This window comes from Mustela erminea, chromosome 11, assembly GCF_009829155.1.
Source record: "Mustela erminea isolate mMusErm1 chromosome 11, mMusErm1.Pri, whole genome shotgun sequence".
Lineage (NCBI taxonomy): Eukaryota > Metazoa > Chordata > Mammalia > Carnivora > Mustelidae > Mustela > Mustela erminea.
In genome coordinates this window covers 35,965,461-36,109,639 of record NC_045624.1, presented here as the reverse complement: position 1 = coordinate 36,109,639, position 144,179 = coordinate 35,965,461, and the positions used below count along the sequence as shown (strand labels likewise).

The following is a 144,179-nucleotide window of genomic DNA, read 5'->3' as shown; positions in this document are numbered from 1 at the left end:
TGGGGCTTGCGTGGGTGCACAAGCTAGTGGTTTACTTGGACCTCTGCCTCAGCTTTCTTTTGCACTTCGACTGGCCTATTTTCTTCTTCCTCTGTTTGACTCTCCTGGCATAGAGGTTTCTAAGAAGATAGAGCTAAGTTTGAGAGCCACAGAAGATATTTAGTTTGCAGTTTCTACTTCTGCTTTCATTGCTTATGCTTTTGGTATCCTATCCAAAAAATCATTGCCTTGACTATGTCAAGAAAGCTTTCTGCCTATGTTTACTTCTAGCAGATTTACAGATTTAGGTTTTATTTTAGTTAAGTTTTGCAATAATTTTTGGATATGGTGTGAGATAGGGTTCAATTTTACTCTTCTGTATGTGGCTAACCAGTTTTTCCAGCACCTTTTATTAAAGGGACTATCCTTTCCCCATTTTCTGTTCTTAGCATCCTTGTTGAACATTAGTTGACTGTAGATGTATGGATTTATACCTGGGCTCTCTATGAATCCATTTTGATTTTGCAGAACTATTTCAGAGCAAATTTTTGCTTATGGGAGAGTTTTTCTTAAAATAGATTAATTCTGGGCACCTGGGTGGCTCAGTGGGTTAAAGCCTCTGCCTTCAGCTCAGGTCATGATCCCAGGATCTTGGGATCAAGCCCCACGTTGGCTCTCTGCTCAGTGGGGAGCCTGCTTCCCCTCTTTCTCTCTGCCTGCCTCTCTGCCTACTTGTGATCTCTGACTGTCTAGTAAATGAATAAAATCTTTAAAAAAAATAGATTAATTCTGTTCCTACTAATACAAGTAACAGTTTGTGTCAATAAATTTCAACACCCAGATTTATAGCCACTTTTTTTCTAGTCACAGATAAGTTCTTACTTGAGTTGAGTTCATCGGCTCGAAGGAGAGATACTCTCCTGTAACATTTTTACCTCATCAGCAGCTGGCAAATGGTGAGGCTCAAAGAAACCTGCAAATGACAAAGGATGTCCTGAAGCAGATTTTTTTGGGGGAAACTGAGCTCTCAAACTTCTCATATTTCTCATTACTAAGAGTGCTCTGTAGAGTTGTTTCATTCACTGAGAACAAACACGTGTTTATGAATGAATGCACTAATTTTTCTCTTACTGATAAACCTACCCAAGGAATATCTTTTGACCCTTGTACTCACTATGAGGAAGAATATTATGTATGCTGGGCACTTTTTGTAACTTTTAAAGTCACTATAGTAACATCAGGCAGCAACTGGGGCTAGAGCTGGCTCATAACAGATACTTGTTTGTTTGCTTTTTTTTTTTTTTTTTGCCTAAACCTATCTGCAGTTTCACACAAAGCAAATATGTATGGAACACTTAGTATGTACCGAGCATGGTGCTAGAAACCGGTAACACAAAGATAAGTAAGACATGATCTTTTTCTCCAAAGAAGAAATCGTCTAGTGAATAAGACAGACTTTACCAGGGAAGTTACAATACAATGTAGTAAAGGCTGTGATAGATATAGAAATAAATAGCTAGCTGTGTGTTCTCAGTGGAGGGCACCCCATAGGAATCTGACAACAGAAAAGAGGAATAAGGACACTGGAGGTAGAGGAACAGGATGTGCAGACATATAGAGCTTTTCAGGATATTGTCTATTGGGATGTAGAGGGTAGCTGGAAATAGGATAACAGTAGTTCAATGAACCAAATTATTTGGATCTTTATCTAAAGATGTCCAAATCAGTCATTGAGCAAGTGGAGAAGCAAAAGCTTTTAACCAGAGACATGGCATGATCAGTTTTCCTTAAAAAAAAAAAAAAAAAAAGATTTTATTTATTTATTTGAGACACAGAGAGAGAGAAGGAGAGAGAGAGAGTATGCGCAGGTGCAGGAGAGCCGGGGTAGGGGGAGAGGGAGAGGGAGAAGCAGACTCCTGGCAGGGCTCCAGCAGGGCTGGATCCCAGGATTCTGGGATCACGACCCGAGCTGAAGGCAGAAGCTTAACCAACTGAGCCACTCAGGTGCCCCTGCATGAACAGATTTTAAGAAAAATTTGGCAGAAGTTCTGGAAGCAGGGACTTTGCAACAGAATCTAAAATTCTCTTCTGTCGTTTTAGAAAAATGTGATCTCTGCCTTCATTGTTGAAAAAACAAACTCTCTTTCCCTGACTCTTTTATAGATATTTACTGTAAGGGGGAAAACATACCAACTTAAAGATGGAAGAGACCCTAGAAGATGTCTGGCTTGCTTGCTCTGGGGTGCATGCAGGGAAACAGATTTAAGCAAGAGTTGGCCCAAGGGCCTGCGTTGTAACTCCAGCTGCAGTGCTCTCTGCCCCTACCAGTCTAGTTTCTTCTGGTTTGTGAGTGAGGATCAAATTGGGAATGCGGCTCCATTCACCTGCATTATGTGTACAACTGAAGATTTCATTAGGACAAATGGATAGTTAAATGAATTCTGATATTCCTGGAGGGAAAGAATGGAATAAAGTTTTATTTGATTTAGACTTGATTTATTTTCTCTACACCATCTCCAGCATGAAAGTGATTTGTCTGACAATGGATTCACATTGTAAAATACAACTTTATACACAGCCATAGCACTCAGAAACATATTGTATATATTAACATACATAGAGTTGCAACTATTAGTCATCCGCTCTGTTTTACATGAATATGAGAATCATTTTTCTTTCCTATATTCTCTTTACAGACTAAGCCTATTGTAAAACTGCCAATCCCCAAGCTACTCATTCAGAATCTTGCAATATATTATAAACATTTTGAATAGTTACATTGAGTAGAAAATATAATGTGGCAAAAATTTAATGTGCATTAGTTAACAAATGTGGCTAATCTCCAAGGTGTCTGTTCTCAATATTAAAGAATTTTTAACATTTCCCCCAGAAAATCTATTTTTGAAGTTATCTATTTTAACAATCTAATAAAGTTGGCCCTTTTTACACTATTTAATTTGAGCTTTATAGATTTGCTGCTAGAGAAAGCAGCTGGGAAATTCATATTGCTTTAGCCAAGAAAATGCTCTCCAGAGGAAAAGTTTTATCTTCTAATTCAAAGAAGGATATATTTCTAATAAAAAAATTTATCCCCAATATATCCCCATCTCAAAACTTTGCAAATAATATTGGAGATGATTAAATTTCATTTGGCTCTTTGTTGCAAACATGTGTGGTAGGGCCATTTTAAATATGGAAAAGAGTTCATTAAAATCAGTCTCTTACTTAAAGATACGTGACCTCTAAGGGCTTCCTCATGGAAAACAATGAGTTGACTTGCTGACAAGAAATCTAACTGGTCTTAGCATGGGAACTATAATCATTTCAGTCCTTGAGCCAATAAATGCAGATTCTGCACACTTGCCTGGCTTTTATAATCAGATCAGATATCCTTCAGTTTGGATTTAACGCTTTGAACTGTTCACACACAGAGATGGAATAGAGGTTTCAGAAGGTTGTTAGATAATTTCCTTACTGTAGATGATTAAAATGTATATTTCTGAACCACTCTGTAATTTCTCTGAGGGCCAGAATTATCTAGATTGGTGTTTATTTTGCTACATCCCCAGTTCGTCTTGTGAGCATACATAGTGTGAATCACGCTGAAGTAAAGGCTACTATTCTCCAGACATACATTGTGTCATACAGGCAAAACTGGGGTCAGATTGAAATCTATGTAATATTCCATAAATAATCTCTCTGATTAATTTTCAGAATGGATTCACCAGAAGTGAAATGCACGTTCATTCATTCCTTAATTTATTCAGCCAGTCTGTATTTGCTAAGCTCTGAGTATTTGCCTGGCAGAATTCTAGATGCTGGGGTACAGGGAAGAACAAAACAGATGAAACTCCTTATCAAAAAGAAACTTTTTCCGGCGGGGGGGAAGTAAGGAGAGAATGGTGGGGTTATGGACATTGGGGAAGGTATGTGCTATGAAGTGTGTAAACCTGGCGATTCACAGACCTGTACCTCTGGGGTTAATAATATATTGTATGTTAATAAAAAAAAAACCTAAAAATTAAAAAAAAGAAACTTTATGTTTTAGTGAGGGAAAATGGACCATAAGCAAATGAATATATAAATATATAGTATGGTGGAGCTGTGAAAAGGGCTCTGAAGAAAAATAGAGCCAGGCGAAGGACATGGTGGCTGGGGAGTGGTGTGTGGGCGGTGGGCTATTTTATTAGGGATGCTCAGAGAAGATTTCTGATAAGGTAACAATATAAGCAGAGGCCTGAAGGAAATGAAAAAGATCCAAGCAGAAATTTGAGCATAGTGATTATTGGGTGAAAAGAACTGCAAGATCAATGGCGGGCCTGACTATGTAGTATTTTTTCGGCTCTTACAGAAAGGAGACTGGGATGGAAGAAAGCACGGTCAGCACGGCAGAGTCACCGAACTGGTGGTGGGTTGTGATGGGACTTGAACCTTGGTCTGCAGAAAGATGTAGAATCTGTAGAGATTTAGCTATGTCTGCGGAAGGAACATTCTAGGTACAGCCAAGGCCCCTAGGAGAGCATATCTGCCCTATGTTGCAGGAACAGCAAAGAAGTCAACGAGGCAGGAACCATGGTGTAATCTAGGGAAGGAGTGGTGGGGTGAGGCCCTGGAGGTGCAAGGGCTGGGGTATGAGGAGAACAGACTGTGTACAACCTTACAGTCTGTTTTATAAAGTCTTTGGACTTTATTCTAAGTGAGGATTCAAGAATATGATTTTATTTACATTTTCTGAAGATAGTCTCTAAATAGCAGCTAGAGTATCTCTAGCTAAGAATTTTCTGGTAGTCTCTACCTGAGAATATCTTGAAAGGGTGGCAAGGGTGCCAATAGGGAAATAAGTTATTGCAACAGTCTAGATCAGAGGAAGATTCCTGTGACTTGTTCTAAGGTAGTAGTGGAAGAGGGATGAGGAGTAGCTATACTCTGTATATATTTTGGAGGCAGAGCCATCAAAATTTGCTGGCATATGACAGCAGATAGTATAGTGAGGTTCCAGTAGAAAAATCATAATAATTATATAGTCAAAGCAAGCCTGTTTTGAATGGATTCACTGAGAATAAAGCCCACATTCAAAATCTGCATTTAGCTTGAATGCTTCCAGCAGCTTCCTGCTAGTACCATTTTCTGTTTGACCTAAATATTGCTGCCTAGAAATTACTCACAGAGCCTTCATTTATACCAAAAAGGCATGATCAACATCTTAGACTCCAGTATGATATATTTATGGAATATTGTATATCAATTTTTGTTGCAACAAAGTCTACTGTGTTTTGTTATTTTTAGATAATGAAGTCATCTCAAGCCCTATTATCCACAAGACAGAATCTGATCTTTTGTTGACATTTACCTAATTCAAGCATTTATACTCACATTAAAAACATAGAGTGTTATTATTAAGGATAGGGTAAGTGACCCTACCAATTTAAGAAAGAAAAATAGCAATTGGAAAAATACACAAATGAGAGTCTACCTCATGTATCTGAAAGAAAATTGTTTTGAATTATTAAATTTTATGTATTATTTCACTTGACAATTTATTTCTTATGTTCTATTTCCCTTAAGTCAAAGTAATTGCATCATATTGGGCAGAGTAAAAAAAAAATATCTTCTTCAGCATTTTTTGCATTTATAGTAATATATGCATTAGCTTGTGAATTAAATGACATGAATTATATGCATATATTTCAAATCATGTACCTCACAAAGTTAATACTGCAAAGTTTTCTATATTTCATGTAACCTCAAATGGGCAGGTAATCTCTTCTCTTGTGGTTATGTTTGGAAATAATGAGACATTTGGTGGAGCTAAGACTTAGGAATAGATAGATTTGGATTGACTATTAAGATTTGTGATCTTTAAGTGCATAGCTGCTTGAAATCATGGGATAGATGGGACCTCCTGGGAATGTGTGTAGCACAAAGTAGTGCCTGGTACAAAACCTCAGTAATATTACTGTATAATGGGCGGGTGCAAGTAAAGGGGCCATCCGAATCAGCTGAGTAGTGACTGAGGCCAAAGAATCAGGGATGAGCCGCATGGGCATGTTGGAGAAAATGTTAGGAAGCATGGAGTTATCCATGTTAAATATTACAAGGGAATGGAAAAGATTAAAAAGGGCTGCAAATAATATACTGGATTTAGTAATTAGATGTTTATTAAGAACAGTTTCAATAGTGTGCTAAAGACAGAAGATTTTAATGAATTGAAGAAAAACTCGGTGAGAAAATAAAATCAGGCTATAGACAATTTTGTCTAGAAGCTTGAAGGACAGAAATAATATGTGATAAACTGGAAGAAGGGAGGGCGTGAGTGTTATTGGCTAAAAACGAGGATCTCATGGAGATGGAAGCAGGGGAAGAGGAGAAATGAATTGTTGGAGCAAGGTCCCATGGAAAGACCTCATGGAGAGCATAGGGAAGAGTAAGTTTTTGTAGGAGAAGCTGTATTCCTGTCGATACAAAGAGAGAAATAGGATGTGTGTGGTGGAGGTAGATTTTCAGGAAGTTTGGAGGGTGGAGAAGGGGGAGACAAGAAGCCTTGACTCAGAGCTGATAATGTGACCTTGTAACTTTGCCAGCACTACCCTTGTATCTACAATGCAAATAAAGACATTTCTGTCTATTTGAAGCTAACTGATCAAGTTTTCTTTTCTTCATCCCCAGCCCCAAACTGTATAACTACAGTATATTTTGTGGAGATTTTGCCATATGTTTTTAACTATATGCTTTTGGCATGTTGATAATGTAGTCAGGAAATTGATGTGATACACATGGAAATATGGACCTGATTATCCTGCACATTTTCACAAAAGGTAAGGTAGTAAGCAAGCATATTGGAAACAACTTTTAAAATTTAATTTTGAAAAAATTTTCATAGTGAGAATTAAGTGTGTTTGGGGAAAGAGCACTATATTGAACCAACCACAGAGTGTATTTTTTGGCGGAGTGGGTCGGAATCATTTCTTGTTTCACTGAGGAACCATGAATCATTTGAGAGATAGGGCACACATCTCAGACTTTTCCAGACAACCCAAGGCCTGAAGTCAAACCAGACTCTTTTGCTTCCTGCCAACCAAAGTATTCCCATGTATAAGAAGACAGAGCATTATTATTTAGGTAAAAGAGAGTGAGGCTCTTCACAGGATAAGAGTTCAGTAGGTAAATTGTTGTATTAAATGACGTCTAGCTTCTATTTTAGTATCAGTTTATTGTGTAGAGATGAGCTGCGATGGGAACCATGCTTCTGAATGCTTGGATGTAAAGTCAGAAAGAGCAATAGAGACTGCTTTCTAGATTAGCCCTTTATCTTTCCGTTTTTTCTCTTTTAATGAAAAGAAACACCTAGCTAAGTTGTACTGTTCAGAAAGGAAGAAAGAAGAAACAAAGAGACAAAGAAAGAAACTGTATGTAGGCCAAATCGGATTATCTTCTTAATGATGCTAATTCGAATTACTTTTAATAGGATTTAATCTCATGGGGTTAGAGTAATAGAGAAAGAACCATCTCAGCTATTTAAACAAAATGTGCCTAAGCGATATATAAGCAGTATATAAGGATTCCAAACAATATTAACATTCTACAGGTAAAGCATTTATTGGGTATGATTAAAAATCATCATTCAAAATTGGAAATTATACTCCTATTAACATTTAATTTAATTCCTTTATATCAAATTATTCTCTCTTTAGAAAGGGTAGGAAGCTTTGACTAAGATGTTTATACAGACACTATTCTATGCAGCATAACACATTGGAGAACACTTTTATAGATCATTTTCCAATGAGGGCCCTGGGAATGGATTAAAGATTCATTGCATATTAGTATGACAAGAATTTAGAACATGATGTAGATGGCATTTCAAAACATCAAAAAAGATAATTTACAAAATGATGTTGCAACAGTTGACTATTTGGGAAAAATAATATCAAGAATTTACAGATAAATTAAACATTATATATTTAGACACACATATATAAATATATATATGTACATACATAATTACTAACAAATATACAGAGCAATACTTACATAATCTTGGGGTGGAGAAGACTTTTTTGTTGTTGTTGTTAACATACAATATATTATTTGCTTCAGGAGTACAGGTCTGTGATTCATCAGTCATACACAATTTAGAGCACTCCCCATAGCACATACCCTCCCCAATGTCCATCATCCAGCCACCCTACCCCTCCACTCCCACGCCCTCAGCAACCCTCAGTTTGTTTCCTGAGATTAAGAGTCTTTTATGGTTTGTCTCAGAAGACCTTTCTAAGCATGATTACCACATGGGAAATCATAAAGAGAAAGATTTAAATATTTGACCTCATAAACTAAAAGCTTCTGCTACCAAAATATTACACTATGAGAGAATAGTTGCTATATTTATGGGAGATTTAGTATTGGTAATATATAAAGGACTTTAAAAACAACAACAACAACAAATCAAGCTTCCCCTTAGAAAACAACCCTCATGGTGTACCTGGGTGGCTCAGTCCATTAAGCTTCTTCCTTAGGTTCAGATTCTGATCCCAGGGCCCTGGGACTGAGGCTCTTATCAGGCTCTCTGCTCAGCAGGGAGTCTGTTTCTCCCTTTCCCTCTGCCACTCCCCCTGCTTGTGATCTCTCACTCTCAAATAAATAAATAAATAAATAAATAAATAAATAAATAAAATCTTGGAAAGGAAAGGAAAGGAAAGAAGAGAAAATAAAAGAAAACAACCCTCATGAAATTGGTCAGGGCAGCTGGGTGGCTCAGCTGGTTGAGCACCTGCCTTCAGCTCCGGTCATGATTCTGGAGTTCCAGGATGGAGTCCCAAGTCAGTCTCCCTGCTCAGCAGGGGATCTGCTTCTCCTCCCTCTGACCTTCCCCCTCTAAAATTAAAAAAAATAAAAAAGAAATTGGGCAAATATCATGAAAAGGCAACTTATGAAAAAAGAAATACAAATTGTCAAGAAACAAGTCACCGTTATTCACCCTTCAAGCCACAAATATGAAATAACTAATGGTAGCAAATGCCATTAAAGTGAGGGGAACCGGACACCTTTGTGCAGTGCTGGTAGTATTAGTATGGTAGACGCAATGCCAGGTTCAGGTTCTCCTTCAATGAAGCAATTATTGATCCAGCTGCTGAGGCCATCTTACCTACAGGGATCCAGGAAGAAAGACACATCCTTTCCTTGGGTGGCCCCCATCCAGTGATAGATCAGGGTGGAGGTATAAATCCCTAGTCATCTCAGCCTAACTCAGGATAAGTCTGAAGAGCCATTCTAGCTTCAGTGGGCAACTCTTTTGTTTTTGTTTTGTTCTGAGGGCAAACTAATTATGGGTTAAAAAAAAAAAAAAGACTTAAATGTGGCTTGTCTTTTGATTCAAAAATTGCATTTCTAAAAAAATAGTCATGTATGTAAGAAAAGATGTATTTATAAGAATTGCATTGCAGTGCAATTGATAATACTGGCAACATTGTTTTGCCCGCACAGTTATCATGAGACTATGAAAAATTACACTGTGGGAAAATACTGGTGATACATTATGTAAAAATAACAAGATGTGTAAGATGTATATTTAAGATATATATTCAGTATCATCTCTTTTTCTCCCCCAAATTATTTATCGACATGTACAAAAAAGATAAAAAGGAATTATAATGAAATGTTATTGTTTTTCTCTAAGAAATAAGATTACATAGCATTTTAATTTTTTCTTTGTGTTCTCTTAGTTTTCTAAATTTTCAGCAATAATTAGAAGATTCTTACAAAATTTAGAGAAAAATTGCATACTTCTTTTTTAAAGATATTTATTTATTTATTTATTTATTTGACAGACAGAGATCACAAGTAGGCAGAGAGGCTGGCAGGGGCTGGGGGGAAACAGGCTCCCTGCTAAGCAGAGAGCCTGATATGGGGCTCGATCCCAGAACCCTGAGATCATGACCTGAGCCAAAGGCAGGGGTTTTAACCCACTGAGCCACCCAGGCACCCCTGCATACTGTTTTAAGTGCATTTTTTTTTAACCCTTTCACAAATTCTTGAGACCAGTCACAGAAACTCTGATTTTGCTTTATTTTGTTCTGGTATTGCAGGAGTCTATAGGAACACACTTCTGTTTGGCAGACAGTTTATAACTATTTCCAATGGGACACCCTGCTCCCCATTCTGTGTATCTTGCATGGTTGTCTTTTGCAATAACACAGTGCATCCACACTCTGGAATCTTGCTACAGAGTTTAAGCTTAAACTGACTGCTATTTAGAACATGTCAAAGGCTAGCTGGTATGAGCTTTATTTGAGAGGTAGTCAAAAGATCAGTTAACTAAACATTTCTTCTAGAGCAATGGTTTTTGAAAAGTGCTCTGGGGAGGTTTACCCAATCCTTGTAGCCAGCCAGACAGGGTAGTGGAGTAAAGTACAAGGGGTAACTTAAAGGAAAGGTCCAAGGTCTCCCCTATTCAGCTAAACTTTGATCTGGGTTCCGTGTCTGGTTTCTGAGTTAGGTATAGTTGGAACAGAGTTTTCATTGGTCTGAAATAGTTTGAATGACAGTTTTCTATGGTTTTTCAGTTCTATCCCTTAGATCACTCAAAAGTATTTGGATTGCATTAGCTTAGCTACCCTTAGAAATGTGTTCAGTGAATTATGGTCTAATATCCAGTTTATAAAAGGGGCAAAATAAAAAAATAGTCAATGAAAAACTTTTTTACATTTTTCAAAAGCACTTTGGAAGAGTCCATTATGTTATTATTCAATATCCTTTTTATATAAGAAGGCACATAGAAAATTTCTCCTAGAACTTAAGATAGAAAAGTCTTCTCCTCTAGTGCAACTGACATGAAATTTTTAATCAAGGAGAGCTAGACAACAAATGGAGTTTCCATTTTTGCATTGCCATAGGGATGCTCAGAGTCAAATTCAGTGCTCAGTATTTAATGGTAATTATCTTATTTTTCAACTACCGTTCTGCAAATATCTTTCTTTTCCATGATGCAGTCTCTCTTATTTCCATATTTAAAGACCTAGAGACCTATGGTCTACTTCTATTATAATTTATCCTAAAGTTTTAGACAACTAAATGATGTATATGTTATAAATGATATTTTAAAATGTCAGAGACTCTTGCAAGCACTTTACCAAATATGACTCATTTATAATTATAACTAACTTGTTCATTATTTGAGTGAAAATATTGCTAACGGCCTTGGGTTAATGCTGTTCTATTTTACATATGAGATCTGTACTCCTGCTCCCTCTCCACCCTGCTATCACCACAGATTAGTGTACTTGTGTTACAAAGGTCCTATATGCCTCCAGAGCACATAGATTGCTCACTCTAGACTAGATATTTCCCTTAAACACTTGCTTTTCTCCTCACGGCTGGGAAAATGGTTCCTGGTATGTAGAGTGAAATTATAACAGAACCCTGATATGTAAAAATGTTTTCCTAAGTTTCAAAATTGCATTGCACACACGCAAAAGAGCACTTGTGTGTCTGTGTGTGTGCATAAATATTAAATCTCTCTCTTTAGGGGAAATTAATTTTTGAAATTCACTGTGTGTCCAATTTGAAGTGTGGGATGTTTCCATAGGAAATACATGATTCATTTCAATTACAGAGGAAGACATTTTATTAGTCAAAAATCTATCCAGACAAGAATTACATGAATCTCTTAAGAGATTATTTTTCTAGTTTATATTCCTAAGCAGTGGATCAAAGTCTTATTTTCTCTTCTTTTAGATGTTGGTGAACATCATCTCTGTGTGTTTTTTTTCAGACTTAGTGGGCAGCCTATCTGTCTTTAAACACTTAACTAATAAGATTTGGTAAAAGAGATTTACTCTCCTGTTTTGGTTTTCTAATGAGGATTTGCAATATTTTGAGGTTGTGTGAAAATCTACAATTGGCTGTTTAAGTGCGATCCTTGGTTCCTAGTGAGGGAGTGGTGATTGTGTCAGAAAGTCTTTCTCCCTTGTAGCCCTAGCATGGACTCCTTCACTCCCTGTGGGAACAGAGGGCCTGGAAATGATGAGAAATGTAGGAAAAATAGATTTATAAAGAATATTATAAAACAGATATGCTATTATTTTCTATAAAATAAGTATGCTATTATTTGTTACCAGAACTAACAATTCTGGTAACCTTTGTTACTAGAACTAGTTAATCAGCTTGGAGTAAATATTGTTTACTGTTTGGTTCTTCTACCTTAAAGTCTTTATTTATTCATTTATTCAACAAATATTTGTGGAATATCTATTTGGACTGGGGGCACAGGGGTGAGCAAGATATCATCCTTGCTCTGGTGAAGTTTATAATTTAGCGTGAAGAGGCAGGAATTAAACAATTTTAATAAATACACATGTATGTTGGAACTCCATTATTTTGAAGAAAAATTCAAGAAATCTTTCTTAAATTGAGGGCCAGGCTTGTGGTGGGGAGGAATCAGCTCAGTCCTAAAGATGAATAGGTGTCAGCCAGGTGAGAAGTGAGAGTAGAATATTTTGAGTTCATTTTACTTTGACTTAATCTCTTTCTCTGAACACTTAATTACAAATGGGGTTAATGGGCACATTTCTAATTATCACACAGATCACAGAATGAGGAATTATTATAAAATGAAAATAAAAAAACAAAGTATAATCTTTCATGTCATTCTCCATGTGTACTTTCAAGTTTCATATATCATGAAATTTTATATAAAATTTTCACTTTAGTCTTTTTATTATTATTATTTGGAACACCACAGGGCAAGCTTTCTTATCATTAAATTCTTATATTCTTTTGAGGTATTCCTTGGAAAACCAAAGGCATAAAATGTAAGTATTCTTCTGAATTGCTAAAAACCTTGGCATTTTGAATGTTGTCAGCTTTTCCAAAAGGATTTTTAGGCTACGACCTTTCTAGAACTGATTTCTGGTCTCCCAGGACAATCATTTATTCTATTTCTGAGAAACATCTTCAATGAAGGACCATTTGTCTTCAATAACTTTTAGATCCTGACATGTTTTAATTGTGGTTCATCAACCCTGTATTGATTGTCTTCTGGCCTGAGGCTGAACTCCTTCCAGCTTTGCAGAGAGAACATGATGGGAATTCAGGATAGAATGGTAATCCTTATCTTGTGGATTATTATATCTCAAATTTGCCGTCCTTTGCATTATTCCCACTTCTATACTTGTACTTGAATTACTTGTATACCATCATTTCAGCAGACAGTTATATGCACACAGGTTGTGTTCATGAATATATGAATGTCTAAGCATCCAGACAAAAAGCAGATGCTGTAGTCAGTTATCCAAAGGCTTTGTCAGCATGAGGCCAAACATGCAGAGGCCTGCCTTTCTCCCACGGTTTGACACAGAGAGAAGACATCAATCCAAGCTTAGCCCCTAGGGAGACTGGATTTCACAGCTCTGTTTCCACCAACATTTTGCTAAGTCCACTGTTATGGATTGAACTATATTCCTTCAAAATTCATATGTTGAACTCCTTAACACCCAGTATCTCAGAATATGAACTTATTTGGAAGTAGTCATTATATACGTAACCAGTAAGGACAACGTCAAGTTGGAGTAGTAGAATAAGCCCTTAATTCAATAAGATGCTGTCTTTATAAAAGGAGAAAACTTGGACACACACACACGCACACAAGCATACGCACACACACACACACACACACATAGAACACCAATATTAAGATGAAAGCAGAGATGAAGGTGACATTTCAGGCCAAGGTATGTTGAAGATTGCTAGCAAACTACCAGAAGCTAGGTGAGAAGCATGGAACGGATTCCCCCTCACAGGGGGAGGGACCTTAGAAGGGGCCAGCTCTGCATGAACCTTGATTTCAACCTTCTGGATTCCAAAATGATGAGGCAATAAATTTCTGTCGGTTAATCTACCCAGTGTGTGGTACTTTGTTACATCAGCCACAGTAAACTAATACACTCACATTTTGGTTGGTCCACTCGGACTGGTTGAGTCTCCTAACACATTAATTAAGAAAATTTTACCTATATTGCAGCTCTCTGCTTGGGTCTTCTGGCTCCCTTCATCTCTGTGACACTCAGTGCCTCCTTCCCACCCTGCCTCTTTTGAAACATATACTTATTCCAGTTCAGTTCTTCCATGCCCTTCTACTCTATCAACTCTTCTCCTCATCCTCTACTAGTTTTTTTCACTATGCTTGAAAAAAAATTCCCTCCATCTTCTTTGGTTATTTCTTCTGCTTTTCAAACCTTTAAGTTAAAAAATGGCATTTTATCCTAACTATTGGCGTAAACATACTTTGATATCTATCACCATGAAATAATGTTCTATGACCAATATCTTGTCTCTGATTCTTCCTCTGACTGTCAACAACCATTTTTTTTCTCTTCCCTCATGTCTTGGGGATCACTTTTGTGATCCCCAAGTCCTGGACTTCTCACACTTCTGCCAGGCCACTGAGCCTGTGTATTCACTTGCCTTCTTAACCAGGCTGCACCTTTTGGTGTGCATCTTCAGTATTTCCTATGGCATCTTACATCTTAAGATTCTTTGCAGTCTTAACTTTCTGACAGATTCATTATTGACCATACGTTACTCAAATTGCCCATTTCTTTGTTCCAGTTTTTTTGGATAAAGTGACAAAATCATGCTGTTGGGTCCAACATCTTACTATCTAATTTCAGCTGGACCCTCACTATTGCATAACCTTAGGGCATTTTCATAGAAATTCTTCTGTTCTCCTCTGTAATCAAATTCACCTCAAGTAAATCATCTTGCTTTCCATTTCTTTTTGGGTTCAGCCTATATGATTTAGTGCCCCAGTATCTAAAAATGAAACTCATTAAAAAAATAAATAAAAATGGAACTCATTACATTCCTTTTACAAATAATTTCCCTCTTTGTATCCCCACAGTTGTCTATGCAGTCAGTCAATGCAAGTCTCCAAATGTCAACTCAGATTTACTTTCCTGGGAATATTTTCTGCTTATATATTGGGTTATAGTTCAAGTAGAATATATGGCATTTCCTAAGTAGGCTTTAAAATATCCCATCTTCACGCCTCTGCTAATATTTCATGCTTCTGAGTGCTGCTGTTTCATCCTCCATCTTGTCTCTGCCAAATAAATTTCACCTTTCAAGACCCAACTGAAAGGCTGCCTCTCCATCAAGCCATTCCTTATCACCTAGCTGGTAGTGATCTTTCCCCCTCTTATGACATTCCACAAGTATTATGGTAACTACTTCATTATTATAATGTATGTATGCACCCTTCCTATATGAATAGGTTCTAAGCTTCTTTAGGGCAGGTATGTAATCTTAATCTTTCAATCTCCCATGTTGCCTGCATTTAATAGATATAAAATAAATAGTGTCGAGTAACTAAATAATTTTTTAAGTGACTGTTGAATAATTATAACCAGATAAGTAGCTGTGTGTTTAATTATATACCCAAATATCTGGAGATATTTAAACATAGAAATGTCAGTATAGAAACCTCATCTTTTTGAGATGATAAAATAATTTTCCAAACCAAAAGGGAAACAAAAGGAAAACAGAAACACTAGGGAATCTAATACATGAAGTTAAATTTTTTTTTTTTCCATAAGCAGTGTGCTTTAGTCTTTCCTACTGTGAGGTATTTCCTAATTCAAAGGAACATTGTGAAGGTAAATGAGAAAACAGGTCTGTTTTTTTGTTTGTATGTAGGTGAATAAAGGTGTGCAAAGCCTCCAAAAAATCCTTTTAAGCATGTGTGTGTGAGATAAACTTTGTAGATTTACTCTGAATACTATTTATTGTTTCCCAGAGGATTTTCAGTGTAGGCATTTTTTTTGCCTTTATCCTGTGTACAGCAAGCCACACTAACATAATTCTGAGAAATGTAAATATAAAACCAGGAGGTTAAATCCTGGATTTCTCTGTTCTGTAACCTCAAAAAGGCAGCAATGCATAAAATGTTGTCATTCGAGAACACAAAAAGAGATTCATGCCAAACATTCTGTTCTACCTTTTTTTTTTAATATAGCAATAGTCACTGTATCTAGTGCTTTAGTGCATTAATTAGACACACTTTTTTCCCCGAGGTTATACCTAGGAATTGCTAGTGTAAGTTTTTCCCCATTTAATCTTAGTTCCCCTCCTGTCTTCTAATCCTTCTGTTTATAACTTCTCTCCTCTTCTTGCTGTCTAGTTGAGTTGACAGATGGAACTAGAGGACCTGTGACTGAGTTTGTTTGGATTGTAACACTTAGCATTTAATTTTTTTTTTTATAATCTTGAGCCATACATTGTGGACTTGATAACACATTTTATTATTGGTGAATAAAGCATGTGGTTTTGAATCGGAAAAACCTAAATTTGAATTCTAGTTCTACCATTTATTCCCGGTGACCTTGAGCAAATTGCCTAATCTCTGTCAGCTTCAATTTCCTTATCTTTAAAAAAGAGATCATGCCATTTACTTTGAAAGTGGTTGGGGGGCGCCTGGGTGGCTCAGTGGGGTAAAGCCTCTGCCTTCAGCTCGGGTCATGATCCCAGGGTCCTGGGATCGAGCCCCGCGTCGGGCTTTCTGCTCGGCAGGGAGCTTGCTTTTGCCTCTCTCTCTCTGCTGGCCTCTCTGCCTACTTGTGATTTCTGTCAAATAAATAAATAAAATCTTAAGAAAGAAAGAAAGAAAGAAAGAAAGAAAGAAAGAAAGAAAGAAAGTAAGTAAGTGGTTGGGAGTTTTAAGTGAAATAGTATATATAATGTACATAGCACAGTGCCTGGTACATAGTGCATAATAAATGGTAGGTATTATTCTCTTTCTATTTCAGGAGACATGTGATAATGTTCAATTAAACAAATTTCATTGGCTCTAGGTTCTCTTTTTGTAATGCTAACTATTCATAAATCAAGTTTACCCCATGACTCCTCCACCGCTTTGCTCTCCAGCTTACTTTTGGAAGGTAGTTGCCCTGAGAAGATGAAGTTGAACTCTAGAGTTTGATAAACTAGTGTGTGTAGAGTGGGGAGGGGACTAAAGGCTGTCTCTTCCACGTCATTCCTATGTAATTTGCCCATATTTCACTATCTTTTCTGTCTTCTATCTCCCCAAGGTATTGCTTCTGGGGAAAAAAAAATTTTTTTTTTTTAAGTGCCAACCAAGGAACAAAGTCTGCTATGAAGCTCTGAGCAAAAGATACCATACCTCCTTTCACACCAAAGTCTTGATTCTACTCAAAACTAGACATCACCATGGACTTACCTTCTTGGAAAAAGAGTTACTTGCGATTCTCTTGAGAAAAACATTCTTAGGTATCCTAACCTATCTTTCCAGATCATTATGACATTTTCAAGAAGAGATGACGTTTTTCCATTTTATGGAAATAAAGTTTATACAGGTCATCTCAATTTCAACTTACATAAGAGACACTACAGAATTTTGCACAAATTAAAAGCATCAAAAACTTTAGTGTTTTTAAAAAATTTTTACTTTTCAGAAAAAATATTATAAAAAAAGTCCAATGAATATTTGACAATGTTTTAAAAATGAACAGGAAATTTTAATTTTCATGGGGTAATAGTTACAGAAACATTTCACGAGCTCATTAGGTTGGTTTATATACACTCAAGGTACAGTTTTTTTTGGAATGAAAATGCAGAGTTCTCCTTTTTCTTTATTGCCTTTATAATTATGAAGTTTCCTGAGATTGTGTATATAGCCACGGTCACTTTTTATTTTAAAAAGTTAATTGGCTATTATTTTATAGTTTCAGTAGTTTATAATGTGCATTTATATGCATCTATTTGAATAAAAATTTCCAGTTTTGTTTTTGAAAATTTATTTATCTTATTTTCTAATAGAGTCATCTATTATGACATTAGATCTCAAATTACTACTCATTAAAAAAAAAAACCTCTAAACACTGATAAGATTTTCCTCCGAAATTAAATTGCAATTTCTGTAATTTCTTTTGAAGAGCATGGGGCAAAATTGGTTGTATGGAATTTGTGGTTTGCTTATTGGAATTAAACAAGTTACAGCAAAATCTGCTGATTCCATTCATGCTGAGCTTATGAACAAAAAGTATAAAATTTGTTTTAGATAAGAGTCAGTGAATTTAGTCCCCATGAATGATGCCAGGTTGGCAACCTTTGAATGGTGCCAGATGGACATGAGAGATTTTATTTTTTTTATTTTAATGAACAGAATAGAGAAGCAGGTGCTCCAGAACTACTCTCAGGGTGCCGTGGGGAATTTGGCTTCTATTTCCATTCTAGCATTATTTCTTGTTTTGAAACAGCTAAAAACTAGGGATCAAAGGAGGGGGGTGAATGGTCACCAGTTGGGAATTCCTGTGATATGAATTAGGACCGTAACTACTACTGTGGTGTAGCTAGACTTGCAATTAGGATTTCAGTACTCCAACATTTAACGTATTAGAGCTGTTAGACTCATTAACTTAGCATCACTGCATCTCAGAACTGAAAGGGGTCTTCGCAATGCCCTATCCCCAAACTGTATTTTTACAGATGAGGTTTAAAAAAAAAAAAAAAGGCCTACAGAAGGGAGAAGATTTGCTCAAAGTTACATGGCTAATTTAACAGTATATCCACACCCCAGCTCCAGACTCCTGACTCTGAATCTATCACTCTTGCCATCATGCTTATTGCCAAACTCTTCACGAACATCATCTGCTGACTTTTTCCCTCTAGAGTGAATTTGTGAACCAGACAAACTAACGAACAAGGGAAATAGCTGTCTGTTTGCAACAAGATACCTCTTCCATATTTGGCAGATTCTCCCCATGAGTTTTCACATAGACTCTTCTTTGGCAATTAGCATATTAGAAAGGAAAAATATTTGCTGCCTAATTTAAATCTTCTAATTAACAGTCATTATTATTTTTAATATAATCCGATTGCACTACAAACATTAGAGCAAACAATTAAGGCAAGCTCAGGGAGAAAGAAAACCTATCACAACCACCACATTGCTGATCTCTTGTAAATCATTGTGGATATTTTCTTGGGGTGAAAAAAAAAAGAGCTTTCCCCAGTCTCTTTATCTGGATTGTTTGGTATATGACTGTGTCTACATAACCTAAAGGAAATGCTCTATATTAAATGATTATAGTGGCAAAAATTCTGTTTTATCACAACATTGCAGAAAGATGAGTGAAGTTACAGGACATAAAGTTTACAGAAAGAGAAACATATATTAATGTTTACCAAGAGCTTTGGGTAAAGCTCTTGGGTCTTTGGGTCTTACCCAAGCCAGAACTTTGGGTAATCAAACTTTAGCTAGTTAAGACGATTTTTTTTTTTTTTTTTTTAAGATTCCGTTCATTTATTTGACAGACAGAGATCACAAGCAGGCAGAGAAGCTGGCAGAGAGAGAGAGGGAAGCAGGCTCCCCGCGGAGCAGAGAGCCTGATACGGGGCTTGATTCCAGGACCCTGGGATCATGACCGGAGCCGAAGGCAGAGGCTTTAACCCACTGAGCCACCCAGGCACCCCAGTTAAGATGATTTTATATGGCTTTCTTTTCCCTTTATTATTTCTATTAGCAGCCACTCAACCTTGGCTTGATATCTAACCATCAGCTCTGCAGTCCTGGAGCCATTTGATTATCTGGGAAGGCTCTGTTCAGCCTGGCATTCCCCTTCCCTTCAGAGACATTGCCCCCAGTCCATCTACCCCTCAACCCAACTTGACTGGCTCCTACTAGTATTGGTTATGTCCAGGGCTGCAGGAAGGATTCAAGTCTCTTTCCTCTAGCTCAGAACTGAGAAACTCTATTTCAATTCACCCTTGTTAATCATGCAGCCCTAACCCAGGACCTCTCTGCTGGTAAAGATTAATTTTTTGGAGGAGGAGAGCATAAGCATTTGAGCTTTGGAAACAAGACTTAGATTTAAAATCCGGCTCCAATTCTTATTACCTACTTAACATTAAGCAAGTACTTTTCTATATTTCGACTTTAACCTGTTAGAGCTATAGGGAGGTCTACATGAGATAATTAATGCAATTAACATGGTAGAGACTAAGCACCAATGTACAGTGTTTATTCTGATGCAAGGCAAGAGAGCTGGAGAGTAAGAGTTTGAGCTTTGAATCCTAAAAAACTGCCCATCAGTAGTAGTAAGCTATTTTCTTCTCAAAGTCTCACTTACCTGCAAAAAGGAATGAATAATAGTGCCTACTCCATGGAAGTTTTAGTGAGATAATAGCTCTAAATCATTTGATAGTATATGTTATATCTGGAGAGAAGATGCAAGAAAGCAAGTTCACACTGTACTCTATTACTTCCCATGACTTTTTTACTATCCAGTCAGCTTTTCCGTCAGAAGATTGTGTTACTGTCTTGTGGGCCTCCCAGAAGGTGAGTGCATTACCCAGAGCGCTGGAGGAAATCTGCACTCATTCATCCATCCACTTATTTATTCTTCAACAATTATCTATTATTAACTATTGCTGTCCTTTCTTTTACCTCTGCGTTAGACTTCCTCCCAGAACTGACAACCCCAAAGTCTCCCATTTCTTACTGGTCAGGCTTAATTTGAAATCACCAACAACTTCCAGTCTGTACTGTCCTGTTACGATTCCTGGAGTCCTATCCCATGGCTACTGGTACCCGCTTAGCTTGTCCTCTCTGCTTGTGCCTGATTGATACGACCTTTAATCCAGAACTTTCTGCTTTTAAACAAATGTTCAACCTTTTCCTCCTCCTGAAACTTATTTCTGCCTTATTTCCTCCTTTTAGGTCCAAATTCTTATGCAATCCAACAGGACAATGAATTAATTTGATAACTATTCTGAACTGATGGGGAGAAGTAATTTATCCAACCAATATTCTGAGGATCTACCATGTGCCAGGTGCCATAGAAGCTTCTGTGGAAGTCAGTGGTGAATTAGATGCACGCAATAGCTGTCTCCATAGATCTTACAGTCAAGCGGAGAAGATGGGCAAATACATAGACAATTAAAATACTGTGTGCTAAAGATTTCTGTAGCCAAGGAAGCACATAGAATGCATACTTAATCCAGACTTGAGGATTCAGGGATGGCTTCTTGGAAGAAGAAATGTCCTAACCAAGAGAAAGGGGTGGTTGGAAGTCTGTGTTCTGGGCCAAAGACATTAGTAAAGAGAAGGCATGACTTGCTCGTGGTAGTAGGAAACATTTGGCATGGCTGGAGAATGAAGTGTAAATAGGGCTTGAAAGTAGATTAGGTGAAAGAAGTATGCAGCACCCAGTTGAAAGTAGCTTTATAAACTTTATCAAGGAATTTAGGCTTTATCCGAAGCATTAGGGGGCCACTTAAGGGTTTTAAATAGGGCAGACACACCATCAAGTTTGATTTTAGAAAGCTCATTTGGCTGGTTCGGAAAACCATCTGGAAGGAGGGCAATTCTAGAAAGGGTCTAGCCAATTAGAAAGTTTCTGCTGTGATTCACGTGAGCAATGAGGTTGTTTGAGCCAGAGAGGTGGAGGAAATAGGCAGGCATTCATGTGTCCATTTATTTATTAATTCAACAAATATATATTGACCATGTGCCAGGCACTATGCTGGGTTTGGGGCGCTAAATGGTGAATGGAAGAGATTAGAGGGCTCTGGGCTCTTGTCAGGGATTCTGACTGGTTATAATAGGAGCTAGAGCTGAGCACTGAGGCAGCACAAGAAACATATCTGGCTGAGACCTGGAGAAGTCATCTGAAAGGCAAGTAAAATAAGCAAAAGGCGAACTCGGATCTGCATCCAGTTATTCCAAAAATATTTATTAAATATTTTATTGTGTGCTAAAAACTTTTCTTGGCATGGAGGATATAGCCATAAAGAAGACAAATTCTCTAGGTCACTGGGCTTACATTTTAGTCTGAAGCTTCCTTTCTAGTCTTCTGATTCATGAGTACCAGTTGGAAGCTAGAACAGGGGATGGAGATAGAGAAATTTTATGAGATAGATTGATAATCAAAGGTGAAAAAGATAAAACAAGATGATTGTCTAGAAAATTCAGGAGAAAGAACAGGTCTGGGTAAGAAATGAGAAGCTTTGTACATGAAGAGTTTTGTACATGAAGAGTCTAAGGTATGAAAGAGATGTCAAATAAGAATTTGTCACGTAAAAAAAAGAATTCCTTAGTAAATAGTATTGTAAGATGGTTATACATTTGGGCTCTGTAGGCAGATTGCCTGGGTTCAAATATTGACTCCACTACTTTCAGGCTCCATTATTACTTTAGACAAATTACTCAACCTTCTTGTACCTCAGTTTTCTCATCTGCACAATGGGGAGAACAATAGTCCCAATCTCATATAATTTTCAAGAGGATTAAATGAGCTACTATATGTTAAATGTATAGAACAGTACATTTCTCACAGTAATTCCTAAATAAGTGTTAGCTATTGTTATGTCTGAAGCTAGAGTTGCATATACAGGAATCATACCCATATATTTGTATGAGTTGTGCATGACACAAAGGTGCCACATCCAAGTTGACACCATTAGTATCATAGGTGCTGTAGATTTGTATATATGTTATAACAGCTTTCTGCAGAGGTAAGCATGCAAGTATATTTTTCTAGTCTGTACAAGGGTGCTGAAATAGTTAACTATGCCCTTTACACAGTTGATCATCAGCAGTATTTATGTTATGAGATTGCCAAAGGAGAGAGTGTCCAGAGACAGGCAGGCATGAATGGTCTAGGATAGCACCTTAAGGCTAAATAACAATGTTTAAGCAAGAAGTGGAGCCAACAAAGGAGACCGAAAGAGTCCAGCCAGAGAAGAAGGAGGAACACAAGTTGCTCATGTTATTGTGAAAGAAAGAGAATGTAACATGAAGGACAGAGAGGCAAACTGTGCCAATGGTGCTGAGAAATAAGGGAACCTAAGGATCAAGAAGTGCCACTGGATTAGCAGTCAAGATATTACTGGTGGTGAGTAATACCCTCCTCAAATCTCTAATGGTCCTCATGTACGCCTTAAGAGTGTCCTTCTGGAGGCTACTCCTCTTGTAAGGACAAGTAAGTGAAAATATTATTTTGAGGGAAAGAATCTTGTGGCCCCTCAAATTATACACTGTAGATGGTCATCTACCTTGTGTAAGGTTAGTCGTACTCAGCAGCTGTCCAGATTATAAGCTGACCCCTTGCCTGTAATAAATAGTTCTGCTCTCTGTGGTTGGATGAGTAACATGACTTTTTTTTTTCTTTTTGCTACAGATGATTGATTTTAAGCTTCAAGTCCCATTTAAACCTGAAATTGTTTAAGAATTAAGGTACCTAAATTCTCCCATGCCTTCATTGTACAGTTTCTGCCACTTTTTGGTTACTCTAACCACAAATAAGATAATAACTGGCTTCCACCACCCAAGTCACCATGGGATCTGAATCTGGATGTGTCACTTGTCCCATCCATCTGATATTTTCTTTTGTCTATCCTTAAAAATGTCAAAGTGACATGATTCACTATCTGCTTCCTAATATAAAGAATATTTCCTCTTCAGTCATTTTATAACTTGAATAACTTCCAGAATATATGTATATAAAATTGTTTTAAGTTCTTTTCTAGGGGCCCTTGGGCAGCTTAGTTGGTTAAGCATCCGACTCTCAATTTCAGCTCAGGTCATGATCTCAGCATGGTGAGATAGAGCCCTGGGTCAGGCTCTGCCCTGGTGGTGGAGCAGGGATTCTCTCTCTCCCTCTTCTTTTGTCCCTCCCCACCACTCATGCATGTGCTCGCTCTCTCTCTCTCAAAGAATAAAATAAAAATAAAAAAAAAATAAATTTCTTTTCTTTTCCATACATGGAAGGCTTTATATGTGTAATGTGCATCCTTTATCACATTTAGAATCCCCATAATTTCTTTTAGACCATTCAGATACTAGTTATGGAAATAGGGTTCATTTTTATTATATGGTTCCATTTTTTTCTTTAATCTAGTTGAAGGAAATAATGCAGTGTATGTGAATTAAATTTCATCATGACAGTCTTAGTAAAATAAAAAAGCATAGTTGAAACCGTGACAGAAACTGGTTAAGTGTCACACCAGAAAGAGTTTGTCTCAGAGGCTATTTTAAGAATGATAAAACAGAACTCCAGTTTCAATAGGTTAGTGGCAGCATCTGAATTAGAATTCATGTCTTTTGACTTACAGAACTGTATTTTTTATTATATTATATTTTGAAACCCCTATTCTGATTATTTCTAAAATATGCCTGTATAGCCAATTTAAAAGTAAAAAATATAAATAATAAACATACGTTTCTGACCACATAGTTAACATAGGTTAACTAACATTTTTTTCCCCGTAGAAATTTTTTGTTCTGTGTTAACACACAAACCAGTGACTTACTGTCCTTTGGTACCATACAGACACTAGATGACATAAATACTTTCAGGGAAGGCTTCTGGGATGACCAGCAAAACACTTCCTGCTCCCCTGAAATGTCACTCTATCCAAATGCCTTTGTAATTCATTTTATTTCACTGAAACAATGTGATGTGCTATAATAAGAATTCAATCTGTTGTGGTATTCTTGCCTGGGAATATTCATCAGATTCATAAGCTTAGAACGATTAGGTCTGTCTTCAGAGCCTTTCAGACTCCCTTTTCCTATTAACTTATCTCTGATGTGGTATTTACTCTTTAGAAATGTCATTTTATTTCATAGACTTAAAATAGCTATTTGTATTATTCATCCCACGGTGCCATTTATTTCATCAGCAGGAATCACGACCTTTGTTTTGTATTTTTTCTTCTATTATTTTGGTGGGTGCATGAGACTGAGTCTTTGGGCTTTTGAGGGCACTGTGGGGTGAGCAGCCTTGGTTTTTTGGTCTCTGATTTGCCCTTCTATGGGCATCCAGTCACGAATGGATTTATTCAAATTCCTTATACCACAATAACCTGGAAAATCTCAATTTTATGGCATATCCCTTATAGAGAAGATGCATGTAACAATTCCAAATCTGTACAGTGACGATGAGGAAACAGAAATAGAAAATTGTACTTTCATTTGTCTTCTTTTAAAGTGAATGCAGCATAGTTGTATCAGAATTTCTCAAAAATAATGCTCATTAGTAGTTTATTCAAATAATAAAGAAATTTAAAGTGAAAGCAATACAAATTTAGATGCATGCAATTTTTAAAAAGCAAAATCAATAGAGAAATATCTATATTGGTCATGGCATTCAAAACATTCATTTGAATCTCTTGACCCAAAAAACATTGCCTATCATTGCTGACGTGTTTGGCATTGACCTGATGGAGTCACGTTAGTATCAGCCTTTAGCCCTTTTATGAAAGGATGGCAGGTGAATTGTAGAATGAAGAGGTAGAGCTAGCCCTAGAGAAATAACAGGTGTTTATAAATTTATTCTGCTTTCCAAAGAGGCTACTTTCTCCCTCATCTTATTGCCATTTCAGTGTTTCAAAAATGAAAGCTCACCTATCAAGGAGGATAGAAGCCACCAGTGGGTCATTCTCAGTCTCCCTGACCCATTGTACCATAATACCATTCTCAGTGAATTCTTACCACCCATAGGTCTGTTCCTCTCCGATGCTTGTCCAGCAGTGCTTATAATTACGGAAAATGTGGCTTTTGGGGTAAATATTTCTAAACCAAAAAAAAAAAAAAAGAAAAGAAAAGAAAGAAACCCATGCAGTCCTTTTTGGCAGCTGTCCTTGCAATTTAAAAACTAATACTAATCAAATCAATAATAATTCTTTTCTCTCCTACTAAGTATAGAATATACCAAATCACACAACCCTGACTGATGAATACTCTTGCTATTTTGCTGAAATTTACCAGGAAGTCTGGGGAGCTGGTCAGCAAAATGACTTCACTGAATCACTGCACAGAAATCATATTCCCACCTGTTGGGAACCACTCTAAGCTTAGAAGCTAATGGTCTCTTCCCCCCAGCAGTGCCTGTTATCTGTGAAATGCAGTTTTATGATAGGACTGATCTTTTGCTAAAGTTAAGATACACAGAATTCAATGCTTTCTGGTAGGATGGGTCATTTGATTTCTTGATTTGGGAAATAAGCTACTTAAGGTATAAATCTGTGGGGTGATTTTGTTTTCTTTAATTATTAACATTTTAAAGTGAGGGTGAGGGTTGCTTGTGTGGCTCAGTTGGTTAAGTGTTTGCCTTCAGCTGGGGTCATGATCTTGGGGTCTTGGGATCAAGCCCAGCATCAGGTTCCCTGCTCACCAGGAAGTCTGCTTTCCCTCTCCCTCTGCCGCTCCCCCGCTTCTGCTCTCTCTCTCTCAAATAAATAAATAAAATCTTTTTTAAAAGTGAGGGTGAAAACATTAGTCATGACAATAATTTTTAAGTTGTAAAATTATTTTTTGAGTTGAGATAATCAATTTTTCAGATTAGAAAAACATGTACAAAAACTACTATGTATTTGTAAAAAGTGTTCTGTATGAAACATACTGCATTTGGGTTTTATTCATTATTATGTCATTGCACTGAACATGTAGAATGGAACATAGTGGTGCATAAGTACTTGTTGAATGAATGAATCAATGAATGAATCCTCTTGAAAATGGAATGACAATAATTAAAACATTCTTTTTTATGATCTCTCTTTAAGAAGTAAACCACAAGTCAAGTTCGGTTAGCTGAAAAGAGAAAGACATTAACTTTTGGTTATTCCAGGTTAATAAAGTCAAGGGTTGTAATTATTTGTCTCTGACTCTTAGAATTATTTAACTCTCAAAAGAACCTTTAAACTAAAGGTTTTAGGTTTTTTGTTTGTTTGTTTTTAGTATGAGCTGTAGAAATGAGCTTCTGTAGACATATGCTCATTTTTTCCTTTTTCTTAAATAACTGTAAATCGAGAAATATAGTCATTCAGTTTCATTTATCTTCTCTGAGAAACTAATGAGATTTAAAGGCTCTCTTACTCCTATGCCCAAATGCCTCATTTATTTTGATTTAAAACTATTCAAACTATTTGATTTAAAACTATTCAAACTATTCAAAACTGTTATTTTGACTTAAAACTATTAAAACAACTATGATCATGATAACAATAATTTGACAAACTGGGTGCCCTCCCATACCAAATTCAACAACATTTATGCTATTGTTAACAGCCTATTATACATTTGAAATGAAACAAAATTATTCTAAAGTATATTTGAATATACATTAAAAATTCAGTTGTTATTAGAAGGTTAATATTCTTAGCACATAAAAAATAGAAATAAAATTATAGGGTTATATTTTTAATGGTATTTCAGAAAGATTTATAATCACTGCATTTGAATCATCTGATAAAAAATAGGTTATTCTAGAATACATTTTACAAATTTATTTTAATTATTGGGGAAGTATACCAATGTTAAAACAATATTTATTTGCACTTGATAAGCCTAACTCTTGTTCCTGATCTTGTTCATAGTAATGTAAAATGCATTAGATTAGTGTTCAAAAATAAATTTCATTACACTTTAAGTAATTTCAAAATGATGATGTTTTTAAAGTTGTGATGAGTTATCTGATTCTAATTTGAATCCTTATTGAAGCATAGATTAAGAGATATCATTGATTAATACAATATATTCAGCTGTGAATATTGTCCAATGTGAAGAATATTTCAAAATAAAAACATCTTTAAAAATTTGCAGATATAGGGATGCCTGGGTGGCTCAGTTGACTAAGCATTTGCGTTTGGCTTTTGGAATCTGATCCCAGGGTCCAGGAATGGAACCCCCACATTCCCATATCAGGCCCCCTGCTCAACAGGAGTCTGCTTCTCCATCTTCCTCTCCCTCTGTACCTTCCCCTAACTCGTGTGTACACACGCACATGCTCTCTCTCTCTCAAATAAATGAAGAAAATCTTTTTAAAATTTTGCAGATAGGGACACCTGTGTGGCTCAGTTGGTTAAGTGACTGCCTTCAGCTCAGGTCTTGATCCTGGAGTCCCGGAATCAAGTCCAGCATTGGCATTGGGCTTCCTGCTCAGTGGGGTGTCTGCTACTCCTTCAGATCCTCCCCCTTCTCCTGCTGTCTCTCTCTTTCAAATAAATAAATAAAATCCTAAAAAAAAAAAAAAGAAACCTGTACAGATACAGGTTCAATATTGTTTAGCATGTTTATCTTAAAATTGTAGAGCCATTGTATTAGCTCTACAATTTTAAGATATGTAGAGTTTATATTAAAATTGTAGAGCTATATAAATAAAACATCACCTAGCCTTTCCGATTAAATGGGCCATTTGTGTGAAACTTATCACAAGGAAGACAAGTGAGAAAGTGTGAATGGTTCAAAATTCATCACCACTAAAGAAAACTTTAAAGTTCATTGGCTTTTAGAAGATTAGTAGTATATTCAAGTGCAAAGGAAAGGACAAGATTATCTAGATTTGATTATAGATTCTTTCTCTCCCTCTTCCTGTTTTGGAAATTACATTTGAATTTACATCTCAACTTGGACAAGGACAGAGAGATTTCTAACAAAAAAATTCTAAAATTAATATTTTTGTTATTTTATGTAAATAATATTTCTACTTTTTAAGCATTTTATTTACTGCCTAGTAGTAAGATAGAGTTCTTTGTGGGGATATAAATTAGATAGATGAAAAAGCCCAGGAGATTCCAATCTTACTAGAAAAATCTGAAACAGTCAGAAAACACCATTAGATCAAGTAAAACCACACAGAGATTAAATATAATTGAGGCATGCAGAGGATTGAGGAATTAATGTGGGTCAAAGTGATCAAAGGTGAAGTTTGAGTGGATCTATGGATTGAGTTGGATAGCCTGTGGTGGAAGTATATGCCTATATATTGGGAGAGGTGTCTGTATTTATGTGGCATTTATAAGGAATGGAAAATGGAAAAGAATGAGAGTAGAATGTATGAGAACACTGCTGTATCATAAAATGTCTTAATAAATAGTTTTCAATTCGATCTTATGCACACAATAGAGAGATGTTGCAAGTTCTTAAACAGTGGGGTCAATTTCTAAACCACATAAAATATTAGCCCCATTCTTTCTTCCTATTACTTTCAAACTTTCCTATTAATGAAATCTTTTTTTCTGGTGTCACTTATTCCCAGCACTGGAACACCTTACCATTTCCTCTCAATTCCTTATGTGGCTTCCCTTTGGTCATTACATACATGTGTCCTGTTGTATCTTGGTTTCTGCTACTAATGAAGAAATGATGTAACTGTCTTCTGCCATATAGAAACATCTAAGGAGGAACTTCAGTCTGTAATTTCCTTCATATTTCCCCTCTGTACAGTATAATGAATACTCATTAATATCAATATAAGTATAGTTTTAGCTGGTTGAAAACAGAATAGTTCTTAGTTGAATATTTATGAGGATGTTTTATCCTGTACATTTGATTTAAGTTTGTCTTAAAATTACAACAGAGCAAATATTCTCCAGCAAAACTCAATACACTAGAAAACATCTTTCTCTTTCGTTTTTTTTTTTTCTTCTTGAAAATGACATTTTCTCATGCCTATAATGGAAATACAAAGCATTAGAGCTCTGACACTGCAGAAAATGCTCAAGACCTTCCAGGCATAACAAATAATAGCACCACTGAGAAGAACACAGGTTCTTTCTGCATCAGGGAACAGAGTGGCATCATATCTAAAAGCACTGATGCAATAATTGTCCAGAATTCCCAGTGCACTGTGGGTAAATGAAGGCCACGTAAACATGGGAACATTTGTTTCCTTGAATTATGTATTCTAGAATGCATGAGTATTTCCCCACATTATCTACGAAATTCTTTATTAGTAGCTAAAAAGTTACTACCATGATAAAAAAATATTATCTTTTCTAGTTCATGCTTTTAAAAGTCAACAAGCCACCAGATTCAAAATATATTTTAAAAGGGTGTTTTATGGTAACTAAATATTTTTGTTGCTGCAAATCAGAAATTGTAAATAAAAAATGCACCATTAATTATAGCCATTTAAGTCTAAGCATAGGGTGTGATTAAAAATAATAGGAAACACTTTTGTACTGGGTGGAATTTTAAAAACCAATGTCTTCACTCATGTGAAGCGTAACAAAAACAACTGCAGAAAGAAAACCAGATTTGTGTTCATTTTACAAGTCTTTAAGACTAAAACCTCAGCCAAACCAGCTTTAATAAGATTTATTAAGCACCCAGTACAACTCCTTGCACACAGTAGGTGTTTCTTAAATATCTATTCAAAGATGGATCATTCTATAATTACAACTGTGTGGTAATAAAATATCTTCCTAAATTTTATCTCTCATGTATTTGCTACAGGAACTTGAAATACATTTGGTGCCCTCTAAAAGAAATCCATGAATTATTTATAATTAAGACTAGAACATAAAAAGGAATAACAGGGCACAAATATCTATAATTTGATCATTTGAAATGGAAGCAGAGCATCAAGTCTGTCTGATTAAAATTAAAAGTGCTATTACGAACTTAGCACATGAATAAAGCAAGAGCCCTGTGAAAGAGTCCTTTGATATGCTACAGATATTCTCTCCTGCAGATGTCAACAAGCTCAGTTCAGGTTGAGTCTACAACTGCTTAGGTAAGATCTTAGCTCATTGAAATATTGTATATAGGAAGTGAATCTCTGTGGGCCACAGTCATCCATGGGTCACGGTCATCTGTGGAGAAGCTGTGTTTGTTAGAAATAACCATGTCAAAAAAAAAAAAAAAGAAAGAAAGAAAGAAGGAAAGAAAGAAATAACCATGTCATTAATGTCCTTAGGGCATCAGTGACCCAGATGGACAAACCATAGATTTTTCCAAGCTGGAGGAATTTTAGAGATCAACCCCTTCATTATACAGTTGAGGGAACTAAGAGGTCAAGTGCATTGACAGCAGCCTGTAGCTGGTCAGCAGCTTAGCTCCCGACACTCAGGCTGGCACCCTTTTTCATGCTACACAAGATAATTAAATAAAAACTGTATTTACTGAGATCACAAACAGCACCAAACTGCAGTTTGGGGGATGACAGCAGCTGTCACTTTAGTAGATGAAATCACTTTGGTACAATTACTGGTAAAGTAAGAGGTCAAATAAAAAGAGTGAAGCTCAGTGGGGACGAACATCGCAGGGGTTCAAGGGGCCAAGCAACAGCTAAAAAAAAAAAAAAGAAGCAACAGTGAAGGATGGCCAGATGTGTAGACAACTGACACTGAGTCAATAGTTAGAGAAGTGTGAGGACCACAGGTATGCCTGAATACCTCAGGATTTATGAGGTAGTCCTGCCATTGTAGAGTTATGAATACAGAGGCTACGGAAGCCGCCAGAGGGATTTCCAGAGTAGGGAAGAAAATGTCGGTAGTGGGAAAATGGCTGGGAACGGCAATCCTGAAAGGTGGATCTTTAAAGGGAGACTTGACCACTGGGCACACCAAGGGAGATTCCAGGAAAGGCTTTTACCCAGCCTCCGGTAACCATCCACTTAAAATCTCCACGTAATGTAGACTGGGACAAAACCAATTTAGGACTGAAGAATATGAGCCAGATCTAGGAGAAATTCTCCACTCAGCATGAGTTGTGTCACCCACTTTGAAAATGTGATGTAATTTGAGCCGAGTCCTTCTAAAAAGTCATTTGAAAGATGAGATGGGTTCTCCTATTTCCGCAGTAACATGATCCTCTGTGAAAGCAATCAGCTATTGTTCTTTGCTTCCTTTTGATTCTCCGTGGGAAAGTGGGGGGAAGAGGAAGGTGAACCTATGGGCTGAAGCTGCAGCTGTTTCTGCTGTCCCTTCGGCTCTTATTAGTCAGTGTGTCTAACCTTCCCAGTGATTGTGTGAGAATCAACAGTAGCAGCAGCAGCAGCAATAGCCAACATTAATTGAACGCTCGCTCGGGCCTGGGTACTATGCTGATGCTTTACATCACCCATGTTTGCTTATTACTAACCTGTGTCAGTTACTTAACTTCTCTGGGCTTCAGTTTCTTCTTTTGTAAAGTATAAATTATAATGGCATCGACTCACTGTGATAACCAAATGAATTAATATATGAAAAGTGTTTAGAACAACCTTTGGCCCATAATAAGCACTTAATAACACCATTATTTAATCTATTTTTAAAAAGATTTTATCTTTAAATAATCTCTTTACCCAACCTGGGGTTTGAACTCACAATCCCGAGATCAAGAGTTGCTTGCTCCATCGACTGAGCCAGCCAGGCACCCCTACCCTATTTTACCTATTTTTATTATATTATCTCATTTAATCTTCAAGCAACTCTTTAGAAGTAATGATTGCCACTACTTACCACCCCCACCCCTGCCATGACAAATAAGCAAATTGAGACTCAAAGAGTTTACTTAACTTGTTCAAAAGCATAAAGCTAGTAAAAGACAGAAGAAAGACTTAAATTTTCAAGTCTTGCGCTTTTTAACCTCTCTACCACATGGGCCCTCCCCATACAGGAATAAAAGCTCCAGCCACACAACATTAAACTTCTCTGATTGTGAATTCCTAGGTTGAACACATCATGAGCTTTAGAATCTCTTTGTCTTTTGCTCGTTTTACTATTTCATCTGTCTGAAATGGCTTTGCCAACTTTGTCAGGCAGAGGAAATTAAAATGGTCCTTCAAGACTGAATTTAGTTGCCACCTTTTCTGTCTCACCTTCCTTCTGCCATCTTCACAGAGTTAATTGCATTTCTGCGCTTTTTTAATGCTAATCTCTCACAGCACTTATCACATTGTCTCATAATTTGTTTGTATCTCTGCTGCTAGATGGTGAACTATGAGAGAGCCAGTAAAATGTAAAATTTATGTAAGATGCCAGACTCTATCCTAAGGCCTTCACAAGGACACTTCGCTGAATCCTCTCAATAAACCCAGGATGTTTGTGCCGTCATCTCCTTTTTTTGGTGAAGCATAGAAAAGTTAAGTAACTTGCCCAAGATCATACATGCAGTAAGCACACAATAAGCGACTGCTGAATTGCATTATGTCTAAAGAAAATGATTACGAAAAATGACCCAAATTCCTTTTTTTCCCTGGAGAAAATGAATTGTTTCAATTCAACATCCCCCCGCCCCCAATGGAGGAGAAACAAACACTTCCTTCATCTACTCAGATTTTTGCTTTCTTAAAGCTTTGAAAAGAAACAGCTGATTAACTTTAAACTCGTTGAAGCTTGACTGTTAATTCAGCTTTAAAGTTTTTTTTACTATTATAATAACTTTTTCCAAGTATTATAGTAATTTTCTTCCTCATCCCATGATCTTGAATACCCACGTTAAACATTATTTTAAAACCAAATAAACCAAGATGTATATTACAATATCAATTTTAATATTTGTGTCAAGAATCTATTATTTTTCTAAACACACAGAGGGAGGAAAAAAAAAAAAAGAACTGCTTTCTGCCTCCAAGCCAAGCTTGAAAACCTGTCTCTGAGGATGATGTTGCCCAGTGGCACCAAAAGGAACTAGGGGCTGGTTGTGAATGTCAAGTGTGAGTAATTCTGAGCCCCGCACCACGTGTGGCTTTTTTGAGAACTTTTTCTACAATCACTCAGAGATAAACACATTCTCTTTGCTCTCTTCCGGAGCTTTTATAGGATTCCAGCCCTTGTATTAACAGCCTGATCTGGTGGGAGGAAAACTGGCTTTAAAAAGCCTTTTAATCCAAAGGGTTTGAGCAACTAATGGACATCATCCCTTTGGCAAAAGGAGATGATATAAAAGCTCCTTTTCCATTTTAAAAACCAGGTTTTATTTATATAATCCTTTTATAAAGTTAAAGGCTCTTGGTCTTAATATATTTTTTGGGACCTGTTACATTGCAGTATAAGGCAGTTAGCCAAAAAAAAAAAAAAAAAAAAGAAATCGTCCCTCTGTTGCTTGAGTTCTCTATAACTTTAACTTATTTGACTAATGGCCAAAAGGAAAAAAAAAAAAAAAAAAAAAGAAAATCCAGTCATCTACAAATGATACCTTCATTTTCACTACTATTCAGACTAATTATCAGCTTGTGCCTCAAAAATGAAACAATTCTATCATTTTAATATGGTGTAAAAAAGAGTTTCCAAGGGAATTGGGGAAATCACAGAACACTAGCATGCCCAGATTTGAGAACAACAGTAAAAAAAAAAGTCAACAATAAACAATTATCCTAGTAGACCCTGCAATTTCCTTTCAAAACATTTAGAAGAGAATATTCACAAACATGAAAATGATGTGTTTTTTACATTGAAGAACAAACTGACAAGGTTTTGGAATTGTAAAGAACCCATAATTCTGGCAACCATCTACCTCAATTAATGGGTTTGACCAGTATTTGAAACATTAATATTTATTGTCTTATTTTCTTTCTTTCCTTTTAAATATGGAATCAGTATAAACTGGTTTTTGTTGTTTAGATAACAATGTGGAGTAAAATAAAGAATGGAACAAAATAAACTTATCTAATGGTGAATACAGAGAAGTGAAGTTTGGGTTATGTTTACAAACTGTCCTATAGGAATCCCCATTGCAACACAACTCACTATTACATGGAGGATCTTTAACTGTATTTGCAATATAAATAAATTTTGGAGGCCAAACAAACTTTTCAGATTATGGGCTTACGGAGTTTTATGGTGTCTACCACAAGGTAGATAGGAACACTGTTTCACAGGTTATTCCCATCTTTGCTTGAGCACCATGGGAAGACCCCAGGAGTTGGCTTCTCAGTTCCTTCTTTGATGACACTTTACCCATTCTCCTGCTACCTTGCAGAAACGTATGAGTGTGTAAGAAAAGACATCTCCAAGTTTCTTGAAGGAACTGAAATACTGCTCACATGGAAGTAGAAAATCGAGACATGGAGGGGATAACTTTAACAGTCAGATTTTGCTGTTATTTTTTTGTATAGCATTAACAACATGGGAACTTCTGTTCCCAAATGTAATGTGGTGATTCATCTAAATGAAGTGTGAGCAGAATGGGAGGCTCCCTCTGAATTGAGGCAGTATGACATATAAAAGATCCCGAGGAGTACTTGGGAAAGATATAAGGTAAGGCACTGAAAGAAAAATGGAAAACAGTCCATTTATGGCAATTAATACCAAGTCCATCTTAGAAATGTTTACTGTCATAACATTTGTAACTTGTTACTACGTATTTAATTGATTGAATTGTCATTCCCACTAGACTAAAAAACCTTCATGAGAGAATGTTCTGTCTTGTTTTTCACTGTGTTCTCAGCACCAGGCCCAGGACCCAATACATATTTTTTGAATGGATAAATAAATTAATAAGCAATTCAGGTAGCAGTCACCGAGGTAGAAGTAAATGAAACATATCCACCTGTTAGCAATGACAAGTCAGCTAACCTCTGAAAAATCCTGGTATATATATATTTTTTAATGTTGCTATTGAAATCCAACCAGCTAACACTTGAAGAAGGTGATTCAGTCAATAGGCTGTCCTACAAATAATCTTTTTCTAATGACTATGGTTAATTTTGTTATTTAAAGGGGGCCTCTGTGGGAAACTAGGCAAATTACTCACCGTCTTTTACCTCAGTTATTATCTGCATAGGATTCCACAGTCACAGACTGAATGCCTAGCTCCAGCCAGACATCTCATAAATAAATCCACTCTGCACCAAAGGAACCAGATGAGGCAGGATAGACACATCCATGCGAACATATCATCATTATTAAGGGAAACAATTTAAGGACTGCTCAGCTCAGATGTAATTAGTCCAGGAGGGACACATTATTACTGATAATGGATCTTTCTCACTGGGAAGTTGGACTCGCCAGTGGGAATATTTTCAGGGGTTGAAAATTAATAACATTTTCAAGTTGAATTAGTTACCAACTGTTTTTAAATATTGAATATTGGAATGGGTGCCAAAATAGATAATGCCATTTGGTCATTAAGACACGGAAGCAGACTTTTACATGACTGCTACAATTACTCATTGATTTATAAATGATATCGATTAACTAGGGATGTATCTCACCCAGTGCTTGCCCCTTGACCTGAAATGCCAAGTTAGTCAAAAGTAAGATTCAACAAAATTTACAACAGTTCTGCCTTATTCACTGGTCACTTACCAAGCTGTTGGAATCTGTTATTCCAAATAGCTAGGGAGAGTCAGGCAATTCATTTTGTTCTTGCTGTTGACTCCTTATTCCCCTACCTTTAATCTATGCCTCTGTTTTCTTGTCTGTGCTATGGAGACTAGTGTTGATAATAGCTGATCTGGCAGCAAGACAATTGCTGAATGTTCCACTGATTGCTGGTGATATCTGAAGCTCTAAGCCAAGTTCTCTGTAATCATTGTAATTATGCCTCTACTATAACTTTTTTTTGAGTTGGAAACCATGTTATCAGAATAGCTTTTGATAACATTTTTTATTGCATTTTTGAGAATGATTTTAGTACCAACAAGGGGCCTTTATTGCTAGATTCAACTCCTATTGTACATTAAACTTTGTCTCAGATCCAGTCAACTTTGGTATAAAGTAAAATGAGGTTAAACACAGTGCTCACTAAATCATGGCTTGAGCTGTCCTTATATGAGCAAAACTGAATAGTTGCATATATCATTGAGACATTCCAGTGATTTATTTTTCCTTATTTATATTTATATTGATAGTCTCTTTATAGAAGTACTGTAGCAATAAAGAATTCTGTTCCATTAGATTCCTAATCTTATTTTTCAAGTACCAAACAAAACAAAACAAAACAAACAAACAAAAAACAAATGAAAACAATAGAAAACAAAAACAATAACTTTTCTGGTTTTGTCATAATGTTATTTGTAAACCATTCTTCCTAGATGTTATATATTTAGAATCCAAAATTTCTTCAGTGCTCCAAATTAAAATGTGATATTTATATTAAAATTCTGAACCAATTAACTAAGCAGGTATGTATCTCTAAACATTACTGGTTTGTAAAAATAAATAGAGGGATAACTATGATAAGCTACCAAATAATGCTTTTGTAGATAATATTATTTGTCAGTTTATCATCTTTAAGTTCCCTATCATTTGTGCATTTCCAGTATCAAAATACAGTAGCTACAAAAAAGTCAAAAAGCAAAACCATAATAAAGCTAGACTTCCTAGTTTGTGCTTGCCTCCCAGGTCAAAAGAAATTGTTAATTGCCAAAAAAGTAAAATTTATTCCAAGAAAAGTAACAGGCTACACGGGTAAATTTTGGCAAATGCAACTTTATATTGAAATTCACACATCTGTATCTTAAAGAATGAGACTCACAGACTCTAATGTATTTCTAAAATACCAGAAATCATATGATAAGCTTTCACAAGGTAAAACTGAAATAATTTAAACGACCAATACACTGAATGTGCAGAAAGTATAAACAAGACTGTGCCGTCGGTAGAATAAATGCTTCTCAAATTGTGCAGGATGTCTTACTAAGGCTGTGGTCTCCCCTTGACAGCTGATTTAAAATATAAACATACATCAACTGCCTGCTTCTTAGAACACACTAGAATGGGTAGCACACCTCAGAAGAAAATCTCATTATCCCAGTGATGTGCACCTTAAATTTCAAACCATGTGAGGAAAAAGGAAAAAGAGTATTAAATGATCGTCCATGCACTTCCAGATGCATGACCATGACCAGTTACTGATTCGATTTCCCTTGACTATTTGCTCCAATGCTAAATAAGATGAAAGATACTAGATAACCCTTTAAGGCAACATGTGTTTATTCTGCATTATTAGAACTGTTCAGTTGTGACCATTTGGTACCATTAATGTTGCCTCCTAGACCAATATCTAGCATTTGTAAAATATAAATGAATTGGAAAAACTTTATACCAAATCAACAAAAACCACATAATACACTTCAATGCTAGCAATTTCACTAGTAGGTAAGGAAAGTGGTATTTAGAAATAGTAACGTATTAATACAAAAAAAAAAAGAAAAGAGTAAACTCTAATTGAAACCAATATACTGCTTTGGAATGCTCCCCCAAACTTACAAGGCGAATTTTTAAGTGTGATAATCCAATAATTCATGGCACGTCTTTAGTGGCTTACAGTACTTTAAGTCCCCAAATATTTTAGTTTTTGCAAAACAATAATAGTATGAAATGTTTTAAAGTCTTCAAACTTCTAAAATTAGTTTTTATCAACACATTTACCTCATGTCAACTTAATTTATTAAGATGTCCAATGCTAATTGTTTTTTTGATGTTTTTTCTTTTTTCATAAGTAGTGATATACACAGCATTTAGCACTGATACTTAGCACCTGCTACTTTCATTATCTAGTTTTCAACCACAGAAAGAAACTTAGGGCAGTGGTTCAGTCCTTTCTTAATTACAAACCTTCGCCGGCAGTCAGCAGGATCACTCTGAGATTTAAAATAGGATTATAGGTGAACTATTGCAAATACTGCAGAATGTTGCCCAAATCCTTATAACCGCTGATCCCATTCTTGATTTTCTTCTCAAGATATGGCTACAAGCCACGATTGCTTAGCAGAGAAGGTTAGTGTTTCACAAGGCTAAAGATTTCCAGATGCTCCTTCATATAACACAGTAAGGTTCCCTTGGTAACCTGGATTTTCTGCAGTAAAGGAGGGTTGTGCTGAAACAGCGCCTCAGCTCCCTGTTGGAGAAAATGCAGACAAAAGGATTGATTCCTGCTTGGGCAAAACTCATCCAGACAGCGGCTGTTAGAAATCCCCCTGGTACTACAGGCCCTCTTGCAAAAACTCTCCAATAACAGGCCACCAGGTATGGGCCCCACAAGGTTAGGAAGAGAAAAGTCATTATATAGAACATTCTGCTGATTCTTTTCTCCATTTTGAACTCATCTAGGACCAAGAGCCTTCTTCTGCCCGTGGTGTTTGCATTTTGCCGGATGCCCAGCAAGGTGGGTGGTGTGGGACCCCTTCCAAATCCTGCTAGCCAATTGGCGGCTGCCTGGCCACTGGCTCCAGGGCCATGAAAAGTCCAGTTCTGGCTTACTGCTGCTACAAACTGGACTGGCTTCATTTTCCTTCGGTCGTGGACAAAAAATATCAGCTTGAGGTAGACAAGCTGTGTGGCTAGGAGGATGAGAGCAAGGAGCAGCATAAATCCTAAGGAATCATTAGCCCTGAAGGAGCGGTGTTGGAAGGTACATTGATCTTCCTCCCTAATGAATGAGTAAGTACCCACATCTAAAACTGGGGGGAATGCCATGGCCACAGACAGAGTCCACACCATGCAGATCACAGCCAGACACGTCCAAAAGGTCAGCCTCTTTGTATAGAAGCGGTGATGGGCGATAGCTAAGTATCTGGTGACGCTGATGCAGAAGAGCATGAAAGCAGTGTGGAAACAGGACAAAACCCCCAGAAAGGCAATCACTTTGCAAGTCAGAGTCCCATAAGTCCAGGTAGAGCCATTTTTGACCGAGTTGAATACGAATGGGAAACAAATTGCAGATCTGAGGATATCTGAACAGCAAAGATCCAACAGGAAGTAGTAAGGTGCTCTATGCAAGGTCTTATCTTTCACTAGCAAAATGGAGATCAGAAGGTTGCCCACCACGCTGACTCCTATTATGAAACCCAAGGAAGTCAGTTTCAGAAAGGCTGTTAGAGGAGAGAGATTTTGCAAAATGTTGTCAGCTGCATGGCTATAGTTCGCCATAGATGGATGGAGGATAAAGATACAGCCTCAGTCAAGTCTCATGATCTAGATATAAGAACAAGGATAAGATAGATCCATACATTTTACTGAAAATGTAATCCACAAAGAGAACTGATGTGATCTGCAGTCATGCTTCCTCTTTTCTTCCATTTGATTTGCCATCAGAATATCTGGAAAAAAAATGAGCTATCAGTTCTTAAGTTAACAAGTAATGATGTCAGGCAGTGCTAACATAAAGCTGTTCATTTACGGGGAAGCAAATAAAGTTTTAATTTTGAATAATAATATTTGCTTTAGTAAGTATTTTTGTTTGAGGTTTCAGAAAATTGGCTTGTTTAGTTTTCTGAACTAGATGAATTGTAAAATGCCCTTATATTGGGGTTCGTAAATTTGAATGGGTACTTTTAGGACAGAAGGAATAAAATGTTCCACAGTCATAAAATATGCCAGTCCAGGAATTAATCACTAATGTTACAATGGAATCCACAAGATTGCTGGTAGGTGACAGAGATGAGATTGCCTACATTATCTGAGTTCTGTTAGTATCTGTCAGTGTTTTACAGGCAGCTTTCCTGCTGATATGGATTCAAAGAGCCCTTGCAAAATATGTCTTTTAACTTAAGTGGCACTATTCATGCTGCATATTGCAAGAAGAGTATTTGTTGATTCATCTTAAAGCACAATTTCAACATTAGACTCCGAAATTAATACGAAGTTATCCCATATTTGATGTGATTTAATCTTTTGTCTTTCCCTCCCCACCCCACCCCCCATTTTTGGTAAATCTTTTCTCTTTTAAACCCACATGATTATTAAAAACGGTTAATGTAAATATTGGGCAGCGAAACACACCCAGAGGAATAATGCACTTCCATTTGTAGACCTTGGCTGCCTGGATTCAAATGAATTTAACATGAACCTGTATTTCTCCGGCAATTAAGCCTTTCCTATTTACACTGATAATCTTTGTTGCAAATCGCCAGTGGCTTCATTTTAAAACAAAATGCACACTGTCTCCTGGGTGCCTGAGAGCCACACCAGGAAAATCGGCTTCCTCTGTTATTCCCACGAAGCATGTTTCCTTTGCCACTTCTCACTAGCCCGGAATATACTGATGGAAGCCCAGGCAAAACTGCGTTCGACGATTTTAATTTCCCCACCAGTACATCCCCGGGTAAATACCGATCACATCATGCAACATTACGAAACCTGAAATCCGCCACCCCTGGATTTATAATGTGGGGTGGAGGAGGGGGAGGGGAGAGAGAGACATGCATTACATACGCGAAGATGGGGAGAGAGATTGCTTCTGTGCTGCAAGGGAACTGTTCCCGGTGATTCGCAGTCTGATATTCCTCAGTCTTGCAACGCTTTCCAGAAATGGAGCTCTCAATAAGCCCTACTGAAGATGCATTGTCTGAATGTACTTCCATTATGCAGTTTATTGTCAAAAAAACAAAAAACAAAAAACCTCAGGGAGGGCTCGGTGCCGGTGAACCTGCAGTTTCATCAACACTGTGCGCCCCCCTCCCCCCAAACTTAACCGAGAGTATATCCTCCTACCTGTTGGTGTTGGATATCCCGACAGACTATAGCTTCTTCTTTCTATAAATTGCTGATTTTTTTTTGCCTTAGTGCCTTGACTGAGCATCCAGGCAAGGCTCGGCGGCGCCTGCGCGCTGGAGCCTCCTTGAGCTCCAGCCGCGTCCTCCCCTGTCGCAGCGGCACCGTCTCCCCCAGTAACGCAGGGGCCGCGGCGGCGGCGGCGGCGGCGGCGGCGGCAGCGGCGGCGGCGGCGGCGGCAGCGGCGGCGGCGGCGGCGGCAGCGACGAGGGCGGCGGCGAGGGCTGCTTCAGCCTCTGTGGAGCCAACAGGAGCCTCGACCCGTTTCCAGAGCTGGCAGGGTTTATTGACTCTGCTGTCCTGTTGAACTGGCAAAATTAGGCTTTTGTCCCCTTCTGGCTGCCACTGAACTTTTCCCTCCCCACAACTGAAGTGGGGGCTTGGAAAGGCTTTTTCAGGACCTCAGGCCCACCCTCTTCCCTTAGGGCAACGCCAGGAGAAGCCGCCGTGTTGGGGGCGCTCGCCCCCTCTTCAGCTTCCCGGAACCCTAGTCTTCCCCGAACATTTCCTTCCTTTCTCTTTTGGGTGGTCCAATGCATTGGAAGCTTCTTTTAGATTTCCTTTTTAATGATTTTCCCAGCTGACCTTTGCATTTGCAGGTTAGCCTGGGCGTGGGGGAAGGGGGAGGAAAAAGAAAGAAAGAAAAAGAAATTAAATAAAATATATATATAAAAGTGCCGTCAAGAAAACCTTGTCAATGGGGAAAAAGGGAAAGCAGGTTAGGGCAGCCCTGTCTTTGTTAGTCATCTTCTATTCTCAAATGCACGCAAATATATGTTAACTAGGGGGAAGCTAAGTTCGGAGGACAACTGCAAAATGATTTACATCCATTTTGCCTTAACGACTATGACTATAGAATCCTCAGGCTTAGAAAAATTTTAAATGACTATTCCTCGCATTCCACCCCACCGAGCAACAGCCTTTCTCTTTCCTTCTTGCAAGTACAGCTGACCCGATACATTGGTAATGTCAAAGCGGTTGTGTGTGTGAGTTTCCTTTCCCTCCCCCTCTGTTTTCACGGAAGAAAAATACTAGGAATATAACGAATTCATAAAACTTACACCCATCCAAAAGGTCCGATGATATCACAAGACACCACATAGCCTGACAACTGGGTGCTTAGGGATGCCTCTGGAATCATGCATTTCCTTATTTTACCATTTCCGAAGAGTTTTGTTTATGGGGGTGGTATAAGATTTTAAACAACTCCCCATCTCCAAAAAACAAGCAGACATGCTTTCATTAACTCCCAATGTAAAACGTCTGCTTCTCCTCCTGCATGCTTATTGCTTTATAATAATCTGTTAATGAAACAGAAAAAATAAAGATCTTCTCTACAGTAATAATTTGATCTCCAGACAGCAGTAAAATACCTCATTGCTGGGTGGTGAGATTGTGACATTCGGGCGAACTCAAGCCAATCAGCATACAGATAATATGGGTTAATTTACATATTGTATTTCTATTGGACACACTGAGGTAAAGCTTTGTCTGTTTAAAGCTTAAAAATGAATACTTCACTGTCATGGTGTCACAGTCATTACACAAAGCCCTATGTTGGTAATAGTGAAATGATGTTCCGTATTCCTGATTTGTTTTGGGATATCCTAAACCCATGTAAAAGATAGATAATTATTTGTTTAAAAAAACAGAAACAAAAATGAAAATACAGACAAAGCACCTAACTTTTGCATTCCCTTAACCTAGAAAAATCAATCCTCCAGCAATTCTGGAAGTAACTTGAGGGCATTTCCATTCAAGTGAGACATTCCACTTTTTTGCAAAACTAATTCAGAAGATCTCAAAACTGTATGATGTTTCGCAAATTCCAAGTTCATTTTTGTGAAACTACAAATCAATTCAATTTGTTCTGTTTTACTTCCCAATTAGGGTCTCAATGTACTTTGCAAAGTTATTATTTCCTGAAATTTTACAGTTTAAAAATCTACAGAATAACTGATTTAAATAAGTTTGCTTAGGACTCATGATTAGCCAGAGCTTAGGTTGTATGGATTAGGGAAAAACTACTTAAAAGTAAATTAAAAGGGTGACTGCACTGCCAGGCTGTGAGGCAATAATTTACTCTGCCAAAAGGTATAGGGCCAAGATCCAAGGGTTTAACTCTCCTCATACTTTAAGATGCAGGTATTGATTCCTTAAAAAATAAGAGGGGAATGTGTGTTTCTGCAATATTATTTCATATCTACTTCCTTGGGTATTAGAGTATTATTTTCCTTTGCAATCGAGTGCAGTTATATTCACTAGTTCTTCAGTTTTCCAGCTGTTAGATGAGAATGTCATTTTCTTGCCTCACAAGGGGGCTCAAGAAATTAACGAGATATTTTCCCTTCAGTTCATTAACTCTTCTGGAGAAAACATTGAAGTCTGTAACTTAAATGAACAGGAATTTTTAAAAAAATATATTTAATAGCTGACAAAAATTTCATACCATCCTTAAGTTAATGTAAAGGTATTGCTTCACGTGGGTCAGATTATAACCTTATTTGATCTTAACTAATTTCTTTTTGATTCCTTATATCACCAAACCTAGCAAAACTGATTGTAGGGTTAGGACTAAAGGGACAAAGCAAACAACAGCAAAATACTGGACATCCTGGGTTTGAAGGGGTCTAAAGTTTTTCAAGTTTTTTGCATATTACATTAAATTTATTGATCAGTAGATTAGGAAGACCAGTGTAATTTGCTTAATATGGTTCTTATAATAAATAAATACAACTTTATTTAAAGCAGCAATTATCTTCTTTTCAAAATTAATCAGACAGACACATCAGATTTTTGCCAAGTGATGCACAGCTCATGATAGGTAAATCCAGTATTTTCGTTCTATGCATTGTTTATGTAAAAATATGTGTCAGGAAATAAATAATCCTTGGCAAATGCAGAGAAAGATAGGCTAGGCCGAAAATGTTCTAAGAAAAGATCTTTTAGTCATTCATTTAAAGTGCTGTCTCTTCTGCTTTAAGCTTTTCTCTAAAACTTTAAAAACACATTATCTTTGATATTCTCAATTCTTAACAAAATCTAAAACTATATGAAAAAGAGACTTTTTTTAAAAAAAGATTTTTATTTATTTATTTGACAGACAGAAATCACAAGTAGGCAGAGAGGCAGGCAGAGAGAGAGAGGAGAAAGCAGGCTCCCTCCTGAGCAGAGAGCCCGATGCGGGGCTCAGGACCCTGGGATCATGACCTGAGCCGAAGGCAGAGGCTTTAACCCACTGAGCCACCTAGGCGCCCCGAAAAAGAGACTTTTTATAAATGTTCTGGAAGTTATTTTGATGAGAAAGCTCTCATCAGGGACTAACATGGAAACATTTTCCAAGAACTTATTTAAAAAATTCTTTAACCTGGAACAAGTGGCCAACAAAAAGGGAGATTTTGCATTTATTTTTATTTTTTTAAAGGATTTTATTTATTTGAGAGAAAGAGTGTGCCTGTACAGAGGGGTGGTGTTGGGTGGGCAGGGAAGGACAGAAGGAGTGGGAGAAGCAGCAGACTCTCTGCTGAGCAGGGAGCCCGATCCCAGGACCCTGAAATCATGGCCTGAGCCCAAGGCAGACGCTTAACTGACTGAGTCACCTAAGCTCCCCAATGCATTTATTTTTGATAATGGTTTTCACTCCTTAGTCTGTTGCAAAAAGTAACGTTTTTCACTGTGACATCTAAGTAACTGTGAGTTTCTAGGGCTCTACCTGCTTGAGGAACAACAAAGTGAAAGAATGCTCTAGACCCCAAAATCTGCCACTGGGTTTAAAAAATTGTGCCTTAGGAGCCAGGAATCACCATAATTGTGAACACCTCAAACAGTGAGAGTTCTTCAGAATTTTAATGAGTTCTAAAAAGATAAAGAATCTGGCATGTTCCTTTCCAAAATGCAAAAAGATTGATTTGTTAGATTTTTCTCTCTACTCTGTCACAAAGCCGGTTTCAAAGCGTTGATATAATTCATTTTTTAATTTTAAGGCTAGCATCTCTAAGAACTTCTCTCTCAATTTAAGATCCAGGCTTTTAAAAATATAGTTATTTACCATCTCTAACCTTTATGTTGACAATTTCCTTCTCTCTGAAAACTTGTTCCTTTATTGAATTCATTTAACAAATATGTGTTGAGGTTCTCCTCCGAAGGAGTCATTGAGCTAGATCTCGCGAGAAATGAAAAATGAAGAGAAAGGACCCGTGTGCTGGCAGCGACAGCAATGTAGGGAGAGCGTAATTGGATAGAAACGGAGGGGCTGGGATGACAAGAAACAAAGGGATGGATTTGATTGTTAAGAGGAAGTAGAAGCCACATTTTTTCTTTTTTAAATCAAGTGATTAAATAAGGGAAGCAAGGGAGATGGAAGAGTAAGAGTTGACTCTAAGGTTTGGAGCTTGAGTAACTGGGAGGTAGGAGACATCATTAACTGAGGCAGCAAAAGTAAAAAAAAAGAGAGGGTTGGTTCAGTAAACAAGATTCCGAGTTAATTTTAGACATATTGAATGTAAAATGCTGGTGGAACATTCCAGTATTGATGTATATGCTGTTGGAAGTAAAGAGCCCAAATTCAGGAAGTACCCATGGATGACAGTAGACCTACGATAAGGGTTGGATGACACTGCCAAGGGAGAGATTGTTGAGGGAAGCGGAGGCTGAGGTTAAAAACAAAACCAAAACCAAAAACCTGTTCCGCTCCCTCTGGGCAAACTGAAAAATGAAAGGAATGCCTCCATTTAAGAAATAGGAAGGAAAATGGAAGAACCAGAAATAGAACAAACTGAAATGAAGGAAGACAACCAGAGTCACAGACTCTGAGGAAGGAGAGAATTTCAAGGAGGCGGTGGTCATCAAGTGTAAGTTGTATCTAGGAAGTTTAAAAGGAAGAGGGATGAGAATATATCATTGGATTTGGTGAAATTAGCAACTTTTGAGAGAACAGTTTCAGAAGAGCGAGTCAGACAGGGATTAATAAGTGAGGGGCACAGGTGTAAAGTTTTATAAAGTCAGGCTAAGGAACAATTTTGCTATTAATGACAGCACTGTCTTGATGATAAAGGTTTTAATGGATTCCCTTGATGTTCTAAGAACAAAGTGGTAGTTATTTAAGTCAGTATAGCATGCCTTCTTCTTCTAGAAGTCTTTACACCTCTTCTTCTTTTACATATTGTTTAAATGTGATCCTGTGAATGAAGACAGCAAATACAAGTTTCCCTATTAATGTCTGGCAAAATTTTAGAGTTCTTATCAAAAGTCTTGGTCTATTAAAATGTTTGAAATTATTTCATTCCCCTTTACTTTTTTTTTTTTTAAATAGAGTCAATCTTAGCCATGAAAAAAAAGCATGAAAAAAAGCATGCATGTGTGTGTGTGTGGGTGGTGTGTGTGTGATTGTGTGTGTGTGTGTATGCATTGAGAAGAGGTTGGAAGGCAAAGTAACTGTTGGTAAAATAATTAAGGAATGGGAAGTTTAATTTAATATTCAGGTTAATGGAGAGTCATATATATTACGTGGATTGTAAATTTTCACAGAATAAAAATACAGTATGATTTTTAAAACTCAGGACATAGAAGTCATTTTTTTCTTTGATTATTCAGAGGTTGCCTCAATCTGTAAGTGCATTAAGGCCATTATTATAAACACCAGGTCTGTGATAATATGAGCAGATTATGGTTATTTAAGCTTGTGTAGTGTTTAGCTTTTTGACAAATGGGCATAATTAAAATATGGCCGAAAGTAAAGAATGTTAACCTAGACTCTAATTTAAGAGCTTCCCCTATTAACTGTCTAGTCCTGCATTCTGATTTTCTTGTTAGCCCATCTACTTTCATTTCTCTTAATTTTTTTAAACTTTGTAGTTTTCTCTTCCCATATCTCGTACATGTGCTTACTACTTTAACTTGGTTGACACTTGTCAAAAATAAACTTGTGATGTTTTCTGCCCGATTTTACATTAAAAAGGATTTAAGAGTTAGTCCAGGGGCAACATTATTTCATTCGTTCAGCAAACTCTAGTCTTAACTGGAATATGAACCTTATGGGAATACAAATGTTGTCTTATTTTGCCCTGTTCTTCTCTGGTGTCCAGACAGAACCTGGCACATAGAGGACAATATACCCATTTTTGTTGAATGTGAGCTTATGAACCTACTACATGAAGAGTGCTATGCTGGGCACTGTGAGAAGAATATATACAAGGAAATATATAGATAGATATAGATATAGATATAGATATAGATATAAACAGATATACAAGGAAGGATATACACCAGGAAAAGAAGTAAAAAACAATGGCACAGGCTCCAAATGTACTCTGTTTTTCTTAATCTAATAAGGTTGGTATAATTATTTGTATTATAGGCAGAAAGTTTTCTTGGCCAAGGAATTACTCTGGATTTGGGGGAATTTTGTTTTCTTCTAAGGTTTATTACATTAACATTTACATGATTCCTTATTTGCCTTACTATTCAGTAATTTCAAACCATTTTCTAGTAACATAATGTCTCTCATGCAGGTTGTAAGCCAAGAGAAGATATATTATCCTTTGAGCCCCTAACCTGGTGTTCAAATATATGACAGGAGAGGGGTTGAAAAAGAAACTGGCCATTTATCTGGAAAAAGACTTCACAAGGATGATACTACTGTTAGGCAAAAATCAGGAGTATCTTTCTTGCTTTTTCTTTGTTTTCTTTTTAGAAAATACTTCTTTCCCTGTGTTACCAGGCTTAAGTAAGAGCCAAATATAAAAGGTTCTTATATAAAATAGTGCTGATTCATCTTACTAATTGAATATAATTAAAAAGACACGAGCCAAATCACTCTTTAAGTCCTCTTAGCTTGAACAAAGGCCAAAACTTCTGATAGAGTTTGTAATCTCTGGAACAAGGGGGACATAGAACAATGCTTCCAACAACTTGAGACAGGGTGGTAGTTCATTTTCAGAAGGCAGCAATGACTAGGGTTGGGTGTGTACACTTTCACTGCATAGAAGAACTTGGTCAGGACTGCCTTTCTCTTTTATCAGATGCAGAATTATGATGTTCTGTATTGGCCGTTGGTATGTGATTGATAGTGGTTGTTTTCTGACACGGCTATTGTTAAGGGATCATTAATCTTTCCCATGGGGCATAAGGTGTGCTGTTGTATGCATGCATTATGACAAATGTGAGTCTTATTTATAAAGATTCAAATACAGAATATCTTACATCTACAAACTCGATAATCTATACTTCTTGCTGTTACCCATCATCTCTTGGAATGTCACTGTGCTGCATGGAGATGGGCAGGTGAACAGGCTTAAGAGGTAGATGTGGAAGTGGCCCAATGCCAAGAGTTCCAGTATTTGAAATATTTTCTGGCTATGGGTTTCATATCACTTAATCCCAATTAAAATTGTAGAATAGAGGTATGCTTCTAACATTTTCCGAACTAGTTGCTAGTTGTTTGGGCAAGAGGTTGTCTGGGTAAGATGGAGGGATAAATACCAGCGATAAGCCTCCAGGTAAATAATTTGTCTTCCTGTGATAATACTTAATGCAGACATTTTTGGCAATATTACATATTAGTTTAGTGTTTCCTCTAGTCATTATGGGATTGTTGTGTGCAGGTCTAGGACTGCTGTCATTTTGTCCTGCTTTTATTAAATCCCTTGACAACCACAGCTCTTTAAGCTCCAGGTTTTTTACTAGCAGGTTTCTTCTGAGGGGACCATGGGTTTCTTCCATTTCTTTCCTAGTAAATCTGATTGGTTGATTAAAAACAATAACTCTATCATATAAAATTTAAAATTCTCTATCAGTTAGGTATTTACTCATTCCAATGTGTCTTGTATGCAGGTCCAGGAGTATTGACTGCTTAGCACTCTATAAAAAAACTTTCACATACATTGGTCCTTCTTCACTGAGAAAGTTTTAAGATCTTGACCTAGAGACTAAACCCCAATTGGTCTGTGGACTCCTAGCTCAGGGAGTGGTTCCACTGCACCATGCAGCCTTTCCAAAATTCAGCTTCTGTTAAGCCAAGTCAGCACATGCTTAATCTGCTCCCCACTTAGAACCTCAACAGTTCTGAAATTTAACTTTAAAAGCTCTTTTAAAAAATGCATGCAAAATTTGACCTTTTACCTTGAAGGGATGTCTTCAAGATTTTTACTTTTCAGTTAAGGATATATATATTTTTTCATTCATGCCCTGTTAATTCGCCTAAATTCTAATGAGAATTAAGCACATAAACCCTTGGCACTTGGTTGAAAGATTAGGAATCATGTGGAGACAGCACTTTTGTATACAGCCTACTTGTAATCCACTCTATAAATGGTTTGTTTTTGTGCCATCTGGCATTGAATAGGTGAGATTCTTGCTGGGGTTTTGTAATGAGTCTTTACTACAGAAGATCATACATACACTGACATTTAGTAAAGAGATGGACTGAATTTTTGGTCCTACTCACAGACTAAGTTCAAAATGGTGTTTTAGTAAAAAGTAAAAAATACTCTGGATTGATGCCTACCAACATAACCATCTAACTTGGGTATATACACATATGTTCGATATTTAACTTGCTCTCTTAAGAATTTTGATACAGTACAGCCTCATGAAGGCAAGATTTCTGTCTATGTTGATTATCTTTATTTCCCTGGTACCTAGAATAGTGTCTGGCAGGTAGTAGCCATTTGGTGCTATTAGTGAAATAAATGAATAACAGTTTTTATTAAAAAAATTATCCGAAGAATTACTTTTTCTTTTACATCTGTTATTCTAATAAATCTCCAAGTATGCATGAAAAGAAATTAAAGAACAATCTCTTTTTTTACTCTCAGGAGTTGTACCATATACGTGGCTGCAATCTTTTCTTATAATATGTTCAGATACTTCTAATGTATAATATGTTCTGGAAAGCCCCAAGTCAACTTAAAAACTATGCAGTATCAAAATTATTGAGAGAACAAGTTAAATGCTCCAGTATATGTGTATAAACATGACTTTGAGAATAAGGTTGGCATCAATTCTATGTCCTTCTGATGTTTAACTAAAAAGTCATTCTCAGCATAGTCTGTAATAGGATACAAAAATCTGCACAGTAGACCAAGCTACTGAAACTTTAGGATGAAGGAGTATGAATGCTAAATTCATATTTAACCTGGAGTACTGAAGCTTTGTAATGACCATCAGGGTTGCATAGATTCAATGACTTTTAGAACTGAACAGTTACAAACATTTATCTAGTTTTTATGATTTATAAATTAATTTTAAATACATTATTAGAGTGCATTCTAACTTCATCCTATGAGGTATCTATCATTCTTCTCTTAGTGTAATAAAAAACCAAGTTGAGAGATATAAATAATTAATAGTTATTTGGTGCTTATAATGTGACAGATGTTGTTCTTTGCATTTATTAACTTATTTGATTTCCTCAAAACCTTATAAGGTAGGTTGCATGATTCATTTTATGGATGAAAAAACTTGGGGGCACAGAGAGATCTAATTAACTTGCCCAAGGTCAATGGAAAAGCTGGGATTTATGCTTAAGTGACTTACCTCAAGAAGCAGTAAAATCAGAAACTTGATTTAGATTTTTTTGGCCACTTGGTCTTATCCACTCTCAGTATATCACAGTGCCTTTCAAGTCTAATCCAGTCCTTCCATAGATAGTTAATGTGAGCTATGCATGTAGTTTAAAATTTTCCAGTAGCCAAAATATGAAAGTAGAAAGAAACAAGTAAAACTAATTTTAATAGTATATTTTATTTAAACCAATATATCCAAAAAATATCCAAAATGTAAGTCAACATACAATCAATTCAATAGTATTTTTTTCAATACAATACAATAGTATTAAGAAAACATTTTATATATTTTTTTCTCAGTGGGTCTTCAAAATCCAGTGTATATTTTATAATACTTACAGTCATCTCTATTTAGACTAGCCACACATTCATGCTTAAACCAGATCCGAGCCATTAAGCCTAAAGGCTTCAGTGGAGATAAGAATAATAAGTCTAGGGAGGTGAATTCTCATACTCAGAATTAATCAGGTACACAATGTCAAGTTCGTGAGCAGACTTGAAGAGAAAAACCAGCTGTCAAAAGTTGAAGCCTGGATGAAGTCTCCACTATCTTGTGTGTGAAGCATGGCTCTGTGGCAGGCCACCCCGACCCCCCACCCCAGCACGGTTTGCTCAGTAGCTGCTTTCTAGACCTCAGACACAGAACCCACTTAGTGCATTTCACCTCCTGCACCTTGACGGCCAAACCAGCCTGTTTCACGTTTCAGGGCAGTACTTGTTAAATACTATTTGTTTATTTATTTACTGTTGCAAAAAGGCTGGAAACAAAAAGATAAAGCCAAAAAGGTCAAATCTCCATGGACCGGGAGCCTGGAAACTCCCTTTTTTCGTGTGCAGATGAAATACAGGGTGCGCTGGAAAAGCATATCATCATGAGGTGCTTCAGTTTGGGAAGAAGTCTGGGATCCTAAGGACGTGTGGTCTTGGGGATAATACCCCTACTTTATCACAGATGCTGTGGACTCTCAGAGGCTTACCATGTTATCCTGCGGACTGTTGGGAAACTGTATTTTTACCCTCAATTCGTTCAAATTCTCCAGGTTGCCAGAGCCAGAAATTGTCTAAAGGTGCATAGAAGTAGAAACCCAAACGAGGAATTTCTTTCATTCCTAATTCCTAAATGAGGAATTTCTTTCATACTATCTTAATAATTACATTACCAGAATCCATAGGATTTGAATTTTAGAGTTGAAGATCTTAAAACATCACCTAACAGTGGTTTTTCAAACTTATTTTTCTTAAGGTAATGTTACAAGTTTTTTTTTTTCCCAGATGAGATCATACTTGAAAGTAACCTACAAACAGATAATAGTGGAGCTGCTCTGGGAAAAGTGGGCCTGGGGGCTGGAGCCATATTCTGTTGGGCTTCTATTGTTTGATTTGGCAGCTGCAAAGGCAGCTCTGTGGAGCCTAGGGGTCTAATTAACACAGGTAAAAAACCCTGAGTAAGTTCATACCCCCACTCCCATTTTTTTTCTTCTTGACAGCAGATGAAAGCCAGAGATTTGCAATTCTAAAATATTTGAATTTATGAAAAATAAGCCCGGGCATGAGTACTAGAGTGATAGAACAGTCAACAGAAAGAACTGTGATGAGAAAGAACCAAGGGAGGTCAACATTATGCCTGGTTATGGGAATAGAACAAATCCAAGTTTGGCTGGCACACACACACACTAACAGACACATGCATGCATACATACACACACAGACAAAGAGAAATCAGATGAGGCATTCAGTTTTGACAGGAAGATAAGTTTAATTTTAGCAAATGAACATGAGGTGACAGCCATTCACATGGCATCATTTGTAAGTGCTAGTCAGTCTTGAATTGGAATGTGAAAAGTAGGGGCCAGACATAGAGGACTTGTCTGCTTATAATGGAACCCCGGGGGCCACACTGATGGAACTGGAATGGAAACAGAAGGATTCTCTAAGAAGGAGAATTAGGAGAAGGCCAATGCCTGAGACTTGAAGAATGAATGAACATTAAGGCATCAGAAGAGCAAGAGAAACCAGTTAAGAAGATAGTGGAGGAATAGCAGAGAAGTAGGAGGAAAACAACCCAACTATTCTCAGCCCCTCCCCTGCGGCTGCTCCCTCAACAAAACATTAGCCTCTCTTCGTAAGATCAGTGCAGTAGTCTCCTAACTGGACCAAGTATGCATCTTTCTTTCTTTGCTTTTATTAAAAATAAAACATAAATGAAAATTCATTTTATCCATACAATTCTTCATTGTAGTGGAAGGTCTTTAAAATAACTACGGATTCCCTTAAATAGAGTAATTTCCTTCCTCCCTTTCTTCCTTCCTGCCTTCTTTTATTTTTGTTTTTTAAAAGATTTTAATTATTTATTTGAGAGAGAGAGAGCGAGCGAGCAGGGGTGGGGGAGAGTGTGAGTGGGAGGAGGGTAGACGGAAAGAGAAAATTTTAAGCAGAATCTGGTAGAGCCCAGAGCCCCATGTGGGGTTTAATGTCACGATCCTAAGATCATGACCTGAGCAGAAACCAAGGGTCAGACCCCCAACCAACTGCACCACCCAGGTGTCCCCTTCTATTTTTTGAGTCCTGTCATTTGAGTACATTGGTGTGTAAGCTCTCTTATCAAGCCCAAGGTGGAAGGGGAACCTCTTTTTTGGAGTAGGAGTGCTGCCACGCAAAAAAACCAATATAACAAACATTTTATGCCTATATAGAAAAATAAACCTCTTTTTTGGAGTAGGCCTGTGGCCACTCCAAAAAATATATATATATAACAAACATTTTATGCCTATATAGAAAAATAAAATATAGAAACAAATTTGCAACAGCCATCATAGGATCATGCAGTGTTATTACCTAGTTTTGATTTTATATTTTTATGGTATTGGTACTAATTTGAATTTTATTTTGATTCTATTTGGTTTTTTTCAGGCTACCAAAGTAGATTATATTTTTTCCTATCAAATCCTTTATTTTGTCATTTAAACCATTTGGGATGTTTTGTGGATAGAGTCCTTAAATCAACCTACAAATATGTATTGAGTGCCTATGGTGTGATAAGCCTTATCTTGGGTGTTTAAGAATAATGCAAAATAAAAAGACAGGTTTTCTGCTTTTAAGACTGCTGTTGTTAGGTTGACACGATTAATCTAATAGACTGCAAGGTAAAATTAAACACTGCTGCTGTTGTTGTTATTTTAAAGATTTATTTATTTATTTTGGAGAAAGAGAGAGCATGAGTGGGAGGGGCAGAAGGAGGGGGAGAGAGAATCGCAAGCAGACTCCACACTGAGCACGGAGTCTGACCCCGGGGCTGGATCCCGTGACACTGAAATCATAGCCTGAGCCAGAACAGAGTTGGACACCCAACCAACTGTGCTCCCAAGGTGCCCCCCAAATTAAACATTGTTGTAAGTAGGACCAAACACTGGTCACACAGTTCAACTGTCTATGTATTTGGAGGTATTTTTCACCCTTATCCTCTCTCCAGGAAATTTTTAAAAAATATTTTATTTATTTATTTGAGAGAAAGAGAGAGAATGAGAGAGGAGAGGTCAGAGGGAGAAGCAGACTCCCTGTGAGCAGGAAGCCTGATGTGGGATTCAATCCCAGGACTCCAGAATCATGACCCAAGCCGAAGGCCGTTGCTTAACCAACTGAACTACCCAGGTGCCCTTCTCCAGGAAATTTTATCCATCATTCTCTACCTACTCCCCATCTCAAGAGTCTAATCCCAATTTGGAGTTCCATTTGGAAGTTCTCATTTTTTATTATTTTTTAATTTATTTTACAGAGAGAAACACAGCAAGAGAGGAAACACAAGCAGGGGGAGAGGGAGAGGAAGAAGTAGGCTTCCTGCTGAGTAGGGAGCCTGATATGGGGCTTGATCCCAGAACGCTGGGATCATGGCAGATGCTTAACGACTCAGCTATCTAGGTGCCCCTGAGGGTTCTCATTTTTAGTTAAAGGTGCAGACTTGAAGTCATATTAACATTCACTAGAGGAAGACTTCAAGATGTACAAGAGGCACCATTAACAGTGGAATTGCAGATAGCACAGCAATACTGAAGAGTGTATAGCACATAGGCATTTTGGGTTTTGGAAGTCTCCTGCTGGCTTTCCTTAAATCATGTCATCTATCAAGGACCTACTTCTGTCTTTTTTCAGGGTTGGCTCCACCTGTGGGTAACCTGTTTGCCAAGGCCTTACTTTGGCTTGTACATTATTCATTAAAGAGGAATTCTTGACTGAAGTGCCTATCAGTGGAATAGGTGTGTTAGTTAGGTTGACTATTTCTACTCATTTGTATTTTCCTTTATAGACTGAGAAAATGAGGCCCAGGTTAACTTGATTTGCCCTGTGCCCCATGATCTGTTTTCTGTGTAGCCAGAACTAGGACTCTTATCTCTTTGACTTCTTGTTCAGTGTTCTTTTCACTATATCACACAGCCTTTCTGAGCTGTGTTTTCATAAACTTCTGTCATGGAGCAATAGCACTGAGGAAACACCTCATCATGTGGTTTGGCACTTATTATTTCAACAATGATTAAGTTAATATTTCTCAATAGTTACCATTATTACTGACCACTAAGAATAATAAATGCAGGGATCAATGGACAAGTAACCCTTACTTTCACTTGTGAAAACCGTAAGAATAATTTTGAAAATGAATATTCAAAAGAACATATGATTTTTCTTATCACATTTATAGACTGCTTATCATACAAGTGCAGAGTGACTCTGAGCCTTTTCTCTAGTAAGAGGTTTGTCATCTTCTTTCCCTGCATAGAAATCTTCCTGGGTGGCTCAGTGGGTTCAGTGTCTGCCTTTGGCTCATGTCAGGATCCTGGGACCCTTGGACTGAGCCCTATGCACCCCCACATTGTCAGGCTCCCTGCTCAGGGGGGAGCCTTCTTCTTCTTCTCCCTCTGCCTGCAGCTCCCCCAGCTTGCCCTCTCTTTCTCTGTCAAATAAATAAACAAAATCTTAAAATAAAGAAACTTTCCTTTAAATACCTAGAGTTCAAAGTCTTTTATAATCCTAGACCCCTAGCATTTCTAGCACAGTACTATATAGTAAATGTAATTGTCCTCTAGTTTGGAAAACATGGCTTCTTTAGAGGATCAGGATGACAGACACTTTATAAATGTATTTGTGTACATATCTGTGTCTGCTGAATTATGATCTAGAAGTTAATATTTAAAAATTAATTTCTAGGTTGGAACCATAGGTTCAAAGCATAGGAATGTCTATTTGGCACTTAGCAAGAATGACTTATTTTGCTTATTACAGTATAGTGTTGTCAGTAATGGCAAGGTGATGGAAAGCATTGATAGGTCCAGCATTATTAAATGAACAGATTTTGACTAAGTGATGGCAAGTCTATGGAATGGAATATTATTTGCTTGTTAAAATATCCATGAAATACTTAAATGTTTAACAAGAAACTAGAAAACAAAATGGTATGTATGCCCTATTCTAGTTTTGTTAAATTTATGCATGTGGAAGGTGACATACAAAAGTGAAAGTAAAGTTTTACTGAGGGCAGATAAGGGATGGGTCATTTTGTTATTATGCTATTTCATTATTCAGTTTTATTTCATAATATCTTTAGTCAAAAAATAGTACATTACATAGTGGAATAACCAGTTATTTTGACTTAGAACTTGCGGAAAATTTTTTTGTTGTTACCTTGAAGTGGCGGGGCCACTCTGCTGGAGTCCATCCGCCAGGCTGGGGGCATCGGCAAGGCCAAGCTCCGCAGTGTCAAGGAGTGCAAGCTGGAGAAGAAGAAACAGAAGGAGCAGGAGCAAGTTAGAGCCACAAGCCAAGGTGGGGACCTGATGTCGGATCTCTTTAACAAGCTGGTCATGCGGCATAAAGGTATCTCTGGGAAAGGACCCGCGACAGGGGCCAGTGAGGGGCCAGGAGGAGCCTTTGCCCGAATGTCAGACTCCATCCCACCTCTGCCTCCCCCACAGCAGCCACCTGGAGAAGAGGATGAGGACGACTGGGAATCCTAGAGGCTCACTCCTTCCCCACCAAGACCCAGATTTAGGTCTCACCCTCACATGGACACAACCAGGATGAGATAACTGGCCTGTGGGTCCCTCGACCCCTGCTTCCCATGGAGGAACAGGGACCATGGAGGACTGTCCCAGACCTGCACCTGGACCTTCTTCAAGGAGTGAGGTAGCCAGCTTCTGAGGCCAAGTGGCTGGGAGCGGGGAGCCCTTGTGCTCTCCTCCAGCCACAGACTGAAGTGAGTACGTGCATCAATAAAGCAGTGTCACACGGGAACCGAAAAAACAAAACAAAACAAAACAAAACAAAAAAGACCTGTGTAACCACTTCTCTAAGTAACTTGACCTCTCCAAGCCTTAGTGTCTTCATCTGTAAAATGAGAGACCGCAAAGCTCCCATACAATTTGAGAATTAGTTTACCAAGTGGTTGTTCTTTCTATTTCTAGTCACACACCTTATTCATACATAGGCCTCAGGTCTGATCTACTTCTGGTTCATTTCCCAAACCAAAAGTTTGATGACAAAGTCTTCCCTTCATTGGGAATATTTGAAGAGCATGTCACAGGCCAACTACGAGTCCCAAATATGCTTTGAATAATGACATCAATAAATTTAAGTCTACAATTTCCTGAGAGAATTATTTTATAGAGACCCAAATATTTGGATGAACAAGAGGATATGAAAAAAATGACATTTATTGTTTCTTTGCATTTCAGTAATACACATGGGTATTAAACTGATTTACTCTTCAGAGGTGGAAAGTCATAGCACTTGAGTGAAAGTTCCAGCAGGACAGACAGCAGGGTGGAATTACAGAGTGGCTCCATGATAGACCATTCACTATGACTAAAGATGAGAAGGGGAATTCTATTTGGGGCTCTTTATTTGAGAATTATCTTCGGAAATGTAGAAGGACTGGCAGCTCCAGGTATCTTTTCTCCCTTAATTTTTTTTTTCTGTTAAAACCTTCTCACCTGAATGAAATGTGGGCCAGTAGGCCTGAAATGACATCATCTATCATCTAACATCACATGCCACCTCACATCACCTGTAGCATCATCTAAGAACTACATATATGTTGACAACTGTCTTGTGATTACTTCACAGTGGATTTTTTCAATGGATGACATTTAGAGTAAAAATGATTTGTCAACTGCTTTCCAAAACGTAGAGTTCACACATTTGTGTGTAAAAGGAAAACTCTCAACCTGTAGTGTTATTAAAAAGCAATAATATTAGCTTCAATATTATACCTCTGTCACCATATAGATCTGCTTATTCAGTGCTACTATTTTAATCTGTTCTTCAGGAGTTTTCAGGCACTAAATTCAATACACAAAGAAAGAAACAAGTATCCACTGAAACATTCAACAGCAAGGGCAGGGTGTGTGAGTACTAATAAAAAGACACAGTCTTGATTTTAAGGTCAAGATATAGGTGATGGGGTAGAGGTGGATGGAAGGGAAGGGGGGTGGGGGTGGGGATGTAAAAGGGACAGTGAGTATTTAAATAACCATAAAATAAGGTCTCATGAAATACATTAATACAGGTATAAACAATGCACTGCAGATTCTGGAGGATGGATATTATTAACTTCTTTTGGGAAAGGCTTCTTGGAGGAGATGACATTTACAAAGCAAATGAAATATGAGCATAGAAGTATGGCTGGAGTAGAGAATGAGTAAAGAATGAGGAGGAGACTAAGAAGATCATACTGTGTTTCAAAATGGTGGATCATTTCTAAACAAAGCACTAAATATATATATGTAATGCAAGTTTTTATAAATAGTGTATGTAATAGTGTATGTAATCAGCTAACTAGATTATACGTTAATGCTTATTAAACTCATGTTCCATAATTATTTAGATGTCCAAGAAAATGGTAAAATCTTGCATTGAATCTCAGACCAACCCATGGAAAATCTGAAAGGTTGGTAGAGCTGTACTGAGGACAGGAAGGCCCATACAGGCTCAATGAGAGGAAGGATCCACTGTGTATCCTAGGCTGGGGTATGTCTTTGCTATGTTAATTTTGTATCACATATTCATTCTATAAAAGATCGAGTGAACAATAATTTCTATATGCCAGGCATTGTGCTAGAAGCCAGGAGTATAATAGTGGATTAGCAATTCAGTTACTGTCCTCACAGAGCTTAGAAGCCTGAGATGGCATTGGGTTTGGTTGAGACGAAAATAAGTCAACAGAGATTCAAATCCAGAGTGGTATGTACCTGATAGGAGATGTAAAGAATGCTAGCGAGCAGAATATGTATTTCAGATAGGAAGGGCCAGGGGAGACATTCTAAAGATGTGCAGTTCAAGCCTAGGAATGTGAACTTGAGGAAACTAGAGGCAGAAGGAGGAACATGTAGATCTAGAAAGCAGGGGAAGTAGGGAAAATGAGAGAGAGAGAGAGGGAAAAGGGAATACACACGGTACTTTCTAGGAAGTGAAAAACCATATGCCTGAAAGCGAGAGTATAAGGTAGGTTGAAGGTCATGGACATAGATTAGACTAGAGAAATAGAGGTCCTGGTTATTGTGTTGAGAAAAGATCACAGAGGGTTAAGATGGGAGGTCAGAAGACCAGCTAGAGTGCTGCTGTGGCTCTCATCCACATCATGATGGTGATCTGAACTTGGGTAGGAGCCATGAAGATGGAGAGAAGTAGGTGAATCCTAGGCACAACTTGGAGATGGATTCTGTAAGACCTAGGTGTGGCTTGGAGGTGGAGTATGAGGGAGGAAGGTGCTATGCATGCTCTCAACTGTCTGTCGCCGCCAGCAGGAAGATGGTTCCTGTTAGCGGAGTTCCATTGGTAGTGCCAGAAAAGACTGAGCTCACAAAACTGCAAGGTTGCTTCTTTCTGGATACTACCAGGCCGACATCAATTAGCGTGTGGGATGTTTGCTTTGAGTGGGAGTGTCAGGGCTACGGTTTGTTTTTATTCTTCCTTCTTGAGACAATCCCTAATCATACTCGTTTAGTACAGAAAATGAGCTTCACCCGCTTCACTCAATTGAAATCCAAAAATGTACCAAATGACTAGGCTTACGGTTTTCAGTGAGAAGTTCAAAGAGGAAATCAGCTCCTTGAGCTGACGAGCGAAAATGGGTAATTACAATATTTTTAACACATTAGACTTTATTAGTTTTGAAATTAGTAAACCTCCTTTTATGGAACCACAAAATCTAATCACTAGGAAAACTTTCAGAGATTACTGAAGAAATCGTGTAGGTTAAATTATTGGCTCAAGGACAATTGCCTGGTAGTTATTTTTTTCTCTCTAAATTGCAGTGATGATTCTTGAAAAATGTTGATGAAACAAGTGAAAGTGGTCATATGTCATCATAGGATTCATAAAATTGTTTTATGTTGTTATCGAAATGCTCTGGTAATTTTTGTGGTAAAATGAAAGGGTTGTTCTGACAAATCATCTGAAATAGAATATGGTATACTTTCTGTTCTTGGTGATCATGCCTGCTTTTAAATTCTTTGTTAAGTGATTCATGCACATTTATCCAAAGCATAATTATCTTGATTAATATTGAGAAATATGATATTTATAATCCCAATGTTTAACAAAGTGCTACATGATTAGCCCTTTAAAAATAATTAACCCTCTTGTATATAAAATTTCATAATTTCATTTCAGATTATCAAGTGCCAACTAATATTTTCAAAATTTTAATCACCCATATATAATGGACTCAGTGGAAATATGTGAGAGGGTATCATAGCTCTGATCCTACAAATCAGTGGAAAACTAAATCACATTTTAGTATTTTGCAGCAATCACATTTTTCTGGTCTTCTTTTTCTTTTTTTTAGTTGTTAGATGTCTACTATTTAATCACATAAGTGATTTAGAAAAATGAAGCTATTAAAAAAAATTTAAACATGTTATTCTATACACACATTTACTTATTTGACCCTGTTCTTACCTAAGAATAAAAATTCTGTCTGGGTTCAGTAAGTCTAAATAAGGGCTCCGTCTCTACTCCCTATCACAGGAAACAAACATTGAACAAATGTTATGTTGCTTATATGTTGATGACTTCCAAGGAGATGAGAATTGTCAGAGCACTTTTCCTAGTGGAATATAGACCCAATTTGCTATTTTCCTGAACAAGCAGAACCAAATTCCTTTATCTCTTTAAATGAAGCAGCAGTTACTGCTAAGCGTTGTCAATTAGTAAGGACCTATGGTCAACCCATTGGGAATTACGAAAACAGAATCAATTCTTTTCTTTCTTTCCCTTCAAAATTTGGGGAAGCTTTAGGGAAGCCAAATTTTCTTTTATTCACAGATGTCTTTGAGTTTCATCAGTTTGTAAGCCTACAATGGTAGAAGAAAAATTATGATAAAAAAACAAATACTCAGAGAAAATGTCAAATTAAAATATAATGACTGCTAATATGGGATTTATGTCCTATATAAATATAAAATTGATGCTTATCAAGTAGTTATTTTTCCCCATGTCTAGAAAATATCTCCAAATTCCAGTAATAATGACCTTAGGCATGCCAAACCTTTCACGCTTATTATTTCATGTATTCCTCATCCATCTATGAGGAAGGTACTGTTATCATCCCCATTTAACAGATAGGGAGACAGAAATTTAAAAGCTATGACTTGCCAAAGATCATTTTTTAAGTGGTGGAGCCTGGTTATCTACATCCGTTGGATTTCAGAGGTTAGGCTCTTCACCCCTGTTATGATACCACAAAGAGAGTTTTTGAGTGCTTGGGAGAGAGATGGTTTGTACACAGAGAATTCTTCTCCTTTCATTATGTGTCTCAGGCTGTACAGCTACATTATCTTTCCTATACCCAAAGTTGGAAATGGCATTTTGTCAAGCTTCTGCAGAGCTTAGAAAGCCTTTAAGAGGGTGAAGGTGCACGTGATGTTTAGCTTTTGAGATTTCCTGGGCCTAGTTCCTTCACAGTTGGTACATTTGGTATTACATCTTTTTTCATACCAGTTTTTCAAGAAGCTGTCCTCACATTCTTGTTGCTGAGACAAAATATGGATACAGCTCACTTTTTTCAAACTTCACCTGCACTCCTGCATTCTTCATTGTTAGTCATACTCCCTAACTGAGGTTACTGAGTAAGAACAGAAATAAATAATACGATGGGTGGGTGTAGATGGGAGGGCAGATGTGGATCACAGGACAAAGGTCTATTAAGGGAAATATCTTGAATCAATGCTTTACCTGGCATTTTTTTTTTTTTTCTAAAAAATTCACTCTTTAAATATGCACTGAGGAGACTTCTGCTTCCAGGAAGATGGGAGTAGACATACTTTTTCCTATGTCTTTCACTAAATACAGCTAAAAACCCTGGAACAAAAGAAGATTCTGAAAGGAAGGGTACCTGGGTGTCTCAGTCAGTTGGGTGACCGACTCTTGGTTTCAGCTCAGGTCATGATCTATAAATAAATAAATAAATAAATAAATAAATAAATTTCTGAAAGGTGGAAAGAAGGCAGATCAGCTAGGACCTCAGGACCAGAAGACAGTCATAGTAGTGCATTTTCTGGATTTTCTTTTTCCTCATAGGTCTCTGACTAGGTACTATGTACTCTGAACCTGGCAACCCAGAAATGCCAAAGTCCATGGGCCAGTGGAGACCATGTAGAAAGTCTGGACCTTACTTTCGGGGTCACTAGACGGCATGTGGGACACAGTAATGAGGTGTTGCTGGGATCTCTATCTGGCAGTAAGGAAGCAACAACCTCCCTTGCCCCAAGGCAGCACTGTCAGAGAAGGCCTGCTAAAATACAACCTTCTAAGATGAGCCAGCTTTTTAATATGATACCCCAAATGTCCAGGTATTTTTTTTTTTTTAAAGATATTATTTATTTATTTGGCAGGCAGAGAGAGAGAGGAAGGGAAGAGGGCTCCTCGCCAAGCAGAGAGCCCGATGCGGGACTGGATCCCAGGACTCTGGGATCATGACCTGAGCCGAAGGCAGAGGCTTTAACCCACTGAGCCACCTAGGCGCCCCCAAATGTCCAGGTATTAATGGAAAATTATTCCAAGGAAGATCTCAACTTGAATGAGACAAGACAATCAAAAGATGCCAATAAGATGTTAGAATTATGAGAAGCATTTTGAAGCAGCCATCATAAAAGTTTAATCAACAATTATAAACATGCTTGATAAATGAAAAAATAACAAATCTCAGCAAAGAGATAGAAGCTACAAAGAAAATCAAATGGAAATTTAAAACTAAAAAGTACACGGGCACAATCAGTGAACTTGAGGATAGAACATGAGAAATTACCCATTCTGAACAGCAGAGAAAAAATACTGAAAAGATAAAAAGCCTAGGGACAAGTGAGACTAGAACAAAAGATTCAACAACTGGGTCACTGGAGTCCCAACAGGAAAGGAAAAAGTGCATGGGGCTAAAAGAGTCTTTGAAAAAATAATGGCAAAAAATTACCTAAATTTGGGAAAAGACATAAACCTACAGGTTTAAGCAGCTAAGCAAACCCCAAACAGGGCCCAAACATATTCATGCCAAGCCACATCGTAGTCAACCTTCTGAAAACAAAGAACAGAGAAAAAATCTTGAAAGCAGCCAGAAAGAAGTGATGCAGGAAACACACCGATTTTGGGTGTTAGAGGAATGGGTGGGTTACCAGCACTTCTTGTTGATTTCAATTATTAGTCTTTTGTCTTTGTAAGTGAACTTAACTGAGCTAACATGTACAGAGCATTTACCAGACATCTGTGAATTATGCTGGAACTTGAGGGACATGTGTCAATCTCATTCCTCCTATAACTGCTCCACAGCAGATGTTATCCATCAGAGCAAATCAAGAAATTCCAGAATTTGGAAGAACCTCAAAAAAAAAGAAAAAAAAAAAGAAAAAAAAAGACAAGCACAGAAATTTTAAATTCGGGATTTCTTCCTGGGCTTCAGCTCTGTGAGCTACTTGAAATTAATCTAAAAATCCCAGCATGTATGTGCATTTTTCCATGGAAAGGATCAGTTTTCATCAGATTCTCAAAGGAGCTGGTGACCCTAAAAAGGTTAAGAGCCACTGTTAAGTTTCTCTTCTTTTCAGAACAGAAAGGATAAACCATATAATGCAACCTAGGTAAAAAAGAACATAAAAATAGAGAAGGTATTCCTCAACCTATCTGTCAAAATTCCTGAATACTACCTCATGATAATTCTCTACTTTTAAGGGAAAAATAAGAAAATGGCAGTTTTCTAGTTCCTTCTAGGCACTTCAGGAAATACATCATTCATTAAAGAATGTTTGCCTGTAGCCTTATTTCGATCATTTTAAAAATAGTACCTGACTAATGCACTGTGATTTAGAGTGTGCTTTAAGTTTTATTTCTCCCAATGCCAATGAAAAAGTTCAGATGTATAAGGAAGAAGGAGCAGCCTCTCTATGCCAGTATGAATGGGCTGGTTTATGAGCTAAGACAAACTATTCTACAATCTGCTTTCCTTTTTCCATCTTTCAAAAAAAAGGGGGGGCATATAAAATTAAGTTCTACTAATTACACAATGTGTAACTGTCAACTTATCTGAACAAAAAAATGTTAGTGCATTCTCTTGTGAAAAAATAAAACAGCTACAACAAAAACAGATCTATTCAGTTTCCGTTTGTATAGCTGTCCCTCACTTATTGTACCCTCTACCCAACCCCTTCATGCAAGCCAGGTGGGCTCATCTGCAGGACCGCACTATAAACAGAATTTTAGGTTGCTGCTGCCTGTTCTTCAATCAAAATTAAGACTCCCAATGTCACCTGGAGAGCTAGAGATTGGATAATGCACTATTTGAGTAAAAAACTTGATTGCCCGCTTTCAGTAGGACCCTCATATAGTCTGATTTACTCAGACTATTCTCTGCTGGTTTATATCTACAGAATCAAAAGAATCATGAGGGTCTTCTGTTAAACATAGAATTCCAGGCCCCAACTTAAAATTACCACAATGCAACTAGGAGAAAGGTTTGGGAATCTGAAAATTTTTTCAAGTCCTTCAGGTGACTGAGTTCAAACAGTGTAAAAAAGTCTTCTTAAACTTGAAAATAAACACAAATTACCCTGGGCTCTTGAAACAAATGCAGATTATGATCCAAATGGTCTGGAAGGGGTCAGAGATTCTACATTTTGGACAAGTCCGCAGATGGTATTGCTAGTTTGGGACATTCTGAGATCAGAGATGGTATGTTTCATCTGGTTAGGGTGTCAATCAGTGTAGGCTATTACCTTTTCCTTCTGTATCTGTGAATTCTCTATCAGGGACTTCTACCTTGAAACTGCCCATTTCTCATTTATCACTGACAGTGTTACTATAAGCTAGTGTGATCACTTTAGGTAAGGCACTGCCACTTAGCTGGCATAAAAGTCCATACAAAGATAAAAACAACCTGAAATAAACAGAAATGAACACCACACATTAACTTAAAACATAACAGTTTATATTTAATATAGTACTTCTCATCATGGAGATATTATTCAGTTAATATAAAGGTTGTTTTTGTAACATTAAATCTCTTCCCCATTTCAATGTCAATATAAAGTATTTTTTTACATTAAATATTCTCTAAATTTCAACATCAGATACACTGAATACATTTTTATTACCTTCTCCACCAAAGAAATAAAAATTTTAATTTCTGACTGTATTTGATTTCTAAATACAATATTAAGTTGGGAATTAACAAAACAAAAATCTAATAAAAATATGAAGAAGACTCCTCAATGATGGAGGAACTAGCAGTTTCCTAGGATTCTGGGCAAGGGTTTCCTTGTTCCTACTTCATGCACTTTAAGAATTCTGAGAAACTAAGAAATAATGTGTAAATTTCAATCATCTGACTTCTTTGACCCTTTAACTAACATATATGAATTATAGACTGCTTTTTTTCAGTGCACTATTTTTTTGTGGGTTTTTTCCCCCCCATTTAACATATATTAATTTGTTCCCATTTGCAGGGAGACAAGAATGTGAAAATACCATGTTTCTTGGGAACTTTTAGACTTTAAAGCTCAGTTTTTAACCTCAGTAACACAAAGGTTTTCCAGGCAAGGTTCGATGCAGAAGGCCCATCACAATCACATCTGTCCATTCCTCTTTCGTGCATATACCCCCAAACAAGCACAAATGCCTGTAATGCTGAGAGCCACCCCTAGCAAGAGAGCGATTGCATCTCCAGCTTCTACGGCTTCAACAACTGGCAGCACCAAAAGCAGTGAAATGAGGACCAAGAGCAACTGTGTTGAAACTGAGGTCATGATGTTGGGATCTTCAGGTATGTGGATCTCGAGGACTGAAGGTTTCTGGAAATCAAACGAAGAAACAAAAAGGAATCATTAAAAATTCCCACCTTTTCAAATGACAGTATGAATACATAAATAACAATCCGCACACCTTTTAAATTTAAGTTTCTGACCCATATTCTCATTTTATGGTAGAAAAAATAGGTTAAGTTTATAAAAGGTATTTAAGGATGGTCATTTGAGGCTCATCTTCTTTCCATGTTAATTCCTTGACTCCAGCAATTTTTCCACACTCTTTCATGCCGACACCGTGTGACTCAACTAAGCAAACTGAACAGAACATATTAAGAACAAAGAGAAAACCTGCAAGACACTCGGAAATTTAAAATATCCCTGTGAGTAAAAATTACATTTCCTTAGGATTTATCCCATCCAGGAAATGCAGACAAATCTGGCAAAAGTCACGCCAACATGTAAGTCTGTGAAGTTGTGGGGAATTAGTAAAACTTACCAAAAAAAGAAAAAAAAATTTACGTATAATCCTCTCTGATTCGAAATCGTTCCTTCCTGGAGTGCCGGATCGCTGAGGCTAAGAGGCTTCACGTGACAGTGCCTATTAATCAGAAGAGGGTAGGATTTAAGAATTATTCACCATCACCATCATCAGCATTATTATTATTAAAGAGACAGCCATAGTCAGTGCAGAGCGAAGAGGTCGTAGGGAAGAGAGAGGAATGTCTACAGAAAACTACAGAAAACAGTTTGTTCAAGCAGGGGAACTAGATTTAAAGTTGGTCAGTTCGCCCGCCCAGGAAAATCTAAAAATAAATCAAACCCCGAGACAAGTTCGTGCCAGGACTTGAGATTAAGATTTTAAAAAGAATCTCTGCTTTGTCCCGGCGAGGTGCAAATATTAACCCTGTTCTACAAATACACTGAAGCAATCTTAAGTATCCTTTGGAGACGAGTTCCTACATTACCTTCCCGGAAGCAGCCATTAGAGGAATGGCGAAGAGGGCGGGGTCTCCAAACTACACTTCCCACAATCCCCGCTGCGGTCGACTCACGGGATGCGCCGGCGCGCTCCCCTGTAACTGGCTGAGAGAGTGACGGGCAGGCTGCGCGGGGGACGAGGAGGAACCAGCCTGAGAGGCTTCCTCACGCCAACATTTTACCGGTAAAGTGGTTTAGTGTATTTGTACAAACGCTCTCTCAAAAATGAGATAAAGAAATGACAGCAAGTGGCTTTTCCCCTATTTAAGGTTTTAAGCGACACAAATAGTTATGTCTTTTTTTCGACTGAAATGACACAGCCGCGGAAGATACCACCCGAGGACAGCCATCCGTTTCAGACCGTTTTAAACTAGCGGCTTCCAACGTTCTGGAGCAGGGAATCCCCTGTCACCATCTTCCAAATGTGCCTTGTGACGTTTTGTTCATTCCCTTTAAGCAATGGGGAAAACACGTTTAATTAAAGGTTTTGAAAAAAATATTAAGACCATTTGTAGGGAAACACAAAGTTCAGGAAAAATGGTTTGTAGGAAGATCTTTTTTTTTTTGGGTTCTGGAGTTAGGGGAATTCCCATTACCTCAAGAGTGCAGTGTCTGTTTGGTACACTTAGTGATTTCTTCTCAATCATGTCTTTATGATACCACACTAGTTGCCCCCAAATATTTATGAAAAGATGTGAAATTACTACTTTTAAGTCATAAGTGAATTATTTGCCTATGTGAGTCAACCTTTTCTGAAAGGCACCCCTGAACTCCAATATCTGTGCAGTCCTTAAATGAAACTTCTAGTCACACCTAGCTTTCTGTACTCCCATGTACTGATTCGACAATTTATTTAGCAGCCTCAGATAGTAAGTTATTAGTGATGTAGGTTAAGGATAAAGTCACCGCCCTGTCAGAATCAGTCAGTCTCAGAGCAGATGCACTCGGCTCAGTGCCCATATCTCGTACCTTATCTTTTTTCATAAATGTTACTAATCTCTCTAGACTGACAGCAAAGGTTTACATTCTTGTATCCTAACAGGCACCCAGCAGTAAAGTTGGCTAATCGTAATTATTTGAATAAATACACGTGCCAACAACATGAGACAAAGAAGTACCAAATAAACCAAACCAAAGTCTCTTGCGTGTTGGAAGTCTGAGGCCAACTACACCATAATATTGTTAGCGTTGCTTCTCTAAATTTGATTGTTTTAACAAACGTCTGTCTTTGCCTCATTTGCTTTGAGCTTTTAGTTTTCTGCCTTTCCAATCAAGTAGATTTGAAATATATTACAAAATATTATCTTGTATTTTAGTGTGAACATTTTTTGGATTTTATTTTCCCCTTTATGTATATTTCAGTTAGCTAAAGTCAGCAGAGACTGCTTTAAAGTTAGTGTTATTATAGGCTTGTTTCTAAGTGCGTCAACATTGAAGATGGTGGTTTGAAGTTTGAAGAGTCTGTGGAGGGTAGAATGCTTTTTCTTTAAAATAATAAGATGTCAATTAATGATCCGAATCATCTGAAACAGAGTGTCAGAAGTTTGTGCAGAAGTGTTTTGGGCCCAAGTAGTTTTAAAATAAAGTTGATTAGCTTTCTCTAACTAGCACTCACCCCATACAGACAATTTAATAAATGTATTGCTGTATATGATTTCGTGCGCCTTATCCCAGGCCTAGTATCCAAGCTGTATGGTATACTAGTTCTCAGCTTTTTCTTAACTACCCTCGTGATTAAAAAAATTAATCACGTATTCCTTTGCTTAAAACTATCCAGTTTCAACATATTAAACTGAAGTCCAGACTCTTTATCTAAACTCACAAAGCTCTATACATTCTGGCCTCTCTGCTTCTCTGATACCAGTCCATCACTCTTCTATGCCCATTCAATTCTAATCACATTCACCTGTTTGCTATTTCTTAAACATGCAAATTTTGTTGTTTCCTATTGAATTTGCCCTTCTTGTTGTCTCTGCCAGTAATACTTTTCCTACGGACATTTTAATGGCTGTTTTCTCAAGGTTCTGCTTAGATGTCACCTTCTTCCCTGAGTACCTCACAAAAGATATCTCTCTCGTTACAGTCTATCCACTTTCTTGCCTTACTTTTTCTTCATAGAGTCTATCACTGAGATTATATTATTTATGTATTTGTATATATGTGTAGTGGGTAAACAAATACAGTAAACTGAAAATTCCATAAAGGACAAGAAATATTCCTGCTTCATTCATACTGAGTTCCTAGCTACTAGAACAGTGTCTAGCATGATAGGTACTTAGAAGGTATTTTGTGAATGAATGAACATTAATATAAGACTACAATTTAATTAATATTTACTTACCTTTATAGTGTTCATGGTAGAAACTACCTTATTTGTAGGATTGGCTTTTGGGCCAAGTATGAAAATACCTGATGATCTAGACTGAGCTTACTTTGAGTCTTCATTCAAAATTTGCTCTTACATATTTAACCATAGTATTATTAACAAGAATTTACATTTATGTACCTATAAGATATAGTAGCATCTAAAACAAGAACATACTTTGTTTAGGAAGCTGTCTATAATGTCCCTACTTAGCTCCTCTATCCACTTGAAGCATCAGGATTTTGACAACAAAAGTAGATTAAGTCTACCTGGATCACGTGTTTTTTCCTTAACAGTATTGGAAAGGTTCACTTTAAATACTTCTTAATATTGGATGAGCAATATTGACATTTTTGGTGAGAAAGTGCTTTATTGTGCAGACACAATACTTCAGGATGTTTAGCATCCCTAGCCCATGCCCACTAGATGCCAGTAGGATCTCCCAGGCACAAGGACTGGCCTCACAGCTGCCCTCACACATTGCTAAATACTCTTTGGTTGTAGATACTGTCCCTAGCTGAGAAACACTCCAGATTTCATGAACAAAATGAAGGGTATAGTTGAGAATGGAATAAAACCGAACAGCAAAGAGTTTGCACACATGGGTGTATGTGTATATACACACACAAACATATATACAAACACTCTAACACTGCAGGGTCTTCATAATTTAGATCCTCTTCCTTTAAATATACTGGTTTTATGTTTTGTGTTATTTACATATTCTTTTCTTTTTCCTGTTAGCCGCTCTACCAGACAGGTTCCACTGGTCATTTTCTTATAGCAACCCTGATATGTGGATTGAAATGAGATTTCTGCTTTTATATCTGCCACTCATCTTAGTCTTTAAGCTACAGAGAGCTAGTATGATATAGTGTAAGGAATATTAGTTTTTTCCCTTGGTAGCTTTGTGGATTTGGGTATTTATTTACTCTCTCTGAGGCTCAGTTTCCTTTTACAAAATATGTTGTGAGAAGATTAAAGAAATATTTTTAAAATGACTGAAAAAGTGACCAGAGAGCAATACTCCTCAACTCCCCCTTTAATTGTATTTCTAAATCTCTGGCTACTGGTTAAAAGTTAGGGCTTCTGGGTTAGACTGCTTGATCAGAATTCTACCTCTGCTGCTTACTAGCTGTATGACAATTCTAAAACTTTATAACACTCAGCTTACCTATCTATAAAATTGGGTTTAATAGTATCTACTTGTTATATATAGTAGGAGGATTAAATGAACTAGTTCCTGGAATTAGTAGCTGGCATATAGTAAGCCTTCATTGAATATTAACCATTTAATTTGCTACTTTTTTTTAATGATTTTATTTATTTATTTGACAGAGAGAGAGAGAGAGAGAGAGAGGCAGAGAGGCAGGCAGAGACAGGGGGGAAAGCGGGCTCCCTGCTGAGCAGGAGGGACTCCTGGGACTCCATCCCAGGACCCTGAGGTCATGACCTGAGCTGAAGGCAGAGGCTTAACCTACTGAGCCACCCAGGTGCCCCTAATTTGCTACTGGTTGCTTTTAATCAAATCCCTGTAATATGAAGTCTTTAGGGTGTGGTTTCTCTCCATTGTGAATGTGTTCTTCTGCATAGTAAATAACAAATGCTTGTGGAAACGTTGGATGCAGGCACATTTTAGGCACCCTAGGCTTTGGGTTGAGGGCTAACAAGAAACAGTCTCCAAACTCTAAATCTGTGGTAGTTGTGATAAAAAAGCATCCAGTTGTTGCCTTGATGGCCTTTTCTATTTAACTATTTCATATTTATTTGGGGTTATATTTATGTTTAAAACATATTCTCCACCTAGCTGGTGGTACATCATTAATTCATTATATTGAGTCCAAGAAATTTAGAAAAAAATGGTTAAGAGGGCCTAAATATAGGTGAATCATTTGGCTTGAATGATCTCTTGGATAACCTCAACAAAACCCAACAACAAACAAGTGCTCTTAATGCCTTTTGAATTCTGTTTCTAATTACAGTAGCTGATCTGTAACTCTGCACTGCTTTCCCCATAAACTGCACCAAAGTAAAAGGCAGTATTAGAAGCTTTGCTAAAAGGGAATTATAATAATTGAGACTCTGGACTCAAGAGGAATGTATTACTTTTGAAAGGTTGTTATGGTTGATTAATTGCAGGTCTTGTAGGACAGATAGAAATTCTTTTATATTATGCTTGAGAGATGGCACTTCACACAGTGGTTGAACATGGTACTAAGATTTTTACCTTACTCACTTGGCTTCAGTAAGGTTCCCTGTCTGAAAAAGACAAATATTATTCTTCTTGTAAGCCTTACTTAGAACTTGTTTGCTTGTACTCCACAGATGAAAGGGCTATTTATTTTGTCAAATAGCTTACAAAAACAAACAAACAAACAAACAAACAAACATGATTGTTTCTTTTTAAAGTTTGACTTATAAGTCAAAGGTCATTATAAATGGTTTTCATTAGTTTATGAGATACACTGTAATTAGAAATGTCGACCCAGGGGTTACTAGTATTAAATGATGTAGAGGCAGGGATTAATTTCTGGAATTCAATACATATAATAATCTCTTCCACTCCTTTGACCCAAACTTACTTTTTGATTTTTTTATATGCCAAAAAACCATCCTAATGAACTATTGTTATCTAGCTATAATTCAGATGTAGATATTTTGTCTAGGTCATAGAGCAGGACAATAACTGCCATATTGCATGTATGCAGTCCCTTTTCTAGAAGAGACCATCATTTCCTTAGCAGTGCTAGAGAGATGAACAGCTTCTTCTGTGCCCAGCATCTGCCAGCAAGAAGTTCTCCTTGTGAATATATTTGGAAGCCACATGAACCACAATTCTTCTGAAGCATTACCATATTCCATTTTCTCCCTCAAGCTGTCTGAATGCTCCTGCAGGCTTCTATATAGTTCCCCTTTAGCATTAAGTATCTAGGGTTATAAAATCCAGAATTTAGTTTTTCAGTTCAAGAGGAGCTAAGCCTATACCACCCTTCACTAAAATAGATAACACAGATAGCCAATAATATTCAGAGACAAAGAACATTATTTTAGTCACTTATCTGAGTGGTAGAGGGCAAAATTTACCAAGTCAGTTGTTACCAAGAAATGGTTTCAGAGAAGAATGGAAAAATGGTTCTGCTGATAAAGATTAGAAGTGAGTCATTGGTAGGCCCTGAATTAAGACACTTCTGGTATTCATCAGAAGAAGCACAATGGGCTGAAATTGGGGTTTTGCAGTGTGTGTGTCAGGGAATTCATAAAAATCCAGCGTTTCTCATTAGTAATTGAGCCAAGCCAGGTGAATAGAGACATTTTATTGGAGCTTCACAATTTAAAAAGACCAACCCAGAGCAGGTCAGTATTTCCCATTTATAATAGGACATTTATCACTGGGATCATTACATTAGAGCTAACTAATCATTAGGCTAACAGGATGGGAGAGGCTGTACTTTCAAGAGCTGTGCAGCCACTGCAGGAAAAAATACCTGCTGAGGCTAAACTGATACCAGCATCTTTCAGAGGTATTTGGGCAAGCTGCAATTGTCACTGTTGACATGGTTCCAGGCACCATCTAGAGCCCATTACAGATGTGGCCCTCACATCTTACTTAGCAAATTGAGACATTGCTAAGTAATTTATCCAAGGTTATGTAAGTAGTGAGTGGTAGAGTCAGGATATGGACCTAGGAAATCTGACATAGTCTGTACTATTAATCATTGCTCATGTGCTTAAAAAAATTTTTTATGGGGTGGGGGAAGAGAGAGAGTGGGATAGAAAATAGAAAGAGAAAGAGAGAGAGAGAAAGAGAAAGGGGAAGAGGACCAAAGGGAAAGGGGCAGAGAGAATCTTGGGTACAATCCATGCTGGGCGTGGATCCATCTTGCAGCCCTGAGATCATGACCTGAGCTGAAATCAAGGGTCAGACACTTAACCAAGTGAGCCACCTAGGTGGCCCTAAAAAATTTGTAATTAAAGTATAGTTGATGTAAAAACCTATATGCTTTTATATGGAAAATGTCCACAGGATCAAACACCATTTTAATTTTCTTTGAAATAAGGTGCTCTAGTGTTGCTTAGGAAACCTAACTATGGTGAGTCATTGAGGAGTTGTTGGTGTTTGTATATTCTTCTCTAGGCCCTAGCTTGGTGAATGAGTGAGGACCATTATTTACCTAATTTGTCAATTGATTTTGACTTAGTTTAAATAAATATGTATGCAAAAGTTTTTTTTTTTATTGAAGTATGTCTAACTCAGGCTGAGAAGCACACTTACTGATAGGTACAGATATGATATGTCAGAGAATATAGATTGTGATGTGTTAGCAAATCTCAACTATCATAAAACTACTGAAGTCCATATAATGTATAGAACTCAAAAAGAAAGAGAAGAGAATGAAAAGAAGCTTTTGAAAATCTTTGCTTACAGGTCAGAAACTTAAACTAGTCACTGTCAAAGTATAGAGAAGTTATTAACAATTTAGTATATGCAGTTCATAAGGAAATATTAATTCCTCTGTATAGACCAGGTGTTCATTATGATTAAGAGCTAGTAACTGGAAACAGCATATAGAAACAGCATAAAATTAAAAATTACAGATAGAAAATGCAAATAACATAAGAGAATGAATTATGCCCCAATTGGTCTTAGCTTGATTTCCCTTGAATCTGGAAATTTATAAAATTTACATCTGGAAATTTTCTGAGTAAATCACTCATTTTTCAGACCCTGAATTTCTTCTTTAGATATCTCAATTTGTTCATTTGATAATGCCTTTTTTCTAGAGTCAATTTATACATGATAGAATAAAGGGCTGGAATTTTTATAGTAAGGAATAGTTAGGAGGTGGTGACTTTAAACTGAGCTTGGAAACTTGAATGAGTATCTGAACATATTATGAAGATATTTGTTATGAACTTTCAGTTGACATATTGTGATTGGTCACTTTTAGTTATTTTTTTTTAAGTTTATTTATTTAAATAATCTCTACACTTATCATGGGGCTTAAACTCATGACCCTGAGAACAAGAGTTGGATGCTCTTCTTTTTTTTTTTTTAAATTAAATTTTATTTTTTTATTGTTCCAAGAGTCATTGTTTATTTTATTTTTTTATTTTCAGCATAACAGTATTCCTTGTTTTTGCACCACACCCAGTGCTCCATGCAAGCTGTGCCTTCTCTAATACCCACCACCTGGTTCCCCCAACCTCCCACCCCCCGCTGCTTCAAACTCCTCAGATATTTTTAGTTTTAAATCTGTTTTTTTTTTTTTTTTTTCCTAAATCATATAGATGGTCCAGGTGGAGAGCTTTATGGTATAACATCAATAACAACAATAACATCATCATTGTGTCATGGAATGATTTATCTCTCTATGAAATGGTGAGCTAGAGAGCAACAAATAAAGTTTCTTTATGCCTATAATATTATGATTGTTTATAAATCTATTCTGTGAGTCCATTATACCAACGGCTACTTCTCTGAAGAAGTCCATAAATAGTATTATTAGAATTAAAATTCTTCATAAAAATTATCACAAAGTAATCTTACTTTCTGGATGTTATTTTATTCAAGGAGGTTGGCAGATTTTCTCTTCAAGGGAAAATTCTTTATTTTAAAAGTAGAATAAGTTATTTAAAAAAAATGATTGCAACTGGTTCAGTTGAGGAAAAAGCCCAATGCAATGCTATTCACAGTTTCATTTGATTGTGATTTGGACCTGTTCTCATGCATTTTAAGCTCTCATTTCTCAGGGGAGTCAAAATAAGTGGCTGACCTCAATCTGACAGTCATAGCGAAGCCCTGCTTTTGTGAGCATGCCTATCAACACTAGAATGTATAAAACTGAATGTGGTGTGCTATATAAGAGCAGGGACATAATCCTTTTATCTGCTGTGCTTTAGTAGGACCCTAGGTAAGAATATTTTACTTACCTTTGGCCACCAGGCTTTAAAAGGGATCTAGAGAGACAGCAGAGAGCCCAGGGATGAGTGGTAGAGTTAATTAAAGTGATCCAAAAATCGGTCCTGGAAGAGTGTCCTCAAAATGTGTTCTGTGGTCCACTTCCCAGTTACACAGTGAGTTTATGTAAAAATATAAATTTTTAAAACAAGTTCTCAAGATAGTTTTTAGGATCATCTGATCTTAGAATCTTTTTCACTGGGGAAAATAAATTACTGAGGCTGATTATTTGGGAAGAGGAAACATAAAGACAATTGAAAAATCTTTAGCTTAATTAACAATAAATATTTTTTTAAATTTTTATTTCTTATAAACATATAATATATTTTTATCCCCAGGGGTACAGGTCTGTGAATTGCCAGGTTTACACACTTCACAGCACTCACCATAGCACATACCCTCCCCAATGTCCATAACCCCACCCCCCTTCTCCCAACCCCCCTCCCCCCAGCAACCCTCAGTTTGTTTTGTGAGATTAAGAGTCACTTATAGAGAATGAGAATGAGAATTATCTGTCTTACTCTCATGGACCCCTTTTCAGTTATTGATGAAACAGAAAATACAAATATTTCTAGCTTCTTGTGCATATATCAAATAACATTTTTCCTCATTTCTTTTAGAATGATCTTTCTCAAAAACTTATTTTAAAAAATGTATAAAACCATTCTGATTATTTCTACCTTTAGAAATGTAGAAATATCCCATTCCTCAGAAAAAAAACAAAGAGTAAAAGGGATTCTGAGACATAAAATGGACAATATCCTCAATTTTAAAACACAACCATTGTAGTTGTGAGTTTCACATGGTTACATCTTACAACAATCTTCTGTCAAAGATTAGGACAAAGCATTAAATGCAACTCACTGAAGGTGATCAGAGGGGTGTTGTGTGGGGTTGCTAATATGTAGCTTTCTGGCGATTCAACATTAACCAAGGATTGAGTTTATAAGGCCTTGGACCTATTTTCCCTAAACATTTCTTCTCTCAGTAGGTAATTGGAAAGGAGCTAGATAACCTGGAGTGCTGGTATTTCTAAATTGCTGGCTGAAGGCCCATCCATATGCTTTGGGATTGAGACCAGCAAACAAGATAGTTACTCTGTTAGGAAAATTGAGTTGCTCTAAGTAGTATTCTTGCCACACAGCTACATCTGGATAAACTGGGGCTTGGGCCCAGGGTCTTATGTGTTTCAGTTATATCTCACTGATTTTTCTTACTGTCCCTAATATTATAATATTCTTTTGTAGCACTCCATAAATATATATGGAGTAAATTAACAACTAAAACTTTATAGTTTAGTCAACATAAAGACCAGTTTGAATCAGCATGTGTGACATAGCTATGAAAACTGAGGATAATCTTGGATTGCAGAAATAGATGTGTAGTACCTAGAATGGGGAATATATGTTCTGCTTTGCTCTTTCCAGTTTAGGCCATACTTGGCAATATGATGTTCTTTTATGGAATCTGTACTTTCCTTCTTTCTTTTTTTTTTTTAAGATTTTATTTATATTATTTGTCAGAGAGAGAGAGAGAGACAGACAGAGGCAGCACATGCAGAGGCAGCAGGCAGAGGGAGAAGCAGGGTCCTTGCTGTGCAAGGAGCCCAATGTGGGTCTTGATCCCAGGACCCTGGGATCATGACCTAAACTGAAGGCAGACACTTAACCAACTGAACCACCCAAGCAATCCCAGATTCTCCATTTTCAGAGAAACGTTAACAAACTGGATTTTAACCAGGACTGTGATAAGACTAGAATTGTAAGTTGAAGAACATAGTTGAAAAACTATGGGATATAAATGAGAAGACACAGTGAAGGTTAACTACTGTTTTTGATGATTCATTCCATAGGAGAGATACTAAAAGAAAAGAACTGGACTTCTGCAAGATGGTCAGTAGGTGAAAGTGATACAGAGACAAGTTTTAGCTCAATATAAGGAAAAGCCTTCTAATGTTCTAAGAGGGAATTGGCTGCCTCAGTGAGCAGTGAACTCTTCTTGATCAGAATAGGTTGGCTTAATGAATACTTGGCATGATGTTGTAGAGAGGATTCAGACTTCAAAAGGATGATTGGCTTAGTGGATGTCCTTGAAGGTTTTCTCTGAACCTTATATTCTCTGATTCTCTTATATCCTCCTCCCATGACCCCCAAGTCTTATGCTAGTTGTCTGGTACTTATTACACGGGTTTGTTTCAAGTCTCTGAGACACTGCTATTTATCTTTCTGAAAGCATTATTCTTAGTATTTCTTTCTTTCTTTCAAAATGGAAGGAAAAATGGACTATTTTTCTATTTCTGTAAAGGAAACCTTTGTTAATAATTTGTTAACATTTATAGTACATAATATACATGATGTATTGTTACTATTATTCATATTTTCATTAGCCAGTATAACTGATACTATTTCATAAATGATCATGTAGGCTAAAGTGAACAGATAAAAAATGGGTTCTATATATTTTATTTAAACTAGCAAAGGTTTATAGTCTGAGGATCAAGATATAAAATTAGGCAAGGTATTATGATGTGTCCTGAAAACAGACTCATTATGGAATACCTACAAAATGCTTCCTGACGTCAGTCAGAATGATCTTAACAGACGTATGAATGTCCAGTCATTGTACTGTAAATTTTTGGATGTTTAAATCTTAGACCAGACCAGATCGGGCGCGTTCAGGGTGGTATGGCTGTAGACTAAATCTTAGACCAAAGTAAGTTTTCATATTTCTTACTATCCTAAATTTCATACTGTGCTTTTCTGGTAAATTAACGATTTTTATTTAATTTCTGAATGAGTTAATCCCTTGAACATTGAACATAAAAGTCTTTTGACTTTTGAGCATGTGAGTACCAAAATATGTGCAGTGTATATAACTGGAAACATGTCGATACTGTTTATCATACTGCCTAGGTGCTTAGCTACTCAGGGAAGCAAAATCTCAAAAAAGATATAGGTTAAATTTGTGGTATCTTCTTTTCTAAGCAATTGCCTGGAATCTGTTCTTTAAGTTGGAGATTTTCTACCTACACTGCCAGGGAGTTTGAAAAGAAATATTCAAAATCTTTTTATAATTATTTTCTCCTAGATAATAAGTGATACATATTTATTAAAATTTACCATATGGTTTTACTCTGGTGTCCTATACTTCCCACATGTCAAATAGTCATGTGCTCTGAAGAGTCCCCTGGCTATTTTAAGGAATAATGGGAGTCAACCATAGTGCCCATATTCATTAAATCTCAATGGCCCCCTGAGCCACCCAGGTGCCCCAGAACTAGACTTTGAATCACAGCATCAATAAATGTGAAGCAAAGATCAAAAGAAATGATGTACACTTGAGTGCATCAACATTTACTTTTAAGATTATTAATAAGAATGTGAAGAAAAAATTGTGGGCCATTAATTAGCAAGCCAAAGTTATATAAAGTTCAAATTTTTCTTTAAAATTTTAAAACATTTCTTTCTTTCTTTTTTTTTTTCCCTAAGATTTTATTTATTTATTTGACAGAGAGAGAGACAGCAAGAGAGGAAACACAAGCAGGGGGAGTGGGAGAAGGAGAAATAGATTTCCCAATGAGCAGGGAGCCCGATGCTGTACTCGATCCCAGAACCCTGAGACCATGACCTGAGCCGAAGGCAGACACTTAATGACTGAGCCACCCAGGTGCCCTGAAATTTAAATTTCTATTAAATAGAAATTTAAAATATTTCTATTGTATGTTTTAAAATGTATCTGCTAGCAAGGCAGAACATGGATATAATTTATATATTTTATGTATATATGTGAATGTTGAAAATATTCGAACACATAAAGGTGTATAGTGTAAAAGTTTGGAGACACTGGTCTAGCTTTGATTCACTGGAAGCAAAAGGGAAGGACATGTCATTTTATTTTTTCCAGAAAACATGTAAAGAATGGGTCTTTACAGACAGATGCCCCTATTTGCATCTGTTCCTTTCCTTAACAAGAGCAGGGCTCTGTCATTCAGTTATAGGAAGCCACTGTCAAGTTAGTGATTTTTCTGTACTTGACAGAAATTTCTATTTAAACAGAAGGCTTGGGACGCCTGGGTGGCTCAGTTGGTTAAGTGGCTGCTTTCTGCTCAGGTCATGATCCTAGCGTCCTGGGATCAAGTCCCACACCTGGCTCCTTGCTCAGCAGAGAGCTTGCTTCTCCCTCTGCCTCTGAATGCCACTCTGCCTGCCTGTGCACTCTCTCTTTCTCTGACAAATAAATAAATAGAATCTTAAAAAAAAAAAATAAACAGAAGGTTCAATTCTGTGGGCAAGTTGCCTTTACTATGTGGCAGCCTCCACCTAAATATACAAGTTATATTTTCTTAAAGGGATGGCACATATGCATTTGTTTGCTATTGTACCCTGATCTATTTAGCAGTTTCCTAATCCATATGCTCTGGAAGAGAAGCTTTAGTCTGAGACAAATGACACTGCCGTTAGGTGGACCAACTGATTTGATTTCTACTCTTCAAGATGGTAGTGCCAAAACAACAACAACAAAACTCAAAAATACAAAGACCTCCAAGCCTAGAATCCTTTCATATCATTTGGATTGAGGAGTGATATTGAGATATGTTCCCTCTATTCCTGCATGGTGGAGAGTTTTTATCAAGAAAGGATGCTGTATTTTGTCAAATGCTTTTTCTACATCTATTGAGAGGATCATATGGTTCTTATTCTTTCTTTTATTAATGTGGTATATCACATTGATCGATCTGTGGGTATTGAACTGCCCCTGCAGCCCAGGAATAAATCCCACTTTGTCCTGGTGAAAAATCCTTTTAATGTACTGTTGGATCCTATTAGCTAGCAGAAGTGGATGGGGTAAAATTATCAGTGATTCAATGGCAATTTTTCATTCATTTCAAAAGGATATCTTAAAAGATTGAGAACATGAGAAGCAAATGCTATTCTAAGTCTTTTTATTTTTATCAGAAAAGACCTGAGTCTTTATAAGTCCAACAAAATACATTTCCCATATCTTTAAGAACATAATGATCTTCTGTGGTCAAATCATTTTTATTCTTTTCTATTTGTGCTCTTTCAATTAGAATTTTATCTAGACTGTTACCCCTCTTATAATGATGATGATACTGGTGATGATAAAATTATTCAACAACTTTTGCCAAACATTGAAAATTGTTCAGGAATTAAGGGTAGAAATCAAGTGTCTTTAATATCAATTAGTTTCTAAATTTTATTGCAGTTAAAAGGGAACTAGATAAGAAATGGGCAGAAGACATGAATAGGCATTTTCCAAAGAAGACATCCAGATGGCTAACAGACACAGGAAAAGATGTTCAACATCAGTCATTATCAGGGAACTACAATTCAAAACCATGATGAGATACCACTTCATACCCAGCAGAATGGTTAAAATTACCAAAACAATAAATAACAGATGTTGATGAGGATGCAGAGAAAGGGTAACCCTCTTGCACTGTAGGTGGGAATGCAAACTGGTGCAGTCACTCTGGAGGATAATATGGAGGTTCCTCAAAAAGTTAAAAATAGAACTACTGTATGATCCAGGAACTGCATTTCTAGGTATTTATCCAAAGGATACCAAAATACAGATTCAAAAAGGTGCATGCACCCCAATGTTTATAGTAGCATTATTAACAATAGCCAAAATATTTAGAGAGCCCAAATGTCCATCAATTGATGAGTGAATAACGAAGAGGTTGTATGTGTGTGTACACACACACACACACACGCACATACACACACACACACAATGGAATATTCTTCAGCCATCAAAAAGAATGAAATCTCGCCATTCACAATGACGTGAATAGAGCCAGAGTATATTATGCTAAGTTAAATAAGGCAGTCAGAGAAAAACACATCATATGATCTCACTCATATGTGGGATTTAGGAAAGAAAACAGGTGAATATATGGGAAGAGGGAAAAGAAAAAAAGGAGAGAAGGAAACCATAAGAGACTCTTAATGATAGAGAATAAGCTGAGAGTTGATGGGTGGGGGATGGGCTAGATGGGTGATGGATATTAAAGAAGGTGCTTATTGTGGCGAGCACTGGGTGTCATATGTAGGTGATGATCACTGAATTGTACTCCAGAAACCAATATTGTATTATATGATAACGAAAATTTAAATTAAAAAAAAGGTAACTGGAGTTAGCTGGGATAGATAAGTTCTAGATCTTGCCTTGGCCTCAATTAATAGGTTCACATCTTTAATAGAAGACCAGGACAAGGTTATGATAAAGTCAGCAAATATACTGTATACTGCTATATTTGCATTATATAATTATTGACTTGAGTCTTAGATTAGGTTGTCTTGGAAATTGATTCTGAGATGAAGAGTTGCATGTATAAGGTTTTTTGAAAAGTGACCTATCAATGGACCTGTAAGGAAATGAGAAAAGTAGGATTGGGAAGAGGGAGAAGATGAACTGCAGTGCAGCTGAGGCATCAGTGGAGCTTATAGAGAGCTTTGTTGCTGCGTTTTTCCTTTAGAGTTGTAACAAACTGAAGCAGGGGAGTCTTTGTTCCTACTACGAATTGGCCATTGACTGTTGGCTCTCCCCTGGGAGGGGCCTTAACCTAAGTGAGATAGTTCCTTGTAGCCAAGGATCTTTCTTTGTGAGGGACACAACTGTGAGCTCTCAGAAGATGCTATTTCTGATATTGGGGAAGGCTGCTTTAACCCTGAGGGGGGAGCCTGGGTGGAGCTTCCAGTACCAACCATACTTGATAAGGTAGCACAGTATTATGCACTCAACCATACAGAATATAGAATAATAACTTGGCAGGGAAGGTAAGTCTTCGTGGATTATGTCTTCTGTTACTAACAAGATTTATTGAAACTGTGCTTACCAGACGTGTTGCCTATGAACCATCAGAGCAAGCTGAGCATATTCACACATAACCCCCTTCCCCACACATCACACTTAAAACTAAAGCTTAGATATTGTGTTTGAGTGTTGAATCTTTGGCTTCTTATCCAAGAGAGTCTTGTAAATTGGGCACATAGTTTATCTTAATGCCAGCTGGCTCATCACAGAATTAAGCTTTAATGTTATAAACTTCTAAGTTTTAAGTCACCTCAAATTAGGTCTACAATTTTTTGTTATTCTAAAATAAGGTCTAAAAATTTTTTTGTTAGATAACTGGTTTCATGTTAATCATTAAGACAGTGATAATGTTTCTTTTGATTGAATTTGCTTCTAGTTATCACACTTGCTTTGATTTGGATAACAGTAAGTGTGTTAGAGCTGGGTGATTCTCTATCCTCTGTTAATCTGGCAGCTCCTAACTACCATGGAAGGAAGCAGTTGACCAGCTTTCAGGCAATTATGTGTCATTGGGATGATCCTAGAACAATAAAGGTTGACTTTTATATTAATAAAGCTAGAGATATCTCCTAGCAAATCCAAACCTTGGTTTTCTAGATGTATAAACCCAGGTATTTTTATATTTATAGAACTTAGATTTGATGTTATCAGGGTCTCTGTCAACCTTGAGTAGTTTAGAGTTAAAATGGTCTGGGTGTATGTGTATATCTAAACATTTGAATGTGGGATGCAAAGCTGAGGAACTTCATTCATTGTTAGTTATCTTAGATCTTTATACACACATGCTACAGTCAAACCAGGTGTGCAACGGAACTTGAAATTTTTTTCAACAACCACTGACTTTGGGGGAAGCTAAGAGTGAACACCTACTGTAGAAACATCAAGCAGGTAGGATTGAAGGTATCCTGGAGGAACTAACATTTGAGATGAATCCTTTAAATCATTTAAGAGTCCATCATGTTAAAGGCAGGGAGCGTTTTCTAGTAAAAGGGGCAATGGGTGCAAAGGCCTCAGAACTTGTCTGTAGTTCATGATAGCTAAAACAGAGATAGTTTTTGTAAGAGTTGGTAATGAGAAAGGAGGTTACGAGATAAGCAGAGTGTTATTATAAAAATGTGTATTGTGAGCATATAAGACTTTATGCTAAGAACATGGGGAGCCATTGGAATGACTTAAGCAGATGAGTACTTTGACAAGATTTGCATTTTAGATTGATTAATCTAGCTGCGGTGTGGAGAGCAGTTGGAGGAGCCTATAATGGAGGTATGAAGACCACTGAGGAGACAAGGAAGAGATTGTGGGGGCTAGATTTTGTAGGCACAGGGAAATGGTGGGGAGTGAATGGATTTGAGAGGCTTTTAGCAAGAATGTTGAGTTTTGCCAAGTTACTGGATGTGGGAGGATGACAAGCAAAGGTGACCTGCCTAAATTTTTGATGTAGGCACTGAGATAGACAAGAAGTAGAATTTTTTTCTTGCTGGGGACAAATGGGGTGGAGAGGTGATAGGTTTATGCTATGTAATGATCTGTTGGTATTCTACTGTGGCCTGGGGTAGAGACTGAAGTACATGTAGACCTACTAGCACCCATTTTTTACTATTGGGCAAAAGAAAAGACAAGATGGAGAGATGGAGAAAGGAAGAGTGTGAGGGAGAAAAGAAAAAAGGAAGGGGACCTAATTAGAATTTACATGAAAAAAAAAAAAAAAGCCTTATTCCAACATGTCAGTTGGAGGTACTTAAGTAACATTAAATGAGTGGAGCCATTATATTAATGTTATCATTGGTATCAGTAGCGTTTAGCCTGCATGACACCAAGAGGGGATTTCTCATAGATAATGCTTTACTGTAAAAACAGTCCTACTTCTATTTCTTTTGAGTCCTGTTGCTTTGTGAAAACACCTCAGTTTTGTGAGAAGGCATTGTAGGGAGCACTTGACTTGTAAGGTATGCTGGTATGTATTTCAAATCCTTTTAGCAATGGGAAGAATACTGCCTGTTTTTGAGGGCTTTCTATGACAAATGGAGTCTCTGATTTCTTTTTGTATGCTTAAGGAAATCTGTAGGACAATTAAAAATACATTTTTTTAAAGCAATAGAAATAGCACCACCACTAAAATATCTGGTATAATTTATTACCAGAAATTATTTATTTCTATGTTGAGGAGAAAGCTGTATTTTCACTCTTGAAACGTTTATGAGATCATTAATTTCTCTTACATTAATTTGTTTTTTTTCAGTGTTGAAGCTGGTCAAATGGTACTAGAGTCCTTTTCTTTCGCATTTATGTTACTTGGAATATATGCACCATATGCTAAAATGTTTGTGTAAAAGTTTATGATACATACCTTGTCATTTTAATATATGACTGCTATAGAAACACTTATTTCCCATTTTATCAAACTCTTTTGCCTCATTCCATCATGACCACTGCCCCCACACCTAAGACACAAGTAGCAATCCGCAAGCATTGTTAAACCCTCATAAGCTTCTCAAAAAGTTTTAGGGTGAGTCATCTTTCCCAGTTGAAACTTCAGACACTTTATTTTCTGTTTGGGCACTGGGGAGGTACGTGTGATTAATTAATATGCTATCATGTGTGAAAAGGCAGGACTTAACTTTAGCTCTTAGCCTACTGTCTTCTGCTGTCATAACCTCAGTTTATTTTATTACAGGTATTGAATATGTGAAAGTTCTATAGCTATCTATCTTCAGTTTAGTATGTAATCAGAGCTGTTGATACTTCTGGATGTGGTAATTGGATGGGGCATGGCTGATGGTGAGAGATAAGAGTTTTGGTTCCCCATTCCAAGTAAGTCATCTTCATATAATAAGAACCTATTATTTTATCGTGGGAGATACAATCTTTACTAAACAATTTTAAAATTACCCCAAATAATTACTGACTTGCATGTTTTCTCTTATCTGTTTATGTTCTATTATCACTACAGGTTTCATTATAATAGAGAAATGTCATTGCAATTATTCTGCATAATTTCATGATTAATGTGTACATCTAATTAAAATAACTTAATTAAATATTTCCCACTAAATAATTTTATTTTTCTTAATGAAAAATACTTTTCATTAAGTATTTTATTGAATACGGAGATTATTCAAAGAACTTGATTTATAACCTATGCTGCTGTATTGAAAACAGTACATTTAATGATCTTGAAAGTCTGTAACCAGTTTTATTAACAAAATTTCCCTTCTTTTTAAATTGATTGTTAGGGACAACAGTAGAAATTTGACTTTGAATGGACATAAATAACCATTTCCAGGAAGATTCTTAAATTTAGAAGTGTTTGCGTAGATGTTGTATATTATTTCACTCAGCATAATCTCTTCCAGTCCCGTCCATGATGTTGTATATTAAACAGGATAAACGAAGGTGTTCTTTTTCAAGTCTGAGAGTTTGTATTTATAAATAATATTGTCCTTTAGGCATTAGGCATTACAATTTGGAAAAAAAATAATGTCTGTATAAACACATTGGTCAAAAAAAATTACTTTTGTTCACAAAGATCAATACTTGTGACTGAGGCAGTGAAGCTTCCAAATATAAGATATTATGAGGTAACTTAAAATCCTTTAAAAGAACAATGGGAAGTACCTGATACAGAGACCCCTAACTGTGAATCTCAAGATGACATCCTACAATTATATGAAATGCTAGAGGTTAGGGTAGAATTAATAGACTTCTAAAACACTAATACACTTCTCTAAGCATAATGAGCACTGACTCTAGCTCAGGTGGGGCTAGGTAGAGTGTGGTGACGTGGCCTCAGAGAGCGCTATAAAACCAGAGCACTTCTTGTAGTTTTATGGCAGATCACTGTCTTGTCTCCCACCTTCATTGTTCTGTGACCCCAATTTCCTACTTGTGCTTAGGTGTTTTAATGGAGGAACCAGCAGCTAATAACTTTTGATGCCTTCAGGAGTCCACATATTTATCGTGCTCCCTATCTCCAACTTCTTCACATTGAAACTTTGTTCTGCTATATTCCCGCTACTCTCCATTGGAAAAATATTCACCTGAGAGCATGCATGATCCACTGGGAAGTGTCTGTTCAGATTCACTTTGAGGCATATCCTTTTCAACCTTTCTTTTATCTCCCTTGGTTAGGGCTAACCACATCAGCTTTGGATCCCCAATAAATGTTGTACCTATTTCTTTTATAACCACATAATCCTTTATTGCACTGTCCTTCTCTACTTCTACTCCAGACTGTAGGCCTTTCTGGGATGGGAAGCATGTCTTATTCATTCTTATTGCCCCTGTGCTAGTACTATGTCTAGCCAATTCCAAAGTGACAAACATAAACATTTATGTTTTCTATTTTTTTGGACAAATTATTTAAAACAGGAAAGTCTGATGGGTAGGGAGAAAGGCACATCTAGTTCATCACCAAGTTCTGCCTCTTTTGCCACCTGGACACACCTTATTTCAAAGTTTTCTATCTTGCTCTCTCTATTCAAGTTTAGGTTCTCTTCTTCTCTTTGCTACATATTAAATCTGTCCCCTTGGTGGACTAAATACTTAAAAATTGTTAGGAGAGTAAATGTATGTTATGTTTTATTTTTTACAACAATAACAACCCTCTGCTAATGGATCTCATTCCCATTAATCTTAACTCACATTCATCCTTCAGATAGATGACATAATAATTTGTTAATGTACAGATCTTCAGTATCCTTCCATAGTTCATAGGATAAATTCTAAGATCCTTTGCATGTTACACAAGATCTTTTGTGATCTGACCTATATTTCTCTAATTTCCTCTCCTGTTATTTCCTGCTCCAGACATACTATACTTTTTATATTGTGCCATTCAATGCAGTTTCTTGCCTTTGCCTTGCTCTTCTAAACTTTTCTGGCAAACTCCTATTCATGTGCAGTATATTGTAGAGATTAAGAGAGAACAGATACATAACCTGTTTCTTACATCTATTTATAAACTACCAAAGCTCGGGCAAGTTGCTCACTTCTCTGTGCTTCAATTTCTCATCTGTAAATTAGGGCTAATAATAGTCTCTGCCTAGTATGTACACAAATGTAAGCTATTATTGTTTATTTTATCCCTTAAGACTTAACAAAGATTTCTCCTCCTCCAGAAACCTTTCAGGATTTCCCGGGATGGATTAGGTTTCCTTCCTTCGTGCTCCATAACTTCTCACATATCTCTGTTCTTAGACTCAGCACATTTTGTGTGGGTGGTATCTTTATGTAACTGCCTTCTCATCAGACTATGAGGCCCTTCGAGGGGAAGGGGCTCATACTTTATTCAGTTTAATGTCTTTAGCATAATCTTTGTCCAGAGTAGATTCTCAATAAATGTTTGATGAATGAATGAGTTATATAGTGGGAAGAATTCATGCTTTGGAGTCAGACAGATGTGTTCAAATTCAGTACTAACTATCTCTACATCTATAGGCAAGTAAGTGTTTCTTATAAATAGGGGTGATGCACCCCTTACTTTAGTATTTGTGATAGTATGTAGTCTGCTGGAGTATATGGAGACTGTTGTTACTGTTAATATCCTGAAAATATATGATAATTTTATCTCAAAGTTAGAGTTAGTAGGCAGATACACTTTTTACCCTTTGAAGAATCTTCTTGATTACCCCTTGAAGAATCTTCTTAATTCTAAAGAATAGATACTTTGTATATACTCTTGTACTTAAGTTTTTCTAAAACTGATCTCCTATTGAACTTCCCTTGAAGTACCCATGGCTTGCTGAATTCCTGTATTGTCTGTTAATACTCAGTGGACATTTAGCATTTTTCCTTGCAGTTTTACCAACATTGTTATGTTTGCTTTGTATGTGCAAATAGATTGTAAGCCTTTTGAGGACAATAATCATGTCTTATATGTCTTTTATTTTCTTCCTATTTCTCTGTCCATTGATCTTGTCCCCTTGTCTGAATATAAACTAATAGATCAATAAATAAATGTTGATTGATGATGATGAGTGGAAGCCCAAGAGCAGGCTGGGATAACTGGAATGTTCTGGCTCTGGGAATGTCCATCTCATTTGAAGTAGAATGTCAGCCAGAAGTTAGTGCAAAAATTGCACTGGACATGAAGAGGAATATAGAAGAAATATAAGAGGTGGTCCCTTTTCTGTGGGAGCTGACAGTGTGCTTGGCAAGATAAAGCATGCCCACACTGAACTGTTAAGAAACAGCACTGGACAGAATGTGATGAAGCCTACACAATGTTCAGAGGGAGAGAAATTAGCAAATCATGCAGGTGAAATTGAAGTCAGGAGATTGTTGGGAGGCTCAAAGGGGAAAGAGACAGAACCTTGTAGATGTTTGAGTGCTTATGATGTTCCAGGCATTGTAGTGAGTGATAAATGTGTATTCTGTGTGTATGTATACCTGTGCATGTGATAGGAACTTTTTATTCATACATTAATTCAATAAACGTTTTTTAAAATTGTAAAAAACACAGAACATAAAATTTGCCACTGTAATCACTTTAAATGTGTAGTTCATTTATTTACATTTCTGTGCAAGAGATTTCCAAAACTTTTTCAGCTTACAAAACTGAAACTATGTACCAACTAAACAAATACTCTCTGTTTCTTGTCTTGCCTTGAACATGTATTGTTTTATCTAATTCCTACAACAATAATGTTAGGATAATGTTAGGAATACTATTTTAATTAAATGAGGCTTAAAGGTTGAAAATTTCCCAAGGTCTTATAATTAATAAAGTTAGAACCACATGAGCCTTGGATCAAGAAGGGAATGAACTATTAAGAACCCATGATTGCAGGCAAGATAGCAGAAGAGCTATATTTTGCTTTTATGTGGGAGTTGGTTTTATGGGCCACTCATGGGCATGGTGAATTTTCTCTCTAAAATGTGCCATAATGCATCACATACTGCTCTACCTTCAGTAACTCTTCTTCCTAGTCTAGAATGCTGCTGCTGGATTGAGAACATCAGAAAAATGGTAGTGGGTTCCTCTGTTTGCTTTTTGGGCATGTGATCCTTTTAGGACACAAGGAAGTGAATGAAGACTGTTCTTTAGAGTGAAGGATGTTGGATCAAGTTTGAAATCTTTCTAGAACTGTTCTTGAAATAGAATGAAAGAAATTGAATGTGTCTTAATGGAAAGCTGGCCTGTTGGATTGATGGTGGCAAGAACAAGGAAGTATGTAGGCGATATTTATTTATTTGTTTATTTTTGCCAGATTTTCAGGTTGACAGGAAGGAGTGGAAGTGAAAATATAAGAGCCAAATATGGTCCCCGTATTAAAAGAGCGCCCTGTTGCTTGAGGCCTTATAAATAGATTTTTTCCTGCTGAGATATATTCTGGCAATAGATCAGACCACACATGGAGTTCTACAGAGTTGTTGTTTAAGGAAGGCACTAGAGATGGCAGATGTACTTGGTAGGAGGAATCAGGAGCAGAAACCATTAGTTGTGAAATAATGTATTTTATTTGTCAAGCACTATCTGAAGTACTTTTTATACATTTTGTGTAATTCTCAATACATCTTCTTGTGATAGACATTAGTATTCTAATTTGACATACTGTGCCTCAAAAAGGTAAAGAATTTGCCCTAGATTGGTTGGGCTGGTTATTAAACTATCATCTCCCGGCTTCACTGTTTCATATTTCCTTTTTGATACTGGGCTGGGAATCCACAAGTCAGGTTTCTGATTTGCCAGTTGTTTAAACTCTGTCAGTGAGGGGATTCTAGAGGGAGATTGCAAGCTGAAGGAGGTAGATGAAACATGTTCCTTCCTCTTTACTTGGTTTTTCTTCTTATTTACATTCTATCAGTTTCTTTTCCCATAAGCAACACTCCAGCAATACTTTTCCCTGCAATGCTTTTTTTTTTTTTTTTTGCCCCCGCAGCAGCACTGTGTTCCACTAGCAGTAGTTGAGCCTAGTTTGTGGTTTTTCCCCAACAACCATAGAGCGAACCCATACAGACCCCAGATTCAGCTGGCCCACTCCCCCTTGTCAAGTGGTCTGGGATCCAGCCCCATGTGACCCTTCCTCCTTCTGAGCTCAGGTTCTCCACACCTCAGAATATCCCCAGCTCCTTGAGAATCTGAGTTTTAGCACTATGAGGTCTATCCTCCAGGCTTCTGTTAATAATTCCAACTACTTTTCTTTGTTCTTCCAATGTTAGGGATGGCAGCTATGTCTTATAGTTACTCTATCTGTGATACCCTAGAGTTTTCTTTTTGTCTTTTTAGTACCTAATTAATAATTTTTACTACTGAATTAACAACTCTTTTTTTATTCATTTCTTTCTGTTTAAATAACTAATGTCATTTCAGTCTTTTGATTAGAACCTGAAACAATTATATAACTACTCATCATCATCATCATCATCATCATCATCATCAAGGCCTCCATTTATTATTTACAAGGTAATAGGACACCTTTCTTTTCTTGCTACCAGTCTGGCTGCCTCTGGGTTGGAGCAGATTTTTTCAGGGGGCACTGGCAGCTTGCTAGCACTTGCTAGCATTTTGTGTCTATAAGCCCTATCTCGATGAAATTTTTTAACCTGTATATTTACTGTTTTTCAAAGCATTTTCAGTGAAGCTGTTCATATGGGCAGGGACCATGCTTATTTTTTCTGCATTGAATTCATAGTGTTAGGAATAGTGTCTAGTATTGTTTGGTAAGTATTATTAGTATCCATTTATTGAATAAAGGATTGGATAAATGAGTGAATGAATGAGGAGGGCTCAGCTAGAACTTCATCTTTTCCAATGGATGGATTCTAGGAACTGATTTCCTTAATATCTGACCATACTGACTCTCCCCATCAAGGCTTGATCTGGAACCCATTATGTTTGACTGAGACATGACAGCCATTCTAGAACTTGTCAACTTCACATTTATTGTTCCATTTATTGTCTACATGTTTTGAGCTATTGGTTAGGGATATGGTTCCAACCAGGTGACTCTTCCTTGAACCATAGCATTACCACGGTCTCTGTTTACTGCTTACCCTGGACATTTCTGCAGAAGTAACCTCCCCTGAGCATTGGGGAAGTCCCCTTTGTCATTAGGATTTAAAAAAAAATTTTAATTTAATTTTATTTTTTTCAGTGTTCCAAGATTCATTGTTTATGCACTACACCCAGTGCTCCATGCAATACATGCCCTCCTTAATACCCACCACCAGGCTCCCCAGCCTCCCACCCTCCTCCCCTCCAAAACCCGATTAATGGCCAACCTCTCATATTCTACATCCAGCTGGGTGAGCCCCCTCTATCTCTCTCCCCACCCTAGCCCTGTACTCTCTGGGATCCAGGCCCATGCTATTCTCCCTGCCAGCCTTTGGAGTTTCTACATGTCTGTGGTTAAGGCTGTACAGTTTAGGATGTTTATGATTCAGATATTTTTCATTGCATAAACCAAGAAAGTAGACTTTCTCCTTAATCTCACCTCAGAGGTGAAATTAAAATCCCCTTTGTGTTTAAACTTTTCCTAGTGACTTTTATGCTTGAATGAACTTTTCCTGGATATATGATTATTGAAGCAATGGTGCATTAATATACATATTACATTTGTAATTGAACATGACCTGATACTATTGCTCCTCAAATTGAAGTCAAATATGATTTTTCATAAGATTTAAAATTAATATCTTGTGTTTTGTTTCCACTTGTTATTATCTCTATTGTTTTTATTTTCCATGCAGAGAAGTACTGTTCATGCATAGGTCCTTTTACCTTACTGACTTGCTGATTTTACTCTCTCTGCCTGTAATATCAGAGCCTGATAGAAACTTCCACATGACATAGAATGTTGGAAAGCCTTATATCCATAACAGTATATCCTGTGATGATTTTTCTTTTAATAATCAGAATTCTGTTTGTCAGGTTATACTAGGAAGCTTTTCAAGGTGGGATGCCTTTGAAGTGACCACACAACTTCTTCTCCCCTCTTTCCTCTTTCATTATTATTCCACTGACAGGAGTAAGTAGAAGATTGATTTTACAGCCACAACCCAAAAGTGAGATCCTACAGAACTGAGATAATTGGAATATAGAGATAGAGTAGAACCACAAGGTTCTACCCACAGGGGTAGACAGGGGAATATAGTAGCAGGAAATGACCCAGTGAATTCTCAACAAATAGTTTATGGTAGCTGGGAAGAGTAGCAAGTAGTAGAGACCCAGAAAATTGAGGTCTGGAGTACAGGCAGTATTGCCTAAGAAAACTGTGAAAACCAGGCAGGGATTTAGGTAGTGTAGGAATAAAAAGAGACATAGGCCCTGGGATAAGGTTTGAGATCTGGCGTTTGAGAACCCAGACTTTTACAGGCTCTCCATGCTAGGCAATTGAGTTATGGCCTAAGGCTCTGTAGGTCTTTTCACCAGTAACTGGAACGAGCAGTCATGAAAAATAGTCTAGAAGTTGAGTGGAATAGATAGTGAGTTGGGTCTGAGTTACATGTGTATAAAATTTAGAAATGGGAACATTGCCATTGGGCAGGGGTTAGATACTGCTAAGGACAAAGGACAAAGATAGTGGTGTTCTTTCTCTGGATAATGTCCCCTCCACTTCATTGTTGTCTGGGTATTCTGTGATATACTGAGAGGGGGAAAGAATTAGTCAGAAAGGACATGGGAAGTCATTGTAATAAAATATTTCTGAATATCAGTGTTGGTCTGGGGTACTACTTAACTTCTGTGGCATGAATGATGATTTATGGCAAATTCAGTATCTTAAGTTTCTGTAATCCACGTGTTCTCAACTAGGTGTGGCTTTGCCTTCTCCTCCCCCACCCAGAACATCTGTCAATGTGTGGAAACATTTCTGTTTGTTATGACTGAGGAAAGGGATAGTGAGCTGCACATAGTCCATCTACATCCTGTACATCCTACAATGAACAGCAACCCCTCCACCCTGCAAAATGCAACAAAGAATTATCTAGTTCAAATATTAGTAGTGCCAAGGTTGAGAAACCCTGCTACAAACTGAATGGACTCTGTCCTTCCTTTTTTTTTTTAAGTTTTTATTTATTTATTTGAGAGGGAGAGAGAGAGAGAGTGAGCAAGAACACAAGAACAGCAGGAGGGAGAAGCACACTCCCCACTGAGCAGGGAACCCAATGCGGAGCTTGATCCCAGGACACTGGGATCGTGACCTGAGTTGAAGGCAGACACTTAACCAACTGAGTCACACAGGATCCCCATCTGTCCTTTGTTTTATTATCCTTGGATTCCTTGTCACTGTGGACATGTTTCTTGGACAGTTATCATACCCCTATAAACATTTTAAAGTTAATTTGAATGTGACAGAATCCTCTTTCAGCATACAGTTATCTACTAGATCTCCATAGACAGGCATTGTCAAGTCTTATACCCTTCATGTGTGTGTTTCTGTGTATAGTAGCATGAAACTGCAGATCTTCACAGACAGACACTCACAAGGGATTAACTTATGACCTTGACTTTTGAGACTTTTATCCATCTGAGCTACTTAATGAAATAGGTACTCTACACAGAGATGCAAAAATGGTTCTCTCTTTTTTTTCCCTCTAAGTTTGAAGCTACAATGTGACCTAATATTTGTTTTAAAGCTGATTAGTTCCTTCAGTGCAGTCAAAAGCAACAAAACTTGGAGTGAAATCCTGTCATTCTTGCAAGCATATTCTTTCCTTTTCTAGAAACAACCTGGAGACTTGGCCTGGATTTCATAGAATCTATACACCCTGGGCTACCAATAAAATATGTGCTGCCTAGCCAGAATTAAGGAATCTTTGTCAATCTGTTAATCAGTTGAGTTTACTTAGGGGTACTTGATTTTTTCAGAGGAATTTTTCTGTAGTGGAGAATTTCTAGGCCCCTTTAATTCTAGGTCAATGAATGACTAGATGAGTTCATTCCCATATGTGTTCAGGTGACTTATAGGTATCTAACATATAGGGTCACAGATTTGAAAAAAACCTGAAAGGGATTGGCTAACTGCTATACAAAGCCAAACCTGTCTCACTGCCTGTCTGCCTGTTTTTATAAATAACATTTTATTGGAACACAGAAATGCTTATGCATTTACATATCATGTATGGCTGCTTTTGCATTAAAATAGCAGAGCTGAATAGTTGTAACAGAGATTGCATGTCCCACAAATCCTAAAATACTTGTTTCTTTATGGAACAAGTTTCTTAACCCCAACCCAGTCTACCTTACCCATTTTACAGATGAAGAAACTGAATTCTAGGGAGATTAAGTGACTAGGCCAAGGTCATACTGCCAAGAGAATTGAGGTTAAAGCATGACTAATAAATGTTTTGAGGAATGAAGATGATGAATATCAGACCATTGACAAGCTGTGTTCTAACAGCAAAGTGGGGGAAAAAATAAATAGGCAATAAGTCACTTTACCTAAAGACAAAAAACCTGTCTTGATTGATTTATTTCCCCCACTGAATCGCTCAATCATCTTTATGCCATGCAGATATAGCTGAAGTAAGACTTGAGTCTAGTGATATCACAATTTTATGCAGTTAAGGTTTTCCAAAGAACAGCAGAATATTTATTGGTCAGTCTCCTGTGTCTCAGTATTATATTCCTCAAAAGTTGAATTATTGATAGTAAGTCAGGGAAGACATTTTGGTAATTGCTAAAATGCTGAATGTATTTAGACTGACTAACTGTCCCTGTGTTCTGCTGTGGCACCAGCTGACAATGATGAAATCTATAGAAGTAGGACACATTTCCATAACATGAATATTCAGGGTTGGTGATGCAAGAATTATTATTAAACCACTGGGAAGGAACACATTCTCCTTATTATTTGATTGAATACTAAATGCTGCCTTTTAAAAATAATTCAGTATAAACACTTTGATAATGAGGAAAGAGGGATACATGGGAAAAAAAACTCACACATTTCCCCCTGATATGTAAGAAGGAGATTAAATTAAATTTAAAATATATAGCATGTCTAGAGGAACTATTCTGGAATCATTAGCTATATTTTATGTATATCTGTGTTATATATATCGAAGTATAATGTAATAGCTGTCAGAGTAGAGCTTGATTTAAATGACATATATATATATATATAAATAGAATATGTAAAGAAGCATGTTTAACCATAAATAAAGACCCTTGAAAATTTGTAAAATGCTGACGACAAATAATAATAATTATGACAAAAATAGTATTTGTTAGATGTTGGACATTACCACATTTCTAAGGGAAGATATTTGCTTTTCTGTAAATGACACAGTTTATATTTACCAAAGTGTCCTAGAATCTCTAAAAATCCTAAACACACAATTGAAGCTCCATCATATATGAGTATATCTGGTTCTTCATAGCAAAGATTTTATGTATGAGAAATAGAAAAGAAAGGAAACTGTTTTCACTTATTCACCCATTGAACATGAATTAAACTGTGCATTCCAGGCAGTGCTCTAATCTCACACAAATAAAATAGACACAGAGGCTCCTCTCTTCTAAAACCCATGATCCAATGGAGGTTCCAGCAAATAGACAATTTCAACAAGAATGGTATGTGTTCTACAATAGAGATAAACTTAGGAGTCTGTTGTGCTCAAATTCTCTTTCATTTTATTAGTTTATCATTTGTTCAAGCTTCTCTCCCCCAATCAATTTGGATGGTATTGTCCTTTAAGCCACAGTGGAGTTTGGTACCCTTCTATTTTTCTCTTTCTACCTCCTTCTCCCACATTGAGGGTTTTTAATCACTACCCCAATTTACTAATTGGCTAATGTCTGCCCTTGACTGTTTTCTCCAAGTTGCTCATACCTTTAGACTTTTAGACTTTTCACTTCCTTCACCTTTTCTTTATCTTCCCCCTTACCAAAACTAAGCTGTCTAGTGAGTCTTTATTACTGAGGTTCACTCTATCAAATAGTAAAACAAATACATATTCAGTTAAGTCATCTGTTAGGTTTGCCCACTGGCCACCAACAAATATATTCCAGGATCTATGTAGCATTTTATTTTACATGGGAATTCTTAAAGACTACAGAGTTGAGGGGAACAAGGCTGAAGTTTCAGGCATGGTCATCAGAAGGTGGAAGAGACATTTTTTGGTCCCTCAGATCACACTATATAGGCAAAGGATAAATGAACAAGAGACTTGGTGAAGCAGGTCAGTGAGAGTCTAGACAACCAGAGAAGTGTCAAAAGCAGTTCTTTCTAGCACAATGGCCATTCATCCCATACTTTTTCTTCCTCTATTTCTTAAAAGGATACCAGCTTTTTATGGTGCCTGGCAGCATGGTGTATTGGGAAGAATATGGACTTTGGATTCAGACAGTACTCAAATCAGACCCATTTTCTGCAAAAATAAAAATGCATGTGCCAACATCTAGCATACTGCTTGGCTTCAGTTATGGTCTTCAGATCAAGAAGAAGACCATTTTTTTTTTTAATTTATTTTCTTCCCTTCATTCCTCCACTAAAAGAGATAATAAGCAGTACCTATTTGCACAAGTCCGTATAAAGAAGCATTGCAGAAAGAGTAAAAAGTTTTTCTGGAACTGACCTCTACAGGGCAAATTCAGAAACTGACAGATCTGCATTATTTATTCAAAGAGAGAACTGCATTGTAATCATACTCCTGGATGCACGGGGTAAATGAATGACAGCTGAACACCTCAGTCACTGTGAGATGGCAACCTGAAATGGGTGTCTCTGAGGGAAGGGGCAGAGACCTCCTCCAAGGTCATACAGAAGCAAGGCAGCAGGCAGCTTGCAGGGGAGGAAACTGGTAGGAAATATGGCTGCAGAGAGGAGCTGCTATGGGATGCTTCTTCTTGACGTGGGGTGACATTGTGAATATGCTTCAAGTTGTCAGCCACTATGGGTCCTCTCCAAGGAGCCACTCTCAAAACTCTGGTTTTGACCTCATTCTTGAGGCTTTTAAAAAGCAGTACCCTGAAGCTATTTTGTTTGTTTTCTTTTGTTTTAATGGCTTACAACATTACAACATGAGTTTAAGTGAAGGAGAGTTTAAGGAAATGGCAAGTCACTGATATAGGCAAAGTTGAAAGGGAAACAGGACTCATGTTAATTTTAGTGATATAACTCATGGCAGCGGTGGCTGAGAGGCTGAGCTTTTTGGCAAGACTAGGGCATTGCTGGTAGGTAGTGTGTGTTCATGTTGAGGTAGCTAGGATAGGATGTGAGCCAGAAACTGTTGTCCTGGCTAGGAAGAGGGGAAACATGATAGAAACCACTTCCTTATTGAGTGGAGTGCCAGGGATAGAAACAAAAGAACTGTTGTAAACTCAGTCATAGCAAAACATCCTTTTTTTCTCCTGCTCCACACAGTTATGGGGACGAACAGCTTTGCCTAATACACTATAGTGAGGAATCTATGGAAAGATGGCATTGGCAATGATTTCAGAGACAAGTAGATTCATTGTGAGTCATTGGACTCTACCTGAAACACTTGGGAGACCAAGAGGACACACTGGACAATCTCTTGGGAATAGAAAGTTAAAAAAAAAAAATGAGCTACAGAATGGGACAACTGGTAATGTTATCATGAGACAAAATGGGAAGACAAATAGGAAGCAAAATAGGAGGGGAGCAGCAGGCGCTGGGATTAGAGGCAATTCTAGGATAACTTCCAAAGGGTTGGGATGTGCCAATTATAGCTTGATGATAAATCAAGTATTTTAGTTTGATGGTAAATCAAGGGCAGCTTAGTGCTTCCCCCAGTATCCTGCCCCCAGAGCTGCTGTTCTATCGAACACTCTCTTCTTTGGTCTAAGAGTTTCCTGATTCTGCCTCCCAAGAGTCTGTCAGTAATACCTTCTGAGTAAACCAGAAACTATACCAGAACCAGATGGGAGCTGACTCTAAAGAGTCTTCATGATAACTTCTGTTGGTCACATTCCTTACATCTGGGCTTACATAGATAGAATTTAGATTGGGACTCTTTTCCGTCTTCTTGAGGAATGGAAATCATAACTGCATATTTAAGTTTTTGCTCTTATCATTGCTATTTTATCACAGGCTTTAAAAAATGATCTGTCAGAGCATTTGCTTCTTGACATTCAGTGTAGACAGCCTTATTAAGGACAATGTATCAATAGTATTGTACTATTTTGTAGCATAATTAAAGTAATATCTATGCCTTATATAAGAATATGGAAAATGAAAAGTCATATTTTTGGTACAAATGCAGTTACAGGATATATACTATATGATAATGTACTGATAATATAATATATGATAATGTACTGCTTTTGAAGGACACAATTCAATTTTTGGCACTGAATTGGAGTTGTGATTTGCTAAGTCTAGTGTAGAAAAACTAACTCGTTAGTATAGAGCTGAATGGGAGATCAGTGAGACAGATAAAGAGATTTCCCCAGGTAACATGTTTGGAATGTGTCTCGGTGTAGAACCGGGGCAGCTAGGAGAAGCATGAGGAAGCCCAGTAAGAAGAAGGTAAACTGGAAGAGGAATGGAGTAGGCTGCTATCAAGGGTTAAATACTTCTGTTACTCTGATTAGTGAGGAAATGCAGTACTTCAAAAAATTTTTCTTAAGGGGAGAAATATCTAGATCCTCCAGGGCAATTCTTTCCCTCTCGCATAAGATCTACTTATGTCCTTCTGATAGGTTTTGTTTGCCTTTTACTAAATTTCTCGTTTGGGCTTTTTAAACCCCATCCCTGGGAGAAGACTGGTCTTAATGGGTAGAATGACTATTTGGAGGGACTTGGGTTTCGTTGGGTAAGTCAGATGACCTACCATGTCCTTCATCACATTCTTGCCACTGACAGTGGATGAAAATTTCTTCTCATGTTGATCCTTGGAACTTCATGGAAACAGGACAGCATCCAAGCATGAACAGAATACTTGCACCAGGGACTTTTAAATTTTTACTGCTCATATAAGTTTGGTAGGGCTGCCACTTAAAAATGCCACACCCTGGGTAACTTAAATAACAGAAATTTACTTTGTCACAGTTCTGGAGGCTGGGAGGTCAAATTCAATGGGCTACTAGGTTTGATTTCTCCTGAGGCCCCTCTCCTTCACTTATGTATGGTCTTCTCTTGCTGCTACAGTGCCTTTTCTCTGTACACATATACCCTTGGTGTTTCTTCTTCTTCTTACAAGGACACAAATCCTTCTGACCTCATCGAACTTCAGTTACCTGTGTAAAGGTGCTCTTTCCAAATGTAGTCACATTGAGGGCTTCAATATATGAATTGGGCACATTTCATTTCAGTCTGTAACACTTCTCATGGAGCTTCTGTTGGTGGAAAACATCAGTAGAAATGTAGCATGAATAAATTTAAGCCCTATTTGTCTGAGCCACTAATATTTTAGGATTGTTAATACAGTGCGACTTAGTCTATTCAGATTAACAATCATGGTTTTCTCATTTTTTGAAATTGAGTAGTAGATTATTGTCCTGTGTACTAAGATAGAACAACTTTTCATAGACCCTGCACTGCAATACCCTTGCATATAATTAGGTATACCTGACCATCCAGAAAGGATGTTTGAGAAGGTTGATAGTTAGATGAGAAGTATCAATTGGAATTGCAACAGTTGTTAACAACTGTTTATTTAGCACCACTGTGTCAAGCCCTAGCGAGGCAGGGGGTCACATTCACTGCCTCGTATCCCAGGGAAAAAGAGATATTAAACAAACACACACATAGGTTATTATTTTATTAAAATCTAGATAAGTGCTAATGAAAGATTATATGTTAGTTTTTATCTTTTCATTTTTGACTTCAGAACTGACTGGTTTCATGTGAATCAGATCTGGTGCATATAGAAATTAGATGATATTTACTATGTGAATGGAGGCAAGCACTGAAAGTGCAGTGTTGTAGGCAAGATAACTGTGAGATTGTATCAGCTCTTTGTGTTGAGATTTAGGAGTCCTTGGCATATAGGTGTTAACTGAAGTCATGGTAATGAATGATGCCACCCATGATGGTGAGACTCATGTTGGGTGAGAAGAAAAAAGAGACAAGAACAAGAGCCCAAGAACATCACTATTTAAAGAACAGGAGGAAAATGAGGTTTATTCAAAATGACTGAGACAGAACCCCTTAGAGATGTAGGAAGAAAGTAATACTACAGAGCTAAATGAAGGAAGTATTTTTTAAATCCATTTTTTAAATTTAATTTTGTTTCAGTGTTCCAAGATTCATTGTTTATGCACCACACCCAGTGCTCCATGCAATACGTGCCCTCCATAATACCCACCACCAGGCTCCCCCACCACTCCCCCCACCCCGCCTCTTCAGATTGTTTTTCAGAGTCCATAGTCTCTCATGGTTCATCTCCCCCTCCAATTTCCCTCAACTCCCTTCTCTCCATGTCCCCATGTCCTCCATGTTATTTCTTATGCTCCACAAATAAGTGAAACCATATGATAATTGACCCTCTCTGCCTGACTTATTTCACTCAACATAATCTCTTCCAGTCCCGTCCATGAGTATTATGCCTCCATCAGAAAGGATGAAGAAAGTATTTTTGGGAGTAGAAGGGAGTAGACTTCCTTGCCAAGAGTTAATTAATATGAAAACTAGAATGTGCACTTGAGGTTTAGCAACAAGAAGTCATTAGTGACTTTAATAAAAGTGGTTTCAATAGAGTGGTGAAGATACATCCAACATGTTGAGATATGAATAGGAGTTGCATAAATGGCTTTGGGAATGTATATGTATCTTAAAAATGGGGCTGTGAGAGGAGTGAGGCAAAGTAATGGTTGAGAAGAAATAGAAATGGGAAGGGTGAATTTTTACATTTTAAATTAGAAAAAGCAAATATAAATTCTAATGAGAGGGGGTAAAACACAAGGAGGAGAAGATGTGGGAGAGAGAGTATAATCTGTAGAACTGGGTCCTAACCTGTTAGGGGCAGATAAGGAAAGGTAAATATTGTCAAGAAGAAAGACTTCTCTTCTACTGTTACAGTAGGGAAGGATGAGCATCTGTCTTCAGTGTGGGTCCCCAGGTCCTGGGATTAGGCCCCACATTGGTCTCCCTACTCAGCGAAGGGGACTGCTGCTTCTCCCTCTCCCTCTGCTGCCCCACTTATGCTCTTTCTCTCGCTCTCTCTGTCAAATAAATAAATAAAATCTTAAAAAAAAATGTGAGCAAAACCTTCTAGGTCATTAGAGTGTGAGCAAAACCTTCTCTACTTGGAGATCCAGTGGGTGATTTGCCACATTCTTTTCCCTCTGCCAAAGTGATTAATAGCATTCCAAACAGTGGCTGCTCCATTAGCCAGGATCCTGAGTGACGACAGTGCAGAATAGATATAGGTGATCTACAGTAGACATACAGCTTGACCAAAAAATAAACCTTATTTTTTTGTTTGTTTTTTGAGCTACTTCGATTTTAGGATTGCTTTTTAATGCAGCATAATTGTGGCATGTATTCTCTCTGAGAAGCCAGAAGAGATGTCCTTCTAAGCTGAGCTGTAAAGTGAAATTGTTATTTATTTTAAAGTCTTTCTAGCTTATCAACCACATTATTTTACACATTTGGTTGGAAGCAGAAGAAATGACTGACATGTTCATTTATTTTAGCATCTTAATTTTTCTTCATATAGAAGCAGTAGTGACTCATATCAACACAAAACAGCCTTTTTGAAATCTGTAGAAGAGATAAGTTGTACTGAGTAGGTTTGGTGTTTGTTTGTTTGTTTGTTTGTTTTTGAGAGAGCATACATGTGTGAACTAGGAGGGAAAGGGGCCGTGGGAGAGGGAGAGAGAGACTCCTAAGCAGTCTTTACACCCAGCACAGAGCCAACACAGAGCTCCATCTCAGGACCCTGAGATCATGACCCAAGCCGAAATCAAGAGTTGGATGCTTAGGGGCACCTGGGTGGCTCAGTGGGTTCAGCCTCTGCCTTCAGCTCGGGTTATGATCTCAGGGTCCTGGGATCGAGCCCCACATTGGGCTCCCTGCTCAGCGGGGAGCCTGCTTCCTCCTCTCTCTCTGCCTGCCTCTCTGCCTACTTGTGACTCTGTCTGTCAAATAAATAAATAAAATCTTAAAAAAAAAAAAAAAAAGAGTTGCATGCTTAACTGACTGAGCCACCCAGGGGCCCCAGTATTGAGTAGCGTTAGAGTAAAGGACAAGCAGTAAAGCAAAGTTTGATTGCTAAAAACCTACCTTGGAATATCCTCTTCCTAAATTACCATAGAATAAAAAGGTAAAAGTATTGCATGGTATGACATACAAAGTGAGGGAAGGACTTGTGAGTTTCCTGAAGACATCAAGAAGACTTGCTTTTCTACCAATAACATCAAGGCACAGTTAGGGATTTAAGGACACGGAGAAAGACAGTGGAAGACCAGAGCTTGATTCATGATAAAAATATGTGAGAGCTAGTGTTGTGTTTTTGTTTTTTAAGCTAGTGGTTTTATAAAATCTTTTAAATAGGTAGCTAGTGTCCAGTTAAAAACAATTTGAATACATAGAATTGCATATACATATATATGAATATTTATATATTAATACACACACACATATAATAAGGATTTGTTAATAAGAGGCTTTTTTGTATTTATTCCACTTCAGTTTAACAAGATTTTTAAAAAATTCCTAAATGAAAATCTTGCAAGAAGGAAGAGAAATAAAAATTTCCTTTACATTAAACTCAGTCAATACCCAGAATCATGCTTTATATGTTTAGTTGCTCAGATTGTTTAGAAATGAATGAAAAAAAGAATTGTGCGTTTTCTTTTACTCTCCAGTTTTTTAGCTCAGATGAAATTCTAGGCCAAGAGATTGCTACAGCTTAGAATCTCAGAGATGTTTTGAATGAATTTGGGTAGGTTCGGAGACCTCTTACTAAAGCTGGAATTTATAATAATATTTGCACAAAATAGGAATAGATAAGCAAGTCAGTTTGCCTGGAAGAAATATATTTTATTCTAATTGTTTGGAAATACCCCATATAGCTCCAAATTTTATGCAAAATGATGATGAACTTCAATCAAGAATGGGAATGCCAGCGTATCCTGCTTATATTTCAGTGTGGCAGTTGGTATTTGGCTCATCCAGTCTTTATTTGGTGAAGGGTAATAGTTGTTAAAAATAGAAATAAAACAAAGCAAAATAAATGAATCAGCAGCAACATGAAACACATATCAAACCATCTGAAATACATCAAAATTATTGGCCCTATATTTACAAGTCCAGGGTGTTTTGGGTTTCACAGTTGCCTCGATGCATGTTCTTTTCATTCTCCTTTCTTCACTCCCCTTTCCTCTATGTTCATGGAATGTTCTCAGGCTTTAAGCAATATGAAGACCAGAGATCCTGGCTTTATAATCACCCATAGAAACATTCCAAGGGAGAAGAATAAATGCTTGTATACCATGGTCATCTGATAGTCTGAATTAATAATAGAGCCTAGGAAAATGGAATGTTCTCTTTGGTTTAAGCTATGTAAGTCACATCTGGACTGATTTTTATGTGCTGTTTGTGGAAGGGCTACCTGACAGAAAGAAGGGAGGAGTGAATGGATGTTGGTTACAGTCAGGCAACAGCAGTCTCCACAACATCTATTTGTGTGATGGACACAGCCTTTGTTACTTTCTCTGCTTGTGCTAAGTTTTGTTGTAGCCCATTTAAGTGTTATTCTAGCAGCTGAGTTCAGCTAGAGAGTCAAGGCAGTGATTTGATTGGGAACCCTTTGAGAGACTAATTTATATAAATATACTTAATTTTATTGCTAAGGAACACATTTCTCAGTCCTTCCCTCTCTTCTAAGGAAGGTTGCAAAGTGCTCAAAGTTATTTGCTGCAAAGGGAACTTTCATAAGTAGTTAATGAAGTTTAAGTGCCTGAACTGCAGGGTATTTGATTATTGGGAAATCTTGACATTAATCTAAAACACTTTCTCAGCTCTCTTACTCTATCATTAAAGGCATATCCTCATTGGTCAATTTATCTCCACTGATATTGATCTCACTCTATGTATTTTTGGACCTACCAGGTCCTCATTGTGGAAAGGAGAAGCGGTACAACCCTTTCCACTCCTCTTTATTTCCCTTACATATACAAGGTTTTTCCACATGGGGCTCATTGATTTTTAAAGCACCACAAGACCAAGTGGAATATATTTTATTTGAGATATGATTATGTTTTCTTATCATTTATCCATTTTTTTTCACTACTGTTACCTTTTTCTTTTAAAAAAATTTTATTTAGGGGCGCCTGGGTGGCTCAGTGGGTTGGGCCTCTGCCTTTGGCTCAGGTCATGATCCCAGGGTGCTGGGATCTAGCCCCGCATGGGGCTCTCTACTCAGTGGGGAGCCTGCTTCCTTCTCTCTCTCTGCCAGCCTCTCTGCCTACTTGTGATCTCTCTGTCCAATAAATTAAAAAAAATTAAAAAAATTTTATTTAAATTCAATGAGCCAACATATAGTGCATCATTATTTTCAGATGTAGTGTTCAGTAATTCATCAGTTGTGTATAACACCCAGTGGTCATCACATCACGTGCCCTTCTTAATGCCCATTACCCAATTATCCCATCCCCCCCGCCCACCTCCCCTCCACCAACCCTCAGTTTGTTTCCTATAGTTAAGAGTCTCTCATGGATTTTCTCCCTCTCTGATGACTTCCTGTTCAGTTTTCCCTGCCTTTCCCTAGGTTACCCTTTTTATAGGCAACAGGATTTGACACATTTGCTTCACCTATAGTATCACGTCCTTGGCATGTGTGGGAAGTCTGTGTGGATCAGACATAGCTTGATTGTTGTTTCACATTTTTCTCAGCTTTACCTGTGATTCCAACTGGAGAACAGTTGCTAGAAGACTCCCATCTCTGTTATGTTGTCCGTGCCTCATCTCAAAGATGAGCTGTCTGTCTGTTGCTTTCTGCCTTGGGGCTTTTTCAGGTCCACTTGGCACACATGTAGATGTGGGGAAATTAATACCCCATCAGGGAAACAATCAATAGGCACTGGGATATGATAGCTAAATGTTTCTGCCTCTCATTCCTTAGGTAAGCACTTGTAAACTTCATTCTAAATAACACCGTGAAGGTCCCTGCAGAATTGAACAGCTGTTGGCTACAGTGTTGGTAAACTCAATAAAGTATTCTTTCAAAAAAGACAAAAATTGAGGCATAACTCACATATAACTTCATAATCTTACACCTATAGCTTTATGAGTGCATATATACATATCCATGAAACCATCACCAAGTTTAAGATATAGAATATTTTGAGCACCTCAGAAGGTTAGCTTATGCACCCTCTGTTTCTGAATTTTAAAATATATTCATTCTGTATATCTTGACCTCGGTCTGACTTCTCACATGCAATAGTATGCCAGTGAGGTTCACCTATATTATAGGTTAGTGGCTGGTTCTTTTCACTGTTGTGTAGTGTTCCACATCAAACCATTCACTAAGGATTGTTATATTGGCATTCTTTTCTTTCCTGTTTTACTCTCCCTGGTTCTTCACCCCTATTAATTGGAATCACATCCAAAATAAACTACCATCACCCACTTTCCCTCTTTGCATACCTCTTTTACAGGCTCCCAGGGCTTCTGGGTTATTAATTTGCTAGGAGACAGGTATTCTCATTTAGCTCTGTTCTTTACTTGATATTTGGTACTGGGGTTCAAGTTTCCTCATCTGTAAAATATGAGTCTCTCTGGAATATGTTCTGGTCTCAAATTTTGGCAATTCAGATCTGTAGTTTAAGAGAGGTCCTCTTAAACTACCTGTGATTCCAACAGGAGAACAGTTGGAATCCCTTCCCCCTACTAGGGAAGGTGATGCTCAACTAATGGAAACAGGTGGTAGAATTTCATGCACAAGAGATCATGGGGTGAGAGACAGTATTCTTATACAAAGATCTTCCTGGTACCTTGAAGTCTCATCACCTGAAGTTGTCTACTTTGTGGATTCTCCTGAGCTAAGTCAGACTCATCTGCAAACAAATCACCAGATGGAGAAATCAGCAATTCAGTGTAAAGCACAGTTAGAAGGAGGCAAAGATCCTGGAATGGAAGATCAGTGCAGAGTCTGTGGATTGCTTAATTTTATTTTCCCTTTTTTTCTGAGGTTAATTAAAACTGTGAACCATTTCTGAGATGATTTATGTGGCAAAATGTATCTAAAATAAGCTCATATATTATAAGGGTATGATGACTGAACTTACCCGAGATTTTAGGAGAAAAAAGCTCCGATGGGTGGCCACACCTCTCCCCCCATTCTGTGTTTCACATTAGATCAGGTAACTCATTCTAACTATTATAAATTACACAGCCATTTTATTAATTGATTTTATATTTCATTTGTGGATGACACCAAGGTTTGCTCTTACTTGATGACATTGTTTCCATGGTAACTAATACATTTTAAATTATGAAAAATGTAAAAAGTAGAAAAGGTCAATTAGACATACATAACTTCAATTAATATATAAATGTTTGAAGCTATAGATGTAAAATACAATTTTTCAAAAGTGAACAAAATGTTCCAACAATTGTGATTGAACTGGTGGATGGTGCATATACTGGTGATAAATCTGTACTGTGTTACACAAATTATTTGACCATGCTACACTTCAAGCTTTTATATAAATGATAAAAGAGATAATCTTACAATCAGCCATCAATTAATTATGTATTATCTAAATGTTTTCTGCCCCTCTTCTCTTATTTTTCTGCCACTTCATTCTTTTTTGGCGTTCTATTATTAAAAAAAAAAGGAGAAAAAAAAGGAGAAAAAAAAAGGAAAAATAAAATTAGATGGTGTTCATTTTTCTTTTCAATAGCTCTGTCTATGAGGATACATTAATTAATTTGTTTATGTAGGATTTATTTCTTGAGTACAAGTCAAGAACTAGTGCATGTTTAGATACCATAGATACAAAGATGTATAGTTTTTGACCATCTATTGGAAATATAGAAAATTAACAGATAATTGCAATTGGGTAAAAAAAGCCATTCAAAGTTGTTCCTTTCTGCATTTTTGCTTTTGTTGCTATAATGGAATGACCAAGGAAATGATAGAGCCTCCAGAATATTTAGAGAAATACTTATAGTTATTAATTAAGTATAAAATGCAAAACTTACTGAATTAAAGAGCTGTTTAAGATACTGCAATTCAAAAAAGGAAGAAAGCTGAATTTGATTATGGGGTTTCATTTAATTCTCTTCATGTGATGGTTCCTCCAGTATTACTAACTATAGGACTATTTACCTAAAAGTTGCCAGAATAGGCTTCCAATATAGAAAACACTGTTTTCTTAAGTGGGATTGTTAGAGAAGGTTATGCTTTTTGCCAGGGTCGTCTCTACTGCCAAGGCTAAACCTAAAGTAGCTGATATCTGTGGTGGTCTGCTCCCCATACTTCCTTTTCTGGGAAACAAGTCCTTCCTGGAAGTGGAATTTGGGTAGTGCATCTCCATGGTACTGCACTTACTATCACTGTCTCAGTTTCATCTGATGGTTTTTCCTTATTTCCTAGACATCTAAACCTTTGCACATTCTTAGTCTTTGGACCTCTTCTACAATAATGCCCCTGGCAATTCGATCCTATCTTGTGTTTTTGAATACCACCTATGCTCTGACCAATCTTAAATTTATGTCTCCAATTCAGACCTCTTCCCTGAAGTTCAGGATCATTAATATTGAGTTGCCTCTAGACATCCCCACTTGGGTACCTAATGGGCATCTGAACTTTGTATAGTATTAAACTTTTGATACTTCTTTTCCTCCCACCCCAAGCCTATTCCTCCCATAGTCTTCTCCATCTCAGTAAATTAACAGTTTCCTTCTTTCAGTTTCTTAGGTCAAAAATCTTGATTCCTCTCTATTTTTCATACCCCATATCCAATCCCCAATCCATCAGCAAATCTATTGGTTCTACCTTTAAAATATGTCCAGAATTTCATAGCTTTTTGCTATCTTGTCTGCTACCACCTTGGGCCATTTTATCATAATTTTTTTTTTGCATTTCATTATGACAATGCCCTCCTAAATAGTTGATTTCCCTTTGTGTGCCTTTAACTTCCTTCTCAGCATAGTAGCCAGAGTGATATTATTAAACATATTATTACATATATTAACATATTACTAAATATATTATAACATATATAAACATATTATAACATATATTAAAACATAAGCCAGATCACGTACCTCTTCCAATGGCTTCCCATTCAGAGAAGAAACCAGCCACCATACTACCAGGCCCTATAGGAATGGCACCCCTTCCTCTTACCTTTCTGATGTATTCCCACTCTTTCCCTTGCTTCCTCTATTGTAGCCAGCCTGGCCTCTTTGTTGTTTCTCAATTAGGCAAAGCACTTTCCTGCTTGAGGACATACATGCTCATTGTTCCTTTTGTCTAGAAAGCTCTTCTCTGGTTTTATGTATGTATACTCATCATTTCTTTTATGCCTTTAATCAAATGTCACCTTCTTAGAGAGATCTTTTCTGTTATTTATAAAGTATCAACCCTCACTCCCCCCACACAGTCCTCTGCCCATCTACTTTATATTCTATATTTATTATCAGGATTGAATATAGTCTAATTTTACTTATTTATTTATTTATTTATTTATTTATTTATTTATTTATTTATTCTCTGTCTCCCCAATAAAATAAGATCAGTAGAACATGAGTGCAGAAAATATGGCTGCTTTGTTCACTGCTAGTTCCCAGGCTTCTAGAACAATAGTATTTAGTAAGAGCTCAAAAACCGTTTTTTGAATGACTGAATGAATATAGGGTGAAAAAGACAGACTGTGTCCCTACCTTCAGGAAACTTATACTTAGGAAACTGATAGCTAATAAACAAGCGATTGTAATGAAAATAAAAAACATTATTTCAGATGTATTGGCAAGATTGTGTAGGTCAAGAGGCACTTGCTATTCTAGTCCATTTAGAGCAGAATGTAATCTCAGGTCATATTTTATGTAACTGACACAATATTTTTAAAGATTGACTTTGAATGTTCTGAGATGGGGGGGCCCTCTCCAGTTGATCTCCCACTCCTCATTATATTACACTTCAGAGAATTTTTATATTAAACTTACCTGCTTGGAGCCTATTGGTGTGTAAGTCAGCAAACATTGATTTAGAATTTTCCAAAGATATGGAGAGTCCCTAAAATGTGGAGAAGTATGTATGCTGAACCTGAGGTCTTATAATTGTTACTGTGAATCACGATACTTAATCTTAAATATTAATGCTATTTTTATGGTTTCAAAATATACTGGATAAAGTGTCATATCCCAGACTTTTATAAAAGTCAGAGTAATTTTAAATGAATACATGTCTGACTGCTGTATTTTTAGGAGGTAGATATGTGAATCAAAATGGCAAAACCATATACTATTCCAAAAATGTTAGAGTTTTTAAATAGACATATTTGAAATGGTCTTTTTTTTTTCTTCTCTTCTCATTTTTGGGAGTGAGTTGTGTGGAAGTGGAGGTTAGCATAGTTTGTGATATAACAAATACCAACACTGTAGTGCTCATCTTCATCAGGCCCTGGCCTTATTACACAAGCAACTAGCATTGTGCATAGCAAGGCAGCATGACCTAGAATTTAGGAGTGTAGATTCTGAAGTCAGGCTTCTGGACTTTGAATTCAGGCTTCCCCAGTTACCAGCTGGTTAACTGTGAGAAGTTACTCAATCTCTGTGTCTTACTTCCCTTCTTTGTAAAATGAGAATGATAATAGTACCTATTTGGTAGGGTTGTTATGAAAATCAAATAAACTAATTTATATGAAGCACTTATAATAGTGTTTGACATTCAGTAATTTCAAAATAAATGTTACTGCTGTTACCATTCTTATAATAATTATAGAATAGCCAAGAAAATCCTGGAAGTTGTTAAACTTTTCTAAACACAAGATATACTGATCACTCATGTTGCTTTTAGGAAGAAGGTAGAATATAGAATAATAATCTTATGGTTGACAAAAACATTATTAAGGCTGATGGTATTTAACTTAACAATGTGGGTGTGAATTTATGGAAGTTGAAAAAAGAAACGTGACTTTTTTAAGATGCCAAAAGAAGTTTTATAAATTTGCCTATTTTTAAGATCTTACAATTGGCTGCTTTTAGACAAAAGTATCTAGCAGCCTAAATAAAATACTTCCAAAAGGAATTTTATTATAATTTTAAAAGGAGGATTCCATAAATCAGTAATACTTTTGTGTAAAATTCCTCAAGTTGCTGGGGTCTTTTGTGTCCCACTTATTGAGTCTTTGGTAATATCAAGTTGGGTGATGAGGGGTGCCTGGGTGGCTCAGTCATCCAACATCTGCCTCCGGCTTGGTTCATGATCCCGGGGTTCTGGGATCCAGACCTGTGTCATGCTCCCTGCTTAGCGGGGAGCCTGCTTCTCCCTCTCCCACTCTGCCTGCTTGTGTTCCTTCTCTCGCTGTGTCTCTGTCAAGGAAATAAAATCTTAAAAAACAACAACAAAAAAATTGGGTGATTAAGCTTTTGGCAATGGCTCCTCTCATAGGGTACAACATTTTACTCCATACCTCAAGAACAGTGGAACAGCAAGATCTTGGAGGAGTACAGTGGAGCTAACTGCTAGAGGGAAACTCCAATTTCTCTCCTGCTCTTGAGGACATAGCTGCCTGTGGAGAATGTGAATAAGTTAGCTGACTATTTCCAGGCTTGGGAAATGGAAATTAACCCTGTCATCTAATTTTGTTCACGTTTGCCTGTCTTCTTTCTTTCTAGTCTAGATCCACTGAGAACAGATTTGGGGGCCTGCTGGGGAGGAGTGGCTGTCTCACAAGCCTGGATCATAGTAAATCAGTCAGAATGAAAGAGGAGGTATATTACTGCCTCTCCAGAGATAAGAATTTGTCTATGTATCTCTTGCCAACATTTAAACTTTTAGAATCAAGTATTTCCAGGGCGCCTGGGTGGCTCAGAGGGTTAAGCCTCTGCCTTCGGCTCAGGTCATGATCTCAGGGTCCTGGGATCGAGATACCTACAATGTAAGAAAAAAAAGGAATTCTTATTAGGGTTAAAGTAAAAGTTAAGGTTCAAAGGATAGTTGTGTTTCCTGAATATTTCTATATAATAGAGATTTGTCTGTGTGGAAGTGTATAGCTCAATTCTGTAGGAAAGCTTAAGATAAGGAAGGAAGGAAAAATAATGGGGATTTAAAGATAATTCTATTATTATTTGTGCATTTGTTCCTATATGGAAATATATTCTACTCACATAATTTTTAATCCATGGGTTGTTCATTTCTTAATTTTCATGGTTAAATACAGCCTAACATTTGCAAATAAATTAATGCTTTACTTATACAGGATACCACTATTTCAGGGTGTTTTTGAATGTTCTTTTCTCTCCATTTTCCTACCTGCCTGTCTGCCATGTTGTAGCCCTATCCCTCCTCCCTCCAAGGTGTTTTGTGACAGTGTTATTAGTCAACTTGTATTGATCAGGTTGAGAAAGGCCATACAACGTCCCCAAAGTGCAAAAGCAACAACAGCAAACCATTCACAGGTAAAATCTCTCTCTACTTTGATTCTCAAAGCCTAGCATTTTAGGCCAGAGACTTTACATGTATGCATTAGCACAGAGAAATAGAATCTGAGGATTGTGGCTAGTACATTTTAGTGTGTGGTTTCAGCTTCTAATCAACTTAAATTTTTTTTTCCTCCTCTGCTAGTAGAGGAGAAGAAAAGAATGGTTAGAGCATTTAGAAAAATTTAAATTAATAGTCACTTGTGAAAATGAAATAATGCAGATACACCCTGTTCCTCCCCTCTCATGCCACAGTTTCATTCTTCAAATGGAGTCTACCTTAAAAGGTCATAAATACCTTTCTAGACTTCTAAGCATAAACCACCACAAGCTTGTTAGTTTCTTTTTATCACAAAAATGGAATCATACTGTACATCATTTGCAACTAGTTTTCCATTTACTCAAAGCTATGTGAGCCTCATTCTTTTAAGTGACTACATAGTACTATATAATATGTGCAAAGATTTATTTTGTCATCCCCTTTTTATCATAATTCAGGTTGTTTTCAGTTTTGCTATTAGAAACAAAGCTTAAAGGGGCATCCTCCTACTCTGAGAGCTGGTGTAAATATTTCTATAGTGTAGATTTCTAGAAGTTCAATTAGAGTGAAAGATACTTGCATTTAAAATTTAAGTATTGCCAAAATCCCTTCCTGAAATATTATCTTAATTGTTTGGTCCAGAACAATATAAATGAGAGTCACCTGTTTTTGCCATATTCTCACCATCTGATTATCAATCTTGAAAAATGTCAGTGTAACAGGTGGAGCATGGCACCTTAATATTTAAACTAACATCTCTTTGCTATTAATGAGGCTGAAAATCTGTTGATTTTTGGTTTATGTCTTTTATTCATATGTGTTTTGGCCTATTTTTCTTCTGGATATACAAAAGCATTTTATACATATATATTTAAGAGTTAATTATGTCTCTTTTTCCTAATCTGTCAATTGAAGAATTATTTATTTAACATCTTTTATTTTTTCCCATCCATTCTCCCGTAAGCATGTTACTCAGTAGTAAAATGACAAACTATGAAACAGCAGGACTAAAAAGGGGAGAGAAATAAGGTATAAAGATTATCTCTGTATATTGTACAACAGAGTTTTAAATAAGTGAATTGATTGTGTCTATCTAACACCAAACTAGCTGGTCAGCTTGGTTAATTTAGTTAAATGAGAAAAAAAAAAAAATTTAGTTAAATGAGATAATGACCACAACTGTCTCATGAACTTTTTTACTTAACTAGAATGAAAACTCTTGGGGTTAGGGGGATTGTGCTTCTCTTCTCTATATTACTAGTGCTTAACAGAATGCCTGTTACCCAGCTGGCCTTCAGTAATGATTGACAAATAAGTGGAATAAAAGAGAACCAGATAAACCCGTGATCTTCTATCAGAAACCATAGCAACTCATTCTTTTAATGACTTTTAAACATTGGTAGTTGACATCATATTTTCTGTATGAGTATAATAAGCCTATGATAATTCTTAGGTAGATGCATTTTTACAATTTTTTTTGCTAGTTTTAAGTAAGATCCACCCCCCCCATGACTTGTAATATAAATTTGTAAGTCATTTTAAACATATCTGACTACTTTACTACCAGGTACTCAAGTTAATCCTTGTAATACCATTTAAAACTGTTACATTTTAGGGGCATGTGGGTGACTCAGTTGGTTAAGCATGCGCCTTTAGTTCAGGATCCAGGGATCCTGGGATGGAGATAGAGCTATAAGCATCCTGAGCATGGGGCTCCCTACTCAGTGGGGAGTCTGCTACTCCTCCTTTTTCTTCCCTTCCCCCTGCTCCTGTGTTCTCTCCCTCTAATAAATAAATAAATAAAACCTTAAGAAAACCCATTACCTTTTAAATGCAAACATCCATATGGAATTCAAAGTAACTTATTACTAAGTGGACAGAATTCTTTTAGTGACCTATTTTATTCTTCTGAGAAAACCACTGGCATAGAGAAAGGGTCACTCAGGTGCCTTTGAAACATCTTGAAGATACTACCACACTAGAGAAAACCTCCATTTTCCTTAGAAAGAAAGTGATTTTGTTATTCCGGGATCTACTTTTAGTTTCTTCTCCCTCATGATTCATGACATATCCTCAAAGGATATTAGTGACAGTTTTTGAACCTCTAAATTATAGGCTGACCTCTCTTGGCTTTTCCTTTAGAAAGGGCAGTAGCAAAGCCTTTGTTAAGTTAGCTTGATTGATCACAATTTGGAAAAATTGCTGGTCTAACATTAACCACTTCAAACCAAAGTCAGGTAGTCAGGACTGTGCTATTATTCCCATGGCACTTAGCTTAGTTTATAATTGCCTGAACATGTCATTCTGTTCATTCAGATATGTTTACTGAGCATCTACTATATGCCAGATGGTGGGCTGGGTCCTAGAGAGTAAAGGCAATTAAGACAAAACATTGCTTTCCAGGGTTTCACCGTTTAAAGCAATAGTTGATTTACTGTTTTCATTAATGGTAAATAACATATTCAAATCAGTTCCCAGAATAGACATAGATGCAGATTAGGATACGGCTACATGCTCATCCACTACAATAGGATGGTGCTGTATAGGAAGGACTGAAATCTGAAATTAGATCCAATAATTAGAGCTGAGCACGTGTTTAGGGTACAAAGAGTTGCAGGTGCTGGGAGGAAGTCCAGCCTATGAGGCAAAAATGATATCTGAAATCTCTGGCAATAGGCAGACAAATGGCTGTTTCTGGAGAGTCTAACAGTGATCAGTGAGAACATGCAGGGAGGGAATGCAAAATCAATAATCTCACATGTCCAGGCAGGTAGGCAGTTGGCATCCAAGAAGTTTGCCAGCAAATCTTGAAGTGAGGAAGGCATGGTTTTAAAGCTGGATTGTAGGGGAAAGTTTAATCCTCATCAGGTGGAAAGGGAAAAGGGTGGAAATAGTGTGGCATATTTCTAGTCCAAGGAATATTTTTAAGGTAGATAGAACAAAGCAGAAAACTGGTTAGGCAAACTGGGGAAAACACACCTCTAGAGGGAGCCTATGGCTATTTTCTATTCTTGTACCTTCCACATGTCCCCAAACTCCCAGCTCCTAGACTGTGTACATATTTCCCCCCTAAGGAGGAATGCTCCTTAAACTTCTCTCCCTAAGGAGAAGTTTAAGGGCCCTCATCAGATCATAGTACTAGAAAGTAGAACTTTCAAAAGGATTAAAAACAGAACACAGATGGGCATGGATTCTCTTGTTTTTTCCTTCCAGAAATAATTAAGCATGAGTTTGTTTAAATTATCTGTGGCCATTTATTTTTCAGATGCTTTTCTTCTCCCACAGGCCTGGAAGTAACTCTTTTTTTGGAAACTGCACTCCCCCCCCCCCCCCGTTCCTCTTTCTGACAGCTGCCCCCATTAGCCGTGGAGAAGCACAGTGGAGAATGCTTCCTATCTCTCCATTGCTTCTTTACATCTATATCTGGGACGTGTGGACTCTGGATTGTCATTTTTCTCTGTTTGGAGGGACACAGGGTCAAGCAATGTTGAGGAAGCAGCTTTTTCTCAAGTTTTGGTTCAATGTACTTTAGGTCATTTTGGCTTAAGAGAACAAGATCACTCACAGGATTCAGTCTAAATCTCTGTGTTCTTCATTAAATTCTACCCTAGAGCCTTTGTTCTTACTTTTCTCTCTGTCTGTGACACTTCAACCTATCAGATATGTGCATAGCTCACACCTATACTTCCTTTGTGTCTCTGTCCCAGTGTCACCTTTTCAGAGAGCACAGCCCTGGTTATGCTATATAAAATAACATCCACTCCAACTCGAGGCACACCTATGTTCTTTACACAGTTTTAGTTTTCTTTGTAACACATATCACCATTTGATGTATTAGGAGCCTCCTGATCTGAATATCTGATCTGAACATCTGCTTTATTCATTAGAATAGAGCTTGGTACATAGCAGGTGTTCAATAAATACATGTTGAATGAATAAGAAAGTTTATATATTCATAAAGAATTCATAAATATCTATTTACAATTAGGCCTACTCTCCTGGGCCTTTTGATCTTGTATGTCATAGAGGGTATAAGTTAAGATGATGGGCCCTGGAGCCTAACCATTTGGACTTTTGATTTTTGGCTCCAGTTGTTTGATGCAGTTACTTAACTTTCTCTGCATCAGAATTTTCTTACTTATGAAATAGATCCTTACATTATTATAAAGATAATAGTACTTCATAAGTTTTGAGTTTCCAAAACAGAACTCTTGGTTCCTTATCCCCCATACTTGTCTCTCTTCTAGTCTTCACCATCTCAGTAAATGACACACTACCAATTACTCACAAAATTAGATGAAGCATCTTTGATTTCTCCCTTACCTGACCTACCATATCCAGTCTACCAGGAAATTTGTGAAGATTCTACCTTCAAAATATATCTGTATCTCTGCATTACCGTCACCCTAATCCAAGATGCCCTGGTCTCCCCCGTTAACTGTATCAGTGCTCCAAGCTTGTTTCTTTTTTCTCCTTCTGTTCCTTTCTAATCCATTATCATTTAGAAGCCACATTAATTTTTGAAAAGCCTTCCCTGTTCATGTCTTCAGTGACTTCTCATCGGTTGTAGAAAAAAAGCCAAACTCTTTACAGTAGCTTACAAGGTCCTGCCTGATGTCAAACCTACCTCATTCTCTATCATCATATTGTCCCACATTCCCCTTGGTCTATAATGCTTTAGCCAGATTGGCTGCTTTTTTTCTTCCTTGAAACTGTTTCCTACCTTTTTTTTTTTTTTTAATATTTTATTTATTTATTTGACAGAGAGAGATCACAAGTAGGCAGAGAGGCAGGCAGAGAGAAAGGGGAAAGCAGGCTCTCTGCTGAGCAGAGAGCCCGATGCGGGCTTGAGCCCAGGACCCTGAGATCATGACTTGAGCTGAAGGCAGAGGCTTAACCCACTGAGCCACCCAGGTGCCCCTGTTTCCTACCTTTTATTGACTCAGAGTTTCTGCATTGATTATTCCTTTCATCTGGAATGGTATTCTCTGAGTTCTTTCACAGGGCTTAGAGCAAATGTTACTTGTCTCTCTGCAGAGACCATCTCACTATAGTCTTGCTAAAATTTGAAGATTAAATGTGTATGATTATATGATATTTAACTTGAGAACCCCGCTTTAATGAGATAATTATTATTAGTGATTTTCAAGCTTTGTTTTCTCTAGATAACCTTTTCTGTCAATAAGCTATTGAACCCTATTATGTAAAAATGATAAAATTAGGACTTCTTTGCCTGCATTGGGATGGAGTGATGAGTGTGGAAACATTCCCATATGCTCATCCTTTCTGTAGTTCCCTAGAGTATTACTGACTTGTAGGACCCTGTTTGAAAGCCAACAGTCTGCATAATCTATACATAAATGAGGTGAATTTTGAATAGAAAGATGACCACATAAAATGAAGTTTCTAGACTTTAGTAAGAAACTACATTGTCTTATAATTTTATTTTCATGCATTTGTTCCTACAGCTACATTTTTTCTTCTTTAACGGTAGTAATCTTTGGATTTTTTACCACCTAACACCTAAGACCTTGTATACACAAGGCACTCAGCAAATTATTGACTAATTAGTGAATAAATAAAAACAGACAAAGGCGGATTGTATAATTTTGGCTTTATGCTGTTTTGTGGCCTTTACAAAAAGCTCCATGTCGTAACCTCATTTCACATATTGTGCCAGTAGTCTGTTCAAGCATGGTATACTTATGACATGCCTACTGAGTACCCAGAGGAGCTAAGTGTCTATTTAATCAATTAAGTTTGTTTGTTTATTTGTTTATTTATTTAATATTCAGAAGATTTTATTTATTTATTTGAGGGAGAGAAAAAGAGAGAAACACACACAGAGGGGAGAGGCAGAGGAAGAGGGAGATGGAGAAGCAGACTCCCTGCTGACCTGGGAACATCATGTGAGCCTGGATGTGAGGCTGGACGCGAGGCTGGATGCAAAAGGCTGGATGTGAGGCTCCATGCTAGGACCCTGGGATCATGACCAGAGGTGAATGTAGATACTTAACTGACTGAGCCACCCAGGTGGTTTAAAAATCCCACCCTGCGTTGTGGGAGGTTTTAAAAAAGCCACTGATCTACTCTAATTTCTAGTGTCATATGCAGCATGCATTCTCCTAATGAGTAATAAGTGTGAGGTAAGAAAAGCAGGTTTATTTTTTTGTAAGGCAGTAATCCAATAGATATTTAATCACTGGGACAGTGTTAAAATGCTAACTGTTCAAAAATGGAAATATGGAGAAAACTAGTTTTACAAAAGATCACATTATCAATTAGACATAGGTAGACTTGCTGAACTTTTTCCATATATGATTTAAAATCACGCTTCAAATATTGTAATGATATTTATTAGAATAATATTGGGAGGGAAGCAGAGAACAGTAATAGAATGTAATAATTCAAAGAATTGAAGGTCTTTGAAAGAAAAAAGAGAACTATTTTAAATTAATTCTGTCATTCTTTCTATGGATATAATTGAGTACCATCTCTCTCTCTAGGTCTATATACCTCTGTATCTCTGTATCTATGTGAAATCTATATGCCCCTATATCTCTATATCTATGCGAAAGGTTTACTTTCTAAGGAAATTAAACTGTGCTTCATATAGTTCATGACAGTGTAAGGTTATTACCTATTTTGAAAGTCATGGCTCCATTATACTATAGTGTCATGAACCATGGAAATAGGTAGCAAGCAGTAAATTTTTTTCTTTTTATAAGTGAGAAAAAAGAGGAGACATTTAATCAATTATAATTCATAATGATATTAATAATAAAATTGTTGGGGTACCTGGGTGGTTCAGTCATTAAGTGTCTCCCTTCAGCTCAGGTCATGATCCTGGAGTCCTGGGATAGAGCCCCACATCAGGCTCCCTGCTCATCTGGAGGCCTGCTTCTCCCTTTCCCATTTGCCCTGCTTATGTTCTGTCTCTTACTTTGTTTCTCTCTGTCAAATAAATGAATAAAATCTTAAAATCAACAAACAAATAAACAATAAAATTGTTAAGATAAATAAAAACTATAAAGAAGAATAAAGGAAAAGAAGTTGATTCTAAGGAGACACTGATGGATTCATAATGAGGATGAACTTGTGGAGGGCAAAAACAAGTGGGTATCACCTATAGTTTTGAGGTTTCAAAACTAGCTGTCTGGGGTGCCCATGGCCATCAATCAAAAGGAAGACTGGGGACAAGTGCTGGTTTTGGAAGGAGGGTGATGGGATCGGTTTAGACATGTTGGCTCTAAGTAAAATGGAGACATCCAAATGCAAATATTCAGTTAGAGGTATGGAAGATAGTAGGACAGAAATTAGAGATTTGAGAATTAAATAAACAGAAATGACATAGAAATTGCCAAGAAAAAAAGACTTTTTAATTTTATGGAAAATCTTAATTTGGGGTTGGAGTAGAAAGAGGACCATAAAAATAGGTGAAGGAGGTATTTAGAGTATTAAAGGTGAAAATATAAAACAGGCTTTACAGGGAGAATCATTCAGAAGAGTTTGGGAGTCACATAGGAATAAAGGAGGAGAGCATTTCACAGAGGAATAGGTAAAATCTGAAGCAAGATACTAAACTAGTACCTCAGAAATGTAATAATTAAGATGTGAAGACATCAAATCATATTGGAACAGACTTGCCCAACATTTACTGGCTAAATGACTTTAATCTTACTGGGCTCTTTCTACTTATCTGTAAAATGGTGGTAATATATACTTCTTAGGATTATTGTTGACATTAGAGGTAATGTAAAGTATCTGCATATAATTGACATACAACAAAAATGTAACCAATATATTTTTGACCTGTAGAAAAGTTTTCAAATTTTTTTTAAGACAACTTAAAAAATAAGGATTTTTAAGACAACCTAAAAGATAAGGATAAGGTTTTTGTTTTTGTTTTTAAATAAAAAGGACCTGATAATTTAAAGAGAAAGAATAGTAATTCCATAGGGAGAACATTGTTGGAAACATTTATTTCTTCCTCTTTCTTGAAAAGACTAAATTCTCTTTGGATGTGCTCCATGAAGCCTATGCTTCTGAGGGGAAGTTGACTTCACTCCCAAATAGACTTGGGTCTTATTTGCCTCAGCCAGAGATTCCCAGGGTTCTTGGTATCTAACTAATTTAATCATAATGTCTTTCCGCAGAAAGAAATATCTAACAGCTCCAAATGTAACTTCTCCAACCTGGAATCAGTTTACATATCACCACCTTCTTTATTTCAGTCTTACTGATTTTTGTGCAGTTCTAATTTGTTTGTTTGTTTATGTTTTTCTTTGGGTTTTTTTTGGTTTGCTTTTTTTTTTTCCGCAATAGCAAATGCTAAGAACCCAGCTTCTCAAATATCATTGAAAGAAATGTAATGTGATGTTGTATTGAAATCATGAATTACCTTGAGCTAATAGTTTCTGTGGTATCCTGCAGATGTTGAATATCCCTGTATTGCCATCAAAAATATACTCAAGAGTGCTCCTTCATACAGTTTTGGAAAACACATGCCTATGTGTAATTCTATACTCTTTACCAGTGACTGGCTCAGGACTAGGGATATGGCTTAATTTCAGCAGCTAAGGCAGAAATAATGACTTTTTAAAAACGTAGATTTTATGGTTATTCACATATGGTGAAGCCAACAGATTGTTGCAAAGATAGTTTATCCTGCAGATACTGAAAGGAGGGGGCACACAGTGCCATGGGGGACCACATGTGTTTGGTTATGGAGAGGGATTGAGGAGGGAAAGAGAAAATGTGAACAAGAGGGAAAGAGGAAGGAATGAGGAGAAAATGTGAACAAGAGCCTTTATTATGGTTTCCATATGAAGGAACAGGCAATGCAGTGTAAGCAGGTTTAGGATTGACTAGTTTGAGTAATTTTGGTGGGCTCTGGGGCATGAGGGCTATCTTACTTAGTTGTCCTATACTGGCCTTGGGGTGATTATGGCAGGAGAATAGAAGCCCTGAGTGTAAGAGCTCAATAAAAGAAGTAATTGAAGGTGAGGGTCAGAACTGGTTGGTTTGTATATAAAAGTGCACACTTGGAGGCCAGTCTTTTGCTATCTTCAGGAAATGGCTAGCATTCTCCAGGGTCAGCAGTTGTGCCAGATGGCAAAGCATCAAAAACATATGATTAATAAAATGATGTATCTGATGCTTTTTCTTGGTGTTCCTGGTATAGCTGTGGAAGTGTTCCCCTTTTCTCCCTTTGGAGATAGGAGAATTAGAATTGATGCCACATTCTTTCTACCACCCTGAGGATGAAGCTTGGACAGGGAGGTAGATGGACATAAGAGCATTGCAAGACAGCAGAGTAGAGTAATTTGTATTTAGTTTACCCTGACCCTTGTCAGACTTTAGACTTTTATTTATGTGAACTAATACATTTTCTTATTGTTTGAATTAGTTTATTGTTGCTGTTTGTTATTTTTGTTTTTTGATTTCCTGTTACTCTTACCTGTGCTGTTCTAACCTTTATAAAACCACCATGTGAAAACCCACAGGATCTATTTAGAAGGAATTAATTTTTTATAGGAAAGGAGAAATTTTCCAAATGTGCTTTTGGTAATATTAAGATGCGTTACAGAGGTTTGTTGAATGCCTTCATAGAATAAAGGGAGAATGCAGGGCTTTTTTTTTTTTTAAATGCAAGGCTTTTTATTTGCATTTCCATTCAATAAGTAACTGAGTTTGCTGACCTAAGTGTAATGTCCTTTTTCAAAAATCATTCTGAAATCTCTTAACACTGCTGAATAGGAGAAAGTTAGGTAGCATTTCTATAATAATCGCCCATTTTCAATATTTCATAGTGGGTAATAGAAACTCATATGGAGATGAGAAATAACATACAGGTTTTAGTGTAGGAAAGCTATTATTTTCATGTGAAGAGGTGGCTACCAGGAGACAATCTGAATTAAGCCCATTTGTTCAGTTTATACTATATATATGGGGAGAATGATGGTATTCCCCTCCCTCAAGATTCAATAATTATGTTAATAGCCCTGTTAAGTTGCATACCTAGGAGTGTACACTTTTGTGTGTGTTTGTATGTGTATGTACACACACTTAATTTTTTTTTATTGAAGTATAGTTGACTTACAATGTTACATTAGTTTCAAGTGCAAAACATAGTTATTTGACAAGTCTATATGTTATGCTATGCTCACCACAAGTGGATCTGTCATCTGTCACCATACGACAATTAAAATACCATTGACTGTATTCCTTATGCTATACTTTTATCCCGGGTCATTTATTCATTCCAATACTAGAGGCTTATATCTCCTACTCCCCTTCACCCATTTGCCCACTTCCCACTCTCCTCCCCTCTGGTATTCACAAGTCTGTTTCTGCTTTTTGTTTATTCATCTGTTTTGTTTTTTAGATTCCACATGTAAGTGAAATCATTTGGCATTTGTCTTTCTCTGACTTATTTCACTTATCATAATACCCTCTAGGTCTCTTATCACAAATGGCAAGATCATATCCTTTTTTATGACTAATATTTCTGTGTGTGTGTGTGTGTGTGTGTGCGTGCACATGCGTGTGTGTATACCACATCTTCTTTATTTGTACTTCTATGATTGGACACTTGGGTTACTTTCATATCTTGGCTACTGTAAATAATGCTTCAATAAACCTAGGGGTGCATGTATCTTTTCAAATTAGTGTTTTAATTTTCTTTGAATAAATAATCAGTAGTAGAATAACTGGATCATATGATATTTCTGTTTTAATTTTAAAAATTAAATTTTATTAAATTATGGATTCACATGTTTCTTTAAAAAATAGTACCAGAGGTGCCTTGGTGGCTCAGTGGCTTAAGCCTCTGCCTTTGGCTCAGGTCATGATCTCAGGGTCCTGGGATTTAGCCCTGCATTGGGCTCTCAGCTCCGCAGGAAGCCTCCTTCCCATTCTCTGCCTGCCTCTCTGCCTACTTGTGATCTCTTACTCTCTCTCTCAAATAAATAAATAAAATCTTCTAAAAAATAATACCAAAAGTGATTGCAATGAAAAATAGTATATTCCTTTAATTCCATCCTGTTTCAGTTATCAGGTTTAACAGCTTTTAGCTCTTTCTTCCTGTGTTTGTCATGTTTTTCTATATATTATTTTTACTGTTGTGTTATTTGGTGCCCTTTTAAGTTTCTATATAGTGACAACTTTTTATGACTTGCATATTTAACCTCCTTGGACTTACACCTCCCTTACTGTATCCTCTTAATGTAGTTCTTTCATTCCTTTGAGTTAAATCAATGACATCGTTATGACAATGAAAATACTGTTTGTTGGGTTAAAAAGTATAGTAAAGTTGCACTATGTAATTGCCTTATTTTTATTTGCCTAATTATTTACTATATGTATTCTTATTTTCCATATACTTCATTATATCATGTATCATATCATCTCTTTGTCAAATCTGTATTTTCCTGTGAACCTGACAGAGATTTTCTTCTTCCTGCTTGAATTTGGACTTGTCACTTTCTGGGCCTGTTATGCTGCACTGCTGTCAAGCTGTAGGTTTTCTTTCCCACTCTCCCAACATTTCCTGAATCCTATGTCCTCTACTTTCTAGGTTTTCTTTCCCTTTTTGCTAAAGCACATTCTCCAAGAGGTAGTTGCAAGGTAGTTCTACCATATTAAAAATATGTTTTATTCTGCTTTTGGGTTGGGTTTAATTTGAAACAAATTCCCCAAGAATTTTGAAGTAAATCTTCATTTTCTTCTGACATCAGTGTTGTAGAGAGATCTTATACCATTCTGGTTCTGATATTTTCTCTTCTCTCCAAGTCTTACATGTCCTGAAATTTTTCATCAATTATTTTTTATTTTATCCAACTGTCAGATCCTTCAATTTTTTCTAAGCCACAGTTGATTTTCTGTAGCCATCTAACTGATCTCTCCATATGCTGCTGATTGTTTTCAACAGGGTAGCCAGATCTGTTTGTTTACAACTCAAGTCTTACCATATTGTTTTTTTAAAAATTATTATTATTATTATTATTTTATAAAACCCTCCTTGGTTTCCCATCTCAGAGGAAAGGAATTCATGTGATCTGGCTCTCCTTACTTTTTTTCCCCCTCTTCACCGCTTGATCTTTCCTTTCCTGACACACTGTCCTTTTTCCATTGTTACTTTTCAGTTGACCACCATGTTTAAAATTTGTTCAGTTCTTGGGGTGCCTGGGTGGCTCAGTGGGTTAAGCCGCTGCTTTCGGCTCAGGTCATGATCTCGGGGTCCTGGGATTGAGTCCCGCATCGGGCTCTCTGCTCAGCAGGGAGCCTGCTTCTCTCTCTCTCTCTCTCTCTCTGCCTGCCTCTCTGTCTACTTGTGATCTGTCAAATAAATAAATAAATAAATCTTAAAAAAAAAATTGTTCAGTTCTTGTATGTTCATTCATCTTTTCTGTCTTTATCTTTCCATCTCATATATATGTTACATATTTATTTCCAATCTTTCCCCCTATGAGAATGTAAATTCTGCCATGGCAGGGATGTTAGTCTATTATTTCTTCCCTGTTGTATTCATAATACCTAGAAGAGTGCTGGCTTTATTGCAGTAAATACTTTTGATTAAATGATAAAAAAAAAAAGCTAAAACTCATAACTAAGAACTAGAGGTAAAGCAGGAGATAAAAACACCAGCATAACCATGAGTAACAATGAAGCTGAGTGCAAAACTAGGTAAGTAGAATAAATGGGTTGCATAGTTTTCATTGTGTTATGGTAACAAGCATAAATTTTATCACAGGAAACAACCTTTATTCCTGGACATTCTGTGAAAATTTTATCATGAGAAATTTTACAAAGAAGCATGGAATAAATTTAATAATTATAATAAAAAACTTTCCCATATTATTATTATTATTTTAAAATCAGTTTTGTCTAATTAAAAGCAGTTCTTTAGGAGGTCAGAGTACTTGTTCTGGATAGGTAGTTTAATATAAGGATAAAGTCTGAAGAATCCAAAGAATAAATATTTCTCTACCCTTCAGAATGTCTTGCTTAAATATTGGCTATTTCAGCCTAGCTTTGGAAAATAGTCAGATAGCAGGTTAGCCATGACTGATGTCTCCAGCAAGAACTGAAGTGCAGGTGATCTCTGTTTGTAACTAAAAGGAAATTCACGCCCCCTAGATATTTGTATGAGTGGCCAAGACATTTCATGGAGGAAAAGCCTTTGGTGTTTTGCTTCTATAGAGGGCCTGCATAAATCTGTGGGAATGCTCATCTGGTTGGTTGTGCAGGGGGCAGGGAACTTTTTGTTGTTGTTTTTTTCTTTTATAGACAGCAATATTTGATCTGAAAAAGAATGCACATTGAAACTTGCTTGAAGTGCCAAGTTTCTACACACAATAGCCAAGTCAGAAGCACAATGGGAGCCATAGGTATGTGGCTTGTAAGTATTGATACTATGAAGATACATAAGATTATGAGGAAGAAATTTCTGAGGTAGAAAGTTGGTTATGCTGAATTATATTTAAGATGTCGTAGGAGATATATGGGACATTTAGTTGCCTTTTGGTTACTTGACTTCTAAAAACTCCTTCCTGTGCTTAGGTAATCTAGTCTTTTATGGGGCATTGTTTAGGACTGGTGAGATAGTGTTAGAAGCAGTAGCTACATCTGGGCCATGGAAGCAGCAATGCCCCTTGTTTTATGAATAGTTTCTAGAAAGCTGAGCCCACAGAGGGAACTCTGTGGTTAGTGGTGGTTAGCAGGTTCTCTCGTCTATACCAAGGGCAAATGGCAGAGGTGTTTTCATGATTCTAGGTGTTTTTTCTCCTTCATAGCTCACAAACATATTTCTAAACAATTTGCTGAGGTGATTTTAGCAATTACTATTTCCACCAATTAATATCAACACTGCGAGGAGAGCTGCAGTTGCTCAACAACTTCACCAACACTTGGCATTATCTCTAATCATGCAGTTTTAAGAAGTTGTTTCTCTTTAAATCTGCCAAAATTTGTTTTTTTGGTTTTTTTTTTGGTTGATTGCCTCCACTCTGGCATCAAACGTGGTTCTTAGTTTCGTACAGGATTGGGGAAACATGAGCAGGAAGTATGAAAGGGAAGTCCAAAAGTGTGTGAGAGAAAAATTTATTGGTGTAAAGTCTCAGAAGATGTGGGTGTGGAGTTTTGGAGTAAAAGTATGGGAGTAAGGGCATAAGAGACGCTATTGGAGAAGACAAAAATGTAGAGGTAAAGTAGAAATAGAACATTTTCATATAGAAACCTACAAAATCGTAAAATTTTAAAACATTCAGAGTAACAATTAAAGTACCTTAAAATTTTACTTGAAATCCATTTATCTGTAACTGGGACCCAGAATGTGAAGTTTAATCTTAGATAAGCCCTTTGACAATGCACAGATACTTTTTCTTTTAAAATGTTTTTATACTACTTGATTTCTCACATAAAATTATAAACTTGCTAATTTTCCAAAATAGTCATAACTCTAAGAAACATTCATTCTTTTCTCATGGTTTCCATTTGGAAAGAAAACTTTCCTTCTGGAGTTACTGTCTTTAGGATTTTTATTAGTTCCCTCCTTCAGTATGATCCTTACTTTGCTTCCTCTTGCTGCTGTAACAAGTTACTAAAAACTTTGTGGTTTAAACAACACAAATGTATTATCTCACAGGTCTGGAGGTCTGAAGTTTGACATATGTTTCACTGGGCTAAAATCAAGATGATGGTGGGACAGAGTTCCCTCTGTGGGCTCTAGCAGTAAATTTTTTCATGGCCTTTTCAGTTTCTGGAGGCTTCTTATAGTCTTTGGCTCATGCTCCCAATCCGTCTTTAAAGTCAACAACACATCATCTTCAAATGCCTAACTCTGACCTTCCTGCCTCTCTGTTTCACTTATAAGGACCCTTGTGACTACATTGGGCCCAATCCAGGATAGTATCTCCATCGTGAGGTTAGTTGATTAGCAACCTTAATTCCATCTGCAACTTCAATTCCCCTTTACTGTATAAGTTCACATATTCACAGTTAGATATTCTCTTTGTGTGACTGTTATTCTGCCTATCATACTAGAAGGGAGAAGAAATCAGTATTAGTAGTGGATTTTATACTTTATTATTTTATACTACTATAGATATGTTGTGGTCCTTTTCTTGTGAGTTCTTTTAAGGAAACTTAATAGCTGGAAAAGAAAAGCTGGAAAAGAAGAGATAATGCCAGTGAATTAAAAAAATTCATTTCTGAAGCCTTTCTTCATAGGCTGAGTCTTTGTGAAGTTTCATGCAAATAGTTGAGAAGTAACATTTATCTTCTGTAGTCACTGAAATCTACATATACTCCTGAAAAGGGTTGTAAATTATGAACTTTCACAGTACTCTGTAATCATCTTTTATTTTATGTATGCCTTATTATACCTTAATATACTTTTCAGTAATGATGCTGTTACCCACTGAAGAGAAAATAAATACTGAAAATCCTGATCGGGCACAATGTATGCTACTGGTATAGATCTCTAATAAAACTGATTTAGCTTTCAGCTTTGAATGGATAAAAGCTGACATTGACCTTAGTATTCAGTGCTTGGTATATACTTTAAAAGTCAGTGTTATTATGAATTCTGGATTCTTTATTGAATAGCACTAATTTTCATATCTAATTTACCAGCTACCAAAGACTTTCTACTAGGTTAAAGTGAAATAATTACCACAAGTGATATGAACTGCACAATTCTCTTTCATTAGAAAATCCAATTTCTCTTTTTACTCGTATATCACTATTAACTTTCACTTTTGTCTCATGCACAAGTTTGTCTCATGCACAATGAGATATCACCTAATATGGCCTACCCATTGTCAGTTTTGTTCTTAATATTTATCTTTAGGATATAAAATGTACATGGAAATCAAATAATTTGTCCATTGTCCATGTTACAACTAAATAGAAATTAGATGTATGATTTTTCCTAAGATTAGTCACAACCATAGTAGATTAATTTTAGCATATTGGAAAGAAAATAATGTCAACACATTGAGTACTAAAATTTTGATATGCTTACTTTGAAAATTGTATTGAGGTAAGACATTTAAACTATGCATCAGTCTGATCTGAACTATTTTTTTAAAAGATTTTATTATTTATTTGACAGACAGAGATCACAAGTAGGCAGAGAGGCAGGCAGAGAAGAGGGGGAAGCAGGCTCCCTGCTGAGCAGAGAGCCTGATGTGGGGCTCAATCCCAGGACTCTGGGATCACAACCTGAGCTGAAGGCAGAGGCTTTAACCCACTGAGCCACCCAGGTGCCCCAAGATCTGAACTATTTTTAAAAGATAGTTTGATGTATAGAAAATATATTTGTTCTTCAAATTTTGTTTTTATCACTTGTGTTTATGCCATAATTATTCTATTCCTTTAATTTCTATGTCTTCCCAAATTTTCAGGGAAGTAATTATTGCTTATCAGCTTTCATTTAACCATATGTGGTAATATTACCTAGCTTGGGATACATTTTTTGCCTAATGTTATGCTGGATGTTTTGCCTAATGTTATGTTATGTTTTTCTGTCCCATTTTAAAAAAGATTAAAATAGATGACTTTTAATATTTGAATAATAACTATTACCTTATTGTTATATTGTTTCCAATTTTTATTTTTTATTTATTTATTTTTTAAAAGATTTTATTTATTTATTTGACAGGCAGAGATTACAAGTAGGCAGAGAGGCAGGCAGAGAGAGAGAGGAGGAAGCAGGCTCCCTGCTGAGTGGAGAGCCCCAGGCAGGGCTCCATCCCAGGACCCTGGGATCATGACCTGAGCCAAAGGCAGAGGCTTTAACCCACTGAGCCACCCAGGCGCCCTTCCAATTTATATTATAAGAAACATTGAAAAGGCATTTAAACCTTTAAATTTATGTTTGAAATTGGGTATGGAAATCAGGCATAGGTTTTCATATGATGGCCTCATTCTTAGTATTTTTCAAATTCTCTCTGATCATAGTTTTTCTTTGAACTAATGGTTATTCAGGAGGGTATTAGGGTATTTTCAGTTACAAAGTTTTAATTTTTCTCCATTGAACATTACTAAACAGGTTTTAAGCTTTAGTGGATTATAGTCAAACTGTGTAGTTTCTGCTTCGGGGAATAGATTAGGAGGAGGTTTCTTTTTTTTCTTTTTTCTTTTTTTTTAAAGATTTTATTTATTTATTTGAGAGCTCACAAGTAGGCAGAGAGGCAGGTGTGGGGGAGGGGGCAGGCTCCCCACTGACCAGAGAGCCTGATGTGGGGCTTGATCCCAGGACCCTGAGATCATGACCTGAGCTGAAGGCAGAGGCTTTAACCTATTGAGCCACCCAGGCACCCCAGGAGGAGGTTTCTTTAAAGTTATCAGAGTCAAGAATGAAATGGCAATCTGTGAAGTCCCCTGGGAGTGAGATGAAGAATTTTATTAAACTTTTTGAAGTTCCATCTGAAATCCTCTTTTCTTCCGCTGCTCTCACTGCATGTCTAGTCGGTACTATAGTGATTAGGTACAGTTTATCATTATTAATTTATGTATTTTTCATTATGTTCATTTTAAGAATTTTTTTTATACTTGAAGGAAATATCTGGATTATGAGAGGATTTTTGTTTATATTTGTAATTCAGGAATTTGCCAGGAATATCTGTGTGTAGAGTACTTTTGATTTTATTTAGATATAGGGAGTCACATGTATTTGCATATTCATGTTTTTCAATTCAGGAAAGTTTCATCAATTGTATTTTTCATATTTTGTTTTGGTTGTTTTAAGAAATAGCTATAATTATTATGTTGAATGTACTTTTTTAATCCTAGTATTTGCATAGCATTTTTTTCTTTTTTATTGCATAACATTGATGCCTTTCTTTTTCCTTTATTTTTTTTTACTTTTTTCTTTTTTTAAAAAATTTTTAATTTTTTCAGCGTAACAGTATTCATTATTTTTGCACCACACCCAGTGCTCCAGGCAATCCATGCCCTCTCCAATACCCACCACCTGGATACCCCAACCTCCCACCCCCACCCCTTCAAAACCCTCAGATTGTTTTTCAGAGTCCATAGTCGTTCATGGTTCACCTCCCCTTTCAATTCCCCTCAATTCCCTTCTCCTCTCCATCTCCTCTTGTCCTCCATGCTATTTGTTATGCTCCACAAATAAGTGAAACCTTATGATAATTGACTTTCTCTGCTTGACTTACTTCACTCAGCATAATCTCTTCTAGTCCTGTCCATGTTGCCACAAAAGTTGGGTATTCATCCTTTCTGATGGAGGCATAACACTTCATAGTGTATATGCACCACATCTTCCTTATCCATTCGTCCGTTGAAGGGCATCTTGGTTCTTTCCACAGTTTAGTGACCGTGGCCATTGCTGCTATAAACATTGGGGTACAGATGGCCCTTCTTTTCACTACATCTGTATCTTTGGGGTAAATACCCAGTAGCGCAATGGCAGGGTCATGGGGAAACTCTATTTTTAATTTCTTGAGGAATCTCCACACTGTTCTCCAAAGTGGCTGCACCAACTTGCATTCTCACCAACAGTGTAAGAGGGTTCCCCTTTCTTCACTTCCTCTCCAACACATGTTGCTTCCTGTCTTGCTAATTTTGGCCATTCTAACTGGTATAAGGTGGTAGGTATCTCAATGTGGTTTTAATTTGAATCTCCCTGATGGCTAACCCAGATACAGACCCTCAACTCTATGGTCAATTAATCTTCAACAAAACAGGAAAAAATATACAATGGAAAAAAGACAGTCTTTTCAATAAATGGTGCTGGGAAAACTGGACAGCTATATGCAGAAGAATGAAACTTGACCATTCTCTTACACCATACACAAAGATAAACTCGAAATGGATAAAAGATCTCGATGTGAGACAGGAATCCATCAGAATCCTAGAGGAGAACATAGGCAATAACCTCTTCGATATCAGCCACAGCAACTTCTTTCAAGATATGTCTTCAAAGGCAAAGGAAACAAAAGTGAAAATGAACTTTTAGGACTTCATCAAGATCAAAAGCCTCTGCACAGCCAAGGAAATAGTCAACAAAACAAAGAGGCAACCCACGGAATGGGAGAAGATATTTGCAAATGACAGTACAGACAGAAGGTTGATATCCAGGATCTATAAAGAACTCTTAAAACTCAACACACACAAAACAAATAATCATATCACAAAATGGGCAGAAGATATGAACAGACACTTCTCCAATGAAGACATACAAAAGGCTATCAGACACATGAAAAAATGTTCATAATCACTAGCCATCAGGGAGATTTCCTTTATATTTTTAATGAAGTTTCTTATGTTTACCTGTATACTTCAGTTTCAGTTTTTTGCAGTGCCTATTCTTCCATTTATTGCTTCCAAAAGAAATATTGATCTTGTGTTGTATTTTTAGTTTTATTTTAATTCTCCCTTATTTTAGTCAGTTCTTTTTTTTTTTTAAGATTTTATTTATTTATTTGACAGACAGAAATCACAAATAGGCAGAGAGGCAGGCAGAGAGAGAGGGGGGTAAGCAGGCTCCCTGCTGAGCAGAGATTCCCAATGTAGGGTTCGATCCCAGGACCCTGAGCTCATGACTGGGCCGAAGGCAGAGGCTTAACCCACTGAGAAACCCAGGTGCCCCTATTCAGTCTTTTTTCAGTTTTATCTAGTTTAATGCCCTTTAGAACTTTCTGCTCCCTTGTGACAGTGCTCCTTCTTATGTTATTGTGAGGATGCCAAATAGTTTTCAAAGATTAATTTCTTTTCTTATTGTATGCTCTATTCATGAAACCTAGGAATCTTTTGACAGCACTCTCTCCTGTCTCTTTTTCCACATTTCCAAGGAGTTTTATCTTTCTTCACCTGGTTTTCATTCAGTATTGAGAACCTATGTGTGCTGACATCATGATTAATAATTGAACTAAAACAGCAAACGCTCTGGCCCCAGTGGCTTATCTCAGTGAGGACAAGCCATTATTCAAATAAGCTGTCAACAATTGTAGATTTGTGCCAATGGTAATATAAGGAGAAGGTACACAAAGACTGTGAAGCTCGTAAAAGGGGATTTTAAACTACTATTTTACTTTCTCTTCTACGTATTGGTATATTTCAGATCCCTGTTCTTGCCTGTTTTCTCATGGTGGACATTATTCTTGGAAGCTTGGTTTTAAACCACTTGCATGTATTCAGTCTGTAAGTAGGTGAGTCACGTCTAGAACCTAGAGAGTTATCCCCATGCCTGAACACAGCCTGTCTCTAACCCATGTATTTTCTGCCTCATGGGGACTGACCCTGGATGTCTCACAGACACTAAATGCATTATGGTCAAAACTGGGCACATCAGCTTCCTTCTCTTTACTACAAAAACTCCTTCCCTTTTTCTATTTCATGTTCTGTTAAGGTTACTACTATCCACCAGAGCTCAAACCATAAATCTGACATTATTTTTAGTTTAGTTTTTTTGATTGTTTGTTTTTGTGTTTTTTTTTTTTCTCTTTCTTATTTCCCTTAATCAATTGACCCCTTTGGTGAATCGTTACCAGGTAGAATCTAAAGGAGAAAGTTATTGCATGAATAAAGGCCAGTCATATTGGACTTTCTGACTACTTCTGTGGTCTCATTTCTCATTGCTCCGCTAGTTTTGCTCTAGAAATTATTATAGCTATTCTAACCTCTTGCAGTTTCCCAAATGTTTCCTCTCTCTTTTTAGATTTCTTTCCCTAAGTTTCCTTCTCCTAGGTCCTGTGTCTCATTTGAAATATAATAGATGGTACAATAGTTAAGAATATCAACTCTAGAGTCAGAAAATGCTGGGTTCAAGTCTCAGCTCTATTGTTTACTAGCAATAGGTTAATGTTAATTGACCATGCTGTTGCTAAATTTTTAATTTTCAAAGTTATTATTATTAGGATAATAATAGCACCACACATAGTATTAAAGGAATTAATTGAGATAAGCACAGTATGTCTTACCTGTCTTGGTGCTATTATTATTCGGGAACTTGACCAAAGTGGTGTTGTCTCTGTAAATCCTTTTTTGGTATTTCCGGGGCAATTGACAATTTTTTACCTTGTACATTTGTTTATTCACATGTCTCCTTATTTCAAGATAACCTTGAAGACAGGAGATATGTTTTTAAAATTTTTATATATTTTGAGTGCCAACAGTGCTTAGTACACATTAAAGATGTAATAAAGATTTTTCAGAGGAGAAAGCACAAACAAAAAACACTACTGATATTCTGAAATTAGTATATATTCGGCCCTGTTTTGGTAATCTCTGATTTAGCAGGGAGATTGCCTTGAGAAGTTTGATATTTTGAGGACTCAGATTCAGAAGGTGTGGAAATCTTCAACTTCAGGTATGCAGGCAGCTCTTCAGTATTTCCATGTGCTGTTTTTGAAGGAAGTGTGAGGTATATTTTTTATTGCAGTTGTGATTGAAAACAATGTTGAACTTTGAATAATGTAGAATTATGTTATAACATATAGAGTGATAAGAAAGTTTTAATCAACCTGCAGTAAAGAAGCATATTCTTTGTAGACAAGGCATGTTTTTAAAAATCACTACCTTTGATCAGTGATATAGATAAATTCTGCCTCCTATCCTTGGTGACTAGCACCTATCCTTGAAAGTTTATGGAACATAAAATAAGGTTTCTTTTTGTTCAACATTATCTTTAATTACTTTAATAAGACATTTATGACATCCCCATTAAATTTGCAGAGAACACAGACTTGGGAATAACAGTGAATATGTCAAAATCCAAAAATTAATAGGACTGAATATTGCATTCTCATTTGCAATAGGCTAGGCTATTTGCTAGGCTAGTATGGGCAGTTTTAATTAGGTACACAAAACAAATTGTACAAATGCCCACATGGCTCTAACTTAAATCTTAATTTTTTTTTTTTTAATTTGAGTTGACACAAAATATTACATTAGTTTCAGGTGTTCAACATCCTGACTTAAATCTTAAATGCAATATGTGTCTATCTATCTAACATGAATTTTGGTGTATTATAAACTAAATTTTCATTGAGATTATAGTGACCCTGAAAAGTGCTCAGGTTGTTTGGTTCGGATGAAAATGAGGATGGCTCCTTGATTTGGCAAGTGGTTGTGGTGTTGAAGGTAGTTGTTCACACTAGGGATGGGTGCTGAAAAATGAAATGAACAGGATTATCTGTAAGATCAGTTTTCTTTTAAGAAGAATAGATTCCTGAGTAAATTCTTTTTATGTCTCCCGTGATAAGAAGACTTGCCTATACCTGGTTGGGTGGGGGAATGGATAGGTAAAAGAGAGATTTATTGATGGAATTCTCTTTTTCTTTCATGATCTAAGAGGTTATTGTGTGCCTATATGGCTAGCAACTGAGGAATGAAATTGAGTATGTTTTTTGCCACAGAGGAATTTATATTTTTATAAACCCATTATAATAGAAATATGAAAGAAGCAGTTGGATGAGGGACTTGATAGGGAGGACTGAATCATTACAACTAATGTAACTTTTAATGTAATATTGATATAGAAAGAAAAATGAATTAAATGTCATTAAGTCCTGAAGTCTACCTTTGCCATTAGTCTCCTTAGTCTTATTTAGTCTGACTTAATTTTTCTGAGTTTGTTAAATGAGGACTAACTTTCATGTCCCTTATTTCTAGAACATCCAGTTACTTTATTAAAATTTTAAGTCTGTCAGACTGTTTAATGCCAAATAATTCTTTGTCCAAACAACTGATCTAATAGAACTAACCACCCAAATAATTCCATGGGACTGATTTTTCTATCTTATGAAGCCTGGGTCAGATAGGTTATTTTGGGCATGAATAATAGGAGTTGAATTTCCACTCACAATCCAGGTCATCCATCCCTCTGATAATCCTCATTATTGATCATCATAATTTTTCCTGGCCCTCTAATAGTCAATGTCAAGATTTAAAAAGGGTAAGATGTTGTGAAACAACATATTGAAAAAAGTTAGGCAATTCAATGAAATAATAAGCAAGAAATTAGATAGACTATTTACACAAAGGAGAATAAAGGAGAATAAAGGAGAGAGAAGGTTGCAAACTAAGTGCATCAGTAGAAAAATCTGTATTTTGATGGTTTCAAAGAGACATCCTGAAGTGTGAAATAATTTTTTTATTTGTTAACAAATATTTATTAAGTACCCAGTAGGATGACAAAGCATAGAGTTTACAATCTAGTGGATATATGCAAAAATAAAGTAATTACATAAATAGTAGTTGCAGTTGGTTAAGAAGGAGAAGTACAAGGAAGTAAAAATAGATAGAAGGATGACTGAGCCCAGACATGGAGGCCACCCAGGTGCCCCAGAGGACACAATGTCTAAAATGAGACGTTAGCAATGGAGATGGGTCGGGGAGATGGGAAAGGAGAGGAGACTGTTAGCAGGGGCACAGTATGTGCAACCATTCAGAGGAGAAGTGGTGCATGGTTTGACATGTTTAGTATTTAGATCTTATATACTTTAAAAAACAGTAATATAATGGAATAAGTTTTAATGTTATGTATTTTTCCAGCTTGCGGTATTACTGATGAGTATAAATTACAGTATGTATGTTGTATAGCACGATGTTTAATATACATTGTGAAATGATCCCACAATCACTCTGATAGACATCTATCACCTCATACAGTTACCTTTTGTGTATGTGTTTAGTGAGAACAATTGAGACTGACTTAGCAAATATCAAGTATACAATACATTATTATTAACTATGTTCACTATATGTTAGATTTCCAGATGTTACTCATCTTGTAACTGGAAATTTGTATTCTGGGTCCATTATCTCCTCTTTCCCCTACCTCCACCCCAAGCCTCTGATAACTTTTATTCTACTCTCTATTACTATGAGCTGATTTTTTTTTAAGATTTCACATGTAAATGAGATGAGATCATGTAGTATTTGTTTTTCTCTGTCTTATTTCACTTAGCATAACATTCTCTAGTTTCATCCATGTAGTCACAAATGATAAGGTTTGCTTCTTCTTTTTTTTTTTTTTTGAGATATAATTGACCTGTAACATTCTATCAGTTTTCAGGTATAGAACATAATGATTAAATATTTGTATGTATTGTAAAATAGTTACTATAATAAGTCTAGTTAACATCCTTTATCACACATAGTTGTAACTTTTTTTCTTGTGATGAGAATTCTCAAGATTTACTCAATATACTGTATATATTGAGTACTGTATATACTCAAATATACAGTACAGTGTTATTAACCATGCTCTACATACCATCTGGTGAATTATTTATTTTATAACTGGAAGTTTGTATCAGTTGACCTTCTTTAGTCATTTCACCCACTACCCACCTACTCCCAGCTCTGGCAACCACCAATCTATTCCCTGTATGATTTTTTTAAAAAAGATTCCACATATAAGTAAGATATTACAATATTTGTCTTTATCTGACTTATTTTATTTCACTTACATAATGTCCTGAAGATCCATTCAGTTTGTCACAAATGTCAAGATTTTCCTTCCATTTATATGTTTTGGAACAGTTTTAGGAGAATAGGAATTAATTCTTCTTTAAATGTTTGGGAGAATTTCCCTGGGAAGCATCTGGCCCTGGGCTCTTGTTTGTTGGAAGAATTTTGATGACTACTTCAATCTCCTTACTGGTTATAGGTCTATTCAGGCTTTCTATTTCTTCTGGTTCAGTTTTGATAGTTTATATGCCTCTAGGAATGCATCCATTTCTTTCAGATTGTCAAATTTGCTGGCATATAGTTGCTCATCATATGTTCTTATAATTGTTTGTATTTCTTTGGTGTTGGTTGTGATCTCTCCTCTTTTATTCATGATTTTATTAATTTGGATCCTTTCTCTTTTCTTTTCAATAAGTTTGGCCAGGGGCTTATCAATCTTATTAATTCTTTCAAAGAACCAGCTCCTAGTTTTGTTGATCTGTTCTACTGTTCTTTTGATATCTATGTCATTGATTTCTGCTCCAATCTTTATAATTTCTCTTCCTCTGCTGGGTTTAAGCTTTCTTTGCTGTTCTTTCTCCAGCTCCTTTTTAGGTGTAGGGTTAAGTTGTGTCCCTGAGACCTTTCTTGTTTCTTAAAAAAGGCTTGTGTTGCTATCCAATTTCCTCTCAGGACCACTTCTGCTGTGTCCCACAGATTTTGAACAGCTGTGTTTTCATTTTCACTTGTTTCCATGAATTTTTTCAATTCTTCTTTAATTTCCTGGTTGACCAATTCATTCTTTAGTAGGATGCTCTTTATCCTCCATGTATTTGAGTTCTTACAACTTTCCTCTTGTGGCTGAGTTCTAGCTTCAGAGCATTGTGGTCTGAAAATATGCAGGGAATGATCCCAGTCTTTTGGTACCAGTTGAAACCCGATTTGTGACCCAGGATCTGATTCTATCTTAGAGAATGTTCCTTGTGCACTAGAGAAGAATGTGTATTCAGTTGTTTTTGGATGGAATGTTTTGAATATATCTGTGATGTCCATCTGGTCCAGTGTGTCATTTAAGCCCTTTATTTCCTTGTTGATCTTTTGCTTGGATGTTTCTGTCCATTTCAGTGAGGGGGGGGGTGTTAAAGTCCCCTACCATTATTGTATTATTGTTGATGTGTTTCTTTGATTTTGTTATTAATTGGTTTATATAGTTGGCTGCTCCCATTTTAGGGGCATAGATACTTAAAATTGTTAGATCTTCTTGTTGAATCAGCTCTTTAAGTATGATCTTGTGTCCCTCCTCATCTCTTATTATAGTCTTTGGCTTAGAAATCTAATTTATCTGATATAAGGATTGCCACCCCAGCTTTCTTTTGGTGTCTTTTATCATGGAAAATTGTTTTTCACTTCCTGACCCTACACCTGGAGGTGTCTTTGGGTCTAAAATGAGTTTCTTGTAGGCAGCATATTGATGGGTTTTGGTTTTTTATCCGTTCTGATACCCTGTGTATTTTGATTGGGGCATTTAGCCCATTTACATTGAGGGTAACTATTGATAGATATGAATTTAGTGCCATTGTATTGCTTGTTAGGTGACTATTACTGTATATTGTCTCTTTCCTTTCTGATCTACAACTTCTAGGCTCTCTCTTTGCTTAGAGGACCCCTTTCAGTATTTCCTGTAGAGCTGGTTTGGTGTTTGCAAATTCTTTTAATTTCTGTTTGTCCTGGAAGCTTTTTATCTTTCATTCTATTTTCAGTGATAGCTTAGCTGGATATAGTATTCTTGGCTGCATATTTTTCTCATTTAGTGCTCTGAATATATCATGCCAGTTGTTTTTGGCCTGCCAGGTCTCTGTCGGTAAGTCTGCTGCAAGTCTTATATTTCTACCATTGTATGTTACAGACTTCTTTTCCTGAGCTTTTAGGATTTTCTCTTTGTCACTAAGACTTTTAAGTTTTACTATTAGATGATGGGGTGTGAACCTATTTTTATTGATTTTGAGGGGGGTTCTCTGTGCCTCCTGGATTTTGATGCTTGTTCCCTTTGCCATATTAGGGAAATTCCCCACTACAATTCATTCCAGTATACCTTCTGCCCCTCAGTCTCTTTCTTCTTCTGGAATCCCAATTATTCTAATATTGTTTAATCTTATGGTATCACTTACGTCTCAAATTCTCCCCTCATGGTCCAGTAGTTTTTGTCTCTCTTTTGCTCAGGTTCTTTATTCTCCATCAGTTGGTCTTCTATATCACTAATTCTCTTTCTGCCTCATTTATCCAAGCAGTAAGAGCCTCCATTTTTTATTGCACCTCATTAATAGCTTTTTTGATTCAACTTGGCTATATTTTAGTTCTTTTATTTTTCCAGAAAGGGCTTTTATTTCTCCAGACAGTGTTTCTTTAATATCTTCCATGCCTTTTTCAAGCCCCATCAGCACCTTGGGAATCATCATTCTGTACTCTAGTTCTGACACATTCTCAGTGTTCATATTGATTAGGTCCCTAGCTATCAGTACTGCCCCCCCCCCTTTTTTTTGTGGTGCGTTTTTCCCGCCTTGTCATTTTATCCAGATAAGAATATATAAAAGAGAGAATAAAATACTAAAAGGGTGGCAAAGACCCCAGAAAAATGTACACAAACCAAGTCAGAAGAGATCCAAAACTGGGGAGAGAAGAATGAGGGGGAAAATATATATATATAGATATATATCTATATATACACACACACGCACATACCATATATATATATATATATATATATATATATATATATTAGACTGGTGAATAGAACAGAGCCACTCACTTGATTCTGGGTGTATTTTGGTTTTGTAGACGAAACTACCTCCACAATTTTAAAGAAATTTCTTTAAAGAAAGAAACATATATATATATATATATATATATATATATATATATATATACACAAAAATAAAGGTAAGCATGATGAAGGGATGGAGTATGATTATAATTAAAAAAAAGTCTAAAAAATGAATTGATAAGACAAGTTTGTTGGAAAAAGAAAAAAAAAAACACACAGGTGGGAATGTGCTGAGGGTGGAGACGAGAACAAAGCCATGTGCTGGATTAGGGTATATTTTGATGTACTAGAAGAAATTGTATCCCAAAATTTTTTTAGGGAAAAAAAAAAAACAAACCTGTACGTATACAAAAAACAAGGTTAAATACAATGAAGGGATAGAATATGACTATAACAATGAAGGTTTAAAAAGATTTTTTTAAAAGGAAGGTATTGTTAAGATAAACTCATTAATGTTAAGGGCCACTGTGACTTAAAGGCAAGAGTCCAGGCCTCTTTGTTTTTAGTTTTTGACGTAAGTGCATCCAGGAAGTCCCTTCTTTCCTCCTCTGGGAAGAAGCCATAATTAAGTTTTTATAGGGGATTAGAATATGCCACCCCAAAATATGTCACTTTGACATAAGGATTATTTTGAGTTTAAGATAGTTGAGAAAGAGCAGCAGAAGCTTAAACAATTTTTTAAGATCCCTGTCTGCCCTCCTCACTGCCACCATTTGTCTTAAAAGCAGAGTATAAATTTCCTTTTTTAAAAGTGAAAAATGTTAAAAGATGAAAGAGGAAAAGTTAAAATATAGAATAAGAAAAAAAAATAAATTTAACTTTGCAAGACTGAAGGATTATGGGGAAAAAGCCATGAATTCTATGTGTTGCTTTCCCTTTGGTCTGAAGTTTCACTGTTCTACTTTATCCATTAGCTTGGTCTTGGCCGGATGTTGTTGCTGATCTTCTGGGGGAAGGTCCTGTTGCAGTGGTTCTGAGATATCTTTGCCAGAGGCAGAAATGCACCAGAATTGCCAGGGGTCATGCTAAGTAATCCGCTTGGGTTTGCTCTCAGAGCTTTTGCTCCCTGAACGCTTCCCATACTGCTTTGGAGGATGGGAATGAAAATGGCAGCCTCCCAATCTGTGGCCTGGAGAGCCGAGACCTCAGGGCCCCACTCCTCAGTGCACCCTCAGAGATAAGCAGTCAATCATTCCTGTTTCCCTGGTCTCCGGCTGCACTCTGAGCTCACTTGGCCTGTGACTGAGCGTTTCTATCTCTGGTGCACGGCCCCATTTGGAGTCCCCAAACCCAGCAGATTCCTTCCATGCTGCTCCTCTTCCTGAAGATGGAAGGTGAGTCTCTCTGGATCTGCCACTTGCAGAATCCCTGCTCGAAGAGCAGTGGTCTGACTGTGCCCTGGATCATGGTTTAAGATATCCCCTATCTGAAAGCTCACTCTTTGGCTCTGTCTCTGTAGTCGGCTTCCCCGCTCCAATATGTGGCAGCTCTGCTACACTCAGACACCCCTGATCTTTCTGTGATCCCACGGGACCTGAACCTATACTGTCCCTGTGAGGGCTCCACTCCTGCTTAGTCTCTGGAGTGATATCCCTCAGTGGAGCAGACTTCTAAAAGTTCTGATTTTGTGCTTCACTGCTCTGCCACTTGCTGGGAGCCGGCACCTCTGCCCGCGGTCTATCTTCCTGTTGCTTCAGATTCACTTCTCCACACATCCTACCTTTCAGAAAGTGGTCAATTTTCTCTTTCTATAATTGCTGCTCTTCTTCTCTTCTATCTCCTGTTGAGTTTGTAGGGGTGCAGAATGGTTTGACACTTATCTAACTGAACTCCTGATATGATGTCATTTCAGTCTGTTACTCCTCCACCATCTTGTCTCTCCCCAAAATTTATTAATTTTTAAAAAAGAAGAGACACTAGAGAGCTTGCTTTCTTTTTCCTTGAGTGTTCACAAAAGAGAGATCATATGAACACACAGGGAGATGGTGAGACCCATAAGCCAAGAGAAGATGTCTCAGAACTACACAGGCCCTTCTGGCATCTTGATCTTGGACTTACCAGTTTCCAGAACTGTAAGCATAAATTTCTGTTGTTTAAATTACCTAGGCTGTGGTATCCTGTTATGGCAGCACATGCTGATTTATACAGTTGTATAGCACACAGGTTATGAGAGTTAGGCTTAGTATCTAGGCCTTGGAGATAGCCATTTCTTTTAGTGCCTACATTTATATTTAAAATTGTTTCTTTTCACAATCTAGTATAGATTTTAAAAGATCCATTGTACTATATAGTTTAGACTTTACCAAATTTATTACCCACGTTAATAATTGTCAGCTTTCCTCCCTATTATCTGTCTGGTTTCTTTACCAGCCTTTTACCCCACTCCTGACTTTATATTCATAATGAGAAATATTAGCAATAATAGCTTTAATAATGGCAACACTGTCTTGAATTTTTATAGCACATTTCCTCTGAGAGGTTTAAAGTGATTCAGATGAATTTCTTAGTTTTCACTGGCAACTTTCCAATGAGTTAGTGTCAGAATGAATGCTACCTCAGCTTTACAGCTATTGCTGTCATCCCCTTCATGTGACTGTTTGCTTCTGTCTTACAGGAACCTATTCTTTCCTTACCCTATCTCTAGAGTCACAGGAACCTATCACTTAAGTATGTGTGGGGCTGTGTGTGTATGTGTGTGTGTGTTTCTTTCCACACCCCTCTCCTCCTCCCTCATGCACATCTGGGGGGTTTACAATGCTCTGGACTAAAGGACATAAAATAGAAGTGAAATATGAAGCGAAAGAAGCTTGCCAGAAGCAACACGTAACAGAAGTGCCAGTTCTGTTTATCAGAAATGTAACTATTTTAACATTACCTCATGGCAAATGACAATTTTCACATCTAGGCAAGAATAGGAAAGAACAGAATTCACTGAGACCTAACTTACAAAATATTCATTTTTGTAATGTGTTAGATAAGAATTCTAAAGCAGGAAGTGAAGGCCAGGAGATATAGGATAACACTTCTTACATGTTAAGAGCAGTTGATTAAATAACTAGTGGTTTTCTTGTTAACAGCTAACAGTTACCACCAGTTAACACGGGTGTCAGTGCTGCTCATGTGTTTATGAGTCTTGGGAATTATACTGGAGTAATAGAGACTGAAAAAAAAGAACTCTTCTTTACATTTAAAAAGAAAGAACTCTTCTTCACATTCAACAAACGTATGTAGGGGCACCTGGGTGGCTCAGTGGGTCAAAAAACATAAGAGAGAATCTCAATTTAACCGTTAGTTTACATCTCAAAATCTTAAAAGTTATACTGCAAAATCACCTGCAAAACAAAATACAGAATCATGAACATGGTCATATTTTAGTCAAGCTGATGAAAATATTGTAATATGATTAAGAAATGGTGTTAAAGGAATTTATTGTTGTGAGATAATGAATATTTAAATATATATTTAATTCACTTAGAAAATGTTCAATAATTTTGATTCTGCTCTAAAGTGAAAAGTGGATATCATTTTTTTCACAATGACTTAGTGGTTAATAGTTCTTCATTTTCGTAACAATTTTTTTTTTTTTTTTTTTAAGAGAAGGAGGTAGTGGGGCAGAGGGAGAGGGAGAAAGAGAATCTTAAGCAGGCTCCACACCCACCCAACACAGAACCTCATGTGGGGCTTGAGCTCACAATCCTGAAATGATGACCTGAGCTGAAATCAAGAGTCAGATGCTTAACCAGCTGAGCTACCCAGGTGCCCCATAACAAACTTTTGATTTAAATATCATACTATAGTTTTTTGTAGTTAACATGTAGATTAGAACATAAAATGCTGAGCATTTACATTACTCTATAGATTGCACAATAAACATTTTCAAAAATTATAATATGTATTATTAAGAAAATATTAACAATAGTGTATTATACATATGTATAATATTATATATATTATATATATTATACAAATTATACATATGTATAATATTATATATATATATTCTTCTAGGGAATAAAACCCTGGAATCAATGAGAACCATGTGGCATATATGCTCTCAAATTCTAAAATTAATTGATTAAAATTTTACATATATCTAGTTGGACCCTTATGACCATCTACTTCATTTGGACTGGTGGTATTAGTTTTTTTGTTGTATCTCTCTGATATTGCCTGAATCCAACCTTATGACCTCATAGTCTGTTTATTATGTCAATTTGGCTAGGCTATAGTCCCTAGTTACTCAAATAATCATTTAGGTGTTAAGGTACAACATTCATTTGTAGATGTGATTAACATAATCAATTGTAGGGGAGATTATCCTAGATAATCATGGTGGTCTGTTTCAATCAACTGAGGTTTTTAGGACAAAGAAGAAATTGTGCTTGTGTATAGGAGCTTCAGCTCATGCCTTAGAGTTTCCAGCCTGCCCTCCCTAATAGTCTGTACTATAAATTTCCGTTACCTAGTCAGTCCCACCAAATCCTGTAAATCAGTTTTTTGCAATAAATACCTTAATATTTACCTTCTACTTTTTGTTTCTCTGAACCTTGACTGATAGAACTTATAAATGGTCAAGTTTGATCTCCAGCTGCCTTTCTTTCAGTAGTTTTGCCAGAACCACCTTTTAGAAATCACTACAAAGAATTACTGAATTGTTACTAAGAGAATTGCAAAAAGACCCCGTAAATTTCATATAAAGTATCCACAGATTTTCTTTGCTTTACACCAGCATCTGCTTCCTGTAGCATTGCATTTTGCACCTTGTCTTGCCATAGTCTTCTTTATGTCATGGCCTTAATGTTACCTTCAGCTTGACTGAACTTGAGCCAGGTTTTCCTCCTATTAGCTCCTGACCTCCCTTTCTTAGAACATTTACTATAAACTTGGAATTGTGAATTTATTGTTTCTTTGAGATACAAATCTTCCAGTCTCTTGCCAGTTTTAGAGCCCAGAAATGTCTTTGTCAGGGAGCCATCCTTTGAAAAGTAATCATAAGAAAGACAGAGCCCCTATCTCCAAGTCTCTGTGGGAGGGTAGGAGTCTAACTTCTCTAATCCATTAGCGTACATAAATGGCCCAATCACATTGACAGCCTCCCTACAAAACATCCTTTGGTGCTTTTTTTTACTTGCTCACCCCAGTACTTCAAGACTGTCCCACCTTTTATTTTAGAGGAGTAGGTTTTAATCTCTCTCCCCTACTGCGATAG

General features: G+C 36.9%; 3 protein-coding genes and 1 long non-coding RNA gene across 7 annotated transcripts; 2 read left to right on the top strand and 2 right to left on the bottom strand.

Annotated features, from left to right (window-relative positions):
- Window positions 1-36,498: 36,498 nt before the first annotated feature.
- Window positions 36,499-42,572, bottom strand: GPR85 (G protein-coupled receptor 85). 4 transcript variants are annotated; one of them, XM_032305152.1, is made up of 4 exons: window positions 42,258-42,572; window positions 41,137-41,801; window positions 40,858-40,999; window positions 36,499-39,743 (listed from the first exon to the last, which is right to left on the bottom strand). In XM_032305152.1, the coding sequence occupies exon 4, from the start codon at window positions 39,571-39,573 to the stop codon at window positions 38,461-38,463; it is 1,113 nt and encodes a 370-aa protein (XP_032161043.1). In that variant the 5' UTR covers window positions 39,574-39,743; window positions 40,858-40,999; window positions 41,137-41,801; window positions 42,258-42,572; the 3' UTR covers window positions 36,499-38,460. The 4 variants fall into 4 exon arrangements, with proteins under 4 accessions (XP_032161043.1, XP_032161042.1, XP_032161044.1 ...); XM_032305151.1 differs by having other exon boundaries at window positions 40,858-40,975; XM_032305153.1 differs by having other exon boundaries at window positions 40,858-40,972.
- Window positions 42,573-51,556: 8,984 nt separating this feature from the next.
- Window positions 51,557-57,047, top strand: LOC116568745 (WASH complex subunit 1-like). Its single transcript, XM_032304412.1, has 2 exons — window positions 51,557-51,636; window positions 56,437-57,047. The coding sequence occupies exons 1-2, from the start codon at window positions 51,557-51,559 to the stop codon at window positions 56,759-56,761; spliced, it is 405 nt and encodes a 134-aa protein (XP_032160303.1). The 3' UTR covers window positions 56,762-57,047.
- An 8,500-nt stretch (window positions 57,048-65,547) lies between these two features.
- SMIM30 (small integral membrane protein 30) lies at window positions 65,548-67,082 on the bottom strand. Its single transcript, XM_032305156.1, has 3 exons — window positions 67,000-67,082; window positions 66,531-66,632; window positions 65,548-66,079 (listed from the first exon to the last, which is right to left on the bottom strand). The coding sequence occupies exon 3, from the start codon at window positions 66,032-66,034 to the stop codon at window positions 65,855-65,857; it is 180 nt and encodes a 59-aa protein (XP_032161047.1). The 5' UTR covers window positions 66,035-66,079; window positions 66,531-66,632; window positions 67,000-67,082; the 3' UTR covers window positions 65,548-65,854.
- A 57-nt stretch (window positions 67,083-67,139) lies between these two features.
- Window positions 67,140-96,508, top strand: LOC116569136. Its single transcript, XR_004276864.1, has 4 exons — window positions 67,140-67,196; window positions 84,851-84,987; window positions 95,588-95,692; window positions 96,400-96,508. It is a non-coding gene; the product is annotated as an uncharacterized LOC116569136 (long non-coding RNA).
- The last annotated feature ends 47,671 nt before the right edge of the window (window positions 96,509-144,179 follow it).

What these genes read in the sequence shown, in the direction of transcription:
- LOC116568745 (XM_032304412.1), top strand. Translation starts at nt 51,557, where the DNA reads ATGGACCGGGAGCCTGGAAACTCCCTTTTTTCGTGTGCAGATGAAATA. An exon ending in GAAAAGCATATCATCATGAG is followed by an intron (nt 51,637 to 56,436) that starts GTGCTTCAGTTT and finishes GTTACCTTGAAG; the next exon opens with TGGCGGGGCCACTCTGCTGG.
- SMIM30 (XM_032305156.1), bottom strand. Translation starts at nt 66,034, where the DNA reads ATGACCTCAGTTTCAACACAGTTGCTCTTGGTCCTCATTTCACTGCTT.
- GPR85 (XM_032305152.1), bottom strand. Translation starts at nt 39,573, where the DNA reads ATGGCGAACTATAGCCATGCAGCTGACAACATTTTGCAAAATCTCTCT.